The sequence below is a fragment of the Mauremys mutica genome, chromosome 8 (assembly GCF_020497125.1).
Source record: "Mauremys mutica isolate MM-2020 ecotype Southern chromosome 8, ASM2049712v1, whole genome shotgun sequence".
Classification (NCBI taxonomy): domain Eukaryota; kingdom Metazoa; phylum Chordata; order Testudines; family Geoemydidae; genus Mauremys; species Mauremys mutica.
The window spans coordinates 93,402,395-93,531,738 of NC_059079.1; the positions used below are offsets into that span (position 1 = coordinate 93,402,395).

The following is a 129,344-nucleotide window of genomic DNA, read 5'->3' on the forward strand; positions in this document are numbered from 1 at the left end:
TAAAACACTTGGTTAATGAAAAGTAACCAAAACAAACATTGTTTTCTAAGAGGAGCTTTTGAACGACTGATGCAGTCTCATTTTTTGAATTTTGCAGTAAACAAGATTTTGATTTAAAGTAGCAGGAATGCAAGATACCAGACAGTTCATTCTAACTGGGAGGTCTTCCTTGTACACATTTGTAATGTGCATGAATAATGGAACTTGTTTCTTGTATCTTTCCCTGAAATTAAAATTGTAACAAATCACACACTGGTGTTTGTTAAGAATAAAAACTATTTCTGACATTTAAGATACAAGATGACAATGTTTTCCAGGAATAAAAAAGGCAGCATTCTTAAGAATAGTCAGACAGATCTTTCTTGTTATATTTGCGCTGAATTCTAGAAATACATCTAAATGTAGTCTAACAAGACTGTTTCACAAGAAATTAATGAGGAACTAACATTAATTATTCATGTCCTGAAACCGTAGGTCTGCTAATGTTTCTGCTAATCACCAAAGCCAGACAGATGTATCTCACTATAAAGGCAATCTTGGTGAAGAGGTGAAAGAACAACTTGGAAAAGTCTACTTCATTACAATTAAGTGAAATGCATCAGTGCCCCAAAAGTCCTCTATTTACCTGCAATTACAGTTTTCAAATGCTGCAATACAAAGGTAAGATCCCAGTCTGTTTCAAACCATGTTCTATTTGAAAAAGTTTAATCTATGTATTGTACTGAAACACTATAAAGCAGTAACATACCATAGATTCATAAATTATAATGCCAGAAGGGATCACTGATCATCTAGTCTGATCTCCTCTATAACATATATAAGACTTCCATGAATTAATCCTTGTTTCAACGAAAGCATCTCTTTTAGAAAAAGATCCACTCTTGATTTAAAAGTTTCCAGTGATGGAGAATTTACCATAATGCTTGGTTAGTTGGTCCAATCGTTCATTACCCTTGTTGTTACTGATTTAACTAGCTTCAACATCCAGCCATTGATCTTGTTATACTTGCATCTGCTAGATTGAAGAGCACTATTATCAACTTTCTGTTCCTCAGATAGATGCTTATAAACTGACCAAATCAACCTTAACCTTCTCTTTGTTAAACTAAGCAGATCATTAAAAGGCATGTTTTCCAGTCCTTTGATCATTCACATGGCTCTTCTCTGAATGCTTTCCAATTTTTTGACATTTTTTTTACTTGTAGACACAATATTCTAGCACCAGTGTCAAATACAGAGGTAATATGATCTCCCCTCTACTCAAATTTCCAGTTATGCATCTAAGGATCACATTAGTCCTTTTGGCCACAGCATTTCACTGGGAGCTCATGTTCAGCTGATGATGCTGGTGGATAGTCTTTTTCAGAGTCATTGCTTCCCAGGATAGAGTCCCTTATCCTGTAAGCATGGCCTAGGTTCTCTGCTATAAGATACATTAACTTTGTACTTGACTGTGTTAAACCACATTATTTGCTTGTGCCCAGTTTACCAAACAATCCAGATCACTATCAGTGACCCATCCTCTTCATTAATTTACTGACTTCCCCAATCTGTGTGTCATCTGCAAACTATCAGTAATGATTGTATGTTCATCATTCTAATTTCTTAGTCAATATGTTGGTACCAATTCAAATACCTTATGGATGTCTATACATATTATATCAAAACTATTACCTTATCAACCAAACTTGTACTCTCAAACAAATAGCTTAAGCGTGACAAGGTCTATTTTCCATAAACCTATGTTGATTGTCATTAGTCCAGTATCAGCCATTCCATTATTTCAGCCCGACAGGCCTATAACTACCCAAGATATCCCATTTACCCTTTTTAAATATTCACACATTAGCTTTCTCCATCCTCTGGAACAAACAATGTTCTAAATACTTAACAAAAAAAAAACCCAACCCCCCCCCAAACAAACAAAAAAACCCAAACGCAACATTAACACTCAAGAGAGTTCCTCAGCCAGCTCTTTTAAAGCTCTTGGATGCAAGTTATCCAGACCTGATGATTTTAAAATGTCAGACTTTAGTAGATGCTGTTTAATATCCTCCTGAGTTACTGCTGACATGAAAAGCATTTAATCATTAGATATGACTACATGATCCAACTTTTTCCCAAATTCAAAACAAAAATATTTACTGAACTCTTCTGCCTTTTCTGAAGAATTATTGACAATTCTACCATTTCCATCTAGTAATGGACCAATACCATTGTCAGGATTCTTTTTGTTCCAAATATTCTTAAACTCCTCTTTATTGTTCTCAACTCTGCTGGCCATAAATTCATTCATGTCTCCTTTTGCTTTCCTTATTTTTATTTTATGATACCTAGCTTTTGATTTATATTTACCATCAACTTCTCCTTTCTTTCATTTGTAATATATGTGGGGGCTTTATACCTGCTTTCACTTTCCCACTAAGCTAGGCTGGTTTTTTAACCAGTGTAGCCTTCTTGGCATTTAGTAATATGTTCTAGAACAATTCCTAAACATTCATATTTTTCTGTTTTAGTTCTTTCTCCCAACTAATTTGAACATTGTGAAATTGGTCCTTTTAAAGCACCAAATATATATGTCACTGATCTGGACTATATTCTATTTGCACTTAACAAATGTGATCAAGTCATGGTTATTTGTACCTAAGTTATTACTAATTTTTAGTTTTTGATAAATTTCTCTTTATCTGCCAAGATGAGGTTTAATACAGAATTCTCCTGCGCTGGATGCAACATGTTTTGAGCTAGGAAATCATCCACAATATTTAGAAATTCCAAGGATGTTTTAGTACTGGCAGGCTGGGACCTCTAGTACATATTAGATTGAAGTCTCCCATGATCACAAAGGTATTTTCCTACACATTATAGGTAAGTGCTTAAGTAGCCAATAAGCCTATTTGCTAATGTGATTTGGTGGTGTGTAGTGGACACCAGCTAATGCCCCCATCTTGTGCTTTACCTGTTAGGACACCGGGTCCATGAGCATTCAAGATCATTTTCTTAAAAAGATTTCAGTGACTCAGAAAGAGCCAATGTCATTTTTGACAGAGTGCTACTCCCCCTCCCCTTTTCTCCACTCAGTTTTTCCCTGACAAGTTATGATCACTTTTTGTAACATTCCAATCATGCAAATAATCCCACCAGGTGTCAGTTATACCATATATGTCAAATATGTGCTCAGAAATCAATTTTTTCTTGTTTATTACCCAGGCTCTGAGCATTGCTGCATCAGCAATTAAACAACATCCTATGGTGCCTAGATTAATTTTGTTCTTCACAATTTTGTGCTAAGTACTTATTTGTTCATGCTTTTCATCCTCTCCTTTTGTTATTGGTCAAATGCCCTCCTGACTTGTCTAGCTCAGTGGGTTTCAATCTGTGGTCCATGGACCCTTGGGGGTCTGCAGACTATGTGTAAGATTTCCAAAAGGGTCTGCACCTCCATTCAAAATTTTTTAGAGGTCCGCAAATGAAAAAAAGGCCAGTGGTCCCCAACCTTTTTTGTCAGGTGGGCACTAGACGATGAGCCCCCGAGGACCATGGCCGGTGGACAAGCAATGTCAAGAGGTGTTGCCGCTGAAAATCAGCGGCATTTTGGTGGCGACGCCTCTTGATGACGCTGCTTTTTGGCATTGACGCCTTTTGATGTTGCCGCTTTTCGGCGGCATTTCGGCGGATGCTTGTCCGCCAGCCAGTACGCGGGCGCAGATAGATGTCAAGGCTAAAGTTTGGAGCACTACAAAAAAAAATTTAAATACACGTGATCTTGTCTTTTACTTCAAAAGGCTGAAATATTGCCAGACTTCAGAGCTGGGCAATTTATCCAGGCGTTCTGCAATAATTTATTTTATGAAAAAAGAGTCAATCATAATGAAGACTGCATCATGAGTGAAGATTTTCCCTTGAGTGCGCATACGCACACTGCCTCTTCAAAACCCTCTCTCTAGCTCCTTGTGGAGCTAGACAATACTGTTCCAGCTATTAGCCAAAGGGGGTCACTACAAAGTATGTAATAGGAGAACATGCTTCCATTCACACCCTCCAGGGATTAAATGCTTTTCCAGGCTGGGAGTGAAATTCATTCTAACAATATTGCAGAAAGCAAGTTCCGATTGTCACATATTTATGCCAAAGTGTTGCATTCACATATTTATTTCATAATTCTCACAATCAGTAGACCAGCAAGAGGAGATGATGTTTTTTCACTTCATTAAAATGCTATCCTTGGTGATTTAAGTAGAGATTTCAAACCTTCCTCACCAAGGAGCTGATAGCTTGGCGCTCTGGGCTTCTATATTCAGACAGCTTAAAAGAACTTTACAAACATTTATTCAATCCTGGTGCACTAGAATTCCACCTGTACTGCAGGGTTAATTCCACCAAGTTCCTGCAGAACAGGAGGAATTTTAGAGTTTGTCTATACTGGGAAATTTTTCTAACTAGTCTGTCTGTCTAACCTGATTTTAAACCTGGTTAGAGTCATAGTGGTCTCAAAACTAGTTAATTAAGACTAGGTCAGGCTGCCTAAAACCAGACCTATATTATAGCTGCATCTGCAAAACACCGAGAGACCTGCTCAAGGTCCCAAAGTAGGTCTCCTATGCTCCAACCATCAGACCATGCTCCCGCCTATGTACCCTGTGGATCCCTTTGAACTAGTTCCCATGGCAGTGCATATGAGGTGCTCTGGAAGTCGGCATAAAGGTTAATGGCTTGCTTCTAGAAAGTAAGATCTGTAACATCTGCTCCCAGCTTCCACCCAAGCTAGCGATGCCCCTCTGGCTGAGAGCCGCTGGGGACAAGGATGTTTTAAAGCTGTTGGGTGCATGCCTGCCCTGTAGCTCTATAAAATTATTCATCTTTGCTATTTCTTCACATCCCTTTTACATTAATGCTCACTGAAATCTTCATTAAAATTTGAAATTAAAATGTAACAATCAAAGAAGGAAGGAGTGAAATCCTGTCACCCGACATTAAACTCACCGCTTCCACATTTACATTCAGAGGGTTTTTAGTTACCCCAAAATAAATGAATAAATAAATCACACCGGCTGCTGTGTCAGAGTTCCAGGAACATAAGTAGTCACTGGCCAAAGCGTGTGTATTGTTAGTTGCATTGCCACAGCAAATCCCATGTATGATATCAGTGCTGACAAGCCAAAGCTTCCTGCACCACTCACTATGTTTTATTAAGGAACAGAATCTGCTGGGCCGTGTAGCTGGCAGTGGCTGCTGAACACATACCAGCTGAATTCCCTTTGCCGCTGTAGACACTCCCAAGTCACAGGCATCACAGTATTTTTAGAAGCTCCATGTATCTTCTTCTGTTAAACATCCGAGATTCTTACCGCTGTTTTTCACCCAAACACAGCTATCCTTTCCTTTCCTGAGCACAACAATCCTCCTGAAAGCCCAAAGGTCTTAAATGACCTTATATTGGTTACAGAGCTGCATTAATGCAATGGAACCTTTCCACACTAGCTAAATGTTTATAGCTCATGAATAGCAGATAGGTGCTTTGGAAAAACTCAAGGGATTTAGGAGCATAGGTCCAATTGACATTCACATCCAATGATTTTAATGGGTCATATGCTCCTAAATCCCTTATGCCCTTTAGAAAAATCCCACCTCACACCCCTCAATTATTTGGTTTCTCCCCCCCTTGTTCCTCCTAACATTTTGCCCAGTCAGGGTCAGGCAACAGCGCTTCCGGCACTTCCCCATGAGATTATTTTAGCCAGACATCACTGTCATCCACTCTTTCCATCCCCATTATTTTCCTTTGATTATTTTCACCTCATTAGCTTACCTGCTCTTCCCACCCCCACCTCCTACCACACCTATTCTTTCCTCACCTTGGTCAAGCCAGAAACTCAAATTTTGGCTTTAGGTTCACAAATGAGTTTCAAGCCGGCCTTGTCAATACACCAGTATACTTACATACAGCCTTTTAGTGCTGGCTTTCCTTGTCATCCTTTAGCCCAGCTGCCCTTCAATACAAGTCTGCCCTCACAGACCAGTCCTTCCAGAACCTTCCACATGGTTGTTGCAATCCTTCCAGTTGTCAACCTGTGTTGGGGAGGTGCCCACGATTAGCCTGGAGTGGTTGTACCAGTGCTGTATACAGGGAGACGAGCACTTCTTCAATCTATGTGCTGTCATTTGTGCAGCCCAGAGAGTAAGTGCATGACTTCCCCCCCACTCCCATTTCGGCCTTCCAAGCTTCTCCCTCCTGTTGAATGCTGTACCAGGATGACAGTACTTCTCCCCTCGCCCCCACCTTCACACTCACTTTCACTTGCATTCCTCTAGCATGACACTTTTGCTGCCAATATATATTGCAGCTTTTTGTCCCTTGGCATTATTCCCCTGCCCTCAGTAGTGATGTTGCATGGGGGAAGAGGTCTGTGCAGATGTGCAAGGTGAAAAAATGATGTTCACGGTAGGGAAGCACAGAGGACGCTAATCCTGCATTGCTTTATGTCTGGCTTACTGCTGCCTAGTAGCAGAGCAAGGCCTAAGGCAGCAACGCATGGGTAAGTCCATCAACAACTTGATGAACATGGGGTATAAGTGTTTGTTTTAGATCAGGGGTAGGCAACCTTTCAGAAGTGCTGTGCTGAGTCTTCATTTATTCACTCTGATTTAAGGTTTCGCGTGCCGGTGATACATTTTAATGTTTTTAGAAGGTCTCTTTCTATAAGTCTATAATATGTAATTAAACTATTGTATGTAAAGTAAATAAGGTTTATAAAATGTTTAAGATGCTTCATTTAAAATTTAATTAAATTAAAATGCAGAGTCCCCTGGACTGGTGGCCAGGACCTGGGCAGTGTGAGTGCCACTGAAAATCAGCTTGCGTGCCACCTTCGGCACCCATGCCGTAGGTTGCCTACCCCTGTTTTAGATGCAGCCATTTTTCTGTAAGGGAAGAGGAATTCAGACTCTGCACCATTCAGTGCAGAGAGCTTGTGCTTACCTTCGAATGTATTTACCTGCAGCCCCTGTTCACACTTCCCTCTTATTCTGTTTTACGTCTTAAAGGTAGCAGTCACCCAAGTAAAACAATTCTCTGGCTTGCTGGAGACCAGGCGTGGCAGTGAATAGGCCAGTGAGCACATCTTTAGAAAGAGCTCTTGAGGTGTGTGTCAAAATGTCACACCCTCAAGGCAGGATGAGAAGAGAGACTGCCCTCCAGTGGCTTCTCTTAGAGATGCTAGCATATTTACCTTGTTCTACAGGTGGTCACAAGTGAACTTGTCTTGCCAACCTTCCTCACTCCCTATATAAAACAGAACTCTAACCGTAAACATTAAAAATGCAGAAACCTCAAGCTGTGTAAACTAAAGCAGTGATATGATCTTATTACTATGGTCTGTGTCCCATTTTCCCCACCTTGCTGTTATCACTGGAGTTCTAGCTAAAGCCAGAGGTCCTGATTTTGACCACATTACTCATATTGAGTAGTACTTTATTCAGAGTAGTCAAGGTGAAATCAAATTGCAGAGTGAAGGCAATAGTCAATCTGTGATACTGTAAGCTGCAAGGAATTTTGTCTACATGCATACTTATGGCAGTTTATAAATAATTACATTAAAATATAATGTTAAAAGAATATTACTGTTGCAAAAGTGTAAAAAATAAGTTATCATAACTGATCATCATAATGCATGGCAAATTATAGTTGCACAAGTAGAATTAATTCTGACACTTCCTAATTTTTGCTGGACTTTGCAACCATAATATTAACTTTTTTTTTTTTTAAAGCAAACAAAAAAAATTCTATTAAGGGAAACCATACTGACCCCCTCCCCAACATGGATCATCACCAGGACTGAAACCTCTAGATCCATAGCACAGAATTCTACCATTTGAGCTGATAAGAGTAACTGGCAGCAGTAGTAGGCAATTATCCTCTGTTTCATCCCCCTCTAAGGGGCTAGTCCAAGCACTTTGCCAGTGGACTTCCATCCTTTGCTGAAAACACAGAAATGCTGAGACTTGAGTGTCCTGGGTTCAATTTCGAGTTCTAGAGGGGAATGCCCTCTAGTGGTACTAAACACTTCTCTTCCTGTCCCTCTCAGTTCCCAATGCAGTTAGTATGTTTGGGGATGGGGGAGCATTCCCAGTTATTCAATCTCTTGGGAGAATTTAGTTGCCAGCTTCTAACCAACTTGAGCATGTAGGAAATGCAACTTTCAGAGGCTTATAAATTGGCCAACCTTGGGTGGATTTTTACATGAATGGCAGAGAGCACACCCCCAACATGGGGTTGACCTCCCTGCCAAATTTCAAGTCCCTGCTCCAAAGCATGGAGGTGCTAGAGCTTTTCAGTGAAACTGTGCTAAGGATTTCTCATGTGCAAAACAATATTTTTCCTTTAGCTTTTCCCAGAACAGGAGACATCTACCATGGACAATTTCTGCCTGAATAACTTACGTTTGGCAAAGTTGTAAGCAACTGAAACCAGGGACTTACAATGGAAAGTGTGTGTTAACTACATATAGCACAACCAGCTCAGCCTAAAGTGTCCCATTAGGTTTCATTTACACTTTTTCCAGCGGGGAGATACAAATACTGCCTAGGTAGGAGGGCTCACTTCCATTCAATTCTTACTTCATACATGTCCAGCTGGAAAGGGAATCTTTATGAGAACTGAACTGGCAATCACATTGCTCTGGGTAAAGATCAGAGCAGGTGCTGTTCTGATTTTGTACTGAGCATCATAAGAAGGTAGAGCTTGAAAGTTAGTTACCTTTCAATCCCAATCCCAATGTGAAAAGTTGACTGGATCTACTGGCAAGCCATTTTCTTTCTATCCAAGAAAGAATAGTTCCGTCCATTAATTGAACTAGAATGTGTGGACAAGGGAATGTGCTAGAGCCAGGATCAGCAAGTACAAGTCAGAGACAAAAAAACAAACAACAAAAATCCCCAAACGACACACAGGACGAAATCATACTCCATTTCTACCCTATAAAACCCCAGTGAAGTTAGAGCAGAATTTAGCCAGGTATATTTATAGCTACTAACCTTGACTCCATGGATTATACTTTTGTCTGAAAGTAGTGTACTCTGAATCCAGGGATCAAAGATTTGGGAGTAAAGTCACATTCCTGATATATCATGCAACAGGCTGACAGTGTCCCTTTAACAATATTTAAATAAGATTCCTGCTGTGAAGATAGACATGATTAAAAACAGCAGAGGTTTTCATGTTTATCAAGTCAGTGGCTTTCAGACAGAATATCCTGCTTACAAGAAGATTGCATTTGCAGACCTGACAGTAAAAACAATCTGGAATTTAGAACTGGCTGGAACATTTTTGACCAAATGTCTTTTTGATGGACTGTGGTCTTGTGGAGACATATCCACCTCAATGGAGTTTTCGTCCAGGGGAGAATAAAAAAACCTGACCATTTTGATAATTCAGTTTTTGCAAAAACATTTGAAAGATTCTGGTTTTTCTTCCAATGAGGAATGAAAAACATCAAAGCTTCGACAGTTGTTGAGAGATGGAATTGCCATCCTCCGATCAGCTCTCCTGGACTCTAGATAAAAGCTGTCTGTGATGATGTCTGAACCACCATGAAGTACTAGATTTTGAAGCGGCAACATGCTAATAATTTGTTTGGGGATGCACAAGTTAGAATAGACTCCTGTTTGCTCATGTAGTTATTTGGGCTCAGTGGGAATAGTGGTAATAAAACACAGGACCTGAACACATGCAAGGAACCGGCCTCCTGAACTAAGTGGCGCAATTTTTGCAATGTCACTTAAAAAAAATATACAACCCCCCCCCCCCTAAAAAAAATAAAATACCCCAGTGTGCAGTGCTATCATACTTCCAGTCCCCACAGGCAATCAGGCTATACCCAGAAGTATAAAGGACTGTTTTTTATACTTTGAAACAGACAGACTACTGGTTGACTGGAGCTACCATGTCATCAGATAGGAAAATTGTTAAGCTTCATGCACTTGTTTTAGGTTCTTTGTATTTGGGTCCTGGCAAATGCACGCTAGATACAGAACTCTCAGAAAATATCAGCCCTTCTCCAACCTACTACACACTCAGGCAACTAAGTGAACCATTAACAGCATGTCAGCTCACTGAACCATAGCAGAGTAAGAGCAAGCCTGGGGCAGTGTGCAGCATTTTATTGTAAAACAATATTATTTGTAAAACACTGGGGGAGGGGGGCAGAGGACCCCTATTTGAATGCAGATTAAATACAAGCAATTAAGTAGCAGGACTGACATTTGTCTTCCACAAGCAGCACTATCCCTACTCGTGCAATTTACCCCTCTTCTGCTCAAAGGGGGACTAAAAGAAACTGAGGTGAGGGGCTCTTTTCCCTGGCTAGCTATGAGTTGAATACATGTAGGAGAGTGTCCTAGTAGCCATACAGCACATATCACTGAAACTGGACTTCCTTAAGAAACCTGTTTAACTTAAATGCTGCTCCGTGGGACACATACATCTCCAGCGACACATGGCGTCCATTGATACCACTGAATAGTGACGTGTTTAGATGATTTAGTAAGGTTAGAGGGTGCCACTTTTGCTGGAACTGGGCAGGAAGCAGCAACAGTTCTTTATTCAGGGAAAAGAAAGTTCCACCCCAATTCTGTGGCCACTGTTGAAAGGATTAGGTCTTCTGCTTGCAGGAAAAGAGCATTGCTATTGAAACTATCCTCCATTTACCAGGAATTTCTCTTGATGGAGAAGAATGGTAGGATCCTAATTATCTGCTATCACCTTTTGCTCTTTTAGTGTCACAAAGAAGGAATTCTGTACTAAGCACTGGTGACTACAACACAAATTGAAGAACTGAAGCTCGTTATTGCAGCAAGTCAGTTTGGACTTAAGTTATACACTATCCGAGATGCATAAAGCTTTGTGTCACTAAGAGTGAAATCAGCACAGTTGTGCCTGGGGTAAAGCAATCTGTACTCATCAGTCTGGGAGAGAGAGGGTAGAATCTAGAATTCACTGCATCACTGCATTCACTGCCACTGATTAGTGCTTGTCTGTCTGTGACTTGCAGCAATGAAATGAACCATCAGTTCCAAATTAGTGTTGCATGCCTTTTCATACTTAAAGGAACACCATTATTCACCAAAATTGCATTAAGATTTGGTAAGGAGAAGTTTCTCTCTGTTAGGTCAATCCTCCTGCACTCCTGTTAAAACTTCCATTATTCAATACACAAATAAAGTAAAAAAAGCCTTCAAGATGTATAATATTAAGCTTAGTATAGAAATACGATCTATGTAATAATATGAAAACAAGTTCTATCCCCCTTTAATAAAATGATTTTTGAGACATATTCAGTTAAAAAGTGTTCCTCAATTTTTTCTGACCCACAGATAACCCAGTCACTTTAAAATGTGAAACTGAAGAGTGGATGAAATTGTTGTTTGACATATTTTTGGCCACAAGAGACCACACAGAAGTACATTATATTGAGCTGACTCCAAATAATTTTCACATGAATTACTAAAGTGCCAGAAATGTATAATTTATTAACATTTAAATAAATCACATGGAGTAGAAGCGCTTTAAGGTTATCAGTGTGAGATGCACAGATTATAATTACCAAAAAAGGTTATCAAGTACAATAGACCCAATTGTGTCATAATTTTACATGAACAAGGTAAGACAAACATTGAAAAGAAAAAAGAGGGGATCTATCTTTTAAACACACTGAATGATCATAAATACAGTACCCGATTTTAAAAAAATGCACTAGTTAGGAAACTAATGCCAGAACTGGTCCAGTTCCTGTGGCTCCATTGCTCTTCCTGACACTTTGATTGGCAGTAATTCTCCCTAGGGTCTACAACACATTATTTTTCCTCTCATGCACGTACATATGTGCAGCTTCCAGAGCATGTTTTCTATCAATTAGTAACCCAACCAGTTTACAGTGCACAGCGAAAATAACCTACTTAGGGGGAAATTCTAACAGATCATGAGTATTCAATGTACTGCTTCATCTATGGCATTTCAATCTTGTATACAATAAACAAACCTTGCAATGAATAGGGCCACCACAAATTGTGTTAGGGTCATTCCATTTTGACAGTGTTCCTATTACTCATTTTCAATACAGCCAGATACTTAGAATGAAGACATATCTGCAATTATTTCCATCAACTACTGGTTAGGCATATGTACAATGTAAATAAAGTGTGTAACACTTTTTTTTTAAAATAAAGTTCCAAATCTAAAAGCTACCTTAAAAAAAACAAAACCCCCCCACACATACCTTTCTCCAGAAGCCACAAAAACTGAGAAATGGTAAAGAAAAGGGGTACCTGGAAGGCAGGAGTATAGGATGAAGGATAGTGCTGAGAAAACTTAAAGGACTTTAGATAAATCTTGATGGAATGTTTGACTCCATGGTGGTAAAACAGGCCTAAGAAAATAATGTCAATCATGAAAGTCCAATTTTCAAATGGTCTTTGACATTTAAAAAAGTTTTAGCTATGTAAAGTTGTTACAGAGGAAACATTAACAATCTCCTCCTGGAAGACCATGTCCCAAAAGCAAGTAGGACTTAATTCAAATATCTAATAAAAATCAAATGTTTTCATTTTACCTCTTTAAAAATGTAACAATTTCATTCCTTTATGGTAACAGGATTTGTGCTATATGAACTCTATTACAGATTATCTGAAGACAATGTTCTGCAAAAGACATTCCCCCATGTATAATATGTATTCCATGTATTTTGCACACATACACCCTAGATGTGGTCACAACCACCATGGAATAAGCAACGTTCATTTTTTGCCATTTGCCACCTTCTCACCTGCTGTATGCCCTATGAATCTAACTTCAATAGAATGGTTTAAAACAAACACTCTAATCCTGTCACTTCTTTCTCCAATCATCTCTTAAAACAAAATCACATAACTGCATGTTTTTCCCTCATAGCTACTTAACTTACACATTTAATACAGGCAACTCCATGGTTTTAATCACCATACACACAATTTAAACAATCTGAAAAGATTCTACTCCCATTCCACCACTGATTTAACTGCTTCTGCAGGGTTGCTACCCAGTGGGAAGAGTTCATTTGGTGGTGGTTGGGGGAATATCTGTGAAAACACCAGTCATGCAAGTCTGGCTCATCCTGAAGTCCTGCGGAAGAAAGCTCAATGGATATGGCCTTTGGCAATAGAGGTGTGCCCCCAAAGTTGCACTGCCGGCTGTTAGCTTGAGCATTGCTACTGACTGAAGCTGTTGAGGCAAGTCTCTGGAAGAGAGGCAGACCAACAGTGATGCCTGCAGTCCAAGGTCTAGATGAAATGTCATAAGGTTGAAGTGGATCCAGTATGACAGGTAAACAGTGTAGAATAGGAAGAATTAGTTTGATGTGCTCATCTGTATTGCTTTAGACTACAGGCTGCCACGACACCGAAGCGAAGCTTCCGTGAACCTCACCTCTCTTTCTAGAAAGTGTGTATGCCCAGCCTGAAGTTGACTGAAGAAAGCATAGATCATCCTGGCGGGATCCACATCTAGCAAAAGGGTGCTGCCTCACAACCTGGATCAGGTAAGAGCAGGGATTGAAAGTTACAATGAGACTAGGACTGACTGTAACAGACCAAACAGATGCTGGAAAAAAACAACAAAAAAACCCCCCAAAAACTCCCCAACCACTGATACTTTTCAATAGCACTGCAAGCTTTACACAGTTCAGTATCTCTAAGGTGTCAGTGCTAAACACAAAAGTTTCACATTACAGGTGTTCTAGGAATCCTGGCTGTTCAAAACCATAAGAGAAAATCCTGTTTTGCCTTGAACTAATCGGTTTGTTTCAATTCTAGACTTTATAGGAACTAATTAGTACTAATTGTTTCTATCCTGTAGTGAGTGTAACACTTTAGTTACTGTATTATACAGAAAAGAACAACCACAGTTTACAGGGGAGCAATAGAACAACAACAAAAAAATAATTAAAACAGCTACTCCATAATGTCTATATCACACCATATTTTTATGTATTGCATTTTTATTGGCATTTTGAGATGATCTGCAGAACATACAAATGGCAAAGCCATGAGCAATTGTTATCTCAAACTCTTTCCAGTTAGCTGCATAGTACACATCCATCCATCCATCTGGTATGTAATGCCAAAGCCTTTTATGGTCATGACATTACTGAATTAAAGTGAAAAATCCAAAAGTTTAACATAGGATCGAAAGTATAATAAAAATGAATGTACCATTGTTGGAAGAATGAGGGTCATAATTTCTTGTACATTGACAAGATGATCCTACTTTATGCATGCAATCGCAAACTAAAAATACTACATCAGCTCTTTTTATCAATACAATTTTACAAGACATATGAAAACTGCAAGAACACAGCTAAATAAGTTTATAAACTTTCATTTTAGGCTAAGGTTAAAAGAAAAGGCATCAAACTCTCAAAAATATTGAAAAAACATACTGAGGCACCATATAAAAACTGAAAGATCATCATAATCCTGTTTGCTATTGTGAAGGCACATTTAAGATTAAATTGAAAATAAAATAAGCAGCCAAATTACTACAAAGTGCTTCATATTTCCTGGATGAACATTGCTAGGGTCACAGAAGATATTGCTTTAAAATATGTTTATCTACAGATTAGCATAATTCTGTTCTATATGGTTTCCAATAAACTTTTCTGTGCTGCTCCTCCCAAGGGATACAATACTCAAATACAATCTGCGGATGGGGACAGATGAAGCTAGGACACTGACACTTGACAGACACAAATAAAATGGCCTGCTGACAGTGTTACTATACTTACCTCTACATAAGCCCGCAATAAGCCAAATGGAGGGAAAAGTCAAATGCAGCTACGCTCATTTTCTAAGACATGCTCATGCAGTGTTGTGTGATGGGTCAATACATTAATCTAACACAGGGGTTCCCAAACTTGGTTCACGGCTTGTTCAGGGTAAGCCTCTGGCAGGCCGCAAAATGCTGTGTTTACCTGAGCGTCCGCTGGTACGGCCACTTGCAACTCCCAGTGGCCACGGTTCGCATTTTACATGGTCTGACTTAATACCATTATAACCCTGTCAGACAAGTTGCAAGCTCATGCCAAGGCCCCCAGGCCTCAACAGGACACTGACCAATACATAGCTGGAAACCAGTGTGGCCTACCAGTATGTTAGTACTGTTAAAATAGATGTTAAGTTATACAAATGTGTTCAGCGTTAAGGTTTTATGAAATGCTTATAGGATGCTGCATGTAGTAATCTCACTTACAACTCAGTACCCTATGTCATAAGGTAACACTGAGTGTTTGCATTGCCTGGTCCATGCTGCAAAGTTAGGTCAATGTAAGGCAGCTTATGTTGACCTAAGGATGTCTGTCTACATTACAACCTTGATCCTGTTGATGTAAGGGCCCTACTACACAGACATAACTGCACCTCTATGAGTGGTATAGCACGTATATCGGTGTAATTAGGGTGACACAGTGTCCATGTAGACACTGCATTACTTACATCGGCTGTTGGCTGAAATTCTTACCAATTTTATAGCTCCCCTCTCCGGCAGGGGGCTCACAGCTGAAGCCATGAAATTGACAAGGCTGGTAGGCTCCCTACTATGAAATTGAGCCAGGCACCAAGCTGACAGCTCCCCCTCTCCCCGCAGCTATCAGCCAGGTGCTAGGCTCATAGCTGGAGCCCTCATCCTCCACCCCGGGGGGGGGGGTGATAGCTCCAGCTGTGAGCCCCCTGCGGGGCTCAATTTCACAGGAACAGTTTACCAGCCTTTCTTGTCAATTTCACAGCTTCAGTTGTGAGACTCTAGCTCTGAGACTGGCAGCAGCCCTGAAATTGACAAGAAAGGCTGGCTGGCTCTATGCTGTGAACCCCCTGTGGAGCTCAAGCTCATAGGTCTTCCAAGGGGTACATCAACTCATCTAGATACTTGCCTAGTTTTGAAACAGGCTACATAAATAGCACTAGCGAAGTCTGTCTGTATGAAATGTTAGTTTGTACAATGACTTGTTTATATTGCTCTATATACTATAATCAGCAGCTCTCAAACTTGGGTTGTGACCACAAAGTGGGTTGTGAGTTTATTTTAATGGGGGTGCCAGGGCCAGCGTTAGACTCGCTGAGGCCCAAGGCAGAAAGCCAAACGCTGAGCGCCACCCCCTGGGGCTGAAGTTGAAGCCAAAGTCTGAGCCCCGCTGGATGGAGCTGGAGCCTAAGCCTGAGTAGTGTAGCTTTGCGGAGCCTAGGGCAATTGCGCTGCTTGCAAACCCGTAAAGCTGTCCCTGAGTACAGAGAGAATACACTGACTTTAGGAACTATGTTTTGGCTTTCGGGTCAACATATCTTTGTGAAGTCTCATTTTCTACTAAGACTGCCATCAAGACAAAGAGTAGGAATAGACTCAATGTGGAGAAAAATTTAACTGCTGCTGTTGCTTCACTGCTTCCCAGAATGACAAGACTCACAAGTGAAAACAGGCTCAAGTATCACACTGAAATTTAAGTACAATATTTACATTCCAATTGATTTATTTTATAATTATATGGTAAAAAATGAGAAAGTAAATAATTTTTCAGTAATAGTGTGCTGTGACACTTGTATTTTTATGTTTGATTGGGTAAGCAAGTAGTTTTTAAGGGGTGTGTGAGAGAAACTTGGGGAATGCTAGGCAAATCAGACTCCTGAAAGGGGTATAGCTGTCTGGAGAGATTGAGAATCACTGCCCTAACTCACCCAACAAGAAAGAAGCATTAACTCACATAAAATGCTGGCTTCCTACAGAAGGTGTTACCTCCTGCCAACAAGAACACCCATTGAAACCAAATGAGCCATTGTGAAACAGCAAAGAACAAAGACTGTTAATTGTTCTTCACCACCCAGGATGAGTAGATGCTTAACTCTGGAGGAAGGGAATAAAAATCCCTGACAAGAAGAAACTACCTTTCTAAGCACAAGCAAAGGATCCCCAGCTGCTTAGCCTGGATTTACCCTACAGCTTGCATATTAAAGTAGCTTCTATCATCTTTTGAAACTGAAGACTAACTCATTTGTATGTTTATCTGCTTTAACCTTGTAAATAACTCGTTTCCTTTTCTTAGTTAATACATCTTTAGTTAAATTATAGGATTGGCTACAAGCATTGTCTATGGTAAAAAACCTGGGGTAAGTGATTGGTCCTTTGAGATTGGAAATAACCTGAATATTATTGTAATTTTTGATGTAAAGGGCCATCAACCACAAAGGCAAGCTTGCCTCAGTGGCAAGATAGACCGGAGCACCCAAGGAGACTGTCTGTGACTCCATGGTTATGCTGTTCTAATGCCTAAGGAATTAACACTTGATATTTGGTTGGTGAAATCTAAGTATAGAACTCATGCTTTTGAGTCGCTCCAGACAACTTGGTGACCATAGCTGATAAACAATTCAATTCCTGAAGAGGCCTCCCAGATAATCCATAGTACCTTATTTTAAATAAGGTAACACAAAACTAATATCACTCAGCTTTTCCAGTCACTTGGCTTTTTCAGACTGGGTGTTGCGAACAGGTGTTAAGGAATTATGACCACCCCGTCCTTCCTATATATTGCTAAAGGGGAGAAGGGGCTCCAGCTAGTTCCTGGTAAGAATCAAGCACCCCTGTTCCTTTCCTAACCAGTACACATGGTCAACTCTGATGGGCATTTTGAGAGCCACAATCCAAACAGCCATTTCAGACTAGAGAGATGAGTCCCTCTGCACAATGAGAACAGTGCTTGCCTCCCTTATTACAAGGATTTGCTACAGTGTGTAAAATGCTTTGGAGATGTCGAGTTCTATATAAATGTAAAGTGATGCTAATAAATGCAAAAGTTAATTGCAGGTTAGAAGTTTAAACAGAAGTCAGGATATGAAAACATGATTAACTCACTCACACTGAAGACCTCACTTTTCATTGCCTCATCTGTATGCTTAAATTCATATTGCCACATTAAAGATTTTTACATTTAATTTCCTTTCAGAAAAAAGGACCTGCCTTTGCTTAATAACGTTAGCATTCAAACAGAAAGTCACACCTCCTTGATATGAAGGATGGAGAGGAAATGTCCCTATTATTGTTATTTGTGTTCAGGTTTAGGTGCTATTAATCGCCTTTTGCTAGACAGGTTTTCTGCTATTCAAACTTGCCTTTTCCCTTACAAAAACCAAGTTTTGTATTTGAACAAGATTTTGATTAATTGATTTGTGGTTGCCATCATGTCAGCTAATGTGATTCTTCACAGTGGTGTTCAAACACTGCAATGTTGACAAGCCCCAAAACTGATTTGGCATACTGGGCTCTGACACATTGGTTTACTTTTGCAAAAGGAAGTGTGATTAAAAAAATTAGAATTTTAACAATGCAGCAAAAATTGCTGAGAAACTTTTAAAGTCACAAGATGCACAATTTTCACATTATCTCTGAAAAGGTTTTTTCCAAAAAAGTTTGTGTTGGTTATTTCAACAAAACATTTCATGCCAGATTTTAAAAAGTGCTTAATGTTGGCCTATCACTGCTTCAGCTGAAGTAAATGGGAGTTTTACCACTGATTTTCATGGAAGTAAAATTAGGATAATGCTAAGTGCTTTTGAAAATTCACACTCTTAGCATTTCTTTTGTTCAAACTGTCCAAGAAAGCAGCTTGAGTACAGAAGCCTCTATGTCTGTCAGGTCAGACAGGGAACTGAGCTTTATTATGCTTTGCTAAAAACTCACGTCTATTGAAACTGTTCAAAAAAGTTTGTTTTTTTTAAATGGGGATTCATACCCCTTCCTCTGAAGCATGTAGTACTAGCCACTGTTGAAGACAGGATACTGACTAGATGAACTACAGGCCTGACCTAGTATGGCAAATATTTTGTATTTATATTCATTTCTCATCTATTTTACCCCCAAATAAACATCATTAAAGGACTAGCCACACATCAAGTATGGTGGGGTGTTACCAGAAACATTTTCTAGGTGCAGAGATAGGCGACTCCAGTAGGTTTTTATGGTAAATATTCACTATCATTTACTCTCCACCATCCCTTCCACCAGTATTTCACTGTATATTATTGTGTCCTATTAAAAACTTCTGAAAAAGCCTGGAAGCACCTTATCTGTTGGGCCCTGATGGCTGTTTTCTTGGACTCTTAATAGTTAGGGTGACCATACACCCCGTTTTGGTGAGGACAGTCATCTTTTTAAGCCCTGTCCCTGCTGTCCTGCCCTTTTTGGCAAAAGTGGGCATTTGCCAGTTCTGTGGGCGGGGAGCAGGCAGGGCTTGAGCCAGCAGCAAGGCCACCACAGCCTCATAAAGGAAATAGTGAGGGCTCTGGACCCAGCTCTGCACGGGGAGGTGGCTCAGGCGAGCGGCTCGGGCTAGCCCCATGATGGGGGAGCAAGGGAGAGGGCTTGGGCTAGCCCCACGCCGTGTCCCATTTTCCCTTTGGGAAATATGGTCCCCCTAAATACCTGGAGTTAGAAATCTCTCCCTTGGAAATCAAAGCTATTCAGACTTGCCTTTTCCCTTACAAAAAGGGTTAGAGGTACTGGAGTGCGAATGTTTAGACTGGTATCCAGCTTAAAATGGCAAGTTATTTCTTAAAAACAAACTGGCATGGTTAAAGGTCAGTTCAAACCCATGGAGCAAGAATTTCTTTAGTGAGGCTATATCTACACGATGGACCTTACCTGGAGGTAATCTAAAAGTCTATGCAGGAGGTTCCTTGGCAGAGCTAGCTTATCGTGTGCCCCGAGGTAGCACACTTTGCCTTTCCATGCTACAAGCTGGAACTCCGGGACCATTGCCCTCACGAGCATGGCAGAGTAGGCCCCTGGGTGGTGGTGGCTTTCTTCCAGCATGCGCGCTCTCTCTGCCCGTGAGACTCTCCTCAGGGTGATCTCTCTCGCACACTCCTGCATGAAATTAGAGTAATTGGGGTACTATTAGTAATGGGAGCGCTTAACTGTTCCTTTGCATAACAAGAAGCCTCACTTAACAGCCACGTGCTGCAGTCTACAGAGTGGCAGCATACAGGGATCTTTCCCAGTGAACAGCCGCGAGGGGGTGCAACAGGGGCCGAGTTTATGCTTTCAGGATTGCCTGCATCAAGAGGACAGAGCTGTACATTCACTTCTATGAATCCAAAAGTGTTTGGCTTACCATGCCTTGCTGCTACACGAATTCTTCTTTCCTGCAAAGGTTCTCTGATCTGCAGCCCAATACCCCAGGCAATGAAAGCGCATTCAGAGAAATCGAACTTTCCATTAGTGAGTGCGCATGAGACAGGTGCTGTGCATACTCTTGTTCACAGACACCGAGTAGACTATGTTTCTTTGTTTAAAAAATGTATCATTGTAAGAAATTCACTACCTTTTTGACATCACACAGGTGCAACTGTATCACGACCTGATGCACCATGCCCCTCACAGATGATGGCGCAAACTAGAAGGCGTAAGAAAAAGACAAGGGACGAGATGTTTGCTGAACTTATGGGCTGCTCCAGAGCCGAGGCGGACCAGCAGAGCCAGTGGAGGGAGAACCTCAGTCAGCAGCACCGCTCACTCTGCGAACGGGAGGACAGGTGGCGTCAGGAGGACCAGCAGGCGACTCAAACGCTGCTTGGACTAATGAGGGAGCAAACGGACACGCTCAAGCGCCTTGTCGATGTTCTGCAGGACCGCAGGCAGGAAGACAGAGCCCCCCTGCACTGTATCTGCAACCGCCCACCCCCGCCTCAAACTCCAATCCCCCCCTCATCAAAAATAACAAGAAGGAGGGTCACCAGGGGCCGTGAAAACTGTCACTGCACCACAGGACAGTGTTAAATTACCCAAAAGCTATCAGTTACTACATTTTGAAAAGTCCTTCCCTTACTGTGTTCTTGATTATTAAAAGTAGTTTTCTGTTACTTACTTTTTCCGTCATGGTTTTTTACACAACGCTGTGTTAGATGTCTTGGGTGGGTCGTTGGGTGGTTGAGGGGGTAGTGTAATGCATAGGACAGTCACCTTTAGCAGGGTACAGAGACGGGGGCTGGATCAGCAGCATGTCACACACACAGTGCAGTCAGTAGGCGGTTAGCTGGTATGGGAGGTGGTTTGCAGGTTTTCTGTCGTTGGGGGTGGTACGTGCATTTGTAGCGGGGGAGGGGGGTTACAGATGTCATGCAACGGTCCCTGTAATGGACCGCAGAGCCACGCAGCAGAGGAATCTGTATCCGTCCTCCCCCGCAACAAGGCCACATAGCCCCCGCACACAGAGTCCAAAAAAGGAGGGATGGCAGGATCCGTTGAAACAACCAGTCCGGCACTGCTGACCAGTCTGGGAGCGGGAGCATGTCAAACCTCGACTTTAGAGGCGGTCTTTACATGACCACACACCCTACCCAGCACAGTGTGCGTCCCAGTTTCAACCCTTTAATGCAAAGTCATCAATAAAGACACCGTTGTAAAGCTACAGTGGAGCACGTACTTTAATTTTTAAATGTGTTAGAAGTTGGGGAAGCGGGGTGGACGGGGTATGTAACTGCAGAGGCTAGTCAACAGTAACTTGGTAAAGAAACAGGGGCAGGTTCAGCTTCTCTGTGAAGAAACTGAACAGTCACAGTTCACGCTGCTCGCTGGTACTTGAAGAGTTCCTTGTCGCTGTGCAAGGTGCTTGCATAGGGCGTGACGAGCCAGGGCATTAGCGGGTACGCTGGGTCCCCTAAGATCAGTATGGGCATCTACACATCCCAAGCGTTATTTTGTGGTCCGGGAAGAAACTACCTTCCTGCAGGCGTCTAAGCAGACCAGAGTTCCTGAAAACACGCGCGTCATGAACTTTGCCTGGCCACCCGACGTTGATGTTGGTAAAACGTCCCCCATGGTCCACCACTGCTCGCAGCACCATTGAAAATTAGCCAAATTTCTCAGCAGCTGACTGCGGAAGAGGTGGACGATAAGTTGCGAGGAGCTGACAGCGGCCACAACTGCAGCGGGATCCGTGCTCGCAGTGCTGTGGCGCCCGCGCTGTCACTGAGAAGAAAAGTGCACGAACAGATTGCCAGCTGGCGCTTTCAGGAAGGGATGCTGGGCGTGATTGACGGTTCAATGATGACAGTTACCCAAAACCACCCTCCACACAATTCCCCCCCCCCCAGCATGCATTGGTGGGAAATCCCAGCATTCCAATGGGCGGCGGGGAGTGCGGGAACTGTGGGATAGCTTCCCACAGTGCACCACTTCCAAAGTCGACGCTTCGCCCGTTACTGTGGACTCACACAGTCGAATTAGTGTATTTATTGTGGATACACAACTTCGACTTCATTAGGTCGATTCCAGAAATTCGAATTAAGATGAATCGAAATAGTCTTGTAGTGTAGACGTACCCTTAGTTACAACAAATAGTGGAGATGTTGGCTGCTACAGAGAGGCAATTTGTTTAACGCTGGCTCTGGAAATGACAGGCTTTAGGTGTAGAGTGCTTTATTCTGAATGACAAACTTATCACACTAACTCAAAAATCTGGTTCTTAGTACCTAGCTGAGGGCTTTAGTCTTACAGTGTTAAGTCCCACGACATCTATTATGTGATTTTCAAAAGCACCTACATGTCTAACTCTCCACCTAGCTACATCTTTAGGCACCTAAACACCTTTAAAATTCTGGTAGCAAATACAAAAATACTCTTCTGACAAGCTTAAGCAACTTGTGATGCCACAGATGTACAAAAGTGGGTTTAAGAGCAGACAGTCAGTCAGAGTTTGTGGTGTAAGTGTAAGATCTCTGTATTCTTGTGCCCTCTACAGGATAAACTTCCTAAAGCCTCAATTTCTCACCAATTCTTATTTCAACCCACAAGGTTTTTAGTGTACAAAACTGAATTAAATGGAAACATGAGAAATAAAGCATTACTACAAGTTACAGATGCCAATATAACTAACCAAAAAATGCATCAAAACCCAACAAGTTTCAGAATATCAGGTATAACCACACACTTGTCAGGATGTTTGGGCACTTTGCCTTAAGCCTTAGAGCATCTAGTAGAGTTATGAATTTAAGCTCCCAGACTCATCTTTTGAAAGTGTTGTGCAGGTTTCCGTTGAGGTCTTCATAAAGACACTGCATTTATGGCTTATTACTCCAATCTGTAACCCATTAACCCTCCTTTTTTGTCCTATGACTGCAGCGGTGTTAACAGGCCACTTCACTGGTCTCTTAAGCAGTCATGTAGACAAGCCCCAAGTCGATGCAACTTATGTCGCTCAAGAGTGTGAAAAAGCCAACCCGAGCGACGTAAGTTACATCAACTTCAAGCAGTGTCTACACTGTGCTACGTTGGTGGGAGACGCTCTTCCATCAGCATAGCTTCCGCCTCTCATTGAGCTAGAGTGATTATGCTGACAGGAAAGCACTCTCCATAGGCATCAGTTCATCTGTGCTGATGTTGCCTAGTAGCATAGACTAACCCTTAGAATAGGTGTTAACTACCTAAGCTAAACAAACGGTTCCACCTTGTATTTAGCTGTGATACTCTACCTTTTCCCAGATCTGTATAGCTCAAAAGCTTGTGTCTCTCAACAACAGAAGTTGGTCCAGTAAAATATATTGCCTCACCCACCTTAAACTTTATAGTTTAATAGTAACTATTTAAATTGTGGTAGCACCTAAAACTCGCTAATCACTTTCCAAATAAGCATACTACTATTATTTGAATAGTTAGCACAATTCATTTTCTATAGATATTCTCTTTAAATACAGATATTTAAAGCTGTGAATGGGCAAAAAAGGTGATGTAGGAGAAGACAGACAAGAGAACCAAGATGTATTGAGAGAAAGCACTGACCTAGCAATCAGACGACCCAGGCCTGCTGATAGTGGGGGAGGAGGGGCAGAGTGAGGGCAGTTGGCTTCAGCAGTGTAGACAAGCAGCAAATTTGGGGGGGTGGGGTGACCCTGCACGTGCCCCTCCCCGATGCATCGCCTCTGCTAGCAACACTTCTACAAAAGGCTCCTTCAGTAGATGGCTCCTCCCTTATTCGATATACCAGGATGTGTTTGTAATTACAAAGGAATTGTCATACCAGATCAGACCCATTATGCATTAAGTGTAACATCGTGGTTCAGACAGGGGCCAACGCTAGATGCTTCAGGGGAAGATGCAAAAAGCCCCGTCTAGTAGTTCAAGATTGGTTCAAATTCTGAAGCATGAAGGTTAACATCTCTTACAAAATTTGATAGCGTTATCCATTAAAACTTGGGATATTCTTGTCCATTAATATCTGATCCCTTTTCGAATCTTACTACTTTTTTTGGTTAATGGCATCCTGTGGCAATGAGTTCCACAGTCGAATTATACACTGTGTGAAGAGTATTTCCTTTTATAGCTTTTGAATTTACCACATTTTAATTTCACTGAACGTCTTTTTTTCTATGAGATAAAGCAGAAGCTCCTGATCTACTGTCTAATACCATTCTTTTTATATACTTCTCTCATGCCTCCTTTTATCTAGTCTTTTCCAAGGTAAATCCCATCCTTTCAATCTCCTCATACAAGAGTTTTTTGACGCAGCTAATCCTTTTCATCTCCTTTCTCTGACCACCCCCTAATTCTGAAATAGCCTTTTTGAGATTGATTCCAAGACCAGAAGGGACCACTGTCATCACATAGGCTGACCTCTTATATAATACAGGCCACAGAGTTTCCACAAAACAATTCCTAGAGCAGATCTTTTAGAAAAGCATTCAATCATGATTAAAAATGGTCAGCGATGGACAATCCACCATGACACTTGGTAAATTGTTCCAATGGTTAATTGCTCTCACTGTTAATATACATCTTATTTCCAGTCTGAATTTGTCTATCTTAAACTTCCAGCCATTTGATTGTGTTGTACCTTTCTCTGCTAGATTGAAGAGACCACTATCAAATGTTACCCATGTAGATACTTACAGACTGCAATTAAATCACCCCTTATCCTTCTCTTTGTTAAGCAAAACAGATTGACCTCCTTGAGTCTATCACTATAAGCATTTTTTAATCCTCTAATTATTGTTGTGGCTCTTCTCTGAACCCTCTCCAATTTTTCCAACATCCTTTTTGAATTGTGGACACCAGAACTGGACAGTATTCCAGCAGTGGTCACGCCAGTGCCAAATACAGGACGTAAAATAACCTCCCTACTCCTATTTGAGATTCCCAATTATGCATCTAAGGTCAGATTTGGCTCTTTTAGCCACAGCTTTGCACTGGGAGCTCACGTTCTACTGGATCATCTCAGATGACCCCTCAAATCTTCTTCAGAGTCACTTCTTCCAAGGATAGAGTCCCCCATCCTATAAATATGGCCTACATTCTTTGTTCCTAGATGAATGACCTTACCTTTGGCTGTGTTACAAATGTGTATTGCATGCTTGCACACAGATACCCAAGTCAGCCAGATTACTCTGCATCAATGCCCTGTCCACTTCATTATTTGCCACTCCTCAATATTGTGAACTTCAGTGATGATTTTATGTTTTCTTCCAAGTCACTGATAATGTTAAACATGGGGCCAAGAACAAATCCCTGTGAGACGTGACATGAAACACACCTGCTTTATGATGAGTCTTCATTTACAATTATATTTTGAGATCTAGCAGTTAGCCTGCTGTTACTCCATTGTGTGTGTGTGCGCGCACGCACATACATACAACCCCCCCCCCCCCATCTCATATAGCTGGAAGGGGTCTTGAAAGGTCATTGAATCCAGTCCCCTGCCTTCATTAGCAGGACCAAGTACTGTCTGTGACAGTTTCCCCCCCCCCCCCCCTCCACAGGTCTCTAAACGGCCCCCTCAAGGATTGACCTTATAACCCTGGGTTTAGCAAGCCAATGCACAAACCACGGAGCTATCCCTCCCCTTATGTTAATTTTATATCCTTCTAGTTTTTTAATCAAAACATCATGCAGTACCAAATCAAATGCCTTAAAGAAGTTGCAATACATTACATCACCCATTACCGTTAGCAACCAAACTTGTCATAAAAAGAAAAATGGGGCGACCAGTCCTACACATGCTCTAAACAAGGTCACACCACTGAGTTATATGATGGCATAATATTCTCCCTGTTCTCCACATCATTCTTTATCTATCCTAACATCTTGTTGGCTAGACAAATACAAGCGTACCCAACTGGGTGAATCAACAAATTTCTAAAAACATTTTTTTTAAAAAGGTGAAGAATAAGACTTTTAAGAACATAAGTTTAGTTTAAGGAACTTCACATTATCACATCACCTGCTTGGGTCAACAATGTTTACATGGGTAACAGTTATCAAGAATCTGACAAGTATTTCCTAGTACACATTTTATTTCATTAATTACACAAGCTACAATCTGATCTTGTATATTTCAAAACTAAAAAAAACCAAACAAATCAGTTATTAGCAAGTTCTAGTCCCACCTCTGAGGAAATTCTATGCATAGAAATGCCAATCAACTCCACAGGAGTCCTGCATATAGGACAGGCAGGTTGGTCTCCTAATTAGCAATGGTTGACGTATAATGTAAAAATCTTTGAGTTAAATGCATTTACCTTCAATTTGTTCTGTTAATAGATTCCTTAATAAGTCTTGTTTTTACCAGAAATGGTTTTAAAGAATACTTTCCTCTCCATCATAACTGTAACTGCCACATACAGGCGAGTCTCATCTTACGCGCATTTAACATGCATGAATTCAGCTTTGTGCAGTTGGCAAAAAAAAAGAGAAAAACAATAATTTCAATACTGTACCTGTAGTGCAGGTGATTCCGCCTGCCATTACACTTGATGTAATTTTGACTATATGTGATTTTTGCTTTAGGCGCTGACAGCGGAACGTAACCCCAGCATAAGATGAGACACACCTGTACCAGTAAAAGGGCATTTCTAAAATTCAGGTGCAAGACAGCTATATTCCCATACAAAAGATCTGCAAAAACATGAAAGAAAAAAATTAAGAGTCTTGAAATACACACAGGATGATTTCTATTACCTTTTCTTGCTTAGAAAACATGTTCAATTAGTGGTTTTGTGGGCAAGTATTTATTCTCTATTCCAAATCTCATCCCCTAAGCATCCCCATTTCAAGGCCTCCTTCCTTCAAAAGCCCTTATCTCATAAGGCAGATATTGCTCCAAGGCTTTATATTTTAGGCAAAGGAAACAATGGAAATAAAAAAAGTTCTTTTTTGAAGCTTATGGTACTGCATAAGGCCCCAACTGGGGTTGGGACCCATTGTGGAGAACACTGTAAAAATACAGAAAAAAGCCAATTCCTGCCTTGAAGTACTTACAATCTAATGACAGACAGATGAAGGGTAGGGTAATAGGGATACAACACACCAGTGAATGAGCATGGGGAAGAAATGACACTACTGTTACATGTAGCATAGCCTTTTTTTAAAAAATTGAGACTAGAAGTGAAAAAGGGGAAGAGAAAAAAAAAAGTCACAGCTTGTCACCTGCCTGGCCATGATCGGTAAGCAAAGTTTTGTAGGCATCGTGACAGAGTAAATTCTAAGGCGTAATTTGAAGGAGGATAAGGATGAGATTGGATGATTCCCGCCCCCCGCATAAGGAACAACACAGAAGAAAATGCAGAGGCATTTAAGGAAGCTGATTGGTGGGCATTAAAGGCTAGCAACAGTGGCGGAGGTAGAAGTTCTGATTAATAGATTGGATTGGGGGTGGTGGGGGGCTATGTTGTGACAAACTTTTGTTTTATTTATACCATATTTGTACTCTGATACCATCCCGCCTTAGAGATCATCAGGTGATATACATTTGCTTTAAGGGGCTGTAGGGTGTGTAACTCACTCCTAGTCTAAAATAATTCTCCACTCATTCCTACTTTTAAATTGAACTTTAGAAAGGAAAGAGAAGCTCTAAAGATTCATTATAAATATGGGACCAACACTGGTTCTCACTTTGCATTAGATCACTTTTAACTTGGTTTTACAATTGGCACATTGCAGTTTTATCTGCCTGTCGTATTTTCAATTGTTTCAAAAGGTCGATGGTCTGGAATTCATTTTGTTCAGTGCACTGGCAAAGGTGCATTAAAATAATTAGTTTACCCTTTAAATAAAAAGATATGAAATGCTTTGCCATTTTCTGCAAAACACAAATATACTCACAGTTTGCTGACCACATTACTTCATATTGGCTCTTACAGAACTGTAATGCTCTCCACAGAGAAACTATCTTCTCTCCAGCTGCTTCAGCAATATTCATTAACTATAAGGCAAGCAAAAGCCTGCACATACAGGGACACGCACACACACACATTTTTCAGAAGAAAAGTGATATCGCTCTTTTTGTGATGGTTGTAATTTTTTGGAATGGTTCTTCAGTTTTCCAATTTTTTTTAAGTTAGTTATTTGTAGCTTTTTCTTTTTTCCTTTTTTTAAATCTTGAACCATTCCATATTATATCTTTATTGCAAAAAGTCAACATGCATCTTAGAAATTCAGATTGTAATCAATAAAACAAACATTACATATATGAATTTAAATGTATAAACAGTTAGAAATTCAACAATATCTCCTATTATACTATTACACAAGTTCACAATTTTGTAAAAACTATAGTACAAGTTTACTATACATCAAGAGGAACTTATATTCCTTTTCACATGATTTTGTTAAAAAATTGCTGAAACATCTTCATCATAAATGGGCAAGTGTTTTCAAATGAATCTTTTCAGCTCATGGGCTTTGTTATGCTTAAGAACTTAATTTGATGATAAAGAAATGAAGAATAATTCTTCATACCAAGGTTTAATGTTTAGCATATACAGTTGTATTGTCTGTAAACTAGGCTTTAGTTTGGTAACATTTTATTTTAAATTTCCTATACATAAGTTGCTTGGTATTCATATATAGATATAGTACTGATTATGAATTAAGTCAACTGTACTTTCTGAAGGTGTACATTATAATTTCATAATAAAAATAAAATGTTACCATAAAAAAATAAAATGGGCATTCTCAGTTGCCTACTTAAAAATAAACAATTTAGTATTACCTACTAAGCCCTAAAATACAACACAGGGAGATCCTCTAGCTTTGGCAAAATGAAGGTCACTTTCAAACAGCTTTCCCACTCCTTAAATACCAGAATTAAGTCAGTTACTATTATGCTGCCTATCACTTATATTCCCAATAATATAAATAGCATGTTTTAAATACACAAGCCAAGTGCGGAGGCACAACGCACTTTAGTGCTTCAATGCTTAGAAATCATGTTTGGGATGTCACTTGAGGATTTATGTAAGGCTACCAATGTGTATACCAAAAGGAAATGTTATATAAATTTCTCCAAAGCCCATTAAAGAAATCTTCCACCCTTATCTCTCGCCTAGCTCACCAAACTAAAAAAGCCAATACATATGAGCAAGATCAAAAGTGTCTCTCAACAAAGTGTGTCGATAAGGTGTGTCCTTTTAGCGCTAAAACCATATGAAAAGGAAACCCCATTCTGTTTAACTGTGTCAAAGGCTACTGAAATTTCTCTTACAGCAGTGTTTCTCAAACTGGGGTCACCGCTTGTGTAGGGAAAGCCCCTGGCGGGCTGGGCCGGTTTGTTTACCTGCCCCATCCACAGGTCCGGTCGATCGTGGCTCCCACTGGCCATGGCTCGCTGCTCCAGGCTAATGGGAGCTGCTGGAAGCGGCGAGGGCCGAGGGACTTACTGACCACTGCTTCCAGCGGCCCCCATTGGCCTGCAGCGGTGAACCGGGGCCAGTGGGAGCCGCGATCGGCCGGACCTGCGGACGGGGCAGGTAAACAAACCGGCCCAGCCCGCCAGGGGCTTTCCCTACACAAGCGGTGACCCCAGTTTGAGAAAAACACTGCCTTACAGCTTCATTCTTTCACTGTAATCTTTAGTTTCCAAATACAAAAATACAACAATTCTTATTGAAATCTATACGCTGGTAGTTTTAGTACACAAAAAGCAAAATATTTACAAAATTATACAGTTTAAGAAAAAACTCTGTACAAAAAAAATATATAAATCCTTTGTTCCCTCTATCATTTTTTAAACTGCCAGGACTCAAAACATTTGCTGTAATGGATCTTTCAAAATATACACTGAGCCACAGACATTAAGAAAATATTAGAGATGGTGGGAGAAGAGCAAGGATTATTTTTCTAGTTTCAAAGTATTAATGTTTTTTCATCATTCCTTCATAAATTTAATTTAAACTCAGCAGTAGTAGGAATGTAGTATTTAATTAGAAAATGGAAGTCTTAATATGAAGGGGGGAAATATTGAAGGACATATTCCCTCCAACTGACACCGAAACTCAAAGCGATAAAGTTTTGGCTTCTTTTACATATTACCACAGCAAAAAGATACTCAAATGGAGAGGAAGAGTACAAGGGGCAACCTGAAAGAACATGACTTCAAGTAACTAGCTATGTTCAGCCTAAATTAAAATTTCTGGTACATGTTGTATTTATTTTGAATCAGGAACCAGTTGCCAAATATTCTGGTGTGCTAAATATCTGAAAGCAATATATGATTTCTAAAGCCAAGAATGTATGCATTTGGTACATGTATATAATAAGCTGTTTAGAATCCCAGCAGTTGGTAAGAGAGTGTTTGCTCTGCTCTTTCAAACTGACATTCAGAACGCAAAGACACTACTTTACATGGCTACTTACATACCAGATAACTCCAATTGTACAAAGCGTACAGTACAGATGCCTATAGAGTGAAGGAAAAAGCCTACTGGATAATGTATTTATGCTCATGAACAGCAAGACCCACATAACAGAGTTATGAAGATCTATGGCTCTTAAGGGTCTAAACTTCTGAGCCCCATTTCTACCAAAATCACCACCATTTCTTTTTTTGGTGCTTTTTTGTTTTAAAGTGGTATAAAGACAAAGGCAATTGAAAATTTCATAGTGTCTGTTTTACCTGCTTTTAAACTAAACTGCACTTTAAGATATAAATACAAATAGTTTTCCTAAAGTGAGTTTTAAACACTAGTCTTAAGAATCATATCACTTAAAGTGCTGGTTTAGTATAATAGGATATTGACCTTCCCTGGGCCAAAAAACAATAAAACTTGCTCTGAACACTGTATGGGTTTGGCCCGAATATTAATAAAAGTGACAGACCTGGTCACATTGCGGAGATGAGAGAAGAGGGGTCTCATGGTTGTTTGTTTTAGAACTCTATACAGTTTAACAGGATTGACATTTACCAATACTGACAATGCAATAAATCAACAGCCTGGATTAAGCTTGAATCTTGTATCCAAACTGTAAGAAGGAATTGACACTGACAGTGAAAGAATGGAAACAATATGCTAATGACACAGGTATCAGTGTCACTGCTAATGTTTCACAGTGAAACAGGATTTAAAGCAATTTACAGTGAACTAGTACCAGGCAGTATCATACTAATTCCCTGTTAAAGTATGCAAGAGGAAACAGAAGACAAAACACTAGAATGCAGAAAAGTTGGGGTCTTCTACACTAAAGTTGTGTGTGGCTCTCAAGACAGGTCATGAAGCAAAAAAATGAATTCAGACACAAATATTTCCTACAATAGCTGACTTCACATGTAATAAAATGCTACCCTTTTTGAGTTAGCAAACATGAAGCAATTGACATTTAATGAAAATTGTGTCTGCAGCTCTCTCCTGCAACCCTATAATATTACTAAATAAAACCTGTAACATTTTTTCATTTATATCTAATAAATCAAAGCATTAAAAAACAAGATAATACAGGTGGCATGAAAAAAGGGCTTGACAATATTGATAAGTTTCTTCTTTATAGGAGGACTACCATCACTGATGATCTTTATAACTCTGTAAAAAGTCATTGGGCCTTTGGCTGACCTAGTATCACAGCTAAGTATCTGTCATGTTCATATCACAAACTTGTTCTCACTTGAAATCTACTGTGTGTTTTGAAAAGTAAAATAAAATAATTTTTTTTGGCTCATCAACTTTCTTAAATAATTTTTTAAAAGTTGTAGTTCAAACTATATTCCTAAAACTATACAATTCCAAATCAAGTTTCATCTTCTCCAAGAACGGGATTCATCTTCATCTTCATCATCATCGTCATCATCTTCATGCAAAAATAAATCTGAGGTTTCAGTCTCCTGGATGAAGACAAAATTGTAGTCTGGTTTTAGAGATGACACGCCAATGCACTTCTATATGCAAGAGGCAACATGCTACACACCACTACCCTGATAGAACATGAATTCGGATATAACACAGTAAAGCAGCGCTCCGGGGGGGAGGGGCTGCACACTCCAGCAGATCAAAGCAAGTTCGATATAACGCTGTTTCATCTATAATGCGGTAAGATTTTTTTGGCTCCCGAAGACAGCGTTATATTGGGGTAGAGATGTATATAAAGCAGCAGCATCTTGATATTATTTTAGGGTTGGGTTTACACAATGGCTTCTAGATACTATTTGAAAGGATTTCCCATACGATGTGCATACACAATGCGCTGGCTCTAAAAGAAGGAGCTGTGTCCCCTCCTCAGTGGCACCAGTATGTTGCAAAAATAGTAGGATCTTTTTCATTTAAGTGAAATAAAATTCTTTACTAAGGGGAGAATAATTTGCAATATTCCTATTAAGTTCTGATTAATAATATATCCATATCCCTCCATGTCAAGGGACAGAAACAATTATCCAACTTAAACATTGCTTGGTTCAGGATGGTGTGTGATCTGAGAAAGCAATACATAATCTTTAAGTTTAAACTATGTACTTTGCACATTTTTGTAGCTCTGAAGGTGTTTTGCACCATCTGGCCAGGATTAATACAAAATGTATCATCTAGTACCAATAATTAAGACTAGTAATTTCACCTTCTTACTACATTGATTCTAGTAAATATGGGATTGTTAATGTTGAATTAGAGTCTCTTGCAAATATCTAGTAGTTTACAAGTCAAAGGGATAATCTTATCTTGAGATGTGAATAATTATTTCTACCAAAATATATAAATACTATCTTGCCCCCATCATAAAGGAGGAAAAAGGGTCAGAAGGAAACAGCCACAAGTCCACAAATCAAATACTACACTGCTTCTGAGCAGTCTTTATTAACTGTAGTTGGTTCTCAGAAATGAGTACTTTCCTTTGCAGACCAGGCTAAGGCAAGTTTGTTTATCCACCAATCATTTATAAGTGCCCAAATCAGGGGGAAAAAATAAAAATCAGGTACTGGAAATGAAGGAATTTACCCCATATCAGAACTGCTGATGAGTACCTTTAACAATCAGCACACAAAGAACTTAAATGTTTGGCCCTGATAGTTTATACAGGTATGCATATTTTACTCAAAAATACACATTGCTCTCTTAAGGATGCATGTGCAGGTACAATATCCAAGTAAGGTTTCAACATTTCTATCTTGTAAGAATTACTGTGAACTTTGACAAAATATCTTCAGACAACTTCCACAACAAATAGAGAGAAAACATTCTACATAAGCAAAAACCCCTACACTATTAGGAATCCTGTGAAACTGGATAAGCCACTATTCCAATGTACTACAGTACCTCTTCCTTGGACTCCTCTTCCTCAATTTCTGTGGACACAGACGGTACCTTAGGTTTGTGCCACGATATCTGTAGTCTTCGGTCTTTGAATCTTAATCCTTGGTTAGCAGCCTGGGTTTTATTTTAGATGTGTTTTTAAAGGGAATTAAAAACATATGGTTCATAAGAGTAAAGAAACAAGGTAACCAATAGTGAGCTAGATTAGATACTTTAATCAGAAGAGGTTATCCCCATAAGGAGTGTCAGTGTACACCTCCCAAATCTATGCTACACAACTACCACCTCCCACTCCCATAAGGATATTTCTGAGCAGCAACTTCAACACAGCTCCTAATTGGCGGAGTCACTGTATGCACATTGGCATTCTGAGAACAGCAACAGGGCTCAAAGATTGCTTGGTTGGAAGACTCCAGCATTGAAGCTCTGTCAATACTGAGTTCACCAACCATTTAACTAATGGCAACAAATATCCACGCTGTCCATTCCAGACTGGTATGGAACAAAGCACCCTGAAGAAAGTTCAACTAGTACATTGTACCAAAGAGTAGGATTCTTACCCTCAAACCACAGGAAGAGTTCCCTTACTGAACTTACATTTTCAGCTTCTGAGCGGGACTTAAAAGTCAGAATGACACTTAAAGGAGAATCCTCTTCTTGGAGGTCTTCAATATCTCCAAATTTCTGTGAAACAGATGTACAACAAGCATCATTAAACAGGTGTGCTAGTCGGACAAACCATCATGTTGTATCACGGGCCTATTAAAAGCTGAAATTTAAATATGGCTTTTTTGGTGGAAGGAAGAGATAGCCTGAGGCTAGAAAGGTGTCACAGCTTGTACCATCCAGCAGCGCTGTATAGCCTCGAGCCTGTCTCTCAAGAAACACATTTAAATTACTTGCAATTAAAATTCACTGCTCAACTAGGAACATACATCTGCCCCCTACAAAAAGGGGCCTTCACTTACCATTGTTAAGAATTCTCCTTTTTCCCCCTTAATCTCCTCCTCCACACACATACGCACCCCTCCCCCATCACATAACTTCTCTAGTCCCATGAAGTAGTTCCTTTTGGAGCTCATTAATTTGCAAAAGGGAAATTGTTCAGCAAGAGAACCATAGCACTCTGCCAGAAAACAGAAGCTTGATCAATCCACTATCACTAGATCAATCAGATGTTTGCATTTTACAACTAACCAACTCCCTTTAATCTGAGTATTAGAGTGGCAGTAACACTGGATCACAATACTAGAGAACTAGATTGTACACTAAAGCCAATCTAGTTGAAATGAGAGCAACTTACAAACTTTCATACTGTATGTGTCTTCAATGCAAAAAAGGATTTGTTGTCAGTGAAAGCATTTCTTGAATCGTAGTCTGTTTTTACGTAAAAAACTACTAAGCTTCTTGGAAACACTTTATTAACTTAGATAACTGAAATAATGGTATGCCAAATCTCTTACTGCAGGTCTAACATCTGATGCTGCTGAACTAGCAGAGAACATTTGCGTAAGAATATGACTCAGAAAACTGGGAAAATTCCCAGAGGATGGGCACTATAGTGCAGTACTTCATGTTCAGCTAAAAAAAATACTAGAGCTGGTTGAAAAAAATTCCAACAAAACATTTTTCGTCAGAATTGACCAGTCCATTGAAATCTAAAGTGTTCTGCAGATATAGTTCTATTTCAATAAAGTGCCTTCAAAAACCCTTATTTCAGGAGTCCAAGAGAACCCGCCCATGTCACATGGCAGGCAAGCAAGTTGGCAGGATGACTGCCTCAGAGACCTGAACCTTAGGTCTACCAGGGTTTGCAGCTCTGGGTTAACCCACCATATGGGGCACAGCCAGGATTTCATTCCCTTCTACAGAGAACTTTGAAATTCTTGGGTTTTTTTAGTTCCAATTTGGAATGAAAATCAATTTCTGAAATATGAAAATTCTCTGTGAAATGAACTACCTTTCTCTACTCAACTCTAATAAATGGTTCTGAATATTGCTCAGTTTTGCCATATCACTGCTTCCTTTTTTGCAAAAGTTTAGGTATTCTTTGCCTTAACTTGGTCAACGTTCAATGCATGTGTTTCAATTGCTCTGATTATATTTTATGAATTACCCAAAAAGTTAATAGGCTTCTCAATTAAGAAGTGCCAGGATGCAGAAGACGTTTAGGAAAATTTATCATAAACTTGATTTTAATTTAGTTGTGTCCCATACTGACACTGAATGCAACAGTTCCAGGGCTGCCTCCAGGCACCAGCTCAGGGCGACCAAAGGGAAGGGGCGGCACGTCGGGCTCTTTGGCGGCAAGTCCCTCGGTCCCTCTCGGAGGGAAGGACCTGCCGCCGAAGAAGAAAGCGGCGTGGTGGAGCTGGCGTCGATCACGATTGTGGCTTTTCGCCCCCCTTTCCCCCTCCGCCACTTGAGGCAGCAAAAACCCTAGAGCCGGCCCTGGACAGTTCACAACCCAACAAAAGGGACCTGAAAGCTGCAATATGAACTTCCTACCAAGTTAAATTTGTGAAATTGCTACTCTGCTTGGAAAAAAGACAGTTACCTTTTCCTTAACTGGTGTTCTTCGAGAGGTGTTGCTTATGTCCATTCCATATTAGGTGTGTGCGCTCACCACATGCACCAGTACCGGAAGTTTTTTCCTCAGCGGTATCTGTAGGGGACCGGCTCTGGCACCCGTATGGCGTGATATGCGCCCCCCGCCCCCAATCCTCCATTCCTTCTTGCCCGAAACTCTGACAGTGGGGAAGGAGGGTGGGTCATGGAATGGACATGAGCAACACATCTTGAAGAACACCAGTTACAGAAAAGGTAACTGTCTTCTCTTCTAGTGCTTGCTCAGGTCCATTCTTTATTAGGTGACTCCCAAGCAATACCATCAGAGGTGGGCAGGAGTTCACAGACGTGTAGATAGCAACACAGCTCTGCCGAACCCAGCGTTGTCTTTGGCCTGCTGAGTGATGGCATAATGTGCTGTGAGCATGTGAACAGAGGACCACAACGTGGCACTACAGATGTCCTGGATAGGGAGGAGCACCAGGAAGGCTGCCGAGGACGCCTGAGCTCTAGTTGAGTGGGCTCTGACAATTGGTGGTGGTTGGACCCCTGCCAGGTCATAACAGGTCCTTATGCAAGAGGTGATTCAGTTGGAAATCCTCTATGAAGATACTGGAAGGCCCTTCATCCTATCCACTGTAGCAATGAAGAACTGAGCTGATTTATGGAAAAGATTGGTGCATTCTAGGTAAAAAGCCAAGACCCTTTAGATGTCCAGCGCATGAAGACACCTCTCTTTGCTGGTCTTGTGCGGTTTGGGACAGAACACCGGGAGGAAGATGTCCTGGTTCATATGGAAGGTAGACACCACCTTCAGCAGGAATGCTGGGTGGGGCCGCAGCAGAGCCTTGTCTTTGTAGAAGACCGTGTATAGAGATTCTGAGGTCAAGGCTTTAATCTCAGAGACTCGTCTCGCTGATGTCACTGCCACCAGGAAAGCGACCTTCTATGACAGGCAGGAAAGGGATCAAGAGCCCAGCGGCTCAAAGGGCGGGCCTGTGAGCCTAGAGAGGGCCAAGTTGAGATCCGACTGCAGAACAGGGGTCCGTACCTGCAGGAAGATTCTGACCATCATATCATGAGAAAACACCATCTGGCCCTGGATCAGCAGGTTTAAAGCAGAGATGGCCGCGAGATTCACTCTAATGGAAAAGTGTGCTAGGCCCTGGTTCCTCAAATGAAGCAGGTAGTCTAAGACAGACTGTACGGAAGAACATGAAGGAGAGATACCTCAAGCGGATGCCCAGAGGGAAAACCTTGTCTGCTTGGCGGCTTCCTACTCCCCAGGAGAACTTGTTGGACCTCCTCCAAACAGGTCCGCTCCTCCGGGTTCAGCCATGCAGCATCCATGCCGAGAGGTGGAGGGTCATAAGGTTTGGGTGCAAGAGCCAACTGTGGTCCTGTGACAGCAGGTCCAGTTGCCTGGGCAGGAGCCAGGGAGAGGCTGCTATCAGGTTCATGAGCGTGTCGAACCAGTGCTGGCAAGGTCACGCTGGGCGGATCATGATAACCTGCGCCTTGTCTCTCTTGATCTTTGCCAGGACCCTGCTGATGAGAGGAATCGGCAAGAACGCATACATCAGACTCCCTGATCACAGCAGGAGTAAGACATTGGAGATGGAGTCTTTGCCCAGACCTTGCCAAGAACAAAAAACTGACAACATTTTCTATTTTGCCTGGCGGTGAACAGGTCCACTTGGGGAGTTCCCCACCTCTGGGGGACGATGTAGGCTACCTCTAGGTTGAGTGACCACTCGTGGTGAGAGGAGAAGGCCCTGCCTAGCGTGTTCTTAATGCCAGGGAGGTCACAAGCCTCCAGGTGGATCTCGTGATTGAATCAGAAGTTCCAGAGACAGAGTGCCTCTTTGCAGAGAGTCAACAAACGTGCTCCCCCTTGCCTGTTGATGTAGAACACTGAAGTTGTGTTGTCAGTCAGAACTCTAACCACCTTGCCAGACAAGTGAGGCAGGAAGACTCTGCATGCCAAGCAGACCACTCTGAGTTCTTCAACGTTCATGTGTAGTGTCCTCTCCTACGGGGACCACATACCCTAGGTCTGGAGATCTCCTAGGTGCGTACCCCAGCCGAGGTCCGAGGCATCCGAAACTAACTTCACGGAGTGAGGGGGGTTGTCGAACGGAACTCCCTCTAGGACCTTTTCGTGATCGGTCCACCATCCCAGCGAGGTGAGTATTGCCAGGGGGAGGGTAACCATCATTTCCAGGTGATCTTTGCACTGGGAATAGACCATCGCCAGCCATTGCTGCAGGGGCCGCATCCGGAGCCTGGCATAGTGGACAACCTATGTGCTGCCATGTGACCCAGCAGACCCGGGCTGTAGTTAGGGGGGAAACACGGACACCTCCGCGATAAGGTTTGTCAATGTCCGAAACCTTTCTAGAGGCAGGAATGCCCTCGGGCAGGTTGAGTTGAGCACCACTCCAATTAATTCTATCCTTTGCACTGGAACTAATGTAGACTTTGTCATTCACCAGTAGGCCCAGGGAGCGGCATGTGGCTTGCAGCACCACGACATCCTTTTGGACAGGAGACCTAGAGCTGCCTTTGACCCATCCAATTGTCAAGGTATGGGTAGATCTGGATATCCTGGCGTCTGAGGTAAGCCGGCACCACCAACATGCACTTGGTAACCACCATCAGTGCTGTTGCCAGGCCAAACGCGAGAACCGTAAATTGGTGAATCAGAGAAAACGTCTGTGTCCTTAGAAGATCACTACGTGGAAGTATGTGTCCTTTAGGTTGAGGGCAGCATACCAGTCTCTCGGATCCAGGGAGGGGATGATAGAGACCAGGGAGACCATGTGGAACTGCAGCTTCTTAGGTACTTGTTGAGGTCCTGCAGGTCCAGAATGGGACAGACCACTCTTGGCCTTTGGGATTAAAAAGTATCAGGAATAAACCCCCTTGTTCCTTGAGAGGAACCTCCTCAACCACACCCAGCTGCAGTAACCCTTGAACCTCCTGCACGAGGAGATTCTCGTGAGAAGGGTCCCTGAAGAGGGATGGGGAAGGTTTGTGGGGGGGGGGGGGTAAGAAAGAAACTGAAGGGTATAGCTCTGCACTGAACCACTGGGTCCTGAACACAAGGTTATAGTGGTCCATAGGGAGGAAAAAGTAAAGGCAGTTGGAAAAAAAACGGAGAAGATGGATCCGGGGAATAGTCTGGTAGGTCACATCCTCAAAACGATCATTTGGCCTTCCTGCTCGTTTTGGGTGGAGCCTGGCTGAGCAGAGGGTGGAGGAGGGTGGCTCGGGTGGTGTTTGTAGCCCTTGGCCTTCTTGTGAGGCAGGTCCTGCCGAGCCTGGCTCCCTTATCCCTGAGGCTGTTGTGGTTTGAACTGCCTATGTGCCGGGCCTGGGACGTAAAGCCTCAGAGTTTTCAGTGTGGTATGGGAGTCCTTTAAACCGTGCAGATTGCTGTTTGTCTGCTCTGCAAATAGGGCCTGGCCATCAAAGGGAAGGTCCTGCATCAACTGCTGAGCCTCAGTGGACAAGCCTGAGAGGAGCAGCCAGGAAGCTCGCTGCATGGAGATGGCAGAGACCATGGTGTGTGTGGCAGAGTCTGCCACATCTGAAGCTGCCTGGAGGGCTGCTCTGGCCACAGCCATGCCCTCCTTGAGGATCGCCCAGAATTCCTTCCCAGACCCTTCAGGACGCAAAGCCTCAAACTTGGCCATGGCCTGCCACATCTTGTAATCATAGTGGAAGGCTTGGTGACTGGCCACTCTCAATTGCAGTTTAGAAGACTATAACTTTGCATCCAAAGAGATCCAGCCTCCTTGAGTCTTTGTTTTTAGGGGCAGCCCCAGGTTGAGCTTGCCTCTCCCTGTGGTTAACTGCCTCAACCACTAGGGAATTGGGGGCTGGATGGGAATATAAGTACTCATGCCCCTTAGTTGGCACTAAGTACTTGCACTTGGCCCTTTTGGAGATGGGGGGCAAGGAGGAGGGAGTCTGCCACAGGGCATTAGCAATCTTACATACCCCTTCATGAAGGGGTAAAGACACCCTGGCAGGGGCCGAGGAGCAGAGGACATCACACAGGGAGTCTGAAGGCTCCTCCAATTCCTTGGCCTGAAGCCCCAGGTTAGATGTGACCCTCTTCGATAGGTCCTGGTGAGCCTTGGCGTAATCCTGAGGAACTGGATGAGGAGGCTCTGGGATAGCCTCATCTGGCAACGATGAGGACGATGCTGGTACTGCGGGATCCTCAACATCCAATGGTGGTCCAGCAGGCTGCTCCCCTGGGTCCTCCTAGACCTGTGGGGTCCTTCCCCCAAAGTCTCGAGCACTGGAGGGGGTCAGGATGTCAAGGCTGCTGGCCTGTCTGAGGCTCCCTACACCAAACTGGCAGCCTGGGAAGTTTGGGAGGACCCCCAAGGGTTCCATGGCGCTGGCCACTGTGCTTGGGGCCATGGGACAGGTATCAGTGGTGATGATGTAGGCAGCACCACAGACATTGGAAGCCGCCCAGCAGTTCGGGAAGCCTGCTCTGTGCCAAAGCTATAGCCAGGGTGGTCGCCATCTGGCGACCAGGATCGGGCGAAGCGGTGGCTCTTATCTGACCGGTGCCAGTCGCTGCGCCTGGAGGTAGACCTGTCCGAGCGAGACGAATGTCTTGGTCAGGGATCGATGGTATTCGGCGAATTGGCAATCTACACCTTACGCTACCCGACTGGTACCGGGACGTCAAGCGGGACCGGAAGCTATCACGGGCCGGTTGCTGAGAGGATCTTCCCAGATACGGTGATCCCCGTCTCGGAGACCAATGACAGGAGGCTGGTGACTGGCAGCTTCAGTCCCCCAATTGGTCCCAGGATTTGTACTGAGCTCTTGGCGAAGTTAGGGTTTGGTCTCTGTGCTCCTGCCGAGGGGTGCATGCCTCAGTGAGTCTGCACCAGGCTACTGGTGAAATATGCCTCGAATCTCACTGTCGGTGCTCAAGGCCTGAGGACCAAAGAGGGCTCCACTGAGCCTGCCTATTTAGCTCTGAGGCATGATGGCTCTGGGTGGGCGAGTGGTGGCGGGATGTCCCATGTGATGGGGAACGATGCCACTGAGGTCCCAAGGCGTTGTTACACCGAGACTGGGATACCACCGTAGCCGGTATGGGCGGCACCAGAAGCGTCAGGATCTCCTGAGCTGCCTATAGGGCTTTGGGCATCGATGGCACCTGAAGCTGAGAGAGGCCTGTACCGCTATCCAGAGTCACAGGCCAGGTATGGGATGGGCTGCACCGCTCGACTTGAACTGGGGCCTGACTTCCCAAAGGGGGTGTTGAGCTGCCCGGTGCAGGTCTTGGCTGGCCCCAAGCCCTTTCCTTTCCCTTGCGGAAAGCAGATCTTCCCCTCACTGTATTCTTCAGCTTCTTGGCTGGAGCTGTGGAGGGGGATCAGTGCTGGCTCAGTGGATGGTGCTGGCAGAGCACTGCGCACGGACGCCACAGTATTTGGTGCTGAGTCGAACCATTATTCCGGTACTGGAGTGAGTGCTGACTCCATCAGGAGTGCTTGCAGGCAGTTGTCTCACTCCTTTTTCGACCTGGGATTGAAGGACTTACGAAGATGACACTTGTCGCTTATGTGCCCTTCGGCCAAGTACCTTAGGCAGCCACTATGTGGATCGCTGATGGGCAAAGGCCATTTACAACGATCGCAGAGCTTAAAGCCTGGGGACCAGGGCATGCCCTGTCCCAAGGCTGAGTCCTGTTCGGGACTTACGAAAACGTTAAGAACTACTACTAAGGGTAACTAATTCAACTACTAACTATATATAACTATATTACAGGTTTTATAAAGTTCGCAAGAACAGAGAAAAAACACAATGCTAGCCCAAGCAGATGTTCCAGCACCATCCCTGGTGGCAAGAAGGAACTGGGGGGGTGGGGAGGGAAAACCAGTGGCGCCCCTTATACTGTGCCATATGGGCGCCACTCCAGAGGGTGCCAGAGCCGGACCGGGTGCCAGAACTGGACCCCTATGGATACTGCTGAGGGAAAAACTTCCAGCACTGGTGCATATGGCGAGAACACCCACCTAATATGGAACGGACATGAACTAACACTTGAAGCAGCAGCAGTGCTTTACTTTTTAAGTTACATGGAGACAATGGGTTGGCTAGGAAATGCCTTTGGTGGGTGGATAAATACACATACATGTCTCCCACAGACTGTAAAAGGCTGTTAAGTATTTTTCATACTTCTAAAGTCCACATTTCAAAAGACTTTAAAGCAAAGGTAGACAACAACATATATAAGATGACAGAACAAGGGAAAAAGATTCATTTTACCACCTGGTTTTGTTCTGTTTTTAGTCTACATACACATTTATGTTCCTGCAACATTGAAAGCAATACCCATGGTAATACACTATTTGAAGTAACGTGTGTGCTTTCATACCTTCAGCACACACGTGTCAGGTGTAATATGCATTTATTTTAATGCATGCATTTCACTATACCAAAGAAGTTAACTTAATTGTCTTAATTGTCAAATGTACTGACTGCTACATCCACATTACACAATGGGCAGATATGGGAGCAGGCCACTGCTCACCTGTGTACAAACCCACACTCCACAGATGAGCTAGCTAGCTAGCGTGGGATCTACTCACCACAAGACGTGCATTTCAGGTGTTTGAGTACGCACTCAATTCTATGCACCTGGACATCCATAGAGACTGCAGTGCAGGATATACCAGATGTGGCAAGTATTATATTCGGGCTTGCATGGATTGCATTTTTAATCAGTAAAATGTCAATTTCACGATACACACACAAACAGATGAAAAAGATGTTCCTTGATAAAAATTTTTTTACCGACAAGTAATTATGAAAAATGCTGCTTGAGAACTTTTTAGAGTAAAAATCTAGTGATGTATACTTCTGAATTAGGCTTGTTCCAAATGGACTAGCCAATGAACAAAAGTAGGTATGATGTTGATTTAAAGACATTCACTTTGTATATTTTGACATGTGACGTTGACAATTTCTGTTTTAATAGTTTATAAAGATTTAAAATTTTTGAATGTCAACATCTAGTGTCATTAACCGCCTGCCCCTCCATAATTTCCTGCAACTGTGAAAATTTAAAATTGATAAAAAGCAAAAACCACCCTCAACTCTCCCCTCCTCAACTTCAACATCTATATCCACTGAAATTATAAAAAATAAAAATTGAATTTTGCCAAGCCTCGTTACATTTAATAATCCAAATCCCAATTTTGGAAACATAACATAACATAAGAACGGCCGTACCGGGTCAGACCAAAGGTCCATCTAGCCCAGTATCTGTCTACCGACAGTGGCCAATGCCAGGTGCCCCGGAGGGAGTGAACCTAACAGGCAATGATCAAGTGATCTCTCTCCTGCCATCCATCTCCATCCTCTGACGAACAGAGGCTAGGGACACCATTCTTACCCATCCTGGCTAATAGCCATTTATGGACTTAGCCACCATGAATTTATCCAGTTCTCTTTTAAACCCTGTGATAGTCCTAGCCTTCACAACTTTCTCAGGTAAGGAGTTCCACAAGTTGACTGTGCGCTGCGTGAAGAAGAACTTCCTTTTATTTGTTTTAAACCTGCTGCCCATTAATTTCATTTGGTGACCCCTAATTATAAAAGCAAAATTATATACTTAACTTGTTCTATGACTTTGGGATAGTGATATGACTTATCTGTATTATGGAAATATGAATAAAGATTCTCACATCTTCAAGATGGGGCAGGGGGAAGGCTTGCACATGAAGTTGCTTTGAGTTCCTCCATTGGAAGACGCTAAAGAAACACCAAGTCTTGTATCCGCAGTACGGAATCACGACTACATTTTTTTTCAGTTTAAGTTAATTATCCAGAGCTGACTTACAGAGAAATGTTGTAATAATTCATCTTTCTCCTCTTCTACGAAGCCACCGACAGTTAGAGCTTTGGGGCGGTGATCCACCACCATATGATTCAATGTGCCCCTTCCTCTCCCACCACGACCTCGTCCTCTTCCTCTGCCCTGAGCAGATACCGCCTTCCCTCGACCTACAGGCAAGATACCTAAACGGGCAGCCTGTTAAAGAAAGGCACATAGTGGGCAAAGCTATTTTCAGCTTCCGGGGGAGTTGAAAGCTTCATGTAACAGACATGAAGCACTGGAGCAGCACTCCTTACAAACTCACCTCAACCTGTAGTTGACTGAGCTTTTTCCGCAACTCTGTTGTATCTTCTCCAGAAGACAATCTTTTATGAAAGTCCAGTTCTGCATCTAAAAGCTCCTTTTGTGCCTTAAAAAAATGGGGATATTAGTACTTATCCTCTAAATACCTTATTCCATTTTCTTTAGCCAAAAACTTTAGAAAAATCCCTCAGTATCCATATTCCTCCCTAAGCCCAATGGTTCATGCCCAGTAGAAAAAAATGAGTAAAGGGGTGGGGAGAAGAAGCAGGTTAAGGGTGGAGGCTTAGGAGAAGGGCTGGCATGCGCGGGCTGAGGGTTGAGCCCCCACTGCCCCTGGTGCTTGCAGAGTAGGGGAAGCTGCAGCTGCTGCTGCACAACATGCTTCTCCTAGCCTAAGAGCACCTTCAGCCTCCTTGCCTGCCTCATTGTCTCCAGTGCCAGTGGGCTGTGCCTGTGTGGGTTAAGGCGAGGGCACCTCCCAACTATAGTACTGTACTGTACAGCAAAAAAAATTTCCCTGGAACCTAACCCCCCTCCCCCATTTACATTCATTCTTATGGGGAAACTGGATTCACTTTCCATCGTTTCACTTAAAGTCGCATTTTTCAGGAACATAACTACAATGTTAAGTGAGGAGTTACTGTACTGGGTAACACGACAGTTCACATTCAGGATCCAACGAACAGGATTGGCAAGAACAACTAATTATTAAATTATTACTCAGCTTGATTTCTTCTCAGAACTAGTGTGATACATTTTACTTCAGAAAGCTGACATTCAAGCAATGTCTGTAATCAACTTAAGGTTTGAGATATGCTCAGATTACTGTAACAACTAGGTATACCAGTTCCCTATCTACCAGTGTCCTAAAGCGTATTAGCTTTCCACTTTGTTCTATCCCCGAGCTTCATTGTCCACTCTAAAAGATGAGGTGAGAAAGTAAACCTGAAGACTGCTATTGTCTGCTTGCTAAAAATCCTGGTAATGATTTATTTCAGAAGATTGTATGTATGTATACATACAGGTAGGACAATGCACACACCTCTGTCTTGGACTTCAATTTTGATGGCGTGGAGGCTACAGAAGAAGTTTTCAATTCATCCTTTAATTGAGAGATTTTTCCTGTTAGTTCTTTCAAGGTCTTCATTATTTCTGCCCTCTCCTCTGGTTTCGTGGCCTTATTTTTTTCCAGCTTAGATATCAACATCTATGTATGTTACAAAAAAAACAAGAGTAAGAAGATACAATTTAGACAAGCAACCACATTCAATAATTTTGGTGCCCACTGGAATCAGAATGCAACAGCTGGAATACATTCCAGACTTACCTTTTGGCATTCTATTTGTTTTTCTAACATCTCCTGCTTCTTTTTTCTCATATCTTGTTGTAGCTTCATTGCCTCCTAAGTGAGAAGGACATACTTTCAGTCAGTTATTGGGCATATGCAAGTTACTATGATTAGAAAGAACTAGATTACATCACACTACTTTTTCTTGGCTGAGATCTAGAGTAACAGCCATTCAGTATTAGATTTGTCCTGCAGTGACACACAATGCCACAGTGGACAGGGGATGGATTCAATAAGTCTTTCATCTATAAGTTTCTTATTATCCCATATATAGCCAAGAAAGATCAATAACAACTTTTCTAACACTCCTCCTGCCAACTGCTCAGGTGTTATACTTTTTCTTTTAAAAATAATAAAAATGAAAGCTCTAATGAAGATTAAAGGTGTGTGCGCTGCACAAACGTAAAGAGGCTCTGATCCTGATTCACTGTATTGCAGTAACACCTAAATGCCCCAAGCTAATGCTGCAACATGCACACAAAACAAGGGACAGCACAGACCACTTAAATGAAAACATTTGTCTCTCACAATTCCTCTTCATCTTTTTACAAACAAACACTTTCTCGGTCAAGAAGAATAATTTAAGTGCCTGAGAACATCCTCGGATACAGAACATCGGCCACACAATAAGAGCATTTCCAGTAAAGACAAAAACATATAATACACTTAACACCATATACTCCCTTTACTGCAAGGGGGAGCAACTATTGAAAGCCACTGGGCCCACCTGGAAGAGGAAAGTGGCCAAAAGGGCTGCTCCTGCCCCTGCTTAGCCACACTGCCTCTCTGCAAGATATCCAGACAGCCCACATGCTGTACTGGGGGGGCGGGGGGGGAGAGGAAGAGGGAAGGGAGTGGGATCACTGTAAGATGCTCACTGCTTTACAGGGAAAGTTGGAGTTAAAGCTATGTGACCAAGTGTACTAGGTCCGGAGGCCCCCTGCTGGAGGCCTCACAGTCCTACCACAACCTATCCAAAAAAAGAGTAGTAGAGGATTGTCCTCCAAGCTACCTAGAGAGGCTGAAAGGATCAGCCAACCAAGGCCCAGAAGACTCATAAAAGGAGCTACAGAGCCAGAGTGAGCTCAGTCTGCTGGCAGGGTCTGGGGGGGGGGAACAAGGAATGTGCTCCTGGCTATTTGCAGGAGGTGCAAGGGCCAAAGTGAGCAGTTACTGGCAGGGACTGGGGGAACAGGGAAAGTGCTCCTGGCTGGTTGCTGGGACGTGAGTAAGACAAGGGCCACAGGGAAGTGGCCCAGAGAAACACAGTAAGTTAAAGAGATGTGGCACGCAGCTGCTACTTAGAGTGTCCATGGGTTGGGACCTGCAGTAGTGGGCGAGCTTGGATCCCCCCCCTCCAACAGCCACTGGGGAAGTGGCTACGCCCTGAGCAAGAGAGTTTAAACAAGCCCAGTGAAGGGCTGCATTTGGAATGGTGTTACCATGACCAGAAGGGACCAAACCGAGACTGACACTTCTGGAGAGCTGGGGTCAGTGAACTGTGTTCAAGAAAAGTGGCTGAGTTGGAAAGCTGGAGTCACTGAGAACTCAAGAGAAGGCAAAAGTCACCAGGGAGGAATCCCTGGGGGCACTGCTCCACTCCAGAGCAGGAATCTTTGCAAGGTAGTCCGACCCCAACTGGGGGTACCATGATCAGCCCTCTTGGATGGACTGACTTTGAGGGCTTTGAGATAAAACTGTACATCCCAAAAGGGGTGTGTGTGTTTTCGCACGTGGACTGTGAGAGACTTGGCCAGAGAGCTGAGTCACCGGACACCTGCCTGACAAGCACAGTGGCTGACAGTGGGCACTGTGAGTGGAGAACTTGAGAAAAAACTTCAGGCACACACACACACACTCAATCAGGGGGCACACTGACGTAAGAGGTCATTTCTTTACAAGGATCTTGACTTCTAGAATATCCAAACAACGTATATACAATTACCTGTTTCTTTTTAAGGGCCTCTTGAACATCATGGGATTTAGATCCTGTGCCAGATTTCACAGATGTCTTTAAGTTTGGGGAATTGTACACCATTTTTGTATGGCTTGCAGAAGTAGGAAATGTCTGAAATAATAGAACACTAAAATGAATTAGGTTAAAAGATGTCTTATTAAAAAAAGGAAGCTATTTGGTATTTAGGTGATGCATGACAACTTAATATAGAGACACAACGTGGGTGAGGTAATATCTTTTATTGGACAAGCTCAAAAACCTTGTTTCTTACTAAGAGAAGTTGGTCCAATAAAAGATGCTACCTCGCCCACCTTGCCTCTTTAATATCCTGTGAGCACCACACTACAACTACACTGCAAACTTAATATATACACATGCATACGGGAATCAACAACAGCATAATTCTGCCCAGAAGAGTAAAGCCTGAAAGCTTGTCAAAAGGCATTTGACAAAAGAAAACCTCTTCCTTACTAAAGTTCTTATTTGGAGAATAATACAGGGAAAGATAAGAGCCAGTGAGGCCATAACAAGCTGATGCTGTCAGTTACACAAACCACATCAGAATCAAATTTACCCCTGCTAACTACTATGGAGACTAAGGGTATTAATTGTGCATTATATACAGGTTAGCATTCACATGCCAACAATATTATGCTTTTTGCTTAGAATTTTAGAAACGTGATTCCCATTAAAAGGGCAATAGCTGTCCAGCCTAAACCTCGAACGATTCTTCCTTTCCCGCTACAAGCATATCTTTTGGTTACCAGGGCTGTTTTGCACCACAGCATCAGTGCAACTCAATCTGCATTACTCTGAACTGTATGAAGATTTATATGGTTCTATAGAAAAGTATCTATCCATGCAGATCAGTGCACATGAAGAATAAGTTTGCAGGAATAAGAAGTGAAATCTTGTCACCGGATATCTGACTGACTATACTGAGGGATGAGATTTGTTAGTTAAGCAATACCTTTTGAATATTTATTTTTCTAATCATATCTATTATTTTAAACCAAGATTCAACAATTACTTCCCACAGACATTACTCCAATTTTGCAGATAGAAAATTGGAGCTACAGAGATTAAATGACTTGCTGGAGGTCACAAACAGAACCCTCAAGTCCTATTTAGGCATCCTCTGATCTAACCAATAGTGAAAATATTAAATTTTAAGATTCACAGGCACTAATCCAGGGGTTGGCAACCTTTCAGAAGTGGTGTGCCGAGTCTTCATTTATTCACTCTAATTTATGGTTTCAGGTGCCGGTAATACATTTTAATGTTTTTTAGAAGGTCTCTCTCTATAAGTCTATACATTATATAACTAAACTAGTGTTGTATTGTAAAATAAACAAGGTTTTCAAAATGTTTAAGAAGCTTCATTTAAAATGAAATTAAAATGTTGATCTTACGCTGCCGGCCCGCTCAGCCCACTGCTGGTCTGGGGTTCTGTTCACCTAGCCCAGCAGCGGGCTGAGCGAGGCCTGTGGCCGGGACCCCGGCTGGCAAGGGTCCGTCAGCCAAGACCAGCAGCAGGCTGTGTGGGGCCGGGACCCAGAGGGCTGGGTATGGGTGGGGGTGCCGGTGTCAAGGCTAGGGTGGGGGGGGAATGAAGGAGTCAAGCAGAGGGCTGGGTGTGTATGAGGGACATACAGGGCTCAGGGCAGGGGCCTGAGGGGTGTGCAGGGCTCAGAGCAGAGGGCGTGGTGTATGTGTGGGGGTCAGGGCTCAGGGCTGGGTGACTGCCCCCCTAAGAACTCCCAACCCCGCTGCTCTTTGTCCCGACTACCCCATCCTGGGACCCCTGCCCCCAACTGCCCCCCAGGACCCGACCCCTATCTAAGCCTCCCTGTTCCTTGTCCTCGGACTGGACCCTATCCCCTACCTGTCCCCTGACTGCCCCGACCCTTATCCACACCCCAGTCCCCAGCCAGACCCCTGGGACTCCCAAGCCTATCCAACCACTCCCCGCCCCTGACAGGACCCTCAGAAGTCCCGACCCATCCAACGCCCCCGCCCCGCCTCCCTGCCTGCGCCAACCCCTCTCCACACTCCTGCCTCCTGACAGGACCCCCAGAACTCCCAACTCATACAACTCCCCCAGCTCCTTGTCCCCTGACCACCCCCACCCTAACTGCCCCCCCCCCAGGACCCTCCTTGCTCCCGGTCCCCTGACTGCCCTGACCCCTATCCACTCTCTGCCCCCTCACAAACCCCAGGACTCCCATGCCCCATCCAACCCCCCCTGCTCCCTGACTGCCCCCTCCAGAGACCCCCACCCCTAACCCCCCCCGGGACCCCACCTCCCTATCCAACCCACCCTGCTCCCTATCCCTTGACTGCCCCCACCCCTTATCCAACCCCCCCAGCCCTGGGCCCTTTACCTTGAGGCTCCACGCAGAGCTAGACACGCTGCCCCGCCGGAGAGCACAGCCCTGGCCCTCAGAGCTCGGCAGCGGCAGAGCTCCAGTTGAGCAGAGAGCGTGTCTGCCTCCCCGCGGAGCCAAACGCTGCCCTGCGGGAGCGCGCAGCCCCGACCCCCCAGAGCCCTGCACGCGGCGGCAGGGCTCCAGGGGAGGGGCCAGCAGCTTGCTGCGCTCGGCCGGCGCTCCGGCCCTGGACCCTGCGGCTTGCCGTGCTGGGAGAGTGGGGCCATTTGCCCACCCCGTGTGCTTGGCTATGCTTCTGCTCCCTGCTCCCGCGGGGAGAACAGGGGGCAGAGGAGAGTGGGCGAGGCTGGGCAGGATTTTTAATGGCATGCTGGAGTCCGGACAGGCTCCAACGTGCCATTAAAAATTGGCTTGCGTGCCGTCTTTGGCACGCATGCCATAGGTTGCCGACCCCCGCACTAATCTTTGTCAAACATACCTGAGAATCCTCTGCAGTAGCACTGGACTGGTTTAACAAATGTGCTCCATCTGTCTGGTTTCCACCTGCTGCTCCAAGGCGACGTTTAACCGAAACCTTATTAAGGACATAGGCACCCGATGCCAGTGGTTTAGTTATCACCTGCATATGAGTACATATAAAAAGGAAAGATTATATAGTTGCATCTTTAAAGCACTATCCACTTTGAAGCATCACTGATCTTCAATGCTCTGACCAGTTTGACAAAGCAGCCTCATTTTGCATGAGGGCAGTATACCTTTGACACATTGCTATGTACCGTTGCAGCTGGAGGTTGGGCAGTCAGCGTTTGTTGTTGAAGATGAAGCTGGTGATGCATAGATTGTGGCGGTGGCTGCTGGTGATGGTGCAGGTGTTGCTGCAGCAGTGGTGGCTGCTGCTCGTTTTCCCTATGCCACAGCACCCTTATAAATCGATTGTTTAAAACTGCCTCTGTGCTGGAAATGGCCTTTCTGGCCTCATCATTAGTTAAATATTGAATTAGAGCAGCTTCAGGATCATTCTTGAAAGCAACCTAAAACAGAAGTTCAGCATATATGAACAATTGCCATTGATCCATATTTCACAGGAAACAAAGCATCTGAAATGTCACGTAACATTTGACAAATGTTTGCCAGAAAGGAGAGAGTTGTATTTTTCAAGTGTCCATTACACAAAGATGACACACTGATGAAGTCAAAGCCAAATGTCTCCTGACATACTTTACACAGCACAGACAATAGGTTTTACGTATGTAGTAAAATACACTACCATTGTGTTATCTACTATCATCACTATTAAATATTCACTATGAAGTGAGACAGAAACAACCATTGCTGCTCCTATCACAGCTGTGCTCTGCATCTCTAGTTCTTCCTTTTAAAGCTCCTGTGGATGGGCAGGGTTTGAATCCATACAAGACTAAATATCCACTGTATTAGGCATTTGGGTTACAGAAGCAAGGGGAATTCCGCCCAAAGGCCCAACAAAGTCACTACAATGCAAGCCCCAAAGGTTTGCTCCATTTTTAGGAGAAAAGCCTCCTAATTCCATGTGATACATTTGAGGGGGGAAATGTTTTAGTCAATGTCAGTATCAAAGATAAATTTTAATTTTCCAGTATGAAAAAGGTAATTAAATTTTTTAAAATACACTATTTTGGAGGAAGGTAGACTACCACCAATAGAATAAGTTATTCTTAATAGAGAAAACTAGATATTTTTGGACTAAAAATGTCTTTACTCATATCAAATTCAAAACATAGGTAGATTTTCATAGGCCCCTACTTTTTATTCAGTTTTCTTATCAAAGACCTAAAGGAAGCCAAGCTATTTTCCCAACCAAACAGTGGGAAACAGTTGAATAAGATTTTAGCCATAGAACTAGAAATATTTTGTTTATATAGTGTTCTTCACTCACGATAATCCCAAGCATCATCACCTGAATTGCAGTCACCTCTGTGGTGGAAAATGGCAGTAAATTGCTACTCAGACTTTTGGTGAAAGATGCTTGGATAAAGCCCTGACCTTATGAGGTCAATTCCCATACAAAAACAGGAAGGATTTTTGTTTACCAGGTCTCTTCCAAAAAATCAAGTGTACGGTGCTCAGTGAATGTTGGGGTTTCAGACCCGATGCTTAACCCCCTTGCTTCACCCCCAGCTTTGAGAGTTTAAAATGCACTTGTGCAGCTAGAAGCTACTGTAATATTTTTAACAGAATGGAGACAGTAATGCAGAGCGAACCAGGCACAAGAGGCTTCTGATTCAGTCCTTTGCCCTCCCCACTACCTATCCTGATTTCCCAAATGATACAGTATGTTTTTTTGACAAAGTTATTGAAGACAGACATCAGAAAAAAATAATCTTGTTTTTACCTGAATGTTAACAATAGTTCCAAATTTGCTGAAATGTTCATTGAGTTGTGTAATATTATTCAACTCAGGTGGGATTTTTCGAACTTCCAGCTTGGTGTTAGTGTACTGATTCTTTTTCAGAAATCCTGGTTTATTCTGGTTATTGGCTTGCCTAGAAAAAGCAAGAGTGAGATAACATTTATGGGAAATGTTTTGCATACTAACTACTTAGTGGCCTACTGTTCATTACTTAGGTTTATCCTTCTATAATAAGGGTAGATGACAAACTCAAGATTTAATGAGACTGTAGTATATGTAGCATTTAACATCTGTATTCTCAAATGGCAGGAGCCTGTTCACTAAGCCCAAGAGTCTTTTGAGAGCCCTCTATCTCAGAGGATTACATTCAGAACACTGAAAGAAATCCATTGTACATTACTGATTAGTCAGCTGCATTTAGATAATCTCATCGTCCCTTATGGCCTTATACTCTGACTTCTTAGTTCTTACTTTCCCATCCAGGGCTTCTTTACAGAGGGCCCTTCCATGCTACTTGGAGGTCTTTTCCTGTTGTCTGGCTCAAGCACCACTCTGGTTACATTGCTGCTGTTATTTGCAATGGAAATGGGAGTTTCAGTCTGGATGATAATGTTGGCCGCTGGAGGAAAAAGAAGCATATTATTTAAAGGGTTCTAACCGAGACATCCCCAAAATTAGTATTTAAAGTTTAAACAGCAGGTTTTTGTTTAAAGAAAAGCACAAGTATACATACTGCAGATGGGTATGTTCAGCTGTTAATACTAAAAATCAAAGGTTTTGACAAGCTGTTCAATCTCGTTTATGGAATTACTTCAGTGAATGGAAGTAAGTAGCTTAACAATAAGCCGAGTAGAGGAGGCTAAGAATCTCTCTTAAAAATGACTTTGGACAAGCACCGTATTAAAATTAGAGAAAAACCCCTCAAATTAAACTTCACACTTTAATTTCCAAAGTAATTCCATCCTATTTAACTCATTTAAGAAAGTATGAAAGCCTTAAGAAAGGCTTCAGCTTATATTTATAGATATCTGTTCAGACCACAATTAACATTTTTAGCATGACTTTCTTTCTTGGGCTGAAGATCAAGACTGAGGTGAGAGGCTGCAGAAGTGCTGGGAAGCTGCAGTTCAGAACTGGATGCAATTAAGAGAACTAGGGAGGTTAGGAATATTTGCCTAGTACTTGCTTGCATCCTCTTAGATGCTGCTATTACCATTAGTCTTTCACTTCCCACATGCCAAATACTCATTCCCCTAAAAAGAAGCTTGCTTAACTGTACGTCATTTTATATGGTTTGTATAAGTACCAAAGACTTCAGTAACAACTAGTTACACTGGTGAGAATGAAAGGTAAAGGTTGCAAAGATTTTTTCATTTTAAATATATAAAAACAGCTTCCAAAGTAAATGCACCTCTCTTAGCCTTGGAAAACTTGAATAGAAGGGATTGAAACAAATTTGCTTATAGTGTTCTGGATTTTCCCCGGTACTGAAATGCATTCTCAGAGAGCAGTCTCTTAGCGCTTGCAGTGAAGTAAATCTTGTGTTTATAGCATCACAATCCTATGCTATGGAAACGGCGCATCAGATTCCACAATAATACTTCACAACTAGATCCTCTGCCCCACCCTCCTCCACCTCCGGGAGGTTCTTTAATACTGTTCTGGGCTGCAACAATTTTTTATTTTATTTTTTTAAAAGCCTTACAGGTGTTATGTATAAGATTACACCAGCTCAACTGAATAAATAGTCCCACACGCAAAAAGATGTAAGATTTCATGTGTGATAGTCTGTTTAAATTAAGATACCTTGCTTAAAATAAGCCAGATCCTCATGTTTTATTATTTAAAACTGATTTGCTACTGTGCAGACTAGTGATTTGTATTTTGCACTAGTCTGCACAGTAGCAAATCAGTTTTAAGTAATAAGTTTTTTGTTTTGTTTTTTAAACTTTTAGATGATCAAGTTAGCATTCAAAATTATCTTCTACTTTAATAAGAACTTTAAATGTCAAAGTGTGTGAAAGTTATGCTCGAACATGAGTTCAAAGGCTCTATTGGTTTTTCTTTGTTCCAGGCTGAAACTAAGAAAAACCAAGTGATGACAGACTCAACTCTGTTCATAAGAACAGTTACAGCAGTGTCAAGATACCTTTCTTACCTCTTGGATTTGTATCCATCTCCCCAGATGTTAGGCCAATCAGATTTGGACGCTGTGTCTGTGTTCTAGTAAAGAACTGTCGGTACTGAGATCTACCAGCACTGGTAATACTAGGTGCTTCAGGGTTATAACCATCTGGCTCATACGTATCTATCAAGAGACAGAAAAAGAAATAGGAGGGATTTTTAAACAATTCCAAAATTCCAGGTTAGTTGCCTTGAGGAAGATGATTTGAATGCAACACATCTGATGTACTACACTGAGCACATAGCCCTTGTTTCAAGGAAAAGAGACTGCAAAATAGCATTCAGCTATATCATCCTGAAGGTTATCTCCCTACCCACCATGACCTGCAAAGCCATCCTGAGGTCCAAGAATTAGAGCCTGGTTTGGGTTGGGAGAAGAGATGGGAGTAAAATAGGGCACAGAAATACACATAGCCTGCAATCTAAAAAACATTTGAGTAATATTACTGAACTCTACAGTAAACCCATGTTCTACTTAGCTTGTCACTGTTGCTAGTTTGAGGTGTGTTAATACTTCAACCTTTTTCATGCTGGTCCTCAATTCAGAAATGAAGGAAGATTTAAGCCATGTAGGTTATTTTAATAAATATGCCAGGCAGTAGGGTTTCCTTATGGCACTCTTCACTAAATCTAATTATATTCCAGTGCCTGAGGGGAAGCAAAGGAGATACCCATATAATTTGCAGGGCAGGGTGGGTAGGGAGACAGACCTTCAGGATGATATAGCTGAACTCTGTGGTGCAATCTCTTTCCCTTGAGAAAAGGGCTATGTGCTCAGTGTAGTACATAAGACATGTTCTACATTCAAATAATTCTAAGACAGCTGAAATATTGGGCAATAATTTGATCAAAAATATTCACCCACTAAATGAGCCAATAAACAGAATTTAGCTATCTGACTCCAAGACCGGAAAGAAGAGCTCTGTGTAAGCTTGAAAGCTTGTCTCTCTCACAAACAGAAGTTGGTCCAATACAAGATATTACCTCACCCACCTTGTCTCTCCAATTAGACATTAAGGATCACAGTAATCAAAAGGGATAAAGTAGGGCTGTTGATTAATTGCAATTAACTCAAAAAATTAATCACAATTTATCACAGTTTGAATCGCACTGTTAAACAATAGAATACCAAGTGAAATTTACTAAATGTTGGATATTTTTCTACATTTTCTTATATATTGTATTCTGTTTTGTAATTGAAATCAAAGTGTATATTATTACAAATATTTGCACTGTAAAAATGATAAATAAAAAATAGTATTTTTCAACTCATCTCATACAAGTACTGTAGTGCCATCTCTTTGTCATGAAAGTGCAACTTACAAATGTAGATTTTTTTTTGTTACATAACTGCACTCAAAAATAAAACGATGTAAAACTTCAGAGCCTGCAAGTCCACTCAGTCCTACTTCTCGTTCAACCAATCCCTAAGACAAACAAATTTGTTGATATTTACAGGAGATAATGCTGCCCTCTTATTTACAATGTCACCAGAAAATGAGAACAGGTATTTGCATGGCACTTTTGTAGCCGGCATTGCAAGATATTTACATGCCAGATATGCTAAACATTTGTATGCCCCTTCATGCTTCAGCCGCCATTCCAGAGGACATGCTTCCATGCTGATGACATTTAACAAAAAAAAAGTGTTAATTAAATTTGTGATTAAACTCCTTGGGGGAGAACTGTATGTCCTCTGCTCTGTTTTACCCGCCTTCTGCCATACATTTCATGTTATAGAAGTCTCGGATGATGACCAAGCACATGTTTATTTTAAGAACACTTTCACTGCAGATCTGACAAAACCCAAAGAAGGTACTTGTGAGATTTCTAAAGATAGCTACCGTACTTGACCCAAGGTTTAAGAATCTGAAGTGCCTGCCTAAATCTGAGAGGGATGAGGTGTCTTAAAAGAGCAACACACTTTAACGGGGCAATTTATCCCAGGGCTGATCGCGATTAAGATCCAAGAACACAAGAGAAGATAGGTTGGAGAAACAGAGCAAGTATGGGTCCTTCCTAAATGACACATCAAGGATGTTTCATTCTGTCAAAAGTGTAAGGAAAAAAACCCACACAAAACCTGGAGTTGTTAAAATTTGTGGAAAGCCTCCAAGTAAATACTGCATGGCCTGGAAAGTGAATGACTGAACAGATAGATTAATCTGACACCAAGTATCAAAAATCCACCAAACCAGCCTTTCACATTGCCAAGAGGCCACTGAAGTTTCCCCAATACATACTGTAAGTTTTAAAATGTATTCTTTCAGAAAAAGCAAGAGTGACACATGCTTGATCTTGGATATTTTTTAAAAGCAGTTTAGCTCTGGATTCTGCTGAGGACTTCTGTTAAGCATATGTAAATTGTCCTCTAGTTGCTCCTTTGTTGTATCCCATCTCATTTCAAGGGCATAGTCACTGTGTGTTCCAATGGCAACAGTAAGAATTTAAGAGAATTTATGTAGTGTCAAAGCATCACTAACATCCTAAGAATTAAGACAGATCAATCAATCATGAAGAAAAACCCTGCAATTGAAGGACAATCATGTGGGGACAACATGGACTGGAAGTATTTGGAGATATATGAACAAAGATTTCAGCAAGATAACAGTGAGCTAAAGCAACACTGCCCTTCAGAACAAGGAAAACAGAAATGCCAATCGACTCTTCTTTACAGGTAACAGTAGTGTAGCACTAAAGATATTGTTGGATTTAAGTTAACCATTTAAGGTTATCCAGTGACCAGACAGAGATATTCAGTTACTGCTTTCAATTATGTTTTATATAAAACTCTTCATTTTCCATAGCAAAGAGGGACACATTCATCTTTTGGATAATTACAATGAAGTCGCAACATAAACGAAGTCTTATCTTTCTAGCTTGCTTTTCTCCAACATACTTGGAGGTGCAGTCTATTTTGGTAGCTGTGTATATATATATATTTTTTAAAATAGAAAATTAAAAGATGTTACCGTAATCAAGAATAGAAGACTTAAAACAGGCCAAAATAAAAATAAGGCTGAGAGAATGACCGGGGGGGGGGGGGGGGGGAAGAGAAGCTATTTAGAGGTTTAAGTTTCACACAAGGTTACAAGTTTAAGTGTAAATACCGAGGTTTAAGCTGATAGTTTTAGACCAGACTAACAAATCTAGTTCGCCCCAGGATCCTCCACATTCCCTGAGGATGCAGAGATCCTATGCCACAGTCAGACTGCTTTAAGGAGATGATGCCTGGATGAAATTCCATTTAAATGATGTTCCCTCAGCTATAAACTGGACACTAGGACGTTTAGACTTGAAATTAGATGAAGGTTTCTAACCATTAGAGGAGTGAAGTTCTGAAACAGCCTTCCAAGGGGAGTAGTGGGGGCAAAAGACACATCTGGCTTTAAGACTAAGCTTGATAAGTTTATGGAGGGGATGGTATGATGGGATAGCCTAATTTTGGCAATTAATCTTTGATTATCAGCAGGTAAGTATGCCCAGTGGTATGTGATGGGATGTTAGATGGGATGGGATCTGAGTTACTACAGAGAATTCTTTCCTGGGTGCTGGCTGGTGAGTCTTGCCCATATGCTCAGGGATTAACTGATCGCCATATTTGGGGTAGGGAAGGAATTTTCCTCCAGGGCAGATTGGCAGAGGCCCTGGAGGTTTTTCGCCTTCCTCTGCAGCATGGGGCACGGGTCACTTGCTGGAGGATTCTCTGCAGCTTGAGGTCTTCAAACCACAATTTGAGGACTTCAATAACTCAGACATAGGTTAGGGGTTTGTTATAGAAGTGGATGGGTGAGATTCTGTGGCCTGCATTGTGCAGGAGGTCAGACTAGATGATCATAATGGTCCCTTCTGACCTTAAAGTCTATGAGCTAGTAATGTGAAACTATCTTCTCCTCCCTCCTGCTCCCCTCTCTCCCCCAACACATGGAGGGGAAAGCCACCAGACTGAATGTTTCTGGATTTGTATGCACTGCAAGAAAGTAAAAGTAATCACCATTTATATTATACAACATTAACAGAAATAGTTTTAACTATTTTATCCCAGGCAGATTAAAAAGAGACATTTACTTACGTTCTGATACTGTATAGAGTAGGTTCTGGGGTAAAGGAGGAGGTAGTCTTGCTCCCACTGGTGCAAGATTGGGCACTGCACTTGTCCGAGGCTGGTCACGGTTATTCATTAAACTTGACTGTGTTAAAGGTGGTCCTATAATGACGACAACATTAAATAGATCACTGACTTCATAGCCCTACAGATACTGAACAACTTTGGACTGAACTGTTTGTACATTTATACACAACCTTTACTATAACCAAGTTTCTTGAGATTGCAAGACACCGCTACCCTGATATAATGCTGTCCTCGGGAGCCAAAAAAATCTTACCGTGTTATAGGTGAAACCGTGTTATATCAAACTTGCTTTGATCCGCCAGAGTGCACCCCCCACCCCCAGCACTGCTTTACCGCGTTATATCCAAATTCGTGTTATATTGGATCGCATTATATTGGGGTAGAGGTGTATTTTCTATTCTGTATACGAAACGTGATTTGGGTCATTTACTCAATGATATTTTATCAGAAAGAATAAAGGTTTAAACTAAAAGGCACTCTCTCGTCCCCTGGAGACGACTGTTATTGTTAGGGCTTACATTTGCTAGAAAAGATCCTCCCTCACTTCCACCAGGGGAATAAAATCTCACTGAGAGGAAGAGATCACAATAGCGCTGTTTAGCCAGTGGCTTTTCTTGTGGCCACAGCCTTCTAGGTGGTGATTTGGGGGAAGAGGAGGAGTGAACCTCCCCTGGAGCCACAAACGCCAGAGAAGCAGACAGCTGGTGTGAGTTCCCCATCTTCTCCATGGCAGTGGGGTGGCGGGTGGCAGGTTCCAGCCATGTGGCAGTGGACTCTGGCCTTGGGCTCTGTTCCCCAGTCCCTCGTGCACCACCCCCAGTCCTTGCTGAATCCTCCAGCCACTCACCCATCCACTACATCATCCCCAGCCCCTACTGCCTCCTTACCTACTCCCCGAGTAAGACTGTTGTGAAAAGTGGTATTTGTATGTTTGTTAATATCACTTTTCACAGCCTCCCAGCTAGCTTACCACAAAACAAAAGAAAGATAAGAACATGCAAAGCACCTTAATTGTGTTTCTATTCTGTTTAGGTCCAGTAAATGATAGAGACAACTGTATGCTATTTTTATTATTGAGCTTGCAAAAAAACCTTGCATAAATAAATTACTATGATTTGGACATGTACATGTGCGTATATATTATGGTATTTTTTTCCTAAAGTTAATTAAGTATTTTAGGAAAAATTATCATAGTGGCCACCAAATTATCATAGTGGCCACCCTGAGGCCACCAAAAATTTTGTTGCGAGAACCCCAGGTTTAGACTACAGGTCTAAAAGAAGAACTGCAAGGACAAGAATTAATCCTTTTGTGGACAGAAGCATTTTTGTGTTCAAGCTGAGAGTTATTTTACTATTTTCTTTTCTACTTACTTAAGTCCAGTACAAAACTGAGAACAGCTTTGATTTTTTTATTCATATTTTAAGGGACCACAGAACAGTGGCTTAATCATATGTACCCAATTAATAAGGTTTCAACCATGATCAGACAGCACTATTGTCTGTTTTCTACTGAGAAAAAAAAATGGTGGTTAAGCAGCTCCAAGTAGTTTTTCTGCTGATCAGATGTACTCGTTTTAGGAGGAGGGAGCAGTATGTTTTTCCATATCCAGATTTTTTAAAATTTAATTTCCTTGTATTTTTAGTACAAACATAAAAGTTAAACGTATCACCACACAGTTCTTGAATCCTGAAGCCATTTCAGAAGTCTTCATAAGTTTTGCACACAAGTTGGTCAAGAGCACTATTTTTGGGGGGGAAAGGCTAGCAAACTCAATCCTCAGAAAAAGATTGTATGAATTATTAAACCTCACATTCACACAATTTTCTGAATATCACTTATCTGAAAAATTTACAGGAGGCCCAAATGCTGAATGCTTGGAGAGTTCTGATGGAGTATGACTATTCATATTCCCACAACAGCTGGCTGACTAGTCCACAGAATGCCACATGTATTGTGTTGATGTAATGAATAAAACAGTGCTGGAACACAGTGTCCATGCTTCCAGTATTGTGCAAAATTCTTCTCACAGGCACAATCTATGCCCCAACATTTCCCAGAACCAGCAAAATACATTGGGACTTAGTGGAGAAGTGGCTAGGGAAACTGCGCCACCACTGACAAGCCAAAAAACCCTAATCAACCAGAAATGTTAGATGTGCTAGAATGCATCCTCTTTATTTTGGACATTCTACAGCTAAGAGGGGAAATCATATTTTTCAAAGTTAAGTATGATATGCTTTATTACCAAGTCTAGTAGGACAACTACAGAACTTGAAACCTCTGCCTGTAAACTAGTTCAGTTTTGATGACAGCACACATTTTCCTTAAAATAGTTATTTGAGTATTATATGATTGGTAAGGAGTTTCAAACTAATGTGAGAATATTTTGACTAGACTAACCTAAAAAAGTCATCTAAACTAATTGTCAGCAATAATCAGCCCCATGTATATGAATAGCTGCATCTATTCCTTTGTGTTTAACATGCTTTGAGTCCCGAGTATCTACTAATCAAAGGAATATATTATACTGAGTCTATAGTGTGACTTATTGGAGACTGAAGTGCTAAGTACATGAATCTAAATGCTCAATCCTACAATGATGGATGGGGGATGGTTAGATTCCCCACCGCATCTCTAGTTTCTATATTAGTCATTTATAGTGCTGTGAACACTATATTTTTAAAACTGCCTTCCAAGTTTCATTTTAGTAAATGTTTTGTACAGCACACAAATAGCTAAGAAGCTAGAACAATCTGTTACTTTGGGTAAATAAAAGTATTTCTTTTAACAGGAGCCAAGTAATTCATATTAGGACTACAAAATAACCTACTGCAATACTTTAACTTACTTGATACAGGAAGCACGACAGGAGGTGGTGGCCGAGGATGTAGCTGTGGGCCTGGCATTCTCATATTGTGAGCTGGACCTGGCATTGGAGGCATTAGCATACCAGGAGGAGGAGGAGGGGGGAGCCCTGGGGGTGGTGGTGGAAAAGGAATCATGCTTGGCAATGAAACTTCATCTACTACTAAAGGGTCATTTCCATGATCAAACTGGCAAAGGTCGCCAAGTACACAAAATCCTCGCTCTGCAAAGACAGACAGACAATTTCATTTCCATCTGTAAAGAACTTCAAAAGTGATGACTATAAGACTTAATCAAGTATCACTATTTCCATGATTTCTCACTAAAGAACAAAGATGCATTTAAGAAGTCCAGCATATTCTGATCTAACATTTCACACCATTAAATAAAACTTCAAACCAGAATTCAAGTTGGAATATTAGTTTAGCATCAAAGAATCTGAACTGTTTCCACAACAGTGTGCAAACTTCAACAGCGACATGGGGGATGGGTAGGTAGGGGAGACAGAATCACCACCTGTTTTATGTCAAACCCTATAATCTTACTGAGGACTGCTGCTGGGTGAAGTATTTGCAAAGGCACGCCCGTAGAATTATGAACTTAATACATTCTTGCCAGTGCCAAGAATTGTCAGATTTCAAGTAAACCACTTGCAGCAAGATTAAGTCTTATCCAAGCAAACTGCAGGCTCATATGCATCCTTACATTAAAAATAATCTACCTACCACTTAATCTTCATTTGCTGCTTGCATTTAGTGAAGAATTTAGTAGATATATTTAAAAATAAAAATATGAGAGGTAAGAAATAAGAGGCACTAGGGAAGAAGTTGGAGAGAAACCGATAACTTCCTTACCATCATAATCTCGACATCGTCTTTTAGGCGGAGGATTTCTGCCAAATGAATTGGGAACACTATGATTGTTATAATAATTTGACCAGCTCTCTGTTGTGTTCTCAGGATGGTGAGCAGGTGCAATCACAGTAACAGCACTGGGAATAGACTGCGCAGAGGAATACTGTTCAGTAGAATTACTGGATGACAAAGACACTGGGTTATATGAGCTCTCCATGTCATTCCTTTCACTCTTGAATTTTGCTCTCTCCTTGTGTTCCGCTTTAAAAAAAAATTAGCAAAATAAACCAGGTAAGTTTTCATGCTTTTGTTAGGTATATCAAAGTCCTGGAGAAACGGAATGCATAGATAGTTAGTGGACATTACACAGTAATACAAACTCACTTATTCACCATGCAGAACATAGAATGTTTATACTGTTTGTGTAAAATTACTTTTCTTAAAATGCTAGAACTGTAGACCCAAGGCATCAAAGAAGTTTCCACGTCAGAAACTGCTCATTGCTCTCACAAAGCTCGCATTCATCCAACTATTTTCCTTCCTTGAAAATGAAAGCAACTTTTCCCTCTAACGTTGAATGAATGACAAACACTACTTAACATACTCTGAAATCCACAACACTTTATGCTGCCAATCGCTTCAGTTCCTGGATTCCCTATACAAGGCCAATAGAACACGATGCCATCATTCCATTTAAGTATTAAAAAAAACCCACCTCCTAAAACTGAAACAATTTTATAGGAATAAATCAACTTCTGCATAAAAAGATACCAGCATTTTGGAACAATAGTATGTTTTATCAACAGACAGCACAATACCAGAAGCATACATCCAATGGAATACACTTATGAATAAATTAAAATGGAGTTTAAAAAAACCTAATTCCCCTGACTATACTACACTACAGAATAGCACCTTAATTGGTTTAATTATGTCAGCAGCATGTACTTCTCCAAGCCAGTTCCATAGCTAGTGTTCTTATACAACTCACAGGCATCCAACTTCTGTTTGTTTATACATTTTGCATTAATCACTACAATGAGTCAGATGTTCTTCCAGTGCAACATTTTGGCTACTCACCAATATTTCTGTTCAGATCCCGGTCTTTGCTTCTACCCCCGCTGCGGCTACGACTTCGGCTTAATCCTCTGCTTTTACTACGACTTTTACTCCTGCCTCTTCGCCAGTCGTATTTGTCTCTATATAAATCATTCCGATCATAGTATCTGTCATAGTCTCTCCATTTGCCATCATCTCTCTTTTTCTCTCTGGTTCTGCAAGTCATGTATGTATAAGCCATATATATTGAGAGAGAAAAAGCCACAGAACAAGTTTGGAGTCACAAATGGTTAATGTTCTTCCCTCCTCACTCTACTCAGACAGTGGCACCCAAATGTGCCTCTATTGCCATGCTGTCTCACAAGAAAGAATAGGTTCCTGGAACGGCCAACATCATCAGCTGCTGTTAATATTGTGCATAAAAAAACCCCCAATGTTCTTCTACTCTCTCTCCTTTCTGAAATACGGGTGAGTAGATGGAACTCTTAAATATCCCTAAGCAACAGCCTGTGGGACATCTTGCTGTGTTCTCAGAGGAGACTGTGTTCTATCAAAGAGCTACTGGAGGTTGATGGCAGAAGGGGAGGGAGGACCGAGTAGGCATTCTGGTAAAATTACTGCCTCAAGAGGTGAAAATCCACAGTTAGAGAGTCTGGCCAGCAAGGAAAGGAAAAGAGATGAACATCTTGTGATTAAATGGCAATACTAACCTTTGTTCATTAGAATCTAAACGGTTTCTCTGTGGGCTAGGATACTTCTTTTTCCTGCCATCTCGTTCTTCCTCAAACGACTCTTGAAATATCTATTTAACAAACAACACATCAAACAAAGAAATAAACCTAGATTTAGTTCAAACCACAGCTAGCAGCTGTTTAAGACAACAGGACACCTATGCTAAATGTTGTATGTAACAAAGCAGCAGAGTTGTAAAAGTTCATGTCCTTCTTTTAAAAAGCTTTTAGTTTCCCTTTGTCAGTAAAGCTTTCCAAAATTAGAAGACTATTTTTGGGTTAAATTTACATTATACAGGAGGTGTTGAAGTTAAAGAAAAACACTGTCATCCTCTAATTGGTTGCAGAGTTCCTTACTGTAAGCAAATAGTATCTTCTGCATATGATTTCCCAGACAACAGGAACTTAAAACTATGCAGCTTTGCAAGCCTTCTTTCATATGTAATTGCATCACTAATATGAATTCTGGATGTGGTAAATTATTCATATATTTGGATAGTACTGTACAGGTCATACCTCTTATAAAAATTAACAAAAGCCAAAAACAATTTCCCTGGTGCTTTTACTCAGTTCCACCATAACTTGGTCTGTTAGAAACAGTACAGGGGATCGTTTTCAAACTTTATTTGTAGCCATTTTGCCCCAAACAGTGCATCACTTAAAAAATATGAATAATTTTGAAGGCATCAGCGGCAATAGCAATTTTCTTTTATAAAAGCTTCAAGATAACTATATTTTAGTTTAAGATTCTTCCTTTGTCTGCATTATTTTAGCCTGTGTCATTCCATTTACAGGAATCCCAAATCTCTAAATGTACAGCTAATGACATTTCACAATGAATTTAAAAGACATTCTGGTCTAAGACTGACTATATTATGACCTGATCCCATGCAACCCCACATAAGAAACCCAAATACCCAATTCTAGACCAAGAGAACAATGGCAGTTTTAAGATCTGTTCTAACATGAACTATCATAGCTAAATACAAGTGTTATGGCATCAAATGAAGTGACAGACTTATAAGGATGCAGTATGATAAACTTTCACTCAAGATCAAATGGTATTTCCGAATTAGAATTTTGGTATGAAGAGATGGTCCTTAGATACAATGAAGGGCACCTAGAAATAGTGTAGATTTACATCTACACTGTTCAATCTAGCTAAGTTACACTTTTAGCAGAGAAATGTCTCCCTTTCCAAAACCCAACATTATATTCTTGACTATTCTTTGGAGGTCTGACTGACAGTTCGCAATGTGTGATCATTTACTGCCTTCATGACCTTTGGCTGATTGCTCACATTGCAGACAGGACCACAAAAGCATAGTAAGATATTTCCAATATCTATATGTAGACTCTCAGACAACAGTGGATATATGAAAAATCCACTTAGAGGCACTTGTCTTAAGCCTTGTTTCCCAACTTTCACTTATCAAGTAGAGATTTTAGAAGGGAAACTTCGAGTAGTTCGAAGAGTACATTATATACATGGTGGCAATTTTGCAACAGAAAAGCTTCAAAAAACAGACTAACAAGAAGCTGCTGAACTTGAATTAAAATGCAAACTAGATACCATTAACTTAGGTTTGAACAGAGACTGGGAATGGCTCGGATATTACACTAATTGAATCTATTTCCCCATGTTAAAGTATCCTCACGCCTTCGTGTCAACTGTCCAAAATGGGCCATCTTGATTATCACTTTAAAAGTTTTTCTCCCCTGCTGATAATAGCTTCTCTTAATTCATTAGCCTCTTACAGTTGGTATGGGTACTTTCACCTTTTCATGTTCTCTGTATGTATAAATATCTTCTTACTGTATGTTCCATTCTGCACACCTGATGAAGTGGGCTGCAGCCCACAAAAGCTTATATTCAGATAAATTTGTCAGTCTCTACGGTGCTCCTGTTCTTTTTGCTGATACAGACTAACACGGCTGCTACTATGAAACCTGTCATCATATACATGCACATGAAGCAGGAGAAGGGGGTCAGAATATCATATATCCCATTTGACCTTATCTAAATATAGCCAGCTCTTTTCTGTAACAACTACCTCACTTAAATCAGGCTTGTGAATCTCTCTGAACCATGATGACAATACATCCAGAGAACAGAGAATTATTTCTATTGCATTCTCCACCAAACACTCCAATCAGGATCAGGGGACCACTATGGTAGGTGTTTTACAAACTTATAGGAAGAGATTCCCTGTCCTGGGGAAATACACAATCTAAAACCACAACTGTAATTAAAAAAGGTAGTGGAAAGGAGTACAATATATAAATAAAGTGAGCAAGGCTGATGATGGGTACACACCTTGGCGCCTCCATTTTTAAACATTTCTATTATTGTGAGCAACAATGAATAGGAGCATAAAAAGCAGCTGCTGTGGAAAGAAAGCTGTATTATATCCATGATAATTCCTTAAAAAAAAGCTTGCTAATATGTTTAATTGGTAACAACTTTTCTAAAAAACAAACAAACCCCATTTGTTATGCATTTAATACTGCATACACAATAGCTACACCTAGAGTAGTGGTCTTTTGGAAATCTACATGCATCTTTTGAGGTAGCTATCAAGGCCCTTACATCATTCCCCATTTCTTAAATCCGTCCATTGTAGAGTCACTCCTCACTGCCAAGGAGGCTGAATGAGAGTTCGGAATGCTACTCCCACATTGATCAAAGGGTGTCTGCAAAAGGACACAAAATGCTCCCTTACCCAATGGACAGAGCACACCACCTTTACAGCATTCCTGCAAGCTCAGAGATGGTAGCACAGACCATTAGCCACTAAAGAGCCTGTTCAGAGCATATTTTGTTTTTATAAAAACTTCCTACAAAAGTGGATGGTGGAGGGACTGGTTTGAGATACTCACAGCAGCAGGTGGATGGGACGTTAATATTACCTCTTCTTTAATTTCTTCTTTTTCCTGACCTGCGGGCTTCGGTTCTAGTTTTGCTGGTTCAAGGGAAGGAAGGTAGTTCTTTGTGTACAGACTTTCAAATAGTTTATCTACAAAACCAGAAGTTTCTGAGGAGAAAGATACACACAAAACTTGATTATACATCTTGACTTAAATCTATGGTCAGGAAGGACTATGTTGATAAGACAATTCCCCAAAATCCAACCGCAAAATATTATTACTTTAAAAAAAAATCCTTATCTTAAATTTGTGTGAATTGTAGTGGTGTTAGGTACTAGAATGAGAGCCATAAAAAATGATGTTCTCTATACAGCTATAGACATAGGTACACAATAGGAAGCAGCATGGACAATGTCTGCTAATACATCTCAATTTGTGGTGAAGGGACCACTTTTAGGACTGAATACCCCACTATCTCAATTGCTCATTCAATTTTTGTCTCTGTAATAAGATTGCCGACGGCAACAATTTTTGTGACAGACACTCATCCACAGGAAACAAGACAAAATTTCACAGTGGATCCCAAAAGGCCACTGAGAAGTTACAGTCTCTATTAAATTGGTCTGCACTTGAACCAGTGGCCTAGAAATGAGAGGCTCCATATCTCCATTTCCACTCCCTGGACAATGCAGTCCATTCAATATAGGCTTAAAAAAATATGCAAAAATACAACCCACCAATCTACATTTATTAGCAAGTGAAAGTTTAATATTTCAAAATCCCTAAAGTTTTAATTCCATCAACTTAACTGTAACAATTGAGTCCTGACTGCTTGTTATTTTATTATATATTTATTCCTCTTACCAGTGCTTCTATACTGTAACTACTGCACTCATGCAGGCTGTGTGTGATACATTAACTTTTCACATTCTGTGCACATGTGACAACCCTTATGGGATCATTCGACTTCAACCACTGAATTGTTTTTGAGATATCTAGCAGGCCTAGTCAGTTTTCTTTAACCTAGTTAATTAAAACACTTATAGTAAACAGAGTTCATGCCTACATGGTCTAGATACAGTACAGCTTTCGGGTGGAAGCAATAGCGTAGACACACTGACATTTTTATCATCACATCATTGAAAGATGCTCAAAGCAAGTCTAGATGATGACAAAAATAATGGCGTGCTGTCTACACTGCAGCTTTCACCATTGTTAACACAGGAGGAGCTGTGCTTATGCTCAACTTGCTTAAAATTCAAAGCATAGACAAGAGATAAGGGTTTTAATGGCATTTCAATTCTGGCTGCATGAATAGGAAGGGCTCCTCACAAAAATCAGAAATGGAGGAGGGAGATCAAACAGCTCTTCAGTTTTCAATAAAAAGAGGGTTCTTACAAAATGACTTTTCTATAAGAAGAGACACTTTTTAGTCAAAATTCAAAAGGCACAGGAGTGAAGTGGCACCTTTGAGTCCTGAAGTTTCCATCTATTATAATAAAATGGTTCCATCCTGTTGAGGAGATGATGAGAAACAGGCACCCGGGAAATACCTCAGATCCTCAGTGTGAACGTTCGTCATCTTCATTACTCATGTTTAAAAGCAATCCCATCCCACCATACCCACTAATTTGGCCACTAAGGGTCAGATTTCCAAGTTCTCAGCACCCATCTTTGGGGCCAGATTTTCAATTGGAACTGAGTTTCCATTTGGCACTTAAATAAGGACCAGATTTTCAGAAGTACTCTCCACCTGATAGCTCCCGTAGTGAAATTTATGGCCCAATTTTGTTTTGCAAACCTGGCCACTAGTGTTTAAGGAAATTAAGTGTTAATTTTTGATTAACAGGTTTTAACTCAATTGAAAATTGTTTAAAAATCAGATTTTGGAACCTTTGATCCTTTATTTCCCAGCAAAAAAAAATGCTAAATCTCATTATGAACACAATATACTTGTTGGGGCCTACTCTTTTTCTTCCCATATACACATGACAAAAACTTTATACAATCCTTTCTAAACTTTAACTATAATGTTGTAGAACAACAATCTTCCAACTGTATACCACTCAACACAATTTAATATTCAACATAATTTATAAAATTTAAATGCAATTATTAAACTACGTAGTTACAAAGAAAGCAGAAAAAGTACCTTTCTGCAGAAAGACGTCTAGCTGATCAGCACAGAAAGCCTTCAGCTCTTTCTCTGGTTTGTCTTTCTTGACTAATGCCACAACATAGTTAGCTAAGGCTGAAGGGTCTGCATCACATCTGACGAAGAGAGGAAAAAAATTATTCTTAGCAACGTACAAACTGATTTTGTTAAACAATGTTGAAAATCACTAGAAATTACATTCTGGACAATCACGGTAGTTTTAGAGGCATCATCAAGACAGTCTTCTGGCAATGTGGTGTTGGACCTTTAGGATAATATCGTGCAATCCAGTAACATCACAGCTGCACCTGGCTCCAGTGCCACAGCACAGTTTCTGCCATTGTTGCACACCAGTGAGCTGTTTTGATTTTATTTTGTGCTCCACTAACAATGTCAGAAAAAGCTTCCATGCCTAGTGCTTATTCTTTGGCTTTGCTTGTGAAAAAACACCATAATACAATTCTTAGGTCAATGAAGCAGATGCTATCCTTTCTGGCCAACTCCCCCTTACGAAAGCACACCCAAAACAACTGTGCCCCACCATTAATGAGCAAAACTTACAGAAAAATGACCTGGAAGATTGTTCCACAGTGGAAATGTTGTATGATGTCTTAACAACCAGAATAGACTAACCAAACATTTCACCAGGAAGAGACCTGAAAAATGTGTTTTACGTACACTGTTTCTTCACACAGGAGCATAAGTGAAAAGAATGAAGCCAACATGCAAACCTTCTTTCTTTTCTTCCACAGTACTCTCAAGGTACAGATTTCACTATCTAAAAGTGCCTTTATTATCACAAACTAATTATATTACACTCTCAGCCCAACAGCCCTTGTTTGGCTATGTGAAGATCACTAAAACACATCCTCCTTTTGTACTACAATGCTCTGGTACCACCAGTTAAACTGAAGGTTGCTTTATATGTTACACTGTTCAGCAATCAGAAAACGTTCAAAAATGAGAACCTACTTGCCAATAGTGAAGCATCATACAACGCAACAAATGTAGCAGCTAGGTGAATATATGCACAGGACCCCAAAATGCCAGGGGTATGTATTTGTATATATTCTAAGTTCATTATTTTAAAAAAAAAATTCTAAATGACCTTTGACTGTCAACATTTGCTTGCTTTTGGAATTGTCAATATAAAGCACACTAGAAATAGCAAACAGTTTAGAAGCCTCAAAAGTTCTTTTGCTTGTAACAAGTTATTTGATGAAAAATGCAAAACTTCACAATGAAATATTCAATCACCTCTACACTCTATTAATTTGCTCACTTATTTCCAGTGTTTGATGGTTGCAGGAAAAAAACATTTTATGTTTCAAAAGGACGTACAGAAATACAGTAATGAAAAAGGTTAAACCAAAAAAGTGGAAGGTTTGTAAAAGTGTGGTTGATATGTTCCATGCTAGTCCCCATGTACAATTTAATGAAGAGAAAAGGCTTCAGGGGCTGTAAAAAAAAAAAAAGGGAGAGCTTCCATCTCTTCTAAACATTTTTTTGTTTTAAACTTTATCCCTCCCTCTTTAGCATCCCAATTTCTCTCAGGATGACCCACTGGGATATTCTAGTACTTGCTTATTACATAACAGAAACTTGCATAAAGTGGTTATTATACCCAGAAAGGATCTGTGCTGCACATTCACTCCTCATTGATCTCAAATGCACAATCACCACCGCAAAGAAATTCTAACACTGTTTCCCAAGAACCCTTGTCTCCAGCCGAAATTAATTCAGAGTATAGGTTGGGTACCAGAAGTCTGAAAGTGCTCAGGTTAGAAGGACGATCAGAATAAATAATGAAGACAGATGATCTAATAGAGATTGTAGACAGTAATATGCTAGATCAGGGTAGGCAATCTATGGCACGCGTGCCAAAAAGGCAGCATGCGAGCTGATTTTCAGTGGCACTCACACTGCCCAGGTCCTGGCCACAAGTCTGGGGAGCTCTGCATTTTAATTTAATTTTAAATGAAGCTTCTTAAACATTTTAAAAACCTTATTTACTTTACATACAACAATAGTTTAGTTATATATTATAGACTTATAGAAAGAGACCTTCTAAAAATATTAAAATGTATTACTTGCATGCAAAACCTTAAATTAGAGTGAATAAATGAAAACGCAGCACACCACTTCTGAAAGGTTGCCAACCTCTGTGCTAGATGAACATCTGGAGGCTATTTTTTTTTAAATGAAGACATAATACTGTAATTCTCAATTTAAGCTTTTTTATCAAAATTAATGCAAGTGAAAAGTGAAAGTATTCAGAGGAAAAGAACCACATTGTAAATACAAACATAATATTTTAAATTTTCAAACATCCATTGGTAATAGGAAATGGGGAAAAGTTTCAGCCAGTCTCTATTTCTTTGCTGTTATAGGTTTAGGACAGACCCCTAATATCGTTATGGCAAAGTGGAGAGTAATATCACTGTTTATTTCTTTACTAACTCGCATGTAATTATTAAAAGTCTGTAACAACTCCTCATGTAAATATGTAATGAAACTAGTCTGCAATAACTTTCATAGTGTATCTGTACACAGACAATTATTTTACAAAACTGTGCTATTTAACAGATTGTAGCCAGTCTCATCGTAGGACCTCCCCAAATTTTCAAATGGACAAACAGAGACACAGAATATATTCAGTGATAAAAAGTACATTACTAATACCTTATAAATTCCACAACTGTGAATTCACATAGGCCTTTATTTTCCTCTGTATAAAAACTAAAAATTCAGATAGTTCCATCCCCCCCCAACAACCCCATCCCACAGCTTTCATTACAGGAAAGCCCTGTTACTGGCAAACATTTTATGAAGTGAGTGCATTTATATATATTTTACAAATATTTACCCAGTACATCAGGGACTCTTTTAGAACGACATTTCTTTGTAATTACAGAAAAATGGCACATTATCAAAATCCTTCAGAAGTTTGACTGGGAAGTTTCCTGCAGATCCTCAGGAGTGGATTTTGAGTGTTAACTTTTGCCATCTTTTCAAATGTGACTAAAGATTTATTTTATGAACTATTTTACATTGGGGGAGGGGAATTTTGAACTCATGTTGCACAGTTGGAGATTAAATGCACACTGAAGCCAAAAACTCCCAAACCCTCAAAATATGGTGCAAGTGCCACGTATTCTGTCTGCAAAGCCCTGGGCAAGTGTTAACTAATTAAACCTTCACACTCCTGTGAAGTAGGAAGACAAGTATTATCCCCATTTTACAAGAGGACCAGAGAGATTGAAATAACTTCCCCAAGGCCAGAGAGGGCATCAGTAGCAGAGCTATGATCAGAACACAGAAGGTCCCTGGATCCCAGTCCTGCGCTCAGACCATTTAAAAAGGCCAGTCTCTAGGAGACGCTCTGCTTACCGAAAAGGATGAGCCAGCACAGGAGTGTGACAATACAGAAGCTGCCGCATGAACTTGTCAGCTACTAGGCCCTGCCACTAACCCAGTACACGGACATTCACGCCTCTGTCCCCTTGGCCTACCCCCCCCCCCCCGCCCGCCCGCCCACATAGCAGGGGCAGAGCCCAGGGCTCCTTTCGGACAGCGGGAACAAGGACATTGCCTCGCAGAAGCCCGGGGTGCCAGGGAACTCGCTGGCCGAGCCCAGAAGTTTATTATTTGCGAGCCCGACGGGGGGGGGGGGGGCGGTGGTGGAGTATCCGTTTGAGAGGCCGCCAAGCCGTTTTCAGCGGGCAGCACATTTCGCCCCCCGTTTCCCGCCCCCCATGAACACCCTCACCCCCCACAGCAGCCCTCATTGTCTGCCGTGCCAGCAACACGGCGGCCCCCCCTCCCGCCGCCACACAGGCCCCTCGCACCCCGGGGCCTCCGGCCCACACACGCCCCCAGCCTACCCAGTGCCCCCCGCCAGCGCCCACCCCCCGCTGCCCTCCCGCGCCGCCGCCCCCTCCCCTCACTCACATCGGCTCCAGTAACTTGGCCAGCCAGGTCTTGAGGGCGTCCACGTTCTCAATGATCATGGTGCCCCCCGCGGCTCCGCCCGGCGCCTCCACTACACCCCGGACACCATGGCCCCAGGCCCCCAGCGCCGGCTCGGACCCCGCCTCCCCCAGGACAGTTACTCGCCAGCAGCCCCCTCCCCCCCGCCAGGGCCTAGTACAGGAACTAACCACCCGCACACAACGTAACCTGCTGGTTCCCAGAGAGGGCGGGACCCCGCTCACGGCCACCAATCACATGGCCGGGTATGCGCGAAGCTAGCCAATCGTAGCCGCGGGAAGCTGCTCGGCTCGGGGGTCACTAGGCAGGCAGCAGGTTAGATCGAGCTAGCACGTGAACTCTTGGTGCAACATGGTAGAGAAGGCATTCTTAAAGGGCCAGGCGCTTCTATTTTCCACTCACCCCATGGGTGAGCAACAGCCGTAGTGCCCTCACCTAGCCCTGCCTCCTAGAGCGAGCCCCCCCTTCCCAGCCGAGCACCCCGGCCCATTGAGGGACGAACCTACCCATTCCTCATCCCCTTGTCTATGGGGTGGGCATCCCACCTTCCAGCCAACCCCGCACTGGGGAGCACCCCATGGGAAAAGCATTCCTCATTCCTCCCAGCCTTCCCACCCCACGGAGTGAGAGCTCCCTATTGTCACTGCCAGAGCCCTAGGGACTGAGCGCCTTACAATGATCTTCACACTTGCTCTGCAATCCTGTGCACACTGTTCTACTGTGAATCCTCTGCACAAAATGGCTTACACGATTTTATTTTTAACAGGCTGCTATTGTCACCAGTCACACATATAGCGTTCAGGGTAGGACCTGCAGGGGGCAGGGGACTGATGCCTCAGCTATTGGCCTCCGGGGGGAATTAAACTTATAAACAGCAGGTACACTTGCAGCTAGGTCACAAAGCTACTTATAGTTTAAAATACTTCCAGCTTCACTTGCTTCTGTTTTCTCTGGAAGGAATCCCCACAAGTCCATCCTTTTATGAATGACTGTGTTATCTTCAATTAATTAAGGCATAAAACAAAGACTCATATTCTGATGCTATATTTAAGAGGATTTTGTATGACCTGGCTGATGTTTATGAGTCACATTTGTCTTACCGGATTGCATAGGCCAAATAAATACATTTGTCTTACAAAGAGACTATACGTCATGCAGCATGCTCCAGCCTTGCTTCTGACATCCCCCTTCACCAGTGCTTGGATTAACACCAGTTTAGAGCCTTTACTCCAGCTGTCCACTGACCAGGAAGGACCTCTTCACAGGCAGTATTATCAGGGAGCTGTTTCACTTTAAAGCCCCCTTCCACTGCCAGAATGGCATTGGGGGTTTTAGTGTAAATAAGGGATTGTCCACACTCAAAATGCTACAACGGCATAGTTGTGCTGCTGTATTGCTTTGGTGTAGACACCGCCTATGCTGACAGGAGGGGTTCTTCTGTTGGCGTAGGTAATCCACCTTCCTGAGAGTCTTACAAGTGTGAATACATACACCTCCTCAAATATTTGTGATTATATTGCCCTGTAGTGGGTATCCCAAAAGAGGATTACAAACCATAATAAAATACATATACTGCAGATTTTCTTGCAGCTCTAGTGCTGATCTTCTTTCAGCAGTGTTAGATATCTAAGTCTAGACTGGTGATCCAGTTGATTGCTTCAGGTGATGTGGTGTGGACGGAAAAAATATTACTGGGCTATGACTCTTTGGGATATTGATTGATGAGGGGTGTTGTAATCTGAATTGTGTACAATTGTGTCTCAGTCACCGATTACGGTGGAGGTAGGTGCAACTGCCATGTGATTTGCAGATGTGGTTCAGAGTAGACCATATTTTTTATGGGAGTGAAAAGCTACTGAGTTCTTTGGTTGATCCTCGATTAGATGTTTCTTTGGGACATTTGTATCCTTCCACATTGTTTGCCATTGATCTTTGGGGGAGAATCCTGAGTCTTTGACTTGGATTTAACTTCAGTGACTACGGCCTTGTCTACACTACAAGACTATTTCGAATCAACTTAGTTCGAATTTGTGGATTCGACCTTATGAAGTCGAATTTGTGTATCCATACTAAATACACTAATTCGAATTTCTGAGTCCACATTCACGGGGCCAGCGTCGACTTTGGAAGCGGTGCACTGTGGGAAGCTATCCCACAGTTCCCGCAGTCCCCGCTGCCCATTGGAATGCTGGGTAGAGCTCACAATGCCTGCTGGGGGAAAAATGTGTCGAGGATGGTTTTGGGTAACTGTCATCATTCAACCGTCACTCACAAACGCCCTCCCTCCCTGAAAGCGCCGGCGGGAAATCTGTTCGCGCACTTTTCTGGTCAGTGACAGCGCGGACGCCACAGCACTGCGAGCATGGAGCCCGCTGCGATCATCGCTGCACTTATGGCCGTTGTCAACTCCTCGCACCTTATCGTCCACCTCTGCAACAGTCAGCTGCTGAGAAATCGGGCGAGGAGGCTCCGGCAGCGCGGTGAGGAGAGTGGCGCAGACCTCTCAGAAAGCAGGGTACGCCGGGCAGTGGAGATCATGGTGGCAATGGGTCACGTTCATGGTGTGGAACGGAGATTCTGGGCCTGGGAAACAAGCACGGACTGGTGGGACCGCATAGTGCTGCAGGTCTGGGATGACACAGAGTGGCTGCGAAACTTCAGGATGCGTAAGGGCACTTTCCTTGAACTGTGTGACTTGCTGTCCCCTGCCCTGAAGCGCCAGGACACCCGGATGCGAGCAGCCCTGAGTGTGCAGAAGCGAGTGGCCATAGCCCTCTGGAAACTTGCCACGCCAGACAGCTACCGGTCAGTAGCGAACCACTTTGGCGTGGGCAAATCTACCGTGGGGGTTGCTGTGATGCAAGTAGCCCACGCAATCGTTGAGCAACTGCTCTCAAAGGTGGTGACCCTGGGAAACGTCCAGGTTGTCATAGACGGCTTCGCCGCGATGGGATTCCCAAACTGCGGTGGGGCTATAGATGGGACTCACATCCCTATCCTGGCACCGGCCCACCAGGCCAGCGATTACATTAACCGAAAGGGCTACTTTTCCATGGTGCTGCAAGGACTGGTGGACCATAGGGGACGTTTTACCAACATCAACGTCGGGTGGGCGGGCAAGGTTCATGACGCGCGTGTGTTCAGGAGCTCTGGTCTCTTTAGACTCCTCCAGGCAGGTACTTTCTTCCCGGACCACAAAATAACGGTTGGGGATGTGCAGATGCCTACAGTGATCCTCGGGGACCCAGCCTACCCGCTAATGCCCTGGCTAATGAAGCCCTATACAGGCGCCCTGGACAGAGAGAAGGAACTCTTCAACTACCGGCTGAGCAAGTGCAGAATGGTGGTGGAGTGTGCTTTCGGACGTCTCAAGGGGAGATGGCGGAGCTTACTCACTCGCTCGGACATCAGCGAAAAGAATATCCCCGTAGTTATTGCTGCATGCTGTGTGCTGCACAATCTGTGTGAGAGCAAGGGCGAGGCCTTTTTGTCCGGATGGGAGGTTGAGGCAAATCGCCTGGCTGCAGTTTATGCTCAGCCAGACACCCGTGCCGAGAGAATATCCCAGCGGGAAGCGCTCTGTATCCGGGAGGCTTTGAAAGCAAGTTTCCTCGGAGATCAGGGTAACCTATGACTCTCCACTTGCTTTCAAGAGAAACTGACCCTGGGCCTGTGTCAGTTTGTGTCGATTTGGATCTGCGGCTACATGCCGCGTTCTCCAAGTTTCCCCCACTTCCAAAGCACGTTTTTAAGCAAATTAATTGTTACACTCATTATTAATAAATCTTTCTTTTACTTTGCATTTCTGTTCTGGTGTTGAGACATGGACGCATACTGTGCTGGGCACGGTGTGCACTGACGTACAGACCGCTTCCTCCATAGAGGACTGACATCCTCCTGCTCCTACATAGGTCCCTGGGGTGGGGGACGGATGACAGTGGTTCTGCATGAAGGGGAGGGTTTGCAGGAAGGGGCGAGTGGTGCCTTCTTTGCATAGGGGTTTGGATGACGGCAGTGGGCTGCGGGTTTGGGCGTAGGAAGGGGTGATGGGTGTGGGAGAAGGGTGACTATCTGTCCGTGGATGAGGGCTCTTGTTGGGGCTCAGGGCAGCGGATAGGCTCGTGGATCCGTTGCAAGTGCATCGTAAGGGCAGCCTGCCTTCACAGTAATGGCGTGGCAGGCGCTAGGACCCTGGACAAGCATACACATTACGAAATGATCAGGGGCAGCATACACAACACAGAATGACCCTGGTGCCTACTGACTGCAGTGTGTGTGTGCCCCGCAGTTGATCCTTTCCCCAAGTCTGTACCCTGGTACTGTAGGCTATACCGTGCAAGTATGAAACCCCTGTCCACCCCATACACCGAAAAATCCTCTGACAGGAAAGACATGACGGAAACAGTGATTAACAGCAAACATCTTTTATTAATCTAATAAACAGTGGGGGGATGAACCTTGGATTTGGGACTGGCTGAGCCTATAAGGGAAGCACTTCTACAAATTTCTAACGTGAGAAGTGCGGGGTACACGGCCGCTCTGCTCTGGTTCAGTGACAGTTCTCACGGCCTCTACCACCCCTCCGTCTTGTACTTTTGGGTGAGGGGGGGCCAGGACTTCTTGGCTGGGGAGGGCGATTGCAGAGACACTGCAGGGGGGCCCTGTCCTCCAGCCTGCGGTCCTGCAGGACATCAACAAGGCGACGAAGCGTGTCCGTTTGTTCCTTCATGAGACCAAGCAGCGTTTGGGTGGTCTGCTGGTCTTCCTGCCGCCACCTATCCTCACGTTCCATGAGTGTGCGATGCTGCTCACATAGGGTCTCCCTCCAGTGTTTCTGCTCTGCAGCCTCTGCTCGGGAGCAGGCCATCAGTTCAGCGAACATGTCGTCCCTAGTCTTCTTCTTTCGCCGTCTAATCATTGCCAGTCTCTGCGAGGGGGATGCCGGGGCAGTCCGGGAAGGAGCCGAAGCTGTGTGATGGGGAAAGTTAGTGATTTCCTTGTACAGATACATTTTGGCGAACAGTGAACACCGTCTAGTCAATTTCTATGAAGAAGACCGTACCGGACAACAAGTGTCACGTGGTCTCCAGAGAAGCACAACATTTTGGCCTACGCTCTGATTGGCTGCGCCATTGCACAGGAGAGCGGAGAAGTCGGGAGAGATAGCAGAATCCCTCTAGCAGAGAGTCCTGGTAAGCCTTACAGTACATTATGCTTATCAGTTAACGGATAGCTGTGCCGTCGTGCTAAAGGCAATCTGGAAATCAGATACTATGATCCTTTTGCAGCCACTCCCGACACTGCAGGGGAAAGATCAATGTATGCTTTTCCTGTGTGGCCTACAGCACGTGGCTGCTAAGCGCGGGGCTTTGTTATGCAAACTATAAGTAAACCATTAAGAACAGTAACTATTCGCTAATTGCCCTAATTAGATGCAGCACTTCAGTAACGAGATTACCCTGAGGCGTGTCTCTCGAGTGCAGAAAGAAAGGATGTTAAGGGAAGCACTTCACCGACCGGGACCCTACGCGGCCATGCTGGTAGAGGCGATGGTTCCCCTGTATCTGAGGATGTCGTGGCGTGGAAGAGTGAGCTTCACCGGAGGACCAAATAAGGCACCTCTTCCTCGAAACCTCCTGCGGAGGGTATTTGAGGAACTGTTTGAAGCATTTGTGGAATTGTCCATGGAGGACTATTGTTCCATCCCAATCTGTGTAGACCTACTGTTCGTTTAGTTTCCCTTTAAAAACTTATAGATATAGTATTTATAGATAGAATTTATATTTTTGGTATACATGTTTTCGAGCAAATAAATATTTTCTTGTTTATACGACTTACCGCCTGATCCTTCCCCTGACTCTGAGTCCGGGTTCACGGCCGGTGAGGGTTGGTAGGGGATCTCTGTGAGGGTGATGAAGAGATCCTGGCTGTCAGGGAAAGCGGCATTGTGTTCGCTGTCGCCTGCGCCTTCCTCCACGGACCCTTCGTCGTCTTGCCCATCGGCGAACATCGAGTAGGAACTGTCCTGGCTCACTATGCCATCCACTGAGTCCACGGTCACTGGTGGGACAGTGGTGGCAGACCCACCGAGAATGGCATGCAGTGCCTCGTAGAAGCGGCATGTCTGGGGCTGTGCTCCGGAGTGTCCGTTTGCCGCTCTGACTTTTTGATAGCCTTGCCTCAGGTCCTTGACTTTCACGCGGCACTGCATCGCATCCCGGCTGTATCCTTTCTGTGTCATGGCTTGGGAGACCTTCTCGAAGGTCTTTGCATTACGCTTGTTGGAGCGCAGCTCCGACAGCACAGACTCCTCGCCCCACACAGCGATCAGATCCTGGACTTCCCGGTCTGTCCATGCTGGGGATCTCTTTCTATTCTGGGATTGGGCTGACTCCTCTGCTGGAGAGCTCTGCATCGTTGCAGGTGCCGCGGAGCTCGCCCCGATGTCAAAGCAAGAAATGAGATTCTAACTGTCCAGACAGGAAAAGGATTTCAAATTTTCCCGGGTCATTTCCTGTGTGGCTGCTCAGAACATCCAAGCTCGGACTGCTGTCCAGAGCGTCAACAGAGTGGTGCAGTGTGGGATAGCTCCCGGAGCTACTAAGTTCGATTTGCATCCACACCTAGCCTAATTCGAGCTAGCAAGTGCGAATTTAGCGTTACTCCACCTGTCGGGGTGGAGTACCAAATTCGAACTAAGGAGCCCCCTAGTTCGAATTAAATGGCTTCCTGGTGTGGACGGTTGAGCGATTAGTTCGAATTAACGCTGCTAAATTCGATTTAAGATCCTAGTGTAGACCAGGCCTACTTAACAGTTTGAATAAAAGAAACATTTGTTAGAGATGCAACACCCTCATACCATCAAGTAAGACATTAAGAGGTTTCAGTGTACATGCCTTATACCTCCTACTAGTCCTCCAATGAAACCAGGGAAGATTAGATGTTATATTCCTGATATTTCTAAGATTAAAAAAATACCAGCAGGAAAAATGAAAGAGTTTAGGCCTTTATACATCATAAAGAAACATAAAAAGAACAAGTGCAGTTGTTTTAAAGTCCTTTTGAGATCACTTTTAAAATAAGAATAGCAGTTAGAAGAATTGAAAATTGTAAAGCTAATATACTAAAGCTACTGGCACTGTAGCTTTAAAAACAGCAAAGTCCAGAGTCTCCTCTGCCTTGCACCTTCTGTATCCCGTTACACCTATGTAAATGGGAGGTAAACTGTTACTAAATCAAAATATTATTTTTGCACAGATTAAAATGTTGACACCGTACCAGACAGTGGAGAATCAGACCCCAACTCTCGTTAATGGATACAAGTAATAACAATTAATAACAATACCAACCCTTTGTTTCCTATCTTTTAACCAGTTAACAATCCATGAGGGGACCTTCCCTCTTATCCCATGACAGCTCACTTTGCTTAAGAGCCTTTGGTGAGGGACCTTGTCAAAGGTTTTCTGAAAATCTAAGTACACTATATCCATGGGATCCCCCTTGTCCACATGCTTGTTGACCCCCCTCAAAGAATTCTAGTAGGTTGGTGAGGCGTAATTTCCCTTTACAAAAACCATGTTGACTCTTCCCCGACAAATGATGTTCTTTTCTCAAGACTAAACAGGTCCAGTTTCTTTAACCTTTCCTCATAGGTTAGGTTTGCTAAACCTTTTACTCATTTTTGTTGCTCTCCTTCTCCTCTGGACTGTCTCCAATTTGTCAACATGTGCTGTCACCTGCCCCAAGAGCAAGAGACCCTTGGTGCAGACACTGACCCCTCTGCTGGGCTGGACACTAAATCCACTAAGCAAGACTCCAGGCTCAGGTAATCACTCAAAATGGCCAAAATAAAAGGCAAGGGGCAACAGTAACCCCAATCCTACCCCTTCTCCCAGCCCCAACCACTAAGGAGGGGAAACTTGATACTCCCCTATCTTTGAGGGTTGGTATAGCCCAATGATGAGCATGATGGGACTTGTAGTACCGCTGCGAGGCCTCTGGGAGCTACACGTCGGCCAGCCATGCGCCCGGCGGCGCGGAGATTTCTGGGACCTGTAGTGTTTCAGCCCTTCCTTCAGCATCAGACTGGCAGCGTGGAGAACTACATTTCCCGCGAGGCCTTGCGGTAGCGTTCTGGCCTTGCGCTTGCCGGAGTGTGGCTGGCAGCCGGTACAGCGTGGAGAAGGCTGCGGAGGCCAGCTGGGGAGTCGGGACCAGGTCGCAAAGAATAGGATGATGGTGAGTATGGGGCTGTGTCCGGGGGCACCACGGGCAACTGGTAAGAGAGCGAGAGGTTGGGGGTGTGTGTGCATTGTCCCACGGGGAGAGAGGCTGGGGCTGGGGCTGGGGCTGTGGGTTGACCCATAGGGTGAGGGGCTGGGGCGGACCAGGGGGCTGTGCATTGTCCCACAGAGCGAGAGGCTGTGGCTGTGGTGGCTGTGCATTGTCCCATAGGGTGAGGGCTGGGGCTGTGGTGGTGGGGGCTGTGCATTGTCCCATAGGGTGAGGGGCTGGGGTTAGGGGGACTGGGGGGCTGTGAATTGTCCCACAGGGTGAGAGACTGTGACCGGTGTGTTGTGTGCCACAGGGCAAGAGGTATGTGTGTGTGTGTGGGGGGGGCGGGCTGTGCATTGTCCCACAGGGAGAAGGGTTGGGGCTGTGAACTCCCTATAGCGTAGTGGTTCTCAAACGTTTGTACTGGTGACCCCTTTCACATAGCAAGCCTCTGTGTGCGACCCCCCCTTTTAAATTAAAAACACTTCTTTACATATTTAACACCATTATAAATGCTGGAGGCAAAGTGGGGTGTGGGATAGAGGCTGACGGCTCGTGACCCCCCCATGTAATAACCTTGTGACCCCCAGTTTGAGAACCCCTGCCATAGCGGGTAACTATGACAGCAGACTGCACTCTACATGGGGTCCATACAGTCTCTGTATTTATCAGGGGCTTGTGCATGCTCCATTTCCTGTCATGCCTTCTGTCAAAGGATCTCAAAACAATTTTCTACCATGAATTCACTGAACTTCACAATGCCTTGTGAAGCTGTTGTTCTCTCTCTTTTAGAAAAGGGGAAGATGAGTCACTGACAGGTAAAGTGACTAGCCCAAGGTTACAGAGTGGGATAGTAGCAGAGCTTGGGAAAGAACCTATGTTGACTCCCAGTGCTGTGCTTTAACTAGCAAATGGCATGTATGCTGTTCCTTGACTTTGGCCTGTCAATATGGCACGTGCACTTAAGGAGTTCTTCCTTTTTAGGCTGTCCTGCCAGAGGATTTTTGTTTTACAGTGTAGTGACAATTATGCCATGGTGTTGAAACAGTACAAAAGGTATCTAGGATTGGTATAGTACTATAGTCAGTGTCTTGTAAAATGCAGGACAGCTCCAGTGAAAATTGGCACTTTCCCTTGAAAGAATAGGCAAGATTACTTAAACTTAAATTTTGGCAACTATAAAAATGTTTATAACAAAATTTAAAAATAAGAACTTGGTTCATCTATTCTCATTGTGTAAGGCAGGTGTTCTCAGCCTTTTTGTTTCTGAGGCCTCCCCTAACATGCTGTAAAAACTCCATGGCCCACGTGTGCCACAATAACTGGTTTTCTGTGTATAAAAGCCAACGCTGGCATAAGGGGATAGCAACCAGGGCAGATTGCCTGGGGCACCATCCCATGGGGCCCCCGCAAAGCTACATTGCTCGGGCTTCGGCTTCACCTGGAAGGCGGAGATCAGGGCCCTGGGCTTCAGCCCCATGCGGTGGGGCTTCAGCTTTCTGCCCTGGGCCCCAGTGAGTGGCCCTGCTTGGTGGACCCCTTGAAACCAGCTCATGGCCCCGGACCTTTGGTTAAGAACCACTGGCGTAAGGTCCATACACTAATAAGATGTTTGGAATATCACTGTCCATTGCATAGACAGTGGAAAAAATATTGTTAAGAGATGAGTATCCATTTTAATCTCAAATATAGGGATAATTCTGTATCGAGCATAGGAGAACAAGAAGATGTCAGTAGATGGGGTAGATTTGAAACATTTAATCAGGTTATGTAATGCCTTTTGTATGGTTTATAGTCATTCCGTGCCTTTCAATGGCACCCTTTTATTTCAGAGGTCCCCAAACTGTGGGGTGCCCCCACTGGGGAGGTGCAGAGGAATGTTCTGGGGCGAGGTGGGGGATGGGTCAGTCCCCATGAGGGCGCAGGGAGGGAGCGCTATCCAGCCCTGTTCCACCCCCAGCTCTGCTCCAGCCTCAGCTGTGGCCCCGGCTCTCAGGCCCGCGCCTGGCCCTACCCCAGCCTCAGCACCTGGCTGTGGCCCCGCCCCCCAGCTTTGGCCCCTGGCCACGGTTCAGGCCCTGGCCCCAGACCTGCCCCCAGCTGCAGCCCTCTTACCCCTGTCTGCATTTCCCTCCCTCCTGGAAGCCACGGCTGAGCTCCTTGGTGGTGGGGGGGAACGACACTGACAAAGGTAAGAGGGGGCGTGACCCTGAAAAGTTTGGGGACCACTGCTTTATTTAAATCTGTGCTCACAAGTGTATTGGATAATTTACAGAGAAGTAAAGGTAGACACAATCCCAACCACAAATTGCTTACCATCAAGTCCCTGTCCTGAAACCAGTTCCCCTTGAGTCGTCTTCTTCAGCGCTTTGCTAGTCAACCATAGAGATTGTTCGCCATTTGGTCTGTTCCTGTGTGGGACCGCAAGCACTTGATGGGCTGAAAGTCCAATGTCAGAAGACACTTGATGCACCCTTATAATAGGGGCTCTGCCTCTGGGCCGCCTCCACCTCTCGGTGGGTGGAATTTTAGTTCAGATGTTCCCCTTGAATGGTCCCTTAGGATATGTGCCAACTACTTATGCTAAACTATCTGTTCTACCTTGTATTTAACTGTGACACTCTGAGTACCTTTCTCAGACCTGAGGAAGAGCTCTGTGTAGCTTGAAAGCTTGTCTCTCTCTCTCCAACAAAAGTTGAGCTAATAAAAGATGTTACCTCACCCATCTTCTCTCTCTAAATACATTAAACTTTATGCATGTCAGTAGTCTGACTTAAATAGTCATAATGTTGGACAGTACACAATGAGTGCTAGTAACAAACAATGAGTATACAGAATAGAGAGAAGGAATAGCATCATGTGGTTTCTTAACGTTGTGTAGGTCTTGATGGTTCCAGTAGTTATGTTTTGTGGGGAAGTAAATGTATATGAATACATTTAAAAAATGTATCAATGTTCGTTGCTTATAAACTAATGCAACTTAGTTTATTAAAACCATTTAGCCAAAGATCTTATACTTCATATGCAATAATGCAAGCAGATTCTGCTCTCTTGCACTTGTAGGAAGTATTATTTCCATTTCTTGTATGGGTAAAATTGAAGCACAGTTAAGTCTAGAGATTTGTCCAGCATTACACAGTGAGTTAGTGAGAGAAATAGGAATAGAGAGGCATGACTTGTCATTCCTTGTTCTAACTGCTATCATTACTTGATAACGCAGTAACTGCCCAGGCATAGGCTGCAGCCATGATGTGCTTATAAGGCTTTCTTGAGGCACATTTGCAAGGCCCTTTGTATGCTACTGATGGCTACATCAAGGCTTCTGTCTGGAAGAAGAGTATTAATTACTTCCTTTGAGATTTTTGGTCTTATCACATGATTAAATCGTAGGGATACAGCCATACGTGGGTCAATCACTCATCACAATATCAACATCCTGAAGCTCGTTCAGTCACTATAGTGGCAGGGAACAGAGTGTTCAAGTATTGGCACTCCTTAAGGTAAGGTCAGAGCAGTAGTGGGAGCCAAAACGCTGTCCTCGGGAGCCAAAAAATCTTACTGCGTTATAGGTGAAACCGTATTATATCGAAGTTGCTTTGATCCACCAGAGTGTGCAGCCTCGCCCCCCGCTGCCCCCTGAAGTGCTGCTTTACCAAGTTATATCTGAATTAATGTTATATCGGGCCGCGTTATATCAGGGTAGAGGTGTAATATTTTAAATTCAATAGAAAAGCAAAGTTAAGTTAGAAGTATGGTGGTACAAGGCTGGTGAGATCAGACAGCAAGCGCTAATGCCTGTCTGTGGTATAAAGTGGAGATCAACTTCAATCAGTTTGGAAAGAATGTTAATGGTTTTGGATTAACTGTTACAATTTATTGTCCAAATGGTCCCTTTGTGCCAGTGCTTTCATGTTTTAGAACTCATGCTGGTGATAACAAAGCATTCAGTATAGCCTCTTGGTACTTTATCACTCCTGCAACAACACTCTCTGCCAAAGGCTATGTACTGAAAGCCTTGCCATCCTTTTAAAACTATGCAAAATAAACCAACCTGTATTTTTAAACTTCCTAACTCCTTGGCTTTAGGGGCACAAATTGAACCAAACCACTTATGGTTTGCTTTGTTTTTTTCCCTGATGTCAGGAGTGGGAACTCTGTAATGCACAAGTCCATAGTAATTTGGTTGTGAAGTAAAGACAGATCATTTAACAATAGGGCTCCAGGACAGGAGGCTTAATTGCAAGTGGCTTCCTAAGACTGACTTGGAGCTAATATGGAGGCAGCATGGTTTAGTTATCTGAGCAAATGGGAGTGTGTTAGGAATTTAGGAGTTCTAACCTAATGCAAATCGCTCATCTCTATTTGCTATCATGGAAACTGAGATTGAAAAGTTAACGCTACTTCATTTGAGTAGCGAGTTTATGAGGATTCATTAATATTTATAGTAGTGCTTTGTAAATATGCAGCATTATCTGAGTCCTAAACATTTTACAATATTCACTGAATTTTAACCAGGTGACACTAGTTTTAACCTTAACTTTTTGATAGATGGCAGAGAGCTCCAGTTTTGTGTACTCCAGAATGATGATTGGAAATCTGAGATACAATTCTAATGTCCAATTACAAAATGAATGCAGAACTGTTCTGTGGTATAATGAGTGCAGAAATATGGTAAATGGCTGGCCAACTGGCTAGATTTTTTTCTCTTGTGTTGAATAGGAACGGAAAGGGACAGCAAAAGTGGACTTCCTGAAGAAAATTGAAAAAGAAATCCAGCGGAAGTGGGATGATGCGCGAGTGTTTGAGGTTAACGCATCTGATATTGGGAGCCGGACAAGGTAACCCCTTTGTGTGGGGAGGGAAAGCTTCGAATCTAAATAGAGTTGGTTGGAATGTCTTAGATGGAAATTTTTTTTGGTCGAAAACTTTTCCCCCTCCATTTTCCAACCATTCTGTTTTTACATAATCTGAAATATTTTTCTGTTTCTACATTATGTGGGAATCCCCGATGCTGACAGTTTGTAAAGCAGTGATACATGTATGTTGGCTAAAATACCAATGAGCTGAAAGAGATTTCTTCCATTTCCTTTGTAGCAGCAGATGCTGCTGACATCAGTGAGTGAGGGTGTTTCTGAGATCCCCTCTGTGACCAGATGATTTCCCATACTTGTGGTCCTGGTAAAGATTTGTTGGTCTTAATATTTCAATATGGGGCGGTCTGCAGTTCCTGCAAAACTGCTCCCTGAATCAGATAATTGGTGACCCGAAAGGGGCAAACAATCTCTGAATGCTAAGAGAACTAGTGCAGCAAACCACATGTGGTTATTTTCCTTGTTCAGATTTCAGGAGGATACATGGGACAGCTTTTATATGGGGCAGCTGCAATCCCCTATCTTTAATATTCATGATGTTATCCTCCCAAAAGGTCATGGATTTAAATCCAGAACTATTAATGTTTTAAAGTTTGACTGCAAAGGAAAGCTACAGATCAGCACTCCATAGACAATTTTACAGTAATAAATCCTTTGATCTGGAATTCCACAGGGCACTATGGTAACATACAATCATTCTATTCATAAATGGAATGAAAGCGGCTTTGCTAAATTAAGCTGTTTATACTTCTAGTTAGCATGCAGTTCTATTTATTTTGGGGTTTAAGGTCCTATGGCTTTAAACTCTTGGCACTATTTGTAAAAGTTAAAATAGGTGAAACTAGCTAAACTACCACAAAACAGAGAGTTTCCATGTCATTGGTGCAGCTGGGAAGCCCTCTGCAAACAGCTTGTCCTTGAATAGTCTAATTAGGAGTCAACCAAGTCACCAAATAGGGTATGTCTTACATTGTACTGAGCCTGAGCTCTTCTAGATCAGCAGGGGGAGCAAGTTATGAAAGTGAGGGCCTCCTGCTGAGAGCTCTGCTGCCATTCCTGGATTCAGTCCTAGAAACTGACAGCAGGAACATCCCTATCAGTCTTAAACGCTACAATGAGATATAAGGTTTCATAGATTCACATTAATAGATTGTAAGGCCAGAATGGACCATTGTGATCATACAGTCTGAATTGCTGCATAACACAGGCCATAGGACTTCCCTGAATTAATTCCTGTTTAAAAAATTCCAGTCTTGATTTGAAAATGATTGAAAATAAACATTAACAGTCCAGAGAGCCTGTCAGCCAGCTCTCTTAAAACTCGAATGCAAGTTATCCGCAGATGGTGATTTAAAAATCTCTAACTTTAACAGCTGCTGTTTAACATGCTCCTGAGTTATTGTTGGAATGGAAAGTGATATGGCTACATCATCAGGCTTTTTTCCAAATACAGAACAGAAATATTTATTGTATACTTCTGCTTTTTCTTCTTTATTGTTGACAATTCTGTCATTTCCATATGGAAATGGACCAATACCATTGTTCTTAATATAATTAGAAAAACTCCTTATTGTCCTTAATTCTGCTGATCATACATTTTTCATTGTGCCCTTCTAGCTCCCTTATTAAATTTATACGATGCCTAATTTCTAATCTATCTTAGTTGCTATCAGTGCTCCATTTCTTCCTTTTGTTATGTTGTATTTTTATCTTTTTTTTATAGGTGTTTTCATTTCCCCTCTAAGCCAGGTTGTTTTTTTTTAACCAGGATAGCCTTATTTCTTGACACTGGCTTCATGGACATTCATTAAAATTTCTTAAACAGCTTCCAATTATCATTTATATATTGTGTTTAAATTCTTTCCCACAGCCAATTTGGCTCATAATTGTTTTCAGCTTTGTGAAACCCAGTGTATAAAATACTAGTTTTGCCTTTTATTCTGTTTGCACAGAAAAAAATCAAGTCTTGATTGCTTGTACCTACGCAACCACTAATTTTTAGTTCTGTAATCAATTCCTCTTTATCTGCCAAGATGAAGTCTAACTATAGAATTCCCTTGCTGAATGCAATACTTTTTGAGTTAAGTGAGAGACCACCTCCATGTTACCTTAGTCCCAGAATATTCAGAACTCTAAAGACTGTAACTAGGATCCTACCAAATTCATGGTCCATTTTGGTCAATTTCATGGACAGAGGATTTTAAAAATTGTAAATTTCATGATTTCAGCTATTTAAATCTGAAATTTCATGGTGTTGTAAATGTAGGGGGTCCTGACCCAAAAAGGAGTTTTTTGTGTGTGGGGGGGTGTGTGTCACAAGTTTATTGTGGGGGGACGGGTTGGGGTACTGCTACCCTTACTTCTGCACTGCTGCTGCTGGTGGCGCTGCCTTCAGAGCTGGGCAGCTGGAGAGCGGCGACTGCTGGCCGGGAGCTCAACTCTGAAGGCAGAAGCCACCGACAGCAGCACTGCAGAAGTAAAGATGGCATAGTATGGTATTGGCATCCTTGTGAGCTGCTGCCTGCAGAGCTGGGCCCTCAGTCAGCAGCTGCCACTCTCTGGCTGCCCATCTCTGAAGGCAGCATTGCAGAAGTAAGGGTGGCATGGTATGGTATTGCCACCCTTACTTCTGTACTGCTTCTGGGGGGATGCTGCCTTCAGAGCTGGGTGCCTGGCTAACAGCTGCCGCTCTCTGGCCACCGGTCACTAAAGGCAGCGCAGAAATAAGGGTGGCAATACTGCGACCCCTTAAAATAATCTTGTGACCCCCACACAACTGCCTTTTGGGTCAGGACCCCCAATTTGAGAAACATTGGTTTCCCCCATGAAATCTGTTTAGTATAGGTAGAAGCACACAAAAGACCAGATTTTACAGTGGGGAGATGCCTTTTTCATGACTGTGAATTTGGTAGTGCTCTAACTATAACCAACAATTTGAATTGTACCTATAAGCACTGGATGCATATCAGCAGAACATGTTTGTGCTTCTGGGAGGAACACCATTCTGTTGGCGAAAACAGGGTGGTCCGGAGACATTGAGTTGTATTTCCAGCTCTGCTTCTGACTCAGGGTAGGATTTTCAAAAGTGCTTAAGTGACTTAGGAGCACAATTCCACTGAAAAGCAGTGGGACTTATGCTCCTAAATTACTTAGGCAGTTGAGTGAAATCCTTACTTTAATCTCTCTGTCTATGTCACCATCTTTAAAAATGGAGCTAAATACCCACATCACAGGGCTGCTGAGGCTTCAGTGTCTGAGGTGTTTTAAGATCCTCAGATGAAAAGCACCATAAACATGTAAGGTGTTTTATACAATTTGATAGCTGATTTCAGCTAGGACTCTCTTACTAAGAGTCACCAGTTTTGAAGCTGGGTGGGATGAAAGCAGAATGTATTTTTGGGGGAGATATGGGGTGCGTCCCTCAGGTCTAGAATCTGCTTCCCTGTCCATTGATGCAAAAAAGCCTGTTAGCCTGAAACATACCTTTATCAGTTTATAATAGGCACCGCTACTTTTACCTCTCCTAGTTCTTTAAATTTACTGTGATAATCACGATGGCTCCTATCTGAATTATAGAGAATATTGTGATTGGATTAACATCCTTACTTTTGCTTGAATAAGGCGGCCTGAGTAGGTTGTTTTCTTGTGGTTCTGAGGAGGGAGTCAGTTTTGTTGTCTTCCTGTTACTTGTTTAAATGTTTTCAAGTTATTATACACGTGCCCAGACAATGAGAAGGGTACAAATAAATACACTTTTAAAAACTGATAATATGACTCACAATGTAGGTGGCTGCATTCTGCACGAGCTGAAGCTTCTTGTGCTGGGGGTGCTGCCACGCTCGCTGGGTTGAAGTGGTTTCCATTATATACAGGGTTTACAGTTTGGTTCAATGGCTCTCAATATCCCCACTATAAAAATTGTTCCAGCCCCTGTGCTTCTGGGTGATCTTCAAGATCAGCCCTAAGCAACGACAGTTGTGGTAGTAGCTTGTTCTAGATGTATGATAGGAAATAGCTGCTCTTCCAGGGCTTTTAGACTGTCCTTCTTTCGGAAAACTGGCTTAATGATGCTTTGTGTATTTACTCATTTAATGCATACAGCCATCAATGTAAGAATAACTACACTGGACAATCTGAGAACAGAAATCCATAGCTAATGAAGCTTGAGGGTAAGAATCTAAATAGCATTGTAGGCATTACATATTTATAATAATATATATTCATACGCTGGGAGAGTGGAATGATAGGTGGAGGAGGATTGAAAGCGAGGCAGAGAGAGGATGTCGGGAGGTGAGCTTAGAACTTTCTAATGTTCTCAGGGCTTAGACATAATCTTGGTAGCTTTGACATTCCAATCTATAATTGTAGCAGTACATAGCACTTTAATGTTTGCACAGCATTTTGAATATACAAACAACCCAATGCTCCTGTGAAGTAGGTCAGTATTACCGGTATCTTCATTATGCAGATGGGGAAACTGCCCTACAGTGTCTTATGACCAAGTTCTCTGATTCATACAAAATCTTTGGGCTAGCATAAGCTTGAAGAAGACAGTTACCATGCACCAGTTCCAGATATCACCTTAGATGGTATTTGTCTTGATGATGTTAACCAATTTTGCTACCTTGGCTCTACTGTTAACAGCAATGTAGATCTTGATGCTGAGCTCACTAGTAGAATCAGCAAAGCAGCCAGGAACTTTGGTCTTTTGCAACACAGAGCCTGGAACAATAATAAATTGTCAACTAAAGTGAAAATCCGTATTTATGAGACATATGTTTTATCCACTCTTCTATATGGCTCAGAAACACGGACGACTTACGCAACACACACCAAAAGGCTAAACAGTTTTCGTGTCCGGTGCTTGCGTAAAATTCTTCAAATAAGATGGCAAGACAGGGTGACAAATGTGGAAGTGTTAAATTGTGCTGATATGTCATTCCCTGGAATGTTGATTAGTAAGAAAAGACTCAGGTGGCTTGGACATGTCAAGCGAATGCTGGATTACATGATCCTGAAGAGCATGCTGTACTCTGAAGCTCGCTGGAAAGAGAGGCAGACTGCTGCACAGATTTCGGAATGCTTTGGAATTCCTTTGGAATCTCTGTGAATGATTAGGAAAGGAGTGCAGAATGCCACTCTTTGGTGGAGTCAGTTTGTAGATGGAGCGGGGCATTGCGAGATGGACTGGATCAAGCTTTGTGATGACCGGCATCCGAGGAGGAAAGGATCTGCTGCTCCGATTCAGAGCATTGCTAGTTTGTGGGTGTGACAGGACTGTCACTTGCGCATTGGATTCGGCAGCCATCAAAGAACTCATCGGCTTATACACCGTGCTCTGTAAAGAACATTGGTGCCATTGTTGCAGGTGGGGAATCTGAGGCATAGATAGGTTAAGTAAATGACTTATCCAAGGCTACACATCAAGTCACTGGCAGAACCAGGATTAGAACTCAAGTGTTTCTCGATTCTTAGTCCACTGGTTGCATCTAGTTACCACCTATCTTGTTAGAACAGTATTCAGTTTGTTTATGAAGGCATTTTGCTTATAACCAAATAGATGTTGTTACCGGGGACACTTATGTTACCATAGTTGTGGATCTACAGTAGCTAAACCCTTTATTTAAGCCTGTTTGTTTAATAGATTCATTCATTTAAAATAATAGGTGGTGCCAGTCTCTTATTCTGAAATTCACTTTAAACGCTAGTTATGGTGGCCTTTTAAACATCTTTTTAATCCTTCCTCAGTAAAGGGAAGTACTTCGTCACCTTTCCATACCCATATATGAATGGTCGCCTTCACCTGGGACACACGTTTTCTTTATCTAAATGTGAGGTAAGAATTTCTCTTTGCTAATAGCTTTTTATTTTAATGCCTCCTCAGAGCAAATGTTGTTGAGCCGCCAGAGTGCCTCACTTATTATTCTCTTGTCTTAGTAATAACAAAGACTTAAGATGCCAAGTTTTCTGTTTTCTCTACATTTTAATGTCTCTGTCCTTACATAAGTAAGTAAGCCAGTAAGTAAAATGTAAAATGTATCTAATCCCAGCAGATTGTGAGATGTTGGACCTTAAAGCCAGGTCATTCTGATTATCCCGTCTTGTATTCTTTGTACTCCCATTTCAAATTCGTCATGATTTTAACAGCTGCTTTCTCACACGAGTTAGAAGATTAAGGTCTGAGATTTCCAAAGAAACCTCAACACATCTTTCTTTGTGCAAGCTCTAACACCCACATCCAAGTGTTTTTAAATCCTAACAGCTGTGCATGCACAAAATCCACCATCTGTGTGCATATGTGTTTGTGCACACACTTGTTTGTATCCAAAAGTAGGCTATTTTCTGAAATTCTACCACTAGAGAGATGGTATAAAGCAATGATTTCTAGTTATACTGGTTTTCATAGTATTGTCTGCTTAAATCATACTGGATTTGAAGCGTGGATGGCATAAGAGAGTCGCCATAATCACAACTGAAATATTTTTTCAAGGTGCAATGTTTGTGACTTGTTGGGCTAGAGAAGAATGATACATAATATGGGAAAGATGAGAATTCCAACTTTTCTAATGGTGCACAACATGAATTCTATCCCTGAAGTTCAGAGATATCCCATCTTAACTACCATTTGATCCTTCAGTTGAGCAGTGTCTTTTTGGCACTCATACAGACTGAACAGACCATGTCATTCATTAATGTATTATTCATTATCTACTTGACACTGTTTTTTCCTCTTTGTTGACCTGTGCCAATTGAACAGGAACATTATAAGATGAACTACTGTTCCCTTTCCTTTCTTAATATAAATATTTGTGAAGAAGAGTATGTCTAGATCATTAGAATAATTGTATAGAATTTCACTGCTTATCTAGTGAAAGTACAATGTGTGCTATACTTAAATTCATGCTCACCTTCCTAACGTACAGTGTCTTGGAGTCAACAGTTTATATAAAATTATGATGATACTGCTGTGCACTCTTTTAATCCATGGAAACTCAGTGCTTTACAAACATTAGTCAGTCAAGTCTTGTGGGATCTGTCATATAGATAAATATTGATTTTGCTTTTCAGGTGGGGAACCTGAGATAGAGACTGAATGAATTGCTCAAGGTTTCACAGCAAGTCAATGGCAGAACTGGGAATATAGTCCTGATTTCCATTCCTTCTCTCAGATCATTAGACAGTATTCACCGCTTTCTGTATTTTTAGTAATTTTGACTGCAAAATGAATCTGAGTCAGAGGTTAAGGACTTAGTGTGCCAAGTCACCTGCTTTTTGCAGTTATTGCTTCATATTTCTGATGGATGCTTTTTTGTAAACCTTTCTGTAGTTTGCAGTTGGGTATCAAAGGCTAAAAGGAAAGAATTGCCTGTTCCCATTCGGCCTGCATTGTACTGGCATGCCCATTAAGGTAAGACTGCTCTGAGTTAATAAGGGCTCTTCAGCATAGTTCTGTATTTAAGTGAAGTTTTCAATTAGCCCTACACTGCATATTCAAAGTATTGATTGAACTGATTGACGAATTTATAGATGCAGTTTCAACTGAAACCTGTCAATTTTTAGGATTTTTACAGTATGAAAGCATGGCTGAATTTGAATTAAAAAGTATCTCCTGTGGGCACTTCTGGAAATTAACACCTTTGTCTCAAACCAAAGTGTTTAGATCATATTTACATCCTTTCCACACCCACACTGATGTGTGGCATCCCCTGTCGTCATAGGTACAGACAGAATCCACAGTACTTGGATTTGGACACTTCCTAGGAAGAAGATGGTATTTTAGGTTATAGTGAATAGGATTAGATTCTTGCCATGGTAATTCTAGCTGACATGCATAGGATGGAATTGATTGCTATGTAATTCTCCAGTGTATGCAGCCAGGGAGCTGGTGGGGTACATCTCTGCTCTGATGCCTTATATATTTATTAATTAATAAATATATATTGCAATAGGACCTAAAGGCCACAACCAGGTTTATTATGTACAAACACCTAATGAATGACTTACTACAAAGATCTTACAATCTGAGTCATTTGGGTGTATCCAATGTTATCAGTGCACAAGGGCCTTTTAATAATATATTTTTATGTTCTAAAGTTACTTCATAGCTGCAAAACATACAAGCAGATTATGTCTTTGTTCCTGCGTAGCTAACATTGCTTATGCACCTAGGACTATGATTAAAAATGAGCAGTGACTAATAATTTTTTTATTGATTAATGGCTAATAAGCTGTCCTGATTATAAATGAGGCTTGATAATTGCTTTCCTATTCCATCATTAATTAAAATGTGAAGTGGAGGAGAATTTTTTCAATTCCTAGCTAGTGGTCAAAGATGGACAGGTTAGTGGTGAATTAGGGGGAATTAGTGAACTACAAGCCAGGACACTTGCAACTTATCATGAGTCTCCAGAAGTGGTTTAAATTTCTTTAGTGGAAAGGGAGATGAAAAGCTGAGTCCTGCGATAGAAAATATTATAAATACAGTCTTTCAAGTACATAAATAATTGATATAAAATCAGTTATTGATAATTGTTCCAGCCTTAGCCACTGAGCAGTTCTGATAGGTTACCAATGACTTTTTATTTAGGCATGTGCAGATAAGCTGAAAAGAGAAATGGAATTATATGGCTGCCCACCTGAGTTCCCTGATGAGGACGAGGAAGAGGAAGAAATGGCTGGAAGAAGAGAGGAGGAAGTGGTCATCAAAGACAAGGCAAAAGGCAAAAAGGTAAAGTTTTGTATCAAATCTTTCTGAAAGTATTTGTATAAATACATATGGGCACATGGCATATATACCTATGCACGTGAAATGTAAATATGCAGATTTTTAATGTACATTTGTTAAAGCTATTTTTTTGCTTAAATGTAGTGCTTTTAATGTTGGCTTTGAAGAGATGCTTTAATTACTTGGTCTTCAGAATCTCATGTTAATGCATAAAAGCTTTCTAATGATGAGCTTTCTTAGACTCTTCAATAGTCTGAGGGAAATGGAGTCTGCCCCCTCGCTTAGGATGTTGAAAAGGACACTGGACAAAGCACTTGAAAACATACTGAAGCGGTTCTTATGGGTAGGGCGGCCTGCCCTAGGGTTAGGGTTCCTATAGGTAGGGAACTTGGAGCTAGGGTTAGGGTTCCTATGGGTAGGGCGCCCCACCCTAGGGTTAGGGTTCCTATGGGTAGGGCGCCCCGCCCTAGGGTTAGGGTTCCTATGGGTAGGGCGCCCCGCCCTAGGGTTAGGGTTCCTATGGGTAGGGCGCCCCGCCCTAGGGTTAGGGTTCCTATGGGTAGGGCGCCCCGCCCTAGGGTTAGGGTTCCCAAGGGTAGGGCACTTGGAGCTAGGATTAGGGTTCCTATGAGTAGGGCTCCGCGCCCTAGGGTTAGGGTTCCTATAGGTAGGGCACTTGGAGCTAGGGTAGGGTTCCTATGGGAGGGCACCCCGCCTTAGGGTTAGGGTTCGTATGGGTCGGGCACTTGGAGCTAGGGTTAGGGTTCCTATGGGTAGGGCAGTTGGAGCTAGGGTTAGGGTTCGTATGGGTTGGGTGCCCCGCCTTAGGGTTAGGGTTCCTGTGGGTAGGGCACTTGGAGCTAGGGTTAGGGTTCCTGTGGGTAGGGCACTTGGAGCTAGGGTTGGGGTTCCTATGGGCAGGGCACTTGGAGCTAGGGTTAGAGTTCCTATGGGTAGGGCGCCCTGCCCTAGGGTTAGCTTTCCTATGGGTAGGGCTTCCCGCCCTAGGGTTAGGGTTCCTAAGGGTAGGACATTTGGAGCTAGGGTTTGGGTTCGTATCGGTAGGGCTTCCTTCCCTAGGGTTAAGGTTCCTAAGGGTAGGGCAGTTGTAGCTTGGGTTAGGGTTCCTATGGGTAGGGCTTCCCGCTCTAGGGTTAAGGTTTTTATGGGTAGGGCAGTTGGAGCTAGGGTTAGGGTTGCTATGGGAAGGGCTTCCCACCCTAGGGTTAGGGTTCCTATGGGTAGGACACTTGGAGCTAGGGTTAGGATTCCTATGGGTAGGGCACTTGGAGCTAAGAAGTAATAATGCTCCTCTATGAGTGTGATGGATTAGATGACCTAATTGGTAGTTCCATCTCCCCATTTTTTGATGACTCTCTGGGGTAAATTGAGAATCAAACCCTGACTAGATGTATCCAGTATAACCATATTCGAAAGAGTGGCTTGTCAAACAAACTATTAAGGATATTTATGAATTTGTGAAGATACAGGAAATATTAGGCCAGGGAAAACTTTAGTTTTGGGGGGTTAAGTCTTGTTCCTCACGGATTAATTTGTGGTTTGTTAGATAATTTGTGAGCAAAGGATTTGGGACACAGTCTGTTCTCTCCATGCACACGTATGTGTGAAAAACAGATCTTGCATAAGGCTTTGTCTACACTGGCAACTGAATGACACAACTTTTGTTGTTCAGAGATGTTAAAAAGCCACACCCGTGAAAGACAAACGTTTTCTTTATGAAAAGCACGGGTGTGAACAACGCTTTGTCGGCAGGAGCGCTGTCCTGCCAATAAATCTACCACCGCTCATTGGGGATGGAAGTTTTTTGTCGTCGGGAGAACCTTCTCCTGCTGACAAACAGCGGCTACACTGCATGCCTTTTAGTGGCATGACTATAGTGGTACAACCATCTCACTAAGAGGTGCATAGTGTAGACAAAGCCTAATTTGGCCTGTGGCAAGTGAATATTTTGTTTTGTTTCTCCACAATCTTAATTTCCAGCTATTTGTCCCTAGCATATGCAAGCAAAATAGGAGCAGAAGAGATTATCAATCAATCAGAAGGATCTAGAGCAGAGCTACTTAACCTTTTCCTGCAAACGTATCTTTATTAGACCAAGACCTCGCCTGTACCAGTCAGTGCTTGCTAACTGCCCCACAGCATGCCCTGATCTCTGAAAGTATTTGGACTGATTTGAACTTCATTCTCTTGGCTGCAGCATGTTAGAGTAGACACATGTGAATGTGAGGCAGACCGTGAGTATATACCAGCACCCATCGCAGTGTATCCTCATTAAATCAGAGAAAGGCAGCCAAAATAGCAGTACTCGTATGCATCTCAGTGATTGGAAGGTGTTATGTTAGGATTGAATGATTCCCTGCAGGAGAAGAAACAGTGAGACATGCTTGGATGTTCTTTTGCTCATTATACTTGTCTTTTTAGAGTAAAGCTGCTGCCAAGACTGGCTCTTCCAAGTACCAGTGGGGGATCATGAAGTCTTTGGGTCTCTCTGATGAAGAAATAGTGAAGTTTTCAGAGGCTGAGCATTGGCTTGATTACTTCCCACCCCTTGCTCTTCAGGACCTAAAGAGTATGGGGCTGAAGGTACATGTTTAAAATCTAAAATGCTGTTACAAGCATGAATTCTCTTATTGGTTTTACTAAATTAATTTTGAGATCTCTTCTCCCCTTGATGTGTTTGCCTAACATTAGTGGCAGTGCAGTAAGTATTGGAACATCCAAAGTGTTATAAAGCATTAATTAAGCATCACAATATCCTTGTATGATCAGTAAGTATTATCTCAATTTTACAGCTAATGCACAAAGATTACCTGAAACACTGAAGGTCATATAGCAAGACAGGAATAGAACCTATTGTGTATTGCCCCAGAAGATATGTCAAATGCCAAATTATCCCTGCAGTTACTTCCACATCACACAGGAAACGCTCAATGCCAAATTGCTCTCTAGTGATGGAATTCCTTCATGTTTAGGACCCTGGCTTACTAGTGACTTGCTGGTGGTACAAGTAATTGATAGGTTTTGTTCTGCTATCCACGACTTCCCAGTGCATCAGATCCTGCCCTGGTGGTTGATAGCCAAAAGTTGTTGCTGTCTTGTGTGTGTGCATTGATTTGTTATTAGTACTAATGTGGCTCCTTTGGGCAGTCTCTGTAGAAAATCCAAGGACAGAATGTATATTGAAGACAGAGCTGCCTCAACAACCCTCGAGGGAGTCTCTTCCACATCACAGTTGACTCACTGTTTTTCTAACTGGTTGGGAAACTTTCACTTTGTTTCTCATGGCTGCACCTGTTCTGTGGATAGAGAGGATGTCAGATTGTTAGTTCTTTTAATCTGGCCCCTTTCACCATCCAAAAACTTATTTAAATACAGAGAAATAACTGAGGAGAGTCTGTTCATTTATTTATTTTAGGAAATGCCATCTCCCTGAGCTTCAGTGATGGAAGTTTGCTTGTCCATAAAGGGGTGGGTGGGTGTGGGTGGGTGTGTGTGTACGTACATACGTACGTACATGATGCGACTTTTATATAATTATACCTTACTTTTCTTTGAAGATTTTGAGGTGAAAGGTGCTACAGATCATTTATATGTGATGCCGTTTACAGGCAGCCCCCTCTAGGGTGTAGCATAGCCTCCAGATAGACAATGTGCATAACACATGCAGAGGAGAAAGGGAATCCATAAAGGCCACCAGAGAAATATGTCCCCACCACCCTGGTCTTACAAAAAGTGGTATGGAGCAAACAAAGGACAGAACCTAGGCTTTTGAACGTCTTTTCTGAAAGACCCACATGCAATCAACTGCATAGACTTTGTATATAATACAAGTGTCAAACAATCAAGGGTGTTTTTTTTTTTTTTATTTCATGGAGCAGGTACCTTGTAGGGTTTGAATAAGCATAGCAAATGAGTGAGATGAAGCAAGTGCTCTGTGTGTGAATGTTCACAGAAATCTTTGGCTGGATTTGCTTACCTGTTACTTGCATATCTTTTCAGGTGGATTGGAGGCGTTCTTTCATTACCACTGATGTTAACCCTTATTACGACTCATTTGTACGGTGGCAATTTTTAACACTGAAGGAAAGAAATAAAATAAAATTTGGGAAACGGTAAATATGCTCTCTTTAATTTACTAAGTCTGTACTATTAAAAACCTAGCAAAAAATGTAAATTTCCCCCCCATGCACTGCTTTAAAAAGTTGGGTATAATATTATGTGTGTCTGTGACTTAGTTATCATTTTGTAATTTATACAGACTCACCCCAGCAAGTCCTCTGAATGCAGATGTCCCACCGTAGTTAATGGGTTACTATGCTCAGCCACTTGTCCATTTGGGTCCTTAGGCTTCAGGGGTGAGGTTTTTAAAAGCTTTCAATATTTACCCAACTTTGCTTCCATTGACATCAATGGTAGGACTTTCATTGACATTAATGGTAACAGAGTTAAGCAAATTGAGTGCTATTGAAAAATCCCACCCAAACTTCTTTGTGCCAGGGACCATGTCCTCCTCCTTGTCTGTAGATGGCTATGCATACCCCTAAATAATAATTTACTGTGTTTCCTAGGTATACAATTTATTCTCCAAAAGATGGACAACCTTGCATGGATCATGACAGGCAAACTGGAGAGGTGATGTATTTTATTTGACACAAGTTCTTTGTATGTTGTACGTAACTTTTAAATAACGAAGAAGTATGCTGTATGCTGAAAATGATTATTAAATATATCTTTATTTAATATGACTTATCTGATCTCAAGCTATTAATACATGGGAAGCTTGGATGTCCCTAGAAAAAATAATAATTGTTGTGACACATGCAACAGATAGTGTTAACTGTAGCCAGTTTTCTCAGAGTGATAATCTGGCAGTTGATGTCCTGACTTGCACAAGAGCATGATTCAATGCCCCCTGAAGTCCAATTCATTTACTTTAGTGGTGTAATATAATAGCCTAGATGAGTAAGGTGTTTGATCATAGGAATAAATAGGACTCTGTACTGCAGTCTGTATGCTGCTAAGCTCCCACTGACATCATTGGAAGTCTAGTTTATTGACGGACCCCAATATAAGATCCTGAAATAGCATTTGAATTGTGCTACTACAAAATGTAGAATTGATTTTTGGGAAATGGTACTTTTGCTGCATAAGTAGACTTTTATATTGACTACTGGTCTCTGTGTGTGACTCTTAGGGTGTTGGACCTCAAGAATATACGTTAATAAAAATGAAGTTGATAGAGCCTTACCCTGCAAAGCTAAGGTAGGTCTCATAGATTCATGGATTTTCCGGCCAGGAGGAACCATTAGATCATCTAGTGTTACCTCTTGTGTAACATAAACCACAGAATTTCAACCGTTACCTCTGCATTGAGCCTAATACCTTGTATTTGACTAAAACGTATCTTCCTGAAAGGCATCAAGTCTCCTTTATAAATGTATTCAATAGGGATCCAGTCTCCTTAATTGGAAAAAAAAAAAAAAAAAAAAGAGAAAAAAAAAGAAAAAAAAAGGTTGGTCAGGAAAAACCGAGTTTTCTTATTTTAATGTGCCCTATCTTATTTTAGTGGCCTTAAAGGAAAAAATATCTTCTTGGTGGCAGCTACTCTAAGACCAGAGACCATGTTTGGACAGACTAACTGTTGGGTTCGCCCAGATATGAAGTACATTGGCTTTGAGACTGTGAATGGGGATATTTTTATCTGCACCCAAAGAGCTGCCAGGAACATGTCCTACCAGGGCTTTACAAAAGATAACGGAGTGGTACCTGTCGTCAAGGAGCTGATGGGAGAGGTGAGCATCTTGCAGCTTATAGGCCAAGTTATGGACTCCTGCAGGAATTGTGCTTTGCCTATTTGTGGCATACAAACTTGATGACACTTTAATCTATATTGGTATCTTTTTGGTGAGTGTTAAGTGACCAAATAAAGAATGGGGAGGAGATTAAACAGCTGCACTAGTCTGGTAATCTATGGACAAATGTGTTAATGTTGCCACAATCTTATTTGAGAACTAATGGCACAAGTAATGTGTGTTGCAGTATGTAAAGCAGTGACTCGTTATTTTTACTACAAAGAATGGAAGGGAAAGAATAGTTAGTTAGAATGAGTTAAATGAGTCTAGGATCATTCTCTACTGAAATACCCAGTTCACCCTGGGTGAGAATAGCTACTTCCTTTGACTGCTCCCTGTCTTTAATGCTTGGGCCAGGTGTTCAGCATATGTAGCTTCACGAACGTTGAATAAAAATGCTGACTCAATGGCATTTTGGGGTGTGCCATTCTACATCACTGTCTAACTAGAATGCCACCTGCTAAAACTTGATGCACTGGATTTCCTGACAATGTCCTTTGTGTTACTAAGTCACATGAAGGACAGAAGGTGGAATATTGTATTCCATCTTATTAAAGATAGAATCCATATAAATTGGAGGTGGGGAAGACTGCTAGGACACCTACTCCAACCCTTTGTCAATGCATGAATGGTCCTCACAATACGAGTGCTTTTCCAGTCCTTCATTCAATTTAGCTATAAATTTCTCAATTCCTTCCTCCATTTTCTTTGGGAGTCTATTTTTCAGTCTAATACTCCTCTGGAAGTTTTTTCTGATATTCAGCCTTTAACTCTCTTTCACCTAAATGTACCACAATAAACCATTCCGTTCTCTCCTTGCTGTTTACACTTTTCAGTTATTTGGAGACAGTCTGTCCCCACTCAACCATCCCTTTATCAAAATTCTTCTGTGTCTGGAGAATGGGTATAATCCACTGTACTGTTCTCCAATTCTATATAATTTTTGTTGCTCTTCTCTAAATTCCTTCCAGGATCTGGTACTTCATTTCCTAGTAATGAATAAAACAGTCCATTATACTGTCCCAAAGAGGGATATGCATGGTATCTAATTACTTTGCAGAAGAAGGGCTTCTGCAGTTTGAATTGTGTCATGGCCTTTTAATTTATTTATCTATTTGCACTATGTGGGGAAGACCAGCTGATGTAAAGGAACATCAGCTCAGTAGGTTCCTTCTGAGCCAGGCCAACACAGTGCTCCTTGTTCTAATATTCCTCTCTTGCACAGGAGATTCTTGGAGCTGCACTCTCTGCCCCTTTAACGTCCTACAAAGTCATCTATGCTCTTCCTATGCTCACAATTAAGGAAGATAAAGGTAAGATAAAAGTAATTTTCTTGCATGAGCCTGTTCATTACATCCCATGTTTCATAGTATATATTAATTGATTTTTGTTACCTGATTGATTTTTTTTGCAAGGCACTGGAGTGGTTACAAGTGTCCCATCTGATGCTCCTGATGACATTGCAGCCCTGAGAGATTTGAAGAAAAAACAGGTCAGCCTCTCATTCAGATCTGTATTGCTCACAGTTCGAGTGTTCTGAGTGACAAAAACAAGTACATTGATAACTAAAATGGGGACCATTTTTTTTTAGTTAAGGAAACTTCCGTGTGTGGCCTCTAAACTTATGTGCAAACTAAGTGTACAGTGTTGCAGACTCTAGTTTGGAATCCACTTGTAAATAATATTTTAAAAAAATCTGATCTTCACTATCATTTTCGTGCAGACTTTGGAAATGATTCTGTACCAGAACCTCATCATTTTTATTTTATTTGGGTGGGGCTGACAAGACTATTAAGGTGGAAATTAGTACCAGGTGTGAGAGGGATTTTTCTGGTGTGGTCACTTGGCCATTGGTTACTAGGCTGAGACCACTGTACTCATTTCACATAAGCCAAGTAGCAGCCATTTGATTATATAGTACCAAAAGCGTGCTAGGTGTTTCAAAAATAAGTGAGACTGCTCCCTGCCCTGAAGAGCTTAAAGTCTAGACATATAAATTTTCTAGGTAGTGTGGTACCTGAGCACCTAACAAATGCTAATGTATTTATTCTCACAACACCCTGGATGGTACAGAAGTAGCATTTTTCCCCATTTTATAACTGGGAAACTTGAGCCACATAGGGATTAATGAGTTGTCTGAGACCAACTGGAAATCGATGGCAAAATTGGGGGGCTGAACCCAGATTTCTTAATTCCCAAGGAGTGGTGGGCAAATAGGGTTGACAGCATGTCTGAGAGCATGATATATTCATTCAGAAGGACATTCTTTTTGTTAAGGAATTACACATAATGAAAAATAAGTTTTTAAAAAAATCCCTGTTTTATGTTTTTGTTTGTTTTTTTAACATCTTCTGTAGGCCCTAAGAGGGAAATATGGAATTAAAGATGAAATGGTCCTGCCTTTTGAACCGGTGAGTGCAGCTAAGTGTGTCTCTCAAATATACATGGCTTTTTTAAATTGAATTAGGAGCTTGCATACCTTTCAGAAATTTTGTTTTTAAAATCCTTTATTAGCCAAAAGAGCTTGAAGCATCAGAAGAACTTGCCCTCATAGTTGTGAAACTGCAGTTGTTAGGCTGTGGCCTTGAAGGAGCAAAGCTCCACTACTTTGAATTTTTTTTTTTTTTTTTTACACAAAATCCTATTTTTGTAGCAAGTGCTACTTTGAGGCTTCAGTTTAGAGTTTGAGTCTCTGTTTGTGGATTAAAACCTTCTGTGATAATCTTGATTTAATGGAGAGTATATTATCTGCTCCATGCAAAGTGCTATATCTATGTCACTTCTGTTACTGCTAATGAAGTTTATGGAGATTCAGCCATGTATGTCATTTTGAGAGTATAGATTACAGCCAAATACATCTCAGATTTTCTGCATTGCTCCTGCTCTCCTCTCAGTTAGCTACTCAGTACTCCTTGTCTGTCTCGTGCACAGGGGAAAAAATTGGGTTATTGCTTGCAGATGTGCAGTCAGCAGTCACTCTGGGGAGTGCCAGAAATTCCTGATGAGCCTAGTGGCATTGTGTTGAATTTTTGTAAAATTCCACGAAATTTGATTAACAGTAAATTCTGGAAAGCAGCACACTATGTATAAAACAGCATGAATTCAAAGACTGCTGTAACTTTGACAGCTGCTTTTAATAGGTGTTTTCTCTATAATATCACTTGTTCTGTGCAAATCATCCAAGTATAATGCTCATGAATTTTCACAATTGGTAGATATATGCCTTTCTTCCTCACCTCCAAATCTCTGGTTTCAATTCCCATGTTGGTTGTTGGATTGTGAACATGGAAGAAAAATGCACTTGACTCTGCATTTTCTTCAGAGTACAATTTCCACTGAAGGCTGCGAAATTCAAGAGACAAGTCCCTGCAGGACTTGTGTTGCGTTCACACAATTTGAAACAAATCCTGACAATACCATGCTATTCCCAGGTGCCCATCATCGAAATCCCAGGCTACGGCAGTCTTTCTGCTCCATTGGTCTGTGACGAGCTGAAAATCCAGAGCCAGAATGATAAAGAGAAACTTACAGAGGCTAAGGAGAGAGTGTACCTGAAAGGATTTTATGAGGGAGTAAGTAACTAGGCTTCCCTAGGTGTGTTGTGAAAACTTTTTTTTTATACTGAAGTTGATAAACATTTGAAAGGAGGCAGATTGGGGTGGCCAACGTGTGGTTCCAAAGCCACATGCCACTCCTTGTATAGGCACTAGCTCCGGGGCTGGAGCTACAGGTGCCAACTTTTCAATGTGCCTTGACCCTGCTGTGCCCTCATTCCTCTCCCTTCCCCCCCAGAGCCTCCTGCATGCCATGAAACAGCTGATCGGGAGGTGCAGGGAGGGAGGGGGAGGTGCTGATTGGCAGACCTGCTGGTGGGCGGGAGGTGCTGGGAGCCGGGGGGGTGGGCAAGAGCTGATGGGGGGGCTGCTAACATATTACTGTGGCACTTTGGCATCTTACATTGGTAAATTCTGGCTCCTTCTCAGGCTCAGGTTGGCTACCCCTGTAATAGATTAATAAATCGGGAAGGCGAAGGTGTATAGATTTTTTTGGGGATGGGTGTCGGGTCCTTTTGGGATTGTTTAATGGCCCACATTCTAAGGAACTTCCCTTTAAGTGAGCCTCTGTATGTGCTATGGGGATAGTGTAGAATCACAGTTGGGAGGCTGGAGGTGTGTCTGTCTCAAGATGAGGCCCATGGTATGGATACTGGATGCACCTTTCTCAGGAAACAGTCAACATCATTCCAAACCTTGACTTGAAGAGACTGGTAGAAAATGACAGAAGGGTGGTTCTTCCCCATTTCAGCTCATTCAGGGGGCTTCTGTCACAGTGCCCTAAGCCTCGGCCCATCTAAACTATTTGGAATTCAAAGACCAATTTCCTGTGTGGCAGGGGTGTGCATGTCCAGCTAGCCCTCCTGGTTTGAATGTGCATAAGTAAAACATATAATGTATAAATATATATGTGGGAGTTCAGGGGGATTTAAAAAAAAAAAAGGCAGATTTTCAGCATCTAATTTAAGATGCGTCATAGGTCACAATACCAGTATTTCTTGTAGCTCAAGAGAACTGGTTGTTTTTACATAATACTTGAAACTTAATCCTTTTAAGAAAACCTAACTTCTGCAATGGTCTCTCCCTTACAGATAATGTTGGTGGATGAGTACCAGGGGCAAAAAGTCCAGGATGTCAAGAAGCTTATACAGAAGAAGATGGTGGGCAATGTATGTGGTAGTTTGGATACTGCTTTCCAAGATGATCCTTTGTCTTTCCCATAGCAGGATAGTCACTAAATAAAATATATTGGCTTGTTTCCACAGAAACGTTGCCTTAGATGTTCTTTGGAAAAAGCAGTAGCAATAGAGTACAAAGTGATGCTATAACAAAGCATGGTATTCTTAGATAAAGAGAAATGTATTGTACCTGATGGATCAAGTAGAAAGAGACATCTGGATTTTTTAGCTTTGTGCGTACTGCTTTATATAGATGCATGTCTTATGGCCTAGTCATAGTCCGTAGAATCATAGCGATTATATGGAAAAGGCTTTGGTTATTTAGTCTGTATCTCTGTCAGTGCAGGATCATTCCCTTCAGTCTGTACTGTGGTGCTCTATCTCGTTTCTCTGATACAGAATATGGGTGCAGAGTTAAAGCTAATCACTTCCCTCCCATTCCCCATTTTGTCTAGTTCTTGAGGATTTTGTGCATCATATTTTAAAGCCTTGTTATACACATTTTTACCATCTGTACATAGCTTTAAACCGTAAAGACTTTGTGCTTCTGTAGCACCTTTTAACTGAGAATCTACACACACAGTTGGGATTATAATAGGGGGTTTATTATTGGTAAACTCCTTTCATTTAATGCCCTATGTGTTATAACTATAAAGATATAAATATACCTCTTCCCTTTTATCTCAGGGTGAAGCAATGATTTATATGGAACCTGAGAAACAAGTTATATCGAGGTCCATGGATGAGTGCGTGGTGGCTCTTTGTGACCAGTGGTGAGTGAAGTGAAATCACTTAACCTATCCCCCTGGTGCACCCTTATGTGAACTTCTTTATTCTAATTATTTTCCTTGATCTTAAGGTACCTAGATTATGGCGAAGTAAACTGGAAGAAGCAGGCATCTGACTGCTTGACGGATCTAGAGACGTAAGTTCTGGGAAAGAGATGGATAAAGTGTAGGTTGGGATGTGGCATGTGCTGACAACATAACCCTGTGGGAGACCAAGGATTAATAATAGTTTGTTCCACATAGGTTTTGTGAAGAGACCAGAAGGAATTTTGAAGCTACACTGGGCTGGCTGCAGGAGCATGCCTGCTCAAGAACATATGGCTTAGGTAGGAAAAACACACAGCTTTTCCTCACTTGCTGCTTGAGGAGAGTAACTCTCACTGTTTCATCCATTCATGCTTTTCCTGGTGAGGGTTGCAGCAGCAGCATGGAGGAAAGGGAGATCTGGTCCTCCCTATTCTCCCTTTCCTCTGCAACAGGTTCCAGCTCCTCCTGGGGGATTCTCCAGTGTTTCCAGGCCAGCTGGGAGATATAATCCCTCCAGCGAGTCCTGGGTTGGCCTAATGGCCTCCTTCCAGAGGGATGTGCCCGGTAAAGTTCCAAAGGGAGCCTCCCAGGGGGCATCCTTATCAGGTGCCCTAACCACCTCAGCTGGCTCCTCTCGATCCAGAGGAGTAGCGGCTCTACTCCGAGGCTCTCCTGAATAGCCAAGCCCCTCACTCTGTGTTGGAGAGTAAGCCCAGCCACCCTGCGAAGGAACCTCATTTCTGCTACTTGTACCCATGATCTTGCCCTTTCAGTCGTTACCCAAAGTTCATGACCATAGATGAGGATGGGGGCGTAGATTAATCTGTAGACCGAGAGCTTCATCCAAGAACTCAGCTCCCGCCTCACCACCACAGATTGGTACGGCGCCCCCATCGCTGTTGACGCCGCACGAATTCGCCGGTCAATCTCATGCTCCTGCTTACCATCACTCGTGAACGACTCCTAGATACTTGAACTCTTCTACTAAAGTCAGCTGCTCCACCCTCACCTGGAGAGGACCTAATTCCTCCCACTAACCTCTCAATTAGATATGGTATCAGATGTAAAATCACTAGACATACTGATCATTTTAAATCTAATACAATATCTAACTGAGAGGTTAGTGGGAGGAATTAGGTAGGCAGAACAGAATTACCCCAATTAGAATTTGACCCAGGACATCAAAAAGATGACATCTTCCACATGACTTGAGTTAATCAGGAGCTGTTTTATTTTTTTTATGGAAACACCACCAGCAATAAAGCTCCCCCACCATTACCATGCATGGCCCATTTGTTCAGAGATGACATGGAAGGAACCAGTACCATTTCCTGCAGTGCCTGGAGGTTTCCCTTGAAGGTCTCTCATTCAGACCCAATCCTTCTTAGTTCACAGAATAGGATCCTGGTACAATACCACCTGACTCAGTATGGCAACAGGCCAGGATAATCTCTTTCTATGAAACATGCAGAGCAAACGATAAGATGAACAGATGCTTCAGTTTGTTGAATTTAGAAGTGAGCTGACCGTTGCATTAGGAAAGCTAAGGACAGTCCCCTGCAAGGATCCCCTCTGTCTGCCAAGATGTTCAAGAACAAAAAACCAGCTGCAACTGGCCCATTCTCCTGAGTGAGATTTTCAGAAGCACTGAAGTGATTTAAGAGTGCAGGTCCAACTGAAAGTCAGTGGGACTTGTGCTTCCGAGTCACTCAGCAACTTTTGAAAATCCCATCATCTGTTGTGAGTTCTGCAAATGGGAATTGTGTCCTGTGCCTGGTAATGACGATCTTTTTTGGGTCTTTGTTTAGGTACTCGTTTACCTTGGGATGAGCAGTGGCTGATAGAATCTCTCTCCGATTCCACTATCTACATGGCCTTCTACACAGTTGCTCATCTGCTGCAAGGAGATAATCTGTGTGGACAAGGAGATTCTCCACTTGGCATCAGGTAAGGGGTACAGGTTGGTGAGGAATGGTATGTTTCAATGTATTTCTGCTCTGGCTCTTTCCAAAGGCATAACTTGTAGGCCGACTCTTCAGATCTGTGCTTAGAGCATTATATATAAATAGTAGCATAGATAAAGGCAGAGCCCCGATTTAGCAAAGCTTTTAGACTGGTAGCGTTGGAGGAATTGGGAAGGACAGAAGGGAGTCCCTCCAAGGGCAGCTGAAGGAGATCTGTTTGCAAGTAACCACCTTTGCTCAGCACTTGCTGCCTTCAAATGGAAACTGCATGATATTTTGGTAACTGATTGACTGGTTTCACTGTGGCTCTTGCAAGTACTTCTGTGGCAGTTGCTAAAAATCTGCTTTGTAACTTCTTATAACCTCAGCAAATTGCAGCTGATCCCCTTCTACATGCCTGCTTCTGGGGACAGAGTGGACAAGGATAGGTCTTGCTCTTGATCACAAATGAACCCACACTAGAGACTGGCAGTTTTCTAAGAAACTGGGATTTTTACTATGCTGCAGCCAGTATTTATTTGGAAGGCTTCTAGCTTTTTCTCCTCTCTCGAATCTGAAGGATGTTTGACATACCAAGGAGAGGTTTCACTTTTGGGGTCTGGCTCATTTGGTAAGTGCCCTGTGAAAAGCAGTTATGCTCGGATATTTGCCAGGTCTGCTCCATGACCTCTCAGATGGGGTGACTGTGACCTGTGACTGATAGTTTGTGTTTAGTCTTCTCTTCAGGACAAGAACAGCCAAGTGTCCTGCCACTGCCACTCTCCCCTTTTGACGCTGGGGTGTTAGTTTAGCGTTCCATGTGTTCAGGAGAGTAGTTCACTTATGCATCTGAGAGAATAGAGGAATGGATGGAAGCTTCCTGCAGACGTTGGACAGAGGGATTGGAGGGGAGTGAGGAGAGGTATTCAGACTCTGCTGGTGGGGGGAGGGGAGCTGAGCCCGTTCGTGGCTGAAAAGGAGGGTCCTTGGGGTTTCTACCTATTCCTGGGCCTCGCAGTGGCCTTTTTGGGTCCTGCTCCCCAAGCCCGATCCTGCGCCCTGTGGCAGCTGCTTCAGTCCCTCTGGGTCTCATTCTCACATCCGCGTGTGCCCCCACACCTCCCACGTGCAAGTTTAGCGAGGGGCAGAGCCCTCACAATATTTCCACTGCAGGGGCTCTAGCCTTTCTGGCCTCCCAGTTCTGTCACTCCTGTACACGTCGGCTTTGGAGCCTTGTTTGATGCTTTAGTTAATCTGGAAAGGAATTCCAACATAAGGTACCTGCAACAAAAACTAATCTTAAGAAGCCTGGCAGAAATTTCATCTGACTCAAAGAACACCTCTAATTACATACAGAAGAAATTTTTTGCACTAGGTATGTCTGGAAACAAGGTCTGAAGTGAGCAATCTGAATTGCATTGAATTTTAGATGCACCTGTAAATTGTGTGCTTTGCCTAATATAGAACATCTAAACATCCAAGGTTTGCAAAGCACTTTTTGCAGAGATTAACACTATTGTGTGGTAAATAAGGGATGTTTAGGGATCACTTCACCCTTTGCTATTGTGCAGCGATCTTTGGCATGAAACATAGCAGTTGAGTAACAGCACACATCTCTAACCTGTAGGGTAGGACAATACCTGAAAGCCTTTCAGCAATAATCCACCAGAACTAGACATTTTTCAAAACTTTGGGGAAATAAGAGCAGGTAGAGTCTAATAAACTTCAATGAAATCCCCACAAGAAATGGGAGATGAAATCTCCCATACCATAAGTGCCAAGGGATCTTGAATGACTGCAGGTGACCAGAGCCTTGGCTTCGTATGTGATCTCTAAGACCGTACTTCAGGGTAGCACATTTGTTCTAAAACTACCGTCGTCCTGCTGCTCATGTTTTATAGTATATGCCTTTCATCATCAGAAAATGTTAATTGTGTGGGGATTCTGTCTCTTGGCCTGTGTGGGAAGAGTCTGGGAGTGCTTGCTATGGGGACGAAATCCTCTCTCTCTGAAGTGGGAGGTTGCCTTGTGGTGTTGAACAAGTAATTCCCTCCCTCTTCTCTTCCTGTCCTCTCCGTGACAGCTAAGGGGAAGGGCTGACACATGTGAAGGAGATTTAATCTTGTCCTCCGCCAGAAGGATGGTAGTATCTGTGAATGACCCCTGGGCATAGAGGCTTGGGGAGGACTTAAATTCTGGTTCTGAGTTTTCAGGATAGTATTTAAGACACAAAGGATGCCCACACAGGAATGGGGAAGAGATATAAAATCAAGTTTCCAGGGCATTAAGGTGTTTGTATCCCCCTCGCTTTTCAGGAGTCAGAGGACACTGTCAAGTAGAGAAGGGTATGGCTGAGACAGGACATCCTGAGTTCTGAGCCTTGCTCTGACATCGACTCAGTCCTCTGTGTCCAAGGGCAAGTCCTCTCTGGGTACATCTGCACTGTAAAAAAAAAAAAAAAAAAAAAAAAACTCCCCACAGCAGTGAGTCTCAGAGCCTGAGTCAGATGACCCTCCCCTCATCAGGTGTCAGAGATTAAGCTCCAGTCTGAGCAGGAATGTCTATGCTGCTATTTTTAGTCCCGTAGTATGAGCCTGAGTCAGCTGACCTGGACTCTGATGCTTGCTGCTGCAGTATTGTTTTTTTTTTTTAAGTGTAGATGTACCCTCTGTGTCTCACTTTCATCACCTGTAAAATAGGAATAAGAGTAACTAGCTCATAGGGTCTGTTGTGAGAATTCATTAGTTATTGTTTGTAGATCACTTTGAATTAGTAAAGTGCTAATTTTTGAATTATGTAGTGATAGGCCTCAGATTCAGGTTTTGTTAAAAACAAACATCCTGATTTTTAAAGAAAAACTAACTCTGTGTGTGTGTGTTCTTTATTAAGACATTAATATTTCTATGCAGGGCGCATCAGATGTCCAAAGAAGTCTGGGATTACATATTCTTCAGGGCTGCTCCATTTCCCAAGACACAGATTCCAAAGCAAAAGTTAGACAAACTCAAGGAGGAGTTTGAATTTTGGTATCCTGTGGATCTAAGAGTCTCTGGCAAGGATCTTGTCCCAAACCATCTATCATATTACCTCTACAACCACGTAGCCATGTGGCCAGATCAAAGGTAAGTTTGGAAGCAATGTCAAGCAAGTGTGGAGATAAAACTACAAACGCTCCAGCCTTGATATCTCCATCAATGGCTCTTGACAGGATGTTCTGTATTTGGGACTTGGGTGATAGCATGTGTGTTTATTAGTGGGCTGCTTTGCAAGTATGTGTATATACCATCAAGACCACTGGTTTACATATTGTGGTATGTGAGCTTAATGTTCCATCCATTCACTTCTCAACAATTCTTTAAGAAAGTGATTATGTGAACCAATAAAGTTTGGGAGCTGCTGATCAACATCATAGCAGGAATGGGGCAAATTTCCTCTCTCAAGCATCCTTAGAGCTCCTAAACTACTGCTATCAGCAAAGGTGTGTGAAACAACTGGCTTTATCCATTGCTATCGGTCCCTAATTTCATTGGCACTAAATTTAAATTAAAAATGTAATTGAAGAGAGGAGAAGGTGGGGGTAAGTGGAGTATAGCTTTTTTTTAAAGCTCTGTAGTGCATGTTTTTTGAATTGTAGCAATAAGGCTTAGCACATGTACTGTAGCTCTGTTGTCTTCAAAGTGACATTAATCCTCAAGATCCCCAGTAGGTGCCTTTTTTGAAGGTTCCACTTAAAAACATGCCCATTCCTAACTGAAATCACTAGACTTTTGTTCTTTATTGAAGAAAAAATGTAATGGCTTTTTAAAATAAAAATACACTCCGTATTTTGTGTCTTCAAATGCAGAGACAAATGGCCTGTAGCTGTGAGAGCAAATGGACATCTCCTCCTGAATTCTGAGAAGGTACAGCAGTTTTTCATCTGTTATACTCTTGTGATGGTCAAGACAACTAGAAACTCCTGGGCCCGCTTCAAAAATACCTTCCAGCAGATCAATCAGGGCAGCATTTAGCATGCTGATTACCTCCTCCCGTTAAATGCCTCAGTTACCCATCATCCAAAGCAGGAGCCTGCCTTTCTTCCATTCCATCTGTCTATGTTTTCTACTATAGTGTCTGCCCACTTAATGGTTCTGCATAGATCAGGGGTAGGCAACGTGTGGCATGTGTGCCGAAGGTGGCAGGCAACCTGATTTTCAGTGGCACTCATGCTGCCCGGGTCCTGGCCACCGGTCGGGGGGGCTCTGCATTTTAATTTAATTTTAAATGAAGCTTCTTAAACATTTTAAAAACCTTATTTACTTTACAGACAACAATAGTTTAGTTATATATTATAGACTTATAGAAAGAGACCTTCTAAAAACATTAAAATGTATTACTGGTACATGAAACCTTAAATTAGAGTGAATAAATGAAGACTTGGCACACCACTTCGGAAAGGTTTCTGACTCCTGGTGTAGATCATCAGCATACCTGATCCAATAATGCTTTGTAAGTTTTCCTGAGGTATCTGCTTAAATTCTCCCAGAGTTTCAGGGTTACCTGCCTTTATGGGAGTGTTTCTTATGTCACAATCTTAATTACAGTACTTTAAAGGTGCATTTCATTTTGAAGTGAAAGTGGGGGAAGAGAGGAACATTCATACAGACAAAATTTGCTTTACTGAGTATGTTTTGTCAAAGTTAATTAAATGTGCTTTAGCCTCAGGGTATAATTGTCAAAAATGCCTACATGACATAGGGTATGGCTACACTTCTGTCAGAATTGTGACTGCAACACATGTAGAAATACTGGAGCTAACTTGGTTCTAGCAAACCTGAATAACAATAGCAATACAGGCAGTATTAAGGACTGTCCATCTCTACAGGTCCCTAGGTATGTACTCAGGTGGCTAGCCTGTGCTGCTGCCCTGGCTTCACTGCTGCTGTTCGAGCTAGCTAGATTGAAGATAGCTCAGCACGTCTACATGTGCTTCAGGCACATCTCTGTTTGCAGTGTAGACTGAGGCTGTGCCTACACCACAGAGCCTATGCCGGCATAGCCCCCTAGTGTAGATGCAGCATATGCTGTGCAAACAGTGGTAGTTATGTTGACAGAAGCCCATTATGGAAAACAGGAGACTGAATCAGGAGCTGAGTTTGGGTGTCTTGCATGATAATGCAGAAAGCTAAGTCCTGAGCAAGCCACAGGAATCTCTCTCATCTACCTTGGTTATTAATGAGACACAATCCTACCCTCTTAGGTGGGGACAGCTTGTTTTATTTGCATCTTTCCTCCTTTGTTTATCAGACTGAGCAGCATGAACATGTCAGAATTTCTCTTGTCTGTCTTCTCTTTCAGATGTCTAAGTCTACGGGCAACTTCCTCACCCTGAGCCAAGCTGTTGACAAGTTTTCTGCAGATGGTAAGTGCCCGTTAACTTGCATTTGTTTTAGTGATGCTAAATTTTTGGGTCTGTCATGCCATCTTCCAAGGATGGAAGATGGTTTATTTGCAGCTTTGATATTTGAATTGCAAGAAGTACAATGGTTATCGGCTGCTCTTGTCTGTGAATAATCACTGAGCTCTTGTATCTGTAAGAATGCAGAGTACATGTTAATCCTGGCATTAGTTATCAGGGACTCTGGGTCGGTAGGAAGGATCTTTTTTTTTTTTTTTCATCAACTGCAAGGTTCTTTGGCACCTCCTTTCGGCATCCTTTCTTGTCGCACGTCCCCTTCTGAGGCCCAGGGCCCAGATAGTGAACGAGAAAAGTGCAGAATTTTGCTGCTGTGCTAGACTCTCATTATTTTGTTCACTCATACCCCTCTCTTTTTGGACATGTCCCCACCCAAGATCATTCCTGCCTTTTGGGACACAATGGTTTTTGTCCCTCACGCTCCTGTAACAAGGCGATACGCTGCCCTCCTCACTCCAATCAACCAGATCCCTTTTGAGGCACTGCTTTCACTCACATTGTCCACTTGCAACACACGCTTGTCCTTCATAGGCGAGTGTTTTGTCTGCATTTTGCTGGCCCTCTGCATGAAAGACCAGTTAGGATTCAGGCAGTTGCATTTACTAGTTGGCTGTGGAGCCAGACGTGTTAGTTAATCCTGTCTCTCATTCCTCTAGGCATGCGTCTGGCACTGGCTGATGCTGGCGACACAGTTGAGGATGCCAACTTTGTGGAAGCCATGGCAGATGCTGGTATTCTCCGTCTCTACACCTGGGTGGAGTGGGTGAAGGAAATGATTGCAAATAGGGACAGTTTAAGAAGTGGGCCTCCCAGCACCTTCAATGACAGAGTCTTTGCCAGGTACCTCTCAGAATAAATATCTTTGTAGTTTTTAGTTTCTTATCGTGAGTCTAATTTTCACGTTTCATTATTCTGTAGAAATAGCTTCATAAAATAAACAATGCTTTGAAACAAACAAATGTCAGACTAGTGTGTGTTCCTGCCAGATCAGGGTCATTTATAATGTCTCATTACCATTATCTTTAATTATTATTGCCATTGCTATGTACGTTGGACTGTGTGATGCTAATATTTTCTCTTCTCTTTTTTTCTTCCTAGCGAAATGAATGCAGGCATAACAAAGACAGATCAAAATTATGAGAAGATGATGTTCAAGGAAGCTCTGAAAACTGGCTTCTTTGAATTTCAGGTAGGAGGCCTACTCTTCAGGGGCAGGAAACCAAATACTGACATTTGTTACATCATGTGCCTTTTTCTTTTGATACTGATGTCTCTGATTCCTATTTAATTATACAGTTGAATCAGGGTCCGTATTGTGCTGAGAAACAGGAATAACTAAATTAAGTAAGGATCTGAGGTCGTGGTGGTCTGTTTGTGGCATAATACTTCTACAGGAAGCAGCTGTGATATTGCAAATAGAGCCCTATGATCTTAGGTGAGCAATATCCAGCAGAAAAGCACAAATGGTTAAAAAGAGTGTTTCCTTGCCTCAGCTTTTTTTAAACAAGAATAATATACATGAGAAATACAGAAAATACATCAGCAGAACTATTTGGAAATGGAATGTTTTTCAAAATGTTTCATAAGGTGTCAGCATTTCTCTAAAGTGTCTGCAGAACCATCTGATTTCACTTAATAATATCTTGTAGAGACTGCTTTACGTGATTGACTTGTCTTTCAGGAATATGATTAGGCAGGCTGAACAGTGTACAGAATGATAGATCATATTTATTGCCGTTTTTCTTAGTACTTAATGGCATCTTTTATACGGGCCATCCAGAATGATAGCACCTAATATACAATTACAGTTATCTTTGACTTTTATGTCTGTGTCGATAGATGTCTTTTTTTTTTTAAGAGCCATAATAATGTAAAACTACTATGTCCAATTGGCAGAAGTTCGTACTCTTCCATTTCCAGCTGTTTAAGAAAATATAGTCCTTTTAATAATCCATTATCGGATTCTAAGTAGTTTACATTTTAAAGACATATTAAAGCAAAGAAATTGGCTTTTTAAGAAATATTTCTCCATGACAGCTAGAATGTTCAATGGTGGCTGTGCTGGTTGTGTTTCAGGCGGCAAAAGATAAGTACCGAGAACTAGCGATAGAAGGAATGCACAGGGACTTGGTCTTCCAGTTTATTGAAGCTCAGACTCTGCTGCTGGCTCCAGTCTGCCCTCATCTATGCGAACACGTGTGGACACTGTTGGGAAAGGTACTAGTATATAACTCAAGAATGCTTCTTTGAGACTCTGCTTTTGGCTCAGGTTAGTCACAGTAAGCATGCATGCTTAGTCAGCCCAAAGTCTGGGGCAAGAGAAAAATTAATATGCATCATGAATCACTGAACTATGACTGCGTCATCAATCTATTTGAGTTGAAGGTACTGCCCCAGTTTTGGTTGTTAGTGTTTAAAATTTTAGACCTCTATCAGTATATGATATACATATGAAGTGTATATTTGTGATACTTTTATTATGTGAACTTAATATGTGAGAAATTTGATGCCGGAATGTTCAAGATGTAGCCTGATCTATAGATTATGTATAAGATTTCCCAGTTACCACTTTGAGGGTTGACAGGTTATTGTCCCAAGATCAGGCCCAGTATTATTACAATTACTATATAGTTGTGAAGCCCGATGTACACAGTTGCAACTCAGACTATAGGAACTCTTCTATATTTACAAATAGTTTATTAATACATTTAGCACAGTCACAAACACTTTAACTCAGTAAGGTAGATAGAGATAATACAGAAAGTACATCTGAACATCCATACTTACACCATTCCTTGCAGAACAACCAGTAATGTTAGCCATTATCTTCTTCATAATCATCACCTTCCTCATCTTCACCAGTGGCCATCATTCTGTCACCTCCCAAGGACTACATCTCTCTTTCTTCTCCTGCCCACAATTGGGATGCCACTTTTATAATATGGTACGCTGATGCTACCATATCTAATGCATATTCAGTAGGGGTTTCTCCCCTCTTCCTTATTTGTATTTCCTCCCCTTACTAATGTTGAGGTAGCCTTCTTCTATAGGTTAGTATATTTATGATTTCAACTCATTATCATATATGTCAATTTTGTTGCCATGGCACTCTTGTAGTTGAATGTTCTTTCCAAAACCTGGTGCTAGCTCATGTTTCTGTGGTTGGCTGATGTCATTATGGACAAAATTCCCCCTTATACTCTACTTCCAGTTCCCCAAAACATAGGGGTTACTGTTGGGCCGTTTATCTATGCCAAAGTTCATCGCCCTGGGGCTTAATGCTAACTGCTGAAGACAGTGTCTTACAGAATGCAAGCCTGTAGGTTCCTTGCATTACTACTGAATATAATAAAGGAAAGGCAGTGAATATAGTACATGCATGCTAGCCCTATGAGCCCTAGAGGGTGTGTGTGTAAAATGCTGTATTTGTTATAAAACTAATATTGGTGTGAGAAATGTAATTGTAGTTGATAATCTGTAGATGAAGGCTTTATCCAAAGCCTGTTGAACTCAATAGAAAGACTTGTATTGATTTCAGTGGGTCTTAGATCAGGTTTGTGCTTAATACCTGGATGTCTTCCATATGTAGATAGAGGAATTGTGTGAATGCATGTCATATAGCAAGAGAGTGTGACAATGTGAACCTTGTATATGCGGCTATGTTTGCAAGGATGTTGTGTTAACATACATAATTTCAATGTAGTCATATGCCTCATTGTTACGAGGTGACCTAAAGTTAACCCAAATAACAATGTGGAGTTCATTCACTTAGTCATACAGCCAATATCCACACTTGTGTAGGTAATTTAACAACCACAGAAGTAAATTTCAAGTTTGCAAACGAAAAATTATGTAATGGTATAAACATGAGCATGTGTGTGTGGGCATTAATACACTTTCACCGTTGCATGCTAATTAGGAGTATATTTCTGTACTTCACAGCTGAATTGTAGGGTTAGTGAGTTGGTGTACTGCGAAATTTAAACTCTTCACGTATCTCCTGACTGTTCAGTTTCCAATTACAGTACAAGAGATAGAGAAGTCACCAGAATTTCTTGTCCTTTAATCCCAATGCCTGTCATTTTCTTTGTTGACAGCCTGACTCCATTATGAAAGCTTTGTGGCCAGTGGCAGGCCCTGTGGATGAAGTATTGATCCGATCTTCCCAATACCTCATGGAAGCAGCCCATGATCTCCGACTGCGTCTCAAGAACTACATGGCACCCCCGAAAGGAAAGGTGAAATACGCTAAGTCCCTTCTCCAAAAATGTATGCACAAAGTTAACAGATTCAGGGACTCTTCTGAAATGATGCATATTTTCCCTCTTCTTTCTTTAGAAGGGTAGTAAGGAGCTCCCCCAGAAGCCATCCCATTGCACCATCTACGTGGCAAAGAACTATCCACTTTGGCAATATACCACCCTATCAGTTTTGCGCAAGCACTACCAGGTGATCTTCTTTTGTTGACACTTCATGCAGTTTTCATATGCTCTCTATTTTTCTGTCCATGAAACAAAAGTTAGCTTGGCATTGAGGTATTTGAAAGCAAGGAGAAAGAGTTTTAACTTGCTTTATTATGCTCTTGTAACTCGACAGGGGATTACAGTGTTCAGTAAAAATGGGTTTTGGCACGTGATTGAGTCCACAATATGACCTTTTACTTTTGACATTTTTAAAATAAAGACTGGCCAGCATTCCATTACTTGTAATCTTTTTCACATGCATAGATTAGTAAAATATTTCTCCCCCCCCTCAATGTTTTTGAGGAAATATTGGCTATTGTCAGACTAATTCTGCCTTATTATGCAAGGAGTTTTAGAAGCATCAGTTCTGGTACTTGGTGGGTATGGTATTCAGCAACTTTGCAGGAAATTTGCTGAAATGCAATCAATTCTTCTCTCTTGTAAGTAATACAGTGTAAGGAAATCTGGCTTAAAAGCAGCAGACCCTGCAGTGCTGAGCTGCTGGAACTGATCCTGTAATTGTTATGGTGCATGAACAATTGTTCTTCTCAGCCCTGACAAGTCAATATCATAATTGGTAGATTGCAGAGTTGTGTTTTTCCACCCCCATCTGTAATACCAGGGTTACATTTCACATATGGTTGGAAATGAACAAATATTGGTATTCTGAGGGTAAACTAAATTGGAGTGAAGTCTGCATTTTCTTTACATCAGGGTCGAAGTCTGCCATTGGATGCAGAGATGCAATGGTCACTGCTGCCAGTGAAAGTTGCAGAGCAAATATTGGATTGTGGAATTTGAACCTTAAAAAAATTAATGACCTAAGATACTGCTGCTCCATGTCTGCTTAAAAGAGGGTCTTATTTCACAAGATTAAAACATGTGGCGAAAATCCAGGCATACTTAATGTTATAGGTTTATGCATGTTGCTTTACATAGTGAACAAAGACATTGGGTAAAGTTTTCAAAAGTGCCTAAATCTCATTTTCGAAGTGATTTGACAATGGGACTCAGATTCTGAAGTCACTTAGGTGTTCTGAAAATATCCCTAGTCTCAGTCTCAAATAGCTTAAAATCTATGACTGGGATAGACAGGATGCTTGGAGAAACACTGAGTTGGGAGAGTGAGGGGTATACATCATAAGCAAATTGCCAGCCAGGCCGCCATATGGTCATGTTTTTTTTTCCCAGGCTTTTTTTAGGTTTACTTTTAAAAAGTTATTTAAAGGGACTTGGAAGATCGTTCCCCATGGGATTGTGGGAGCAGGTGGATTTTGAGGTGTGTGCACTGTAGGTGGAGGGAGGACATTACAGGCATACGGGGAGTGTGAAAGAAGATGCGGAGGAAACTGGTAAATCCTTGTGGAGTGTGTTGATATTTGCTGTGCAGTCCTTAGTGGATTGTTGTTTCATGTTGTAGATCAATGGAGGACAATTGCCAGATAACAAAGTAATCGCTGGTGAATTGAACACCTTGCCGGAGCTGAAGAAATTTATGAAGAGGGTTATGCCTTTTGTTGCCTTGATTAAGGTAGGTGTCAGAGAACGGGACCAAGATAAGGACAAGTTTTCAGTTGGGAATAAGAGAATTATCTGAAATGTAGGCAGTGATATCAAATGGTTAGAGCACAGGCCCGGGTGTTGGGACTATCTAGTCTATTCCTGGCTCTGCTTTACTCTGCCATCTTGAGCAGGTCATTTAACCCCTCTCTGTTCAATTTCTTATCTGTAAAACAGATGATATATCTCCAAAAAGAAGTGGAATGGGGCTTTTTGTTGTTGTGTATAAAGCACTTTGAGACTCTTGGACAAAAGGTGATGTGTAAGTGCCTTCAATATGTATTGGCCTAAGTGAACTATGGGCTAGTTGCCACTCCGTAGCTTGCAACTAATACAAATTTGTATGATTTGTGCCACACTGCTTCAAGTGTATCCCTCCTGCATACATCAAATGCTTCGTTTCTTGTTTGTTTTCTCGGAATGAAACCTGGAACAAGGTGGTGCTATGGGGATATTAAATAAATAAATGGAGATATCCTATCTCCTAGAACTGGAAGGGACCTTGAAAGGTCATCAAGTCCAGCCCCCTGCCTTCACTAGCAGGACCAAGTACTGATTTTTGCCCCAGATCCCTAAGTGGCCCCCTCAAGGATTGAACTCATAACTCTGGGTTTAGCAGGCCAGTGCTCAAACCACTGAGCTATCCCTCTGTCTTAGCAGAATTCTTAATATAGTTTAGAAGTTTGGCACAAATCTAGAGTTAGTTACTGGGCACTCAGTTTTTAAGAGTGCATCAGTGGATCGCTGAGCTGGATTATTAGTAATGGAGTGTTACCAACTCTCACAATTTTATCATGAGTCTCAAGATACTTAGGGATTTTCTTAAAGTCCTTGTCATGTAATGTTCATGACAGTCAGAAAAGCAAGTTTCTACCTCTCCTGGGGTGGCAAAGAAAAGCTCGAACACAAGAAGCTGGAATGCTCAAAAACCAAAAGGTCAATAGAATGCAACATTTATTATTTTTAAAAATCTCATGATTTTTAAGCCAGTCTCCTGATTTTGGGGGCCTGACTCATGATTTTTTAAAACTTAAATTGGGAATGTTGATGGTGAATAGAAAGGGGTAAGTAATGAGCTTGTGACAATGTTACTTTTTTTTCTAAAATAACTAGAAGATGTTAACTTGTTTTCTTTTTAAAACACATGTAAGCAAAGTTGTTCACTTAGTAGAGCAGCGAGTTTTATTGCACCACAGAAATGCAGGCTCATTCTTTCCCTGTGCATCCAGCACTAACCTAATTACCCACTTCTTCTGAAGCACACGATATTCAGAGAAATAGAATGGATAAGACCAGCTATAACACTCTCCGCTGATTATTCTCCTGGGTCAGTATCTGCTGCATTAAAACGTGCCAGGGGGTATGGCATCCTTTTAAGATTAAACTAGTTTAATTATTTCATCCCATATATAAAACACACCATATGGCTTTTAGGGATTACGGGTAGAAGATTTTATTAGGGAATGTTCTGCTTTCTTGATGCTGCAGAACTCCATTGATGTAGATGCTAGAGCTGTTGTCTGTCTTGCTTTAGCTCCAAAAAGTCACAAGGTCTGCTGTTTAGTGTTTTAACTGTTCAATGTGTCTCCTATACTGAAACAAACCTATATTTAAAGATCCTATCTGAAGCGAGGAGGCTGGCACTAACTAGATGGCTTGCCTTCATCATGAGCTTTGGTCATGCTTACCACTTTACCTCCCTACGCATAAGGCTTATCAGACAGTCTCAGCATGTATGTTTTGAAGCCACAATAGATAGCAGTTACATAACGAGACCTAGAAACATCCAGCCCAGATTTTTAATTTCCTAGGCCAGTGGTTCTCAACCAGTGGTACACGTACACCGGTGTCTTCCAGGGGGTACATCAACTCATCTAGAGATTTGCCTAGTTTTACAACAGGCTACATAAATAGCACTAGTGAAATCAGTACAAACTAAAATTTCATACTCACAATGACTTGTTTATACTGCTCTATATGCTAACTATACACTGAAATGTAAGTACAATATTTGTATTCCGATTGATTTATTTTATAATTATATGGCAAAAATTAGAAAGTAAGCAATTTTTTCAGTAGTACTGTGTGTGACACTTCTGTATTTTTATGTTTGATTTTGTAAGCAAGTCGTTTTTAAATGAGGTGAAATTTGGGGGTACGCAAGACAAATCAGACTCCTGAATGGGATACAGTAGACTGGAAAGGTTGAGAGCCACTGGGCCAACATGCTATGCTCAGAAGTAGATTATTCAGCAACTTCAGTGTACAAAAGATATTTCTTTGTTCTTTCCATTAAAGAAAGATTTTCTAATTTACAAACTGAAGCAAATTACTGATATGTTTTTAAGATTCTTGGATATTAAAAAACCATATATAAAAACAAATTCTCAGTGAAGCAGAAAGCCACAACCACCTGAAATCTGACCTTGTTAGACGTTCAGGGAACACAGCTTAGTTTGTGAAAGCAAGAGAGGGGCTGGAGTCTTAGCTTTGAAAAGGAAGTTCTGTTTTGTTCTCATTAGAGATTTCATACATAGGAGGTGACATCCTGGCCCCTTTTGAAGTCAATGGAAAAAAATCCCATTGATTTCACTGTGGCCCCGATTTCATCCATTGTGTGTATTAAATTAAATGTTGGAATTTTGAGTAACTGTGCTTTAATATACAAAGCACATTTTTTTTTCTATGAAGAACTTAATGTACAATTACTTTGGATGTGTCCAATTTCTGCCTGCCTGTCTCAAACTAGGTCATCAGACTGGACTTCCTGCTGTGAAGCAGCAGAAAAATGGCAGCTTTATAAGAGTGTCCTACAGTTTGCACATTTAAAGAGAGAGTGAAATGTTCACAGCTGTTTCTATATACTTTTCAAATTCTGTGTTAAAATGCATTCTCGCTTTTAAAAGAACATTCAGCCGTACAAATACTGGAGCTGAGGTTCGCTTCCCCTTCCATCAGTGTCAGCATCTCGCTGTAGAAACAGCCATTTCACTGTCAATTATAACTACTGTACTATAGTGCGTGGTGAAATTGCTCTAACAGCGAATATCCTGGTCTACTCAGGACCGATGCAGCTGGAGTGTGTCGCTTCCCAGTGTCCTCTTCATTTACAACCTGGGAGAGTTTTAATCTAAATTTTCCTTCTTTTGACATGACAGGAAAATCTGGAAAAGACGGGTCCACGTGTTCTTGACCTGGAGCTGGAATTTGATGAACGGGCCGTGCTCATGGAGAATATAGTCTATTTGACAAATTCCCTGGAGGTTCGTGTTCATTTGGCGGCATATTTTATTTGACCTTTATTGGAGTAGCTGGAGGCCCAACACTTGCTGAGATTTTAAGCCTACCTAAATTCATTTCTGATTTGGGATGACCATGAACATTTAATGTTTTTATCAACACTGACACGCACACTAATACAAAAAGCAGAGTTTGGTCTTATTGAGAGATTCTCTTTGTGTGTACAGTGATGACCCAGCTCTGAAGAGCCAGTTCTCTCTGGAATTGTGTCTGACAGAGAGTCAGTGGGAAAAGGCTCTTCACCGGTGAACAGTGGAAAATGTCAGAAAATATTCTGGCTTCCTCAAAAATTACAGATAATCGGCCTCTTCGATGGCCAGAGCCGTAGAGGGCTGTTCCAAGGAATGCCAGTGAGCATAGTCAGTATTCTTATGCTGTTATAGCTTCTGATCTTGCCAGGGGCGGCTCTAGGCATTTTGCTGCCCCAAGCCGCGGGACCAGCGGACCCTCCACAGGCATGCCGCCGAAGGCAGCCTGCCTGCCGCCCTCGCGGCGACCAGCAGAGCGCCCCCAGTGGCTTGCCGCCCCAAGCACGCACTTGGCATGCTGGTGCCTGGAGCTGCCCCTGGATCTTGCCGTGGCAACTATATGTCATCTCCTAAAAGGAGATATCTCCATGCCAAGGCATTTAGAGCTAGAATATGGTGCATGCTGCTTTTACTGTGCATGCAGATGCCAGTGTGGGAAATTGAAGGGGAAAGCCTAGGCACAGTTACAGGAAATAACTTATTTCAGGATTTCTAATCTCATGATATTTAGATTTAAAGCAATTGATTACCTCACTTTATATTCTGTAATATATGAAGTCAGTGATCTTAGCTACATTTTGAATTCAATACTCTGAGCAAGATCACCATGCTGGCAGTAGTATTCTGTCCCTGTTGTTCTTTGTTTTGCCTTTTATCAATGGGGATTGCGCTCCTCTGTACCGTAGAAACAATTCTACTTCAGTGGCCTGGTATCTCTCATTAATTCAGAGGGAATGATAGTACTTTTATTTCTTCTTTCCCAATGCACCAAAGCTGGATCATATCGAAGTGAAATTTGCGTCTGAAGCAGATGATAAAATAAAAGAAGATTGCTGTCCTGGAAAACCTTTTTCTGTGTTCAGAATGGAAGTAAGTTCAGAAATCCAGAGGCATTGGAAATACAGGGGACATCACTAACTGATTTAAAAAAATAAAATGACTTTCTATATGAGGATGTGTTCCCATAAAAAAATATCTGCACTGGAGGGATAGATGGCTCAGGGCACTTTGTGACAGGACATGCTTGTTCACGTTAAGCTAAAATTGGTAATGACTAAATTGTTATCTTGCTATCCAGGAGCCTGTGATATACGAGTTTGTTCTCAGTCCAGTTCCCAGTGGATATGATTGCACAGCATAAACATCCATCCCCTTGCACCTTGATCTGTGTTTCTGCTGAAAAAAGCCACAGACTGGATGTGTGGAGACTAAACTACCTTTTCATGTCTATAGTGGGCCCTCTGGTTAAGGGCTGATGCACATTGGCAGGGTAATGATGGGGTTTCAAGTTGTGTGATCAGTATAAAAACTCTCCTGTTGTCAATCCAACACCTTTTACAAGCACTGAAGTGATGCTTGTTTTGTTCTTTAGATGTAGAATTTAACATGACTGTGATTGTGTCTTAAGTTTACTTTCAGTAGAACCTCTCTAATTTACACTAACTGGGAGACTTATCACAGGTGACTGAATTTGGAGGAAACCTCCCCTTCCCTGGTCCCCCCCCCCCCCCCCAAAAGCACAAGAATAATGCTTGCTAGAGAGGGATGGGTAATCTTGTGGCTAAAGCACAGGGCCAAGATTTGGGAGTACAGAGCCGTGGGTTCTATTCCTGGCTCTGTCATGAAAATCCTGTGTGGGCTTGGCAAGTCTCGCTTCACCTCTCTCTGTCTGAAAAATGGAGTTATTACTCACCCTATCTATTTAGGGTATTGCAATGCTCAGGAATTTGAGCTCCCACGTGGAAAGTGCTATTTTTGATTTGATGCATCCCAAAATGTGCTGTGATTTTGATTATGATAACTGCAATAATGTACTACTATACTGCATTGCATTTTGTGAAAACAACAAAGGCCTGTAAACTGAGACCTCATTACACCTCTCTGTAGTGAAGTCTTTGAGAGGTAGAGTGAGTAATATGGCATGGAGCTCAGTGAAGTTCACCGTAATGCTACCTTGTACCAATCCTTCAGCTAGTTATAATAATTTAATATGGCTATTTGGATATCTTAAAAGCAAGACGCTTGAGTGTATTTAAAGAAACAGTAAGCATTGTTATACATATGCTGTAGCTTATTTTTTTAGGTCTGTGATGGTGCTTGCATCCATCCACTGGTATTCAGTATTTCTGAATAAAAGGTGTTCTTGTCCCTCTAGAATGCACTTGGATGCCAGACATTTCTCTTTGTTCCCTTGCTGGTTGCATGCTTCCTATGCGATTCTATCCACAAAAAGCATGATTTTTTAAAAAATTGTTTATTCTTAATTTCTTACAGCCCAGCATATCTCTATTTTTGGTAAACCCCCAACCATCTAATGGCCACTTCTCTACAAAAATCGAGGTCAGACAAGGAGATGGTAGAGATGCAATAATCAGGCGTTTAATGAAGGTGGACAGAGGAATCAAAGGTAAATGTTGGTTTGGAAGTACAGATATCATATTTCAACCAGGCAGTCTCTGAACAATTGTGCAGTTTCTCGAATTCCCAGGAGGCAGGTCTTCATTATCAACAGGAATCTCTTTCTGAAATTTTGCCTGTTTTAATAATTGCTTAGTAAGAAGCAAAGAGCTCTTTGCTCAGTGAATGTGAATACAGGATAAAACAGGGTGCACTCTCCTGTTGAGGCGTAAAATTACAGAAGCTGAGGCATTATTGACAAGCAAATGAGTGTGCCTCTGATATGAACCCTTAATAAGCACTGTCTTCCCTCCTTGGTTAGTCCTTTATTCTCCACCAAAAGAGCCACTTCCTCTCTGTCAGTGATTTGCACAGTGGATATGTTCTTGTGCCAGGGATTCCCAAGAGGGGGTTTAATGGTCCAATAAGCTGCTATATGGCGCTTCTTCCAGGAGGGTGAGGACCTCCTGGGTTAGAGCCCTCTGAAGAGAATTGCCGGATTGCGATTTATCTTCTGTTCAGACATTTTAAAATGAATTCATTGTGAAGAAAGTGCCAGACTGACATTTCAAAGCTTTTATTTATCCTGCGAAGCGTCTCTACACCCCATATCCTTACCAATACCCAAGCTACAGATATAATCTTTAGGGAGGGAGATCTTTGTCATAGTACATCTCATCCTTAAGCCACTCTGTTAAGACAGTTGACATAAAGGCCAAACAGTGCCAACCACAATAGCATGATTTATAATGTGAACACTTGTCCTCTAAGAACCTAGACAGAAGCAGATAGTTCATTTCAAATAGGGACCACTGAAAAATTGTCCCGTGGTCTATCAGTCGCTATTCACCTCTGCTAAATTGGAACCAGTGACCTAAATGTGAAAGGCTCAATATTCCATTACAAGTCCCCTGAGCCATCCATTCCATCCCATTTCTTAATACACTAAATGCTTTATTTTAAAGTTTTAAATTTTAGACTCTATAATGGAATAAGGGATAAGTACTAGCAGAATCTTTCTGAAAGCACTTAGAGTTCATTGGCAGTAATGAGCTGCCATGTGAAGGCATTAAGACAAATGCGTTTTGTCACCTAGGAGCCAGAGTCTGCAGGTAAACTGCTATAAATTCTGTTCCACCCCCCACAGAACAGCTTAAGAGGTAGCTGTGTCACATAAACATCAAGAGGTTATATGCAGGTGCTGCAACCTTCTTTAGCAGCTTAGGGTGGTTTTCAACAATGAAAAATTGGGTCATGGTAAAGTTAACGTGTGTTAAACAAAACCAAAAAACCCACGGACTCCATGCAAATATGAATGTGCCCATTTCGAATTCCCATTGTGCTGTGCTTGTGTGGTTTCCTATTTAGAGAAATTATCTCCAAAGTAACCTCCACAAACTTTTTCTTGGAGATGTCCAAGGTTGCTGCTGGTATTCATGTAATTCAGTCTCTCTTCTTGCTGCTTTGCTTTCCAGACATATAGCCTTGTGTCCTGTTGTTTGACTCCTGCCTTATGTTGCAATATAGCATCCCCCCATTGTAAGTGCCAGAGAGGCCGCGTGCATAAATGGAATGGAGGAAAGGAAACCCTGTGTTCTCCTGCTGACTCTGCCATTGACTTACTGTATGGCCTTGAGCAAATTCCTTAGCACGTTTGAGGTACAGAGAAGCTAGCTGTACAATGGGGATAATAACGGTTTCCCACTGGTGCTGTAAGGGTTGTTTTAATTAATATTTTTATAGTGCCTTGACAATAGAAAGTGCTTTGTAAGTAGCATATTTTCAGTGGTCATTTGGGTAGCATTTTTTTTTTTTTAGAGGTTACATTTTCCTTTTCCTTTTCAGTTAAAACAAGTATTTTTCTCCAGCTTACATTGATAAATTGATTTGTTTAGCAATTCCTAGTTTCTCCTTACTCACTTGCTACAGAATGCCTTATTGGAGAATACTGTGGCCATCAAACACATTGTTGGAAAAATGTTACATTTCAGGCTAGTATGTTGAAGGGCAACAGTTTTCTTAAAGGGACAGCAGCTTTTCTTTGTCTGGAGACTTTGCTAATTCCAGAGCCAGACAAGAAAACCTCAAGCAGTGCAGACTGGCAACCAGATATGAAGGGAAAACTGGACTTGGTCTACAGGCTTGTAACACCAAGGTTGATTTTTTTTGCATGTGGTTTAACAGCTTGCATTTGTAGTAATGCTTATCTCAAGAACAAAGAGACAATTTTATAGTGATGCACAAGGAAACAGTACTTTAAAAAAAATGCTCCAAGGAAGAAGTACATGGTAATGTGCATGGCAAAGGACAAACAGAAAGGAAAATACATTTTGGACTCATACACACCATTAACTAGAGTTCTGCAGACTAGCAGTTTGAAATGAATGAAAACAATAGAGAGAATAAATCAATGATTCTTCCAGATCTTTGTTGCTTCTAGGGCATATCACTGTTAAGCAAGTACCTGAGGAGTTTCTATCTGATGAAGGCTAGTGGTGAGAGAGAGCTTTATTTGTCAATTAGTTTCTGGGCTCATTAGTAAAGCTCTTGAGATGTGAATTGTTGTTTGTGGTCTGTTATAGCTGCTGAAAAAGCAGCTAGTGTCATTCAGTGCTGAGCTTTAGGAATCGGGACTCCTGGGTTCTGTTCCCAATTCTGCTAGCAACTTGCTTTGTGACCAAGTTGTATAACCTCTGTGCCCATTGGTAAAATGGCCATAATACATATTGCATATGGCTTGAGGCTTAATTGGTGTTTTTAAACTGTTGCATGTTTCTTTGAAGAAAGGTGCCTTAGAAGTGTCCATTATTAATTAAAGACCTCCATTCTGTGACCTGAGAATTGTTAATTCTTTTGTAGAGCTCTCTAAAGTAAAACTAATGCGATTTGATGATCCTGTGCTGGGCCCCCGTCGTGTTCCTGTGCTTGGAAAAGAAGATGCAGAGAAAACGCCCATTTTAGAGCAAGCTGTCTTCCACCTCGACCTGGCTGAGAAACGGGTTCGCATGACCGAGAACGGGCTGACAGTGGATATCGGCGACACAATTGTCTATCTAATTCATTAATTTGTGGACTATACCAGCTTGAATCCAGGGTTAATATGATATTTTAAAACTCCAGAGTGGCTTTGAAAACGTCTGTAATGGACCAACATAACTGTCATTTCTTAAAAGAAATGTGTTGCACATCCCCAAAATCTTTTAAACATGGGTATAATAAACATTTTCCTCCTTCCCTTTGGCTCTTCTTGAAATAAATAATTTTCCCAAATGCTGAGACAGCAAATTCACCTTTTTCAAGAGCTTCTTAGCTTTTTGGTATTAGACAAAGCTTTACATGGTATTATTCTTGTCAGCTAGGTACTGATTTCTGTACGTAGAAAGTGATCAGATCTCTCATGGATAGATTGATAAAATAATAGAAAGTGGAAAAATTGCATT

At 42.1% G+C, this 129,344-nt stretch overlaps 2 protein-coding genes across 4 annotated transcripts; one reads left to right on the plus strand and one right to left on the minus strand.

Moving 5' to 3' along the window:
• Positions 1–29,751: 29,751 nt before the first annotated feature.
• RBM27 (RNA binding motif protein 27) lies at positions 29,752–73,292 on the minus strand. 2 transcript variants are annotated; one of them, XM_045027572.1, is made up of 21 exons: positions 73,210–73,292; positions 69,256–69,374; positions 67,116–67,270; positions 64,215–64,306; positions 63,526–63,719; positions 62,446–62,706; positions 61,575–61,814; positions 58,664–58,798; positions 54,566–54,715; positions 52,879–53,026; positions 52,390–52,540; positions 50,795–51,049; positions 50,497–50,637; positions 47,617–47,739; positions 45,651–45,725; positions 45,366–45,530; positions 44,325–44,429; positions 44,024–44,215; positions 34,168–34,254; positions 33,574–33,684; positions 29,752–32,153 (listed from the first exon to the last, which is right to left on the minus strand). In XM_045027572.1, the coding sequence occupies exons 1-21, from the start codon at positions 73,266–73,268 to the stop codon at positions 32,067–32,069; spliced, it is 3,045 nt and encodes a 1,014-aa protein (XP_044883507.1). In that variant the 5' UTR covers positions 73,269–73,292; the 3' UTR covers positions 29,752–32,066. The 2 variants fall into 2 exon arrangements, with proteins under 2 accessions (XP_044883507.1, XP_044883506.1); XM_045027571.1 differs by having other exon boundaries at positions 50,774–51,049.
• Positions 73,293–81,331: 8,039 nt separating this feature from the next.
• On the plus strand, positions 81,332–129,137 carry LARS1 (leucyl-tRNA synthetase 1). Of its 2 annotated transcripts, none has more exons than XM_045028348.1 (32): positions 81,332–81,486; positions 86,242–86,360; positions 92,142–92,229; positions 93,721–93,801; positions 94,981–95,121; positions 97,561–97,722; positions 99,139–99,251; positions 99,708–99,771; positions 100,334–100,401; positions 100,706–100,931; positions 102,217–102,304; positions 102,407–102,483; positions 103,349–103,402; positions 104,423–104,563; positions 105,637–105,714; positions 106,411–106,496; positions 106,583–106,648; positions 106,755–106,837; positions 108,347–108,485; positions 111,391–111,603; positions 112,326–112,383; positions 113,819–113,882; positions 114,593–114,776; positions 115,035–115,125; positions 116,013–116,153; positions 118,034–118,174; positions 118,275–118,385; positions 119,820–119,930; positions 123,118–123,222; positions 124,282–124,377; positions 125,782–125,914; positions 128,764–129,137. In XM_045028348.1, exons 1-32 carry the CDS (start codon positions 81,481–81,483, stop codon positions 128,967–128,969), a joined length of 3,534 nt encoding a protein of 1,177 aa, XP_044884283.1. In that variant the 5' UTR covers positions 81,332–81,480; the 3' UTR covers positions 128,970–129,137. The 2 variants fall into 2 exon arrangements, with proteins under 2 accessions (XP_044884283.1, XP_044884284.1); XM_045028349.1 differs by lacking the exon at positions 128,764–129,137 and adding an exon at positions 127,380–128,753.
• The last annotated feature ends 207 nt before the right edge of the window (positions 129,138–129,344 follow it).

What these genes read in the sequence shown, in the direction of transcription:
- RBM27 (XM_045027571.1), bottom strand. Translation starts at nt 73,268, where the DNA reads ATGATCATTGAGAACGTGGACGCCCTCAAGACCTGGCTGGCCAAGTTA. An exon ending in ACGATGTCGAGATTATGATG is followed by an intron (nt 61,815 to 62,445) that starts GTAAGGAAGTTA and finishes CTGTCTTTGCAG; the next exon opens with AGCGAGGATTTTGTGTACTT. An exon ending in GATGGATACAAATCCAAGAG is followed by an intron (nt 53,027 to 54,565) that starts GTAAGAAAGGTA and finishes TTTTTCCTCCAG; the next exon opens with CGGCCAACATTATCATCCAG.
- LARS1 (XM_045028348.1), top strand. An exon ending in ACAAGGCAAAAGGCAAAAAG is followed by an intron (nt 95,122 to 97,560) that starts GTAAAGTTTTGT and finishes TTGTCTTTTTAG; the next exon opens with AGTAAAGCTGCTGCCAAGAC. An exon ending in AGAAGAAGATGGTGGGCAAT is followed by an intron (nt 105,715 to 106,410) that starts GTATGTGGTAGT and finishes CTTTTATCTCAG; the next exon opens with GGTGAAGCAATGATTTATAT.